The 121,896-nt window shown below is 43.6% G+C and overlaps 3 protein-coding genes across 4 annotated transcripts in view; 1 reads left to right on the top strand and 2 right to left on the bottom strand.

Annotated features, from left to right (window-relative positions):
• Positions 1-686: 686 nt before the first annotated feature.
• Positions 687-24,246, bottom strand: SAMD9L (sterile alpha motif domain containing 9 like). Its single transcript, XM_040352341.1, has 3 exons — positions 24,103-24,246; positions 8,321-8,464; positions 687-5,780 (listed from the first exon to the last, which is right to left on the bottom strand). The coding sequence occupies exon 3, from the start codon at positions 5,774-5,776 to the stop codon at positions 1,016-1,018; it is 4,761 nt and encodes a 1,586-aa protein (XP_040208275.1). The 5' UTR covers positions 5,777-5,780; positions 8,321-8,464; positions 24,103-24,246; the 3' UTR covers positions 687-1,015.
• Positions 24,247-42,566: 18,320 nt separating this feature from the next.
• Positions 42,567-61,178, bottom strand: LOC120939910 (sterile alpha motif domain-containing protein 9-like). Its single transcript, XM_040352340.1, has 4 exons — positions 60,833-61,178; positions 54,657-54,872; positions 52,914-53,022; positions 42,567-47,625 (listed from the first exon to the last, which is right to left on the bottom strand). The coding sequence occupies exon 4, from the start codon at positions 47,611-47,613 to the stop codon at positions 42,856-42,858; it is 4,758 nt and encodes a 1,585-aa protein (XP_040208274.1). The 5' UTR covers positions 47,614-47,625; positions 52,914-53,022; positions 54,657-54,872; positions 60,833-61,178; the 3' UTR covers positions 42,567-42,855.
• A 54,306-nt stretch (positions 61,179-115,484) lies between these two features.
• The window catches only part of HEPACAM2 (HEPACAM family member 2), a 169,872-nt gene continuing 163,460 nt past the window's right edge, over positions 115,485-121,896 (top strand). Inside the window, exon 1 of one of the 2 annotated variants that reach the window (XM_040352338.1) lies at positions 115,485-115,813. In XM_040352338.1, the coding sequence (XP_040208272.1) occupies positions 115,753-115,813 (61 nt within the window). In that variant the 5' untranslated portion in view covers positions 115,485-115,752. The remainder of the gene's footprint in view (positions 115,814-121,896) is intronic. The other variant, XM_040352339.1, reaches the window with a different exon arrangement.

Raw genomic sequence — 121,896 nt, 5'->3', positions numbered from 1 at the left:
CGTGGCTCCTAAACAAAATTGATGTCCTTTTTTCCCCCACAAATAGAGCTTTCTTTTGGGGGTATTTGATCACCTCTGCGGTTTTTATTTTTTGCGCTATAAACAAAAATAGAGCGTTAATTTTGAAAAAGAAATCAATATTTTTTACTTGTTGCTATAATAAATAGCCCAATTAAAAAAAAAAATAATAATAATTCTCAGTCTAGGCCGATACGTATTCTTCTACATATTATTGGTGGAAAAAAAAAGAATCGCAATAAGTGACTGGTTTGCACAAAAGTTATAGCGCCTACAAGATAGGGGACAGAATTATTGTTTTTTTTTTTACTAGTAATGGCGGCGATCTGCGATTTTTATTGGGACTGCGACATTATGACAGACACATCGGACACTTTTGACACATTTTTGGCACCATTCACATTTATACAGCGAACGGTGCTATAAATATGCACTAATTACTGTATAAATGTGACTGGCAGGGAAAGGGTTAACACTAGGGGGCGAGGAAGGGGTTAAATGTGTACCCTGCATAGTGTTTCTAACTGTGGGGTCTGACTGGGGGAGGTGACCGATCTGTGTCCCTATGTACAAGGGACACAGCATCGGTCTCCTCTCTCCCTGACAGGACGTGGATCTGTGTGTTTACACACACAGATCCACGTCTTTGTCTGTGTAACCGCCGATCGCGGGTGCCTGGCAGACATCGCGGGTGCCTGGCAGACATCGCGGCTGCCAGGCACGCGCATCGGCATCTTAGTGATGAGGCAGGCACACGCGCAGCGGCGGTCGCACGCCCCCCCCCAGTGGCTGGAGGCCGGAGGCCGTATATAGACGGCCTCCCGGCAATTGGGATCCACACTGCGGCCGTACAAAGTCGTACGGCCGGCAGCAAGTGGTTAAAAATCATCACAAAAATGTAATGCTTTACAAGATTTAGATTCTATTCTCACTTGCTGAAATATTTGACTGTGGATATTGATGGAAGTAGATTATGCATTGCATTACATCTAATTGTTTATAAGCTTTCTATGTTATAAGCAATTAGGCCATCTATTGAGAATCCAAGGTAAAAGGACACCCGCTCAATGCTTTTCCCGCTTCTCAGCTGTCCGAGATAAACTGGTCTCACTGGAATCTTTATCTCACCTCTACAGTCCACATAGATCATGTTATTTTCAGCCCTTCCATTTACAAGAAGTAACAATTCTTTTGTTGCTTTTTCCTTCCAGATGTCTCCACTCTGCCACAGAGAATTTAGATCAGGTGTTGAAACAGGAAAATGCTGATCAATTTTGCCTTTGTGAACTAGTCTTTCTAAGCCAGTGCGTTTTCCAAGATAGAAATGAGCTATGGGCTGTTTGGAGTGGCACATGTGCCGATACTGACCTCTGAAAGTTTTTCTCATAGAGATGATGTATTCCTCTATGTGTTTAGAGTCAGAATCCAACTGGTGAATGTTGTGGGGCCAGAACAACAGTGAGGCCAAGAAGTAAGGTTCTGGAAATTTGTAATCCAGGCCAGAAAGCTGCAGAACCTCTCTGAGATACATTTTCAGTGTTTCAAAGGGTGCAACCAGTCTTGATTTTGGAGAGATACAATGAAGCACTATATTTGCCAAAATAAAATTTTGCTTGTCTCTCATAATGAATTTGTCTGTGCGGTTCTGGAGTAAATATTTGTAGGCTTTGACGATGGCTTCCATGTTTTTATCTTCCTTTACAGGACCTGTGAGATATTCCAGAATACCTGAGAACCTGTCTGCCTTTAACGACTGAAGGCCAACCCTGTAATCCTCAATACATCTTGAAGCACCTGCCCGTTGTGTGTCCTTTTCGTCTGTAATCTGCATTAGATCGGTGTTACAGAAATTCCGTCTGTATTTTGTATAGTATTCTGAAATTTTTTCTCTTGTTTTAAACTCTGTGCTTTCCTTTAGGATGTTTCGTTGTTTCAGATACACAAAATAGTCTTGAAAGAAATCAAAAGCATCTTTTAGATGAGTGTTCACCTTAATCAAAAAAGATGTAAAATCGCTAAGAACAGTATAAATTTCTTCGTAATCTTCACTGACGTTGTCGACGGAAATGTCCCATTTACCGGACAAGTATTGCATCAGGTGTTTTCTAGACAAAACGTCTTTTGATTTGAACCATGGCAACTGTAGAAGTATATCTACTGTATAAAGGCAGACTTCAATCTGGCCAAGGTAACCTGCTGTATTGTACACCCGGTAGCGTCTAGCCTTTGTTAGTTCAATTTCCTTTCTTTCTCTCTCTGTTTTTTCTGTTTGTTCCTGGCACTCTCTGAAGGCAATTGATGCATTTTCAGCTGTTTCCAGAAGGCTTTTTAGTGTTGGGCCAGATACAGATTTCTCTTTACCTAAAGTGTCGATCATTGATTTCAGTTGGGTCTTGAATATCTGACCAAGTGTATCTAAAATAAAGGAATTTGTTGGTGAAATTCGTTTTGCCTCCTTTGCCCAATAAAATGCATCTGAAAATTTTTTCTCTCGAATGTAGAAGTGTCTTGCTAATGCTTGAGAGATATAGGGGTTTAGGTTGAATTTCAATGCCCCCTCTTTCAAAACTGTTTCAACATATAAATTGCCTTCATGTTTTTGTATTTCTTCAATCAATGGCGAGAACAAAGTGTCTGTTTCATCACCATGCTCCTTTCGATGCCGTGTTACCAGCATGCTTTGCATGTTTAGACAGAGAATCTCTCTGCCAATTCCATTGCTATGGAAAACATTGGAGTCCAGCAAATTTAGCATGATACCACTTCGTTGAATTTGGTATGTGTTCATTAATTCCTCTAAACATTGCTTTGCAATCAGTGGATGACTTATCCGTAGACCTTCGTATCGTCCGTATTCTTCCACCTCTGTGCGGAGCATTATGGTAAAATAAGCTCCCATTGTGTCTTCTATGCTCTCGTAACCCCAATATGTTTTCTTTGCTGTTATGCCAAGGAATTCTTCGCACATTGATGCAGAAATTGTGGAATCCTTTACATATTTGTTTAAAAGGGCTAGAATGGAAATGAGTTGGGCTTGCTTGCTTGCATTGTTTAATCCTTTTAGTATATTTCGTACCACATTTTCAATATACCTCTTGTCAAAATTGCTTTTCATGATCATGAACGAATAAAAATCATGTGGCCTCTCATACTTCTCCTCGATCTCTGTTAACTTTTTTTCAAAGGCTCTTCGCTCCTGCTCAGAAAGCATATACCTTAGGGGAACACTGTCTGAACAATTAAATTTTGAGCTTTGCTCTGGGTTCTGGGATCTCATGCAATTCAAAATGATCACAACTGGCTTCTCAAATTTCATATAACGCTCTGCAATTACAGACCGAATACAGTTTTGTAAAATAAAAACATTTTCTTCATCTTCATAATCGTCCACAAGAAGCAACACAGGGTAAAAATCTGTGCGATTGGGTGAACCGGAGACCGCTAAATTAATAACTTCCCCTGCAATGTCTGTAAAGCTATCTGTTTTTCGCTTTAATGTTGCACATCGAAATGTGTCCCGTAGTTCCCAGAGGACATGCATTGCAGTAGTGGTACCTCCACAGCCAGGGTAGTGAAACAGTGTAATGATTTTTACACTTATTTGCTTGTCACATTTAGACCACCATTCAATCTGTTCCTTCAGCTTTTTATGGATATCTCTTTCAATGAATGGACCGGTGTATTTTTTCAGTGAAAAGTAGAAGTTCCACCATGTGGCTTTGCCTCCTTTGTAAAAATGCTCTTCTTGAGCCTTTATAAAATCTTTAAATTTGGGCTCATTACTCTCCATCTCCGTGTCATGACACTCATTGGCACAAAGAATATTTAAAGAAGCCATCACATCTTCATCTTTCCTGTGTAATATGGTTGAAGATCCATTATGTGATGGCAAGAATCTGCTTGATGATCGAGTATCAGACTTTAGTTTTAAAATGGTCCCATTTACATTTTCAATGTCCAAGCTGTAGATGCACCTTTTTTCCATTTCCTCCTCACTTACTAGTCTAGTTTGCAAACCTCTCCAGCTTTGAAAAGATTCTTCGCTTTCACAAATGCACAGGATGTCTGTCATACCATTAAGCCCCTGGTAAAAGGCACTGAAGACTTCATTCATGGGGTCAACTGGGTCTTCAACAGTTGAAAGTAAAAGAAACACAACGAGGAATTTTCCTCTTTCCAATACATCTTTCCTGATAAGAAAAGATACCAATTGTCTCACATCTGCTGCTTTTTCTTTTTGCCATAACTTGTAACTTAAGGGTTTGTAGTCTTGACTCTCCTCAAAATCCATTCTCCCATTACAGAAGATCCAAGCGGTCTTCTGATACAGTTTAAGTTCTTCCAGCTTTTCATTTGTGACATTGTCCATATTTTTGTATTGGCTTGGATCATGCAAACTAGGTTTCCTTTTTTCTTGGAAAGCTTTGCATAAACCGCTGGTAATCGACTCTGGATCAAAATCCAAAACTGCAAACCAAGGCACTTCATGCATGAAGTCTAAGTTCTTTGTTTGGCTTTCCTGAGATTTGTTCACAACCAGAATATACCATTTATAGTATGAGTTGTCCAGGGTGTCTCTGTTTCCTGTTAGTAAACTCGCAAGTGTGGAACCATGTTCTTTGCTTTTCCTTAGATTTTTTCTTTGGTTGTCTTCAGCTGTTTTTCGGGCATCATCCCTGTCTTTTGTTTGAGTGTAAAATGATTTCAGTTCAGCCACATTGTGTTGTACATTTGCCAGCATATCTTTAGAGCTCGATCCATCTCTTAGAAAACAACATTTTTCTTTACTCTTTTTCCAGTTATTGTCTTTGAAAACCTGTTCATACGTATGGAATATTTGTGAGTGACAATACGCATATGCAGGAACAACATCAACTTCTATAATAAACAAATCAGACTTTGTGTTGTCCTGACACAGTACACGGACAAAACGAGGTGGACGGATACATTGTTTTGCCAAGTCCAATTGATTTTCCTCAAAGTATTTGTTCATCATTTGATTTAAGTAATTGACATATGTTTCACCGTTCTCAATCTGAACACCAATAATTTCTCCATGGGGCTTGTCCCGCACTCCGAAATGGATAGTGCCATTGGTGCGGGCGTTCATGCATGCAGCAGAAAACCTAAAGACTTCATTGCAAAATTTCATTTTTTTATCTTCTTTCGTAGCGTTTTCTGTGTTGGTGAACTCCTTGTACTCATGTACTGGGTCGATGTAATTAGATTTCCCGGATTCAGGTGGAAGAAAATTATGCTGTGTATAACATTTATTTGCAAGAGTGCAGTCAAAAGAGCATGGTGTTGTTTTGGAGGGACTATAAGAACATTCAGCAGGGACTGTGTTTGGATTTCCTAATTCTTTGGATATATTCTCTGACTCGTCTTCTGTGCTATTTTTTCTTTCTTCTAGTGTGACATGTGTGCTCTTTTTGGATTTAGATTTTTTTGGTTTTGCCTCTGTACCTTTTTCTTTAACCCCTAGATTGCTCTGCTGGGCATCTTTGCAAGTTTCATTGAGTTTTTTTAAGTGATGAACTATAAATGTAGCCGGACCATGCTTGATACCCATCTCCACTAAGTCTTTTTTTGTTAATACTTTTAGGATCTCCCCTGTTACTTCTTGATTGTAAATAATGTCTCCAACAGATGAGTCCTGTTTAAGTTGTTCTGTGACCCAGAGTTTTACATGGTCCTTTGTCCACTCTTCCACATTTGAAGGCAGATTTATTGGTTTGTCCATTTTCAGATCTGTCATTTACCTGGAAATTAAAATATTTGTTGTCAGAAAATATTCTATAACAGAGGATATATTCTTTAAATGTATTTAAACGTTTGTGTATATTCTCTACTATGTAGCCAAGATCCACACAGGACACCCCAATTAAATGAGGTAAAACTGTGGAGGGGGAGAATTCCCTTCCCCTTTGACCTATATTTTAGGCCATATTCCAGGGATTTCCAACCCAAGTTTCTAATTCCCTCAGTTTTGTGCCTCTTTATCCTCTTCCTTGGACATTTATCACTTGTTTATATTGCTCAAATAAAAATTTAGATATTACACAATGGTTATATCCATTGGATTGATAATCTCATGTGTATTAGAGATGGTTTAAAACAACATTTTATCTGTATTATTCTCGATCTCGCTGTCAATGACACATGATAGAACAAAGAGGATTTAGGCTATGTCTATATAATACTGTAAGGCCCCGTACACACCATAGAATCCATCCGCTGAAAAATCCCAGCAAATGGGTTTCAGCGGATAGATCCTATGGTGTGTACACTCCAGCGGATCTGTTTCCGCGGATATTTCTCCCCTGGGATGGATTCCAGCAGATCGAATATTTGCTGACATGCCAAACAAATCCATCTGCTGGAATCCATCCCAACGGATGGATCCGCTGGTCTGTATAGACTCACCGGATCCATCCGTCCGAAGGGATCCCCCGCATGCGTCGTAATGATTCGACGCATGCGTGGAATTCCTTATATGACAGCGTCGCGCACGTCGCCGCGTCATAATCGCGGCGACGGCGCGACACGTCATCGCCAGAGGATTTCGGCACGGATTTCAATGCGATGGTGAGTACACTCCATCGCATTAAAATCTGCTGAAATCCTCGAGAGGATTTATCCGCGGAAACGGTCCGCTGGACCGTATCCGCGGATAAATCCTCCCGTGTGTATGGGGCCTAAGACATGGTAGAATATTCCTTCCGTGGTTAGTAATTTGTATCTGTCTCTTAATTTTGGAAATCTTGTTGAATTCTATCAATAAAAAGTAAAAAGAATTTTGTGGTGGAGATAAAAATAATTTTTTTTTGGATTGAAATCTAATCTGTTTTAGTTTTCTTTTTTGTTGTGACCCAATAAACTGTTCTATTTACATCCACTTAAATAAAATGTAAAATATCTAATTAAATTGTATCTGTGTATAACTCAAAAATAAAAAACCTGCAGCACAACCATCCCTAATAAATGAACAAATTACCATGGCCTGCTGTACATACAAAAATGTTCAAATATTTATTCATGTCAAAGTAATAACCTGCATTAAAATCGACATACAAACAAAAACGTGCATACTTTAAAACACCATGACCACCTGTTAGAAAAGTGTAGTTCAAACTCACATGACTCGTGTGGAGGGGTAAGTATGGCACTGTAGAATAAATAAATACATCAATGATCCTGTGTGTGGAATGGTTAGACAGAATACACATGCAATTTAGGCAAAACCGCGGCCCAAGTGGGTATTGTTGTGTAGCTAAGTGTGCTCAGAGTTGTAGCAGTGGTCCAGAGGAGGTACAGATGTCAGGAATAAAGGTGAATGGCAGAATTCACATAATCTCCTGCTCCTCCTCCACATAATCTCCTGTTCTATGCTAAGAAGTCTATAACCTTACACTGGAAGTCTCCATCCTTACCTACCATTGCCTTTTGGCTCACAACCTCAATCGTGCTATACCGCTGTATAAGATGACATATGAGGCCAGAGGGTGTCCAAAAAAATTCTTGAAGGTCTGGGGCTCTTGGGTTGATTCCGAGAGCACCATACCTCCTGCTCCTTGAACTTTGACTGATGACTGATACCTCTGCCCGTTGAATAGATCTAAGTGAGTAAATTAACAATTCTGTTGTTTTTCTCCCACCTTTCTCTGTGTGTTTTTAATGAAAATGCTCAATGTGTACCAGCTACCAAAGTTTTGTAAAATGATGTACCGGGCGATGTTCGCCTAGGATGTGTGTTTGTTGTACTGTCTGTTTTGTATGTACAAAAATGTCAAAATAAAAATGTAACTTAAAAAAAAAGAATTCACAAAATCAGCTGTAAAACACTCCTGAACCACCTCTCTGGCACTGTATATTTGGTTCACAGCCAATGTCACAACAAGAAGCTACCAGTTTTGATCCTGTGGGGCCCTTTTGTAATACAAGGGCCCAGTTTTTCGGAGGTAGCCTGAAATAAACAAACAGCAGAGTCTGTTTACACCTGGCTGCCCATGCCGCCTGTGTCTGCTCTAAATAAAATGAGCAGGCATGAATCTCATATCCATGCTGCTTGGCTCTGATCAGCAGGGGATCTGCTCACAGATCTCCTGCTGATCGGAGTGGGCTTCCACTCCATGTGAAAGGGGCCTCAGGCTACAAACTCATAGATGATGTGAGTACATATCAGGGTGCTGGACTACAAGGATGTTTAGACTCACAACAGATCAGACAAAATTAATCGGTTACCTGCTTCAAAAGAAACCTCCAATTAAAAATTGTGATGCCTAAGGAAATCAAATCATACCTATAAAGTACTTCAGTTTGTCATCCAGACATTGCTGTTCTGAACTGGTCCTCCTCTTGTGGGTAATGTGATGATCCTGGAACACAACTGCTTGTGATGCTGGACCTCCACTGTAGATTCTGCCATTTCCCACTTACAGAAAAGCTGATGGTGAAAAAACAAAAAAGGTAGCAGTTAAACGTTTCTCTTTTCAACATAGAGATATAGAGAAAAGAGGAAGACAGTACTTTAGGATGTAAATTCCTACTGACCTCCTACTGGCACATTGTGAATCAGTGTGTGCTTATGGATACAGTTGATTACTGAGAACCCACAAGGAGGTATGGGAGCTTATTATTGCTGAAGCATCTGGTAGAATCTTTTAGCTTACTGACTGATTTTAATTGCTGCTTAGATATTCTCAGACATGTGTAGCACCCTCCTATAGTTCTAGCTCACTGTAATCGGGGCAGCTGCATGTGATTAGTTTGGTTTGTTCAGTGTTTCAGCTGCTGCTGGTTTGATTGCTTCTTCTGCTTTCCAGAGAGCCGTACTGTAGATCTCTCTGGAAGCAATGCATGAATATTTATACAGCCCTGGCCAATCCCAGGAAGGGTGGCCCTGAAGGATGGTGGGAGACTGTATAAATACTCTGAAGCCCTGTACACACGTACGGGATTCCCGGTAAAAAGTCCACCGGGAATCCCGGAGAGAAAACCGAGAATCTGCTCGGTAGCTTTCCCCCCTGTACACACCAGAGGTTTTCCCATTGGGAAAACTGTGGTGAGAGCTTTGGCTGGGAATCCTGGCCGTGTGTATGCTCCACAGCAGTGTTTCCCATTGGAAAACTGCCGGGTTTAAAAAAAACGCCGCAAATCCCGGTGGAAAAATAGAGAACCAGCTCTCTTTTTTCCTGCCGCGATTCGCGGCAGTTTTCCTGCCGGGAAAACTGCGATGAGACATACACATGGCCGGTTTCCCGGCAAAAAGGTCTAATGGCAGTTTTCCTGGCAGGAAAACCGGTCGTGTGTACAGGGCTTGAGACAAAGAGCTTCCAGGTCCTGGAGAGGAGAAGTCCAGCATGGAGGGCTTTCTGCTCTCTGGGCAGCCCTGTCATGTGCTTGCTGTTTGTAAAAACCTCAACTGGGATAGCTGACAGGCCCGAATGCTGAAGTTACACAGAGCTGAATAAGGGGCTGTCGTCTGAGCATCTATTCTCGTATCACTGGAAAAAAAAAGTGTTGCATGGATGTTGGAATGAGGCAACCAACCTTCCAAGGACGTTTTGTGAGTACAGACAGTGAGAGAGATCTTAGAGACTTTTGGGCTGCTGCCTCCCCCCTGGTGCTAGTGCTGGAGAGTCAGCTGCATGTTTGTGTATAGACATTGACTGGTGTCCTGAGGGGCTCAATCTATCCATAGGTTCTTATTGCTCTAAAGAAGATGTTTTTGTGCTTCTACTGCAAAGTCAAGCCCATGGTTTGCTTTTGAAAGGACTATTTCTTTAGTTCTACAGAAGGAAGTTTACTGTACTCATCTTGTATTATTAATATACAGCCATCGTTACTACTTTGTATGTGTATAACACGCCACGTAGGAACTGCAGATGAACAGGGATCCCCCACTCCTTCACAGCCAGGCACACCGAGTCTTCTCAGGCACACAAAAGTCTGAAAACAGTCCCTGGCTTTGATTTTTGTTGTTTTGTTAGGGGGTTAACAACTTGCATGGGAACAGGGATGCCCACTTGACTTCAACAGGAACTTCAGGGACAACTTCCTATATACAGACTCCGCTTCAGCTTTCCTCCTGCACACACTTTTGCTGATGGAACTGACTCCTTGTCAGTTCTGTAACAGCCCTTTATAGGCAGGAACTCTCCGTCCCTTAAAAATAGCACATGTGGAGTGAAATAGTGTGTATCCTCCCCTCAACAGTCCATCTCCATCTTCCACCTGACTGCCCCTGCTGGCATGACTATTTAAAGGTTCCCTACCAAGTCCACTCCTGTGGATTGGGCAGAGACCTCCAAATATGCTGAGCAGCCCCTCCTAGTCCCCACCCACTATCTTCCAGGATGTTCCACAAAACTCTGGAAACAGGGGGAGGCACCAGAGAGCTGCTGAGATGAGTCATCCAGCACTAAACTCTAATAACCCTGACCCAATTGCAGACTCACAAATTCACAGCATGAGTCAGAGTTTGCCTGCTGTACTTCTAGCATACACTAGAGGACATTACACTCACCGCCCCCTACAAATCAGCCACGTCCCCACTGGCTCGGAAAAAAAAAAAAACAATGGCTCCTGCAATCATGACTCTAGTATAACAGATGTCCTTATAAAATTAACCTCTTATTACCATTACCATACCTTAACCCCCCAACCTCTAACCATTAAATTGAGACCACACCAGTTGTTGGGGAAATAATAGGCCGTAGCAGCCTGATTTATTAAAACATAATAAATTAACATAACATAAGCAAACATCTGCTATAACCTGAACTACCTAAAGTTGGTCCCCGCAGGCAAAGCCTCTATCCTTCCATAAACACTATATATATATAAACATATATATATGACCCTCTGTTGCACTACGGTCTTTCGTATTCCTCTGACAGGCCTCAAGCCGACGAACTGGCTCAAAGACAACTCACGACCGCAGTGCTCCATAATCTGTTCCTCCAGCTAACCTCCGTTATCTGGAATCACCATCATCAGCCCCTGTCACCGACAGGTCATTAATTCAGCTTTTAAAGTCTACTCCTTCACCCGCAGGGACCAACCAACGCTGCCACGACAATCCATTGCTGACCCTGTTAACGAAATAAAGCAGAACACACAACACAACACATACACACAACACACATACAACATTAAGGGGACGGTGGGCGGGAACTTTCCTCCGTGCTGTGCTTGCCGGGGGGGGGCGGGAACATTCCCTTAAATAAACTCTGCTCTCCTCCCCCGCCTCTGCCTGACCAATAGTTGTTACGTACCCTGTTACGTCAGTCATGCCAGCCCTCCGCACAGTGCATTGCATTCCCCTGCTCTGGGCTTTTCTGGAGCAAGGGCATTCCATAACAAAAAAAAATAGGATGGGGAGAGGTGAAACAACTTGGAGAAGAGATTATGTACAAATAAATTATGTAGCAAAAATAGAATATGTACATAATTTTTTTTTTTTACAGTGAACTTATATACATCCTGACTACAGGTCCCTGTAGCTAGCAGAAATAAGGCACACATATGTGCATGATGCATACATTTCCTTTAACCGGTGCACCTCCCCCTAAAGGGAAGCCCTCCCAGCAAGCTGTATAACTGTAGGAGAAGTCCCAAAGTCCATTATTTAAGCAGGGGGACAGCCATCCACAAGGATTCCTGCAGAAACAGAAAATAAAATACAACCCTCACAGTAATTAACTATCTACACATTCTGCTAGCAGGGAGTTATGATACCGCTGGCAGAAACAGAAAAAGTTTTTTTTTTTTTTTCAAACATCTCTGAAGGAGGAGCCCCATTAAAGCAACATTATTCTAGGTCTCACCCAGAGATCTTCTGGAACATGGCATCCCTTCTGGAGATAGATTTGGCTGTTAAGCCAGCCTAGTCTGTAATAAATGAACAGATATTTCAGTTCTCTACTTGGTGCGCATCTTCGCTGCCTTCAGGCTGAACAGTTCACATCAGCCCCTTCCTAAGTATAGATGCGGGTTCCACAATCTCTTGAGGCTCCCATCAGCTCCTCTGACAGCAGCCGAGTGACTTCTGGTTGGCTGTCCGGCCTTCGCGATCACTACCCAGTCTTTATATATGGCTCTTGCCATTATTGGGTCCCCCATAATGGTTTGGGGACATGCATAAGTCCCATACCACATCTTCTTTCCATTTGGTCCATGAATCTTCAATTATGCCCATGACATCCTGGGGGACATAGGGGTAGCCCAGACCCCACTCAAATACTGTCCTCCGCTGAATTTCCTCTGGGACCTTGAGAAACTCAGCAGATTGAAGGTCTACGCTGTAGGTGAGTGGTTCCTGCTCGCTCGGTGTCAGGCTTGTTAGCGGCTCGTCCCCACACTTGATCCAGGCACTGACCACAGCTGTGGGTCTCCTACAACCAGGACACAGCCTCTCGGTCCCCTCAATCAATCCGAGGGTGAATCCCCCTCTATACTTGAGACGCACACTGGTATCCACCAGCGTTTCCTCCTGCAGCTCAGGCAATCAAGTCGGCACAGGGTACACTCGCACACCTCCCACCATCTTGCTCCTCTCTACCTCTACAGGCAGGTTATGCTGTGTTTCCTCTGGGGCGTGCTCAGGGGCAGACTGACAACTCATGGGGCCCCCGGGCAATAGAAGATTATGGGGCCCTTGGGCTTACAGATGGCCACCACGCCAGGAGGCAGTGCAGAGGCGGGGCAGCTAAAATCTCTGGATTTTCACATCAAAAGCATGTCGGTTTCGGACATATCAGGGACAGATGTAAAAAAAACATAGATTTTTACATACTGTCCCTGGTTTTACTGAGCCTGGCAACCCTGATGGGGCCCCCTAGTGGCATGGGGCCCTCGGGCAGTGCCTGAGTGACTCAATGGTCAGTCCGCCCCTGGGCGTGCTTCCACCCCCAAGCTTCCAGACTTCCTGTCTTCAGCAGCTTCTGGACAGTCTTTAACTTCAGCAGTGGTTGGACAACTGATAGACCCCCTCCTGCAGGAACCCACCATCTCACTCCGGGTTGTCACGGGTAACAGCAGACATCTCCGCGCACATTTCACTGTTCTCAGCAGGCCATTGCAGTACACAGTCACTTTGCCCAGTTCTATGCTGACCGTAATCCATGGGCGGGATCGCTTACAGTGGTTACCACTGGTAACAGAATACAATACAGTTCTCACTGAATAAACAGGTCTTGACAATAACACAAGTAGCCATCTCAGCTGCGGTTGGAGCAACTAGGCATGCAGTATAATACTGGTTTGGCAGCAACTCCTGCTGGTTGCTATGGGCAACAGCACTTGAATCACACACCAACAGTCACACACAGCCAGTCACACTGAATCTTAACAGGCACAGAAAAGTCAGAAAACAGTCCGTGGCTTTGTTTTTTGTTTTTTTATTAGGGGTTAAAGGGGTGTTCCGAAAAAAAAAAAATTAAAAGCCAGCAGCTACACATACTGCAGCTGCTGGCTTTTAATAAATGGACACTTACCTGTCCTGGTGTCCCTCGATGTCGGCACTGCAGCTGATGTTTCCCATCAGCTATCCGGTGCTGCCATCGCCATTGCGGGTAAGGGAACCCAGCAGTGTAGCCTTTCGGCTTCACGCCGGGAACCCTGCTGTGCATGCGCGAGGCCCCGCTCCTCTCTCCTATTAGCCTGGCGGCCAGAGAAAGAGGTGGAGGGAGCCCTGCGGTGATGTCATGGCCACGTCACTTCCGCGGCTGGACTCCCAGAAGTGGGAAAGGATACCTGTCTTTGAGGGGGGGAGGAATCTGATGAGCTGAAGTTCCACTTGAGGATGGAGCTCCGCTTTAACATCTTGGATGGGTATAGGGAGTTTATAGGATGCCCACTTAATTTTAACAGGAACTTCAGGGACAACTTCCTATATACAGACTCTTCTTCAGCTTTCTACCTGAACACACTTATGCTATTTAACTGCTGATGGAACTGACAGACTCCTTGTCAGTTCAGTAACAGCCCTTTATAGGCAGGAACTCACAGTCCCTTAAAAATAGCACACATGGAGCGAAACAGTTTCTGACCTTTCCTTCTGCTTCCTCTGTGGCCACTGATCCCAGCACAATTTCTTGCTAGCCCACCTGGCTTCTGCTGCCTCTACTCCAGCCCACCCGGCTGACTCTTCCCCAGCCCACCCAGCTAAATATCTGGAGATCTCTTAGGGAAAAGAAGAAGACTTCATCCCACGGCTGTCTTCAAGGTAGTCTGGCTACATGTGCCAGTCTCCCCCCTTTGTTAGTCCCACCAGTGTTGAATTACTCATTCTGGCCTCTCTTTGCTCTCGTGCCTCCAGGAAAGCCTCCTCCCTTTGTGTTTTTGGCAGGATCCTTCCAGCACCCGAGCCCCTGCCCAAAGCAGGACACCCCCCGAGACTGGGGGCACCCCTCAGGGCCACCAACGGCCCCCTCGACACTGCATCTCCATCTTCCACCCAACTGACCTTGCTGGCATGACTCATAAATATTTAAAGGCTCCCTAATAGGCCCACACCCAGGGATTGGACAGAGACCTCCAAATATGCTAAGCAGCCCCTCCTAGTCTCCACCCACTATCTTCCAGAACATTCTCCAACACTCTGGAAACAGAGGGAGGCAACAGAGAGCTGTTGAAATGAGTCATTCAGCCCTAAACTCCAATAACCCTGACCCAATTGCAGACTCACAAATTTACAGCATGAGTCAGAGTATGGTTTGCCTGCTCTACTACAAGCACACACCAGATGGTGCTACATATGGCTTTGCAAAACCTTTTTTGTAAAGATTTTGTTGTTGGGTCCTAGTACAGTGGCAATTTCCCTATCTCAGTTCTTCGATTAAGGTCTCTCGCTCATGAGCGAATTGGCCCTTCACCATCAAATCTTGGCATTTTCAGGCTGAAATATGAAGGGGCTGGACAATGTACTGATACTCTCATTTACAGTAGTATGTTTCCAGGGACCTATGCCAGGAGTTTAGGATGGCCCAATACAGCATACTACTAATGCTTATTTTAACCTGTTTTGTCAGCCTGCTGGCAACAGGGCTGGATGCTGCACTTCTGACTCCTGAAGTCCAGTCAGGGGATATATCCTTTTTCGCACCTCTGACTCTTGGGTGCCTGAAGAGGCTAGGATTTGACACTGACGTGCCAAACCATCTGTGTGCATGTAGCCCAAAAAGTTTATTAAGCCCCAGTCTAGAGAATCTATTTAGCCACCAAATACACTTGAAATGCCTTATAATAGACTGAGTTTATTTTCTCTGCTACCTAGGTTCCCTGTCTTGTGTCCCCTGCCCGTTCTCCCACATCTACTGCTTTGTATGCAGCCAGCATAACACAAATCAACGGGTGCAGCGCATGAATACAAATAAGGATTCTTAGCTTAAAATCCTCATGTGCAGAGTGTCCAGGTTGAATGTGTGTGTGTGCAAAAATAAAGTCAGTCTGAGAAAGGAATGGCGAATTGGCCTCATGTACTGCAACGTTTTTTCGTACATAACAAACTGTCCTTACTGGTAGTTTTTGCTGGTATATATTTGCTATATACTCTATCTCCAGGTTGCTGGGTGGTGCACCTGTCTGTGCGCCCACTGTATGGACGTGTCTACCGTGGGGGAGTTGTGATGGCAGTTTGTCCATCTTCAAACACTGGTCCTTGTTGGAAAGCAATCCTGTGGCTACCCCCTTGTAATATTGTATGATTAATTATGTATTCTTTGGTTGATTTTTATTATATTTTTTGTCATAGATAGTATATCGCATTATTCCTCCTGAAGAAGCTGATCTGTCCACGAAACATGTAGAGGATTTACTATCCACTGCCGATTAATTAAGATCCTATACTCTTATGCCTCGTACACATGACCGATTTTCCCGGCAGGAAAAAAAACAACGCTTTTCCCGACGGGATTCCTCTCAAGCCTGCCTTGCAAACACACAGTCACACAAAAGACAGCTGAACTTTTGACTGCCAAGAATGCGGTGACGTCAAAGACTACGACGAGCCGACAAAATGACGTTCTATGCTCCCGCGCATGTGTCAAATTGTTTACGAGCATGCACGTTTTTTTCCCCTCAGGAAAGCATACAGACGACCGGTTTTCTCGGCAGGATTTTTTCCTGACGGGAGAAGAGAAAACAAGTTCACTTTTTTTCCCCACAGTTTTCCTGTCGGGAAAACTGAGATGGAGCATACACACGGCCGGTTTTCCCGGCCAAAAGCTGTCATGGCAGTTTTACCGACGGGAAAAACGGTTGTGTGTATGAGGCATAAGTTTCCCATCCTTCTGAGGGTATAACATCACCATCCCCTGAAGAAGTCACGTGGTGTGACGAGCACGCATCGGGAATAGGAGCACCAGAGCCGACACGTACTGACGGCGGTGAGACGAGCTCGCTGCTCGTAGGTTTTGACTGCTGTCCTTCATTTTAAATGTGAGTTTTTTACTGTTTGATACCAAGTCCACAATAAATCTTTTTACGGTACTGCACTATGGGTCTCTTTTCTTCCACCTTATACCCTATGAGCAGGGCCGCTGATAGGGGGGGGGGCACCAGCCCTCCTGTAGGGGGCCCTGGCACACAGAGGGGCCCAGACAGCAGGAGGGTTGGTGGAGAACAATGCTCTCCGTGTCTTTCACCCAGGTTTCTCCCCCTGTCACTCCCGTCGGCTTTTAGCTGCTGGGTGAGAGACATGGAGGGATAATGAACCTAGCCAGCCCCCGCTGAGCTTCTTCCCCTGCCCCGAGAGGGGGTTGTGTTAGGAGGAGGGATTTGTGGGAATGTGTCCTAGGAGAGGTATTGAAGAAAGATTATTTGTGCTGGAAGGGGAGATGCGGGTGATTGTGTACCAGGAGGCGATGAGGGAATTCGGGGCTAATAGGTGGGATTGGGGGAATTGTGCAGGCAGGGGAGATTTGTACTAGGAGGGGGAATTGACGTGGCATTTGTGTCCATTAATAATGTATTTTTTTGTGAAAATATTGTTTAGAATACCGTCAGGTGTGTGTGTGTGTGTGTGTGGGGGGCGTCAGGTAGGCTGTACGGGGCCCCATGATTCCTAACAGCGGCCCTGCCTATGAGTACCTATTGATACCACAGGTCAAGATAGGAGGTGGAAGATACAGAGGAGCGACCGTTTTCCCACTATCCAGTGACCTTTCAGCTTACAAACAAGATCAGGATACGAACTCGGTGTTCGTGGAGATAGGTCCACTATCCATGGCCTCAATGTGAGTGCGTGCATATGTGATATATCAATCTCTCTTTCAAGGTTTACCACAGGATTATGCTATTATCCCTTTATATTTCTGTTTTCATACCTTTATGAACACTTGATGAGGACCCCCTCCCTCTTCCAGCCTAAATCAGTGTAGCTGCATCTTTAAGAAGACACCTATGGTACTTTGAGCTATCCGTGCTATAGCTCTGAGGTGAGCATTTAGTACCACAAGAGGTGTCCCCACTGAAGTCTGCCCATTCTAAACACTGGATTCTGGGTTATTCCCCTGGCATCACCATCCTAATAGACTTTATGCACACACTCTCTATGTGTTTTACGTTTTTGTTTTTTTTGTGTCTGAAGTATACAGTATAGATATTTTCAGTCTTTTGAGTTATTCACTATTACCTGGTTTTCCACTAGTCTATATTACTGTTTAGTTGTTTTATATAAGTTTGTTACACCTTGTTACACATTATATATTTTGGTTTGTCACATTCACCTCTCCCCTCCCCCTTTAGTATTCACTTTATTCATTTATTCCTCCACACAAGGGTCTATTCACCCAGCTTATGGGTCCTATGCTGTTCCCTTGTTATAGTTAGTAGTCCCACGGCGCTTCACTACCACCTATATATATTTGTTTTTTTCTGTTTACGGCAGACTATCTGGTGATTGCAGCAGTGCCCCCTAGTGTTCAGCACCGATAGCGCAAGAGTCTCACCTCTTCCATTTGATCACCAGTAACCATTGGTTTTATTTGTCCATCATCATATGGGTTAAATACGAGGTTGTTGTTTTTATCTATGTATTTGGATACTTTTTTTTATAGAACATTTGTAACAATAAAATATATATTTATTAATGTTTTTTATGTAACTTTTTGGGTACCGAGATTTCTTCACTTTTTATCTGGGAACACAGTGGAGATCGCTTCCAGTTTTTTCCCAGTCATCATTGCAAGGATAATTGTACCCCTTCACATTTAATTCACCTTACCTTCTCGAGGCCCTTTCTTTAAACCTTCCTAAAAGCCAAATTGTTCATTCAGGTCTGAGCAATTCAGATGTGTGGCCAATGCCAAAAAGTGGCCAAGTCAAGCAGGCAACAAATGTACAGCACTTTGTAACCACTGCAAACAAAAGTTTACCTTACAGTTTATTTTAACAAATGAGAATGGATTGGAACCAGGGAATCTGTGTGACAATTGCTAAATCACTGAGGCCCCATACACACGAGAGGATTTATCCGCGGATACGGTCCACCGGACCGTTTCCGCGGATAAATCCTCTCGAGGATTTTAATCCGATGGAGTGTACTCACCATCGGATCGAAAACCGCGCCCGAAATCCCATCGCGATGACGTGTCGCGCCGTCGCCGCGATGATGACGCGGCGACGTGCGCGACGCTGTCAAATAAGGAATTCCACGCATGCGTCGTATCATTACGACACATGCGGGGGATTGATTCGGACGGATTGATCCGGTGAGTCTGTACAGACCAGCGGATCAATCCGTTGGGATGGATTCAAGCGGATAGATTTGAAAGCATGTCTTCAAATTTTTATCTGCTGGAAATCCATCCCAGGGGATAAAAATCCGCGGAAACAGATCCGCTGGATCGTACACACCAGGGGATCTATCCGCTGGAGCCGGTCCGCGGATCAATTCCAGCGGATGGATCCTCTCGTGTGTATGGGGCCTGACTCATGTCACAAATCATGACAGCAATAAATAAAAGCTCAACACCAGCCAAAGCATTTTTCTTTATGTGACTGAATAAAGGTTAGAACATCCTTTCTCAACCTTTTTGCCATGGTGGAATTCTTGAAATAATTTCCCGGTCTCAGGGAACCCCCGCTAATAAATACTGTAATGAAAGGGCCTGTGGGACCCAAAAGCTCTTAGAAAGTATCAGATACTCCTGTTTCAGCTTCTCAGATGCCTCTTATGTGTAGATCACCCTGTGTCTCTAATAGGGGCACAGGGTAAATGAGAACCCCACTATGATCTGTGCTAGTCAGATTTAATACGGTATACATCTATATATGTAAAACTCAACGTGTGTGTGTGTGTGTATGTATGTATGTATATATGTATGTTCCAGCATCACGTCCAAACGGCTAAAGATATTAACATGAAACTTGGCACACATGTTACTTATATGTCAGCAACAAACATAGGATAGGTGGTTTAACCCTTACCCACCCCCATTTGCCATGGTCGGGGTTTTTCTTTAAAGTCCCATTCAACTCTATGGGAAATACATGTTACTTCTTAACTTCCAAACGGCTGTACATATTTCGATAACACTTGGTCACATGTTACTTATATGTCCACTTAAACTATAGGATAGTTAATTTATCCCTTAACTACCCCCATTTGTGAGGGTCGGGGGTTTTTGTTTAAAGTCCCATGCAAATCAATGGGAAATGTATGTTCCCACATAACTTCTGTACGCCTGGAGATATTTCAATAATACCTGGTACACATATTACTTATATGCCAAATAAAAATATATGACAGTTAAATTAACCCTTACCTACACCCTTATATAAAAGATGGGTATATTTATATTACTATGATTTTCCTCCCCAAAAGGTTAAGATAGGAAGACCGGGCAACGCCGGGTATTCAGCTAGTTGTATATATATTGTGTGTTGGCTGTTGTGTACTATAAAGCTTGCTGTGATGAGGTGGGGTGTGATTGCATTCTATTGTGGTAATTAAGTCTGCTACTGTGATAATGTGTATTGTAAGTTAACAGACTGCCTAAAGGTCAGGTGTCTGAGTCATCAGCTGTAGTTAATTAGCTCATGTAAATTAGGTCAGGACCCAGAGTCAGGGTGTCTGCTAAAGAGATGTATTGAGGATGATGTGTATTGGGGGGGCTCATTAGGTAACCATTGTGTGATGTTGTGGGTGGAGTTGGGTCACTGTTCATTTGGTTACTGCAGTATCCTAAATTGTATATAAGAGCCTGTATTTCTCAATAAAGGGTCATTCCTGTTGAACCTCAAACAGAACAGCGTGTCTCGTTAATGGGGGGGAATTCTTATGGGTCGTGTTTGCCGGATTGTGGAGTGTCGGTAGCAGCCTTGTGTTCGAGAATGGATTATCCCAAACGGCCTTAACCCCTGTCCATTTGGGGTGCCGTTACAAATACTATATCTAAAGCTCATGGTATATTAGTGTGATGGTCTTAGATAGCTAAAACGATAATTGATGGGAACTTATCTGAGAGGAAGAAATTACTTATTGCTCAAGGAACCCCTAGCAAGCTCTGGAGGAACCCTATTGTTCAATACAATTTTGGTTAAAAATGGCGGTTGGCTTCTGGATCTCGATCGCCCGCCGTTATCATTGGCTATCATTTTTTTTTTTTTTTTTTTTTTTTTTTTTTTTTTTTTTTTTTTTTTTTTCTTTTTGTCTTTTCTTCTCTCTCCCTCTCTCTCTCTCTCCATATCTCCCTCCTACCCTCTCTCTCTCTCGCTCTCATATCTCCCTTTTTTATTTTTTTTTATATACGTCCTCCCCCCCTCCACTTACTGTAGGTATAGGTAGTGGGGTCCTATTCCTGGGTATCTCCCTTGAAGAGTGGAAATGGAGGGATAGGCACTGGGGCGGAAGGATGGAGAAATCCAGGAGTAGTACATAATATCGGTAGAAGAAGATAGAGCCTTTAATATATTTTCAATTTTCATTGGAAAGGGTACATTTGGAGACCATATATGTTAGTCTGTATATTGATTTTATGTAGTATTAATTGTACTGTTTTGTATAAAAAAAATGAATAAAAGATTTTGGAAAAAAAAAAATCATTGGCTGGGCAGGGATGACATCACTCCCACGTGTGCACAGGAGCTCAGTTAGATTTAGCACTGCTAAATTTCTATAGTGAGCTGTAAGTTTATATTTTCATTGTGACGTCTATATTTCCTTTTTCTAAAATGTCTTCTAACCTTCCGTACTTTTAAAGACCTGCTAGGTTATCTTCTTATAGAAAAAAAAACAAAACATGCCGCACCCTGGTGATATTTTTTCTGATATTTTCCGTGTTGCTCATCAAGTAGATTTCCACCTCCCCTTCAGATTCACCAACTCCTTTACAAATGGAATGCAGAGTGCTCGCATCTATGGGTGTGTAATAGAGGTGAAACCTGTATTATCTGCCATGATGACTGTCTGAGCCTGGACAGAGATCAGTACCTCTAGGCTCGGTTCACACTGCTGCGCTATGAATTTGTTCAGTTTTTTGTCTCGTGTGAGGTGCAAATTTTCCCGCGATTTTACAGGAGTTGGACATGCGATTGATGTTCTAGCCAATGGTATCATAATGTAAAAAAAAAGGTGTTAACTTCCTGGTTTTTGTGGAAAGTAGTGTGGTAGAATTCGCACATATGTGAACCATCAATGCGATTCCAGAACGATTTACATTGATGTCTATGGAGACTAAATTCGCAACGCAACGCTGTAAACTCGCACAAGACCCTTTTTTTTATCACACTACATTTGTAGAGAAATCGCAACGCATGTATGTGAACAACCATCATTAAAAACAATGACTTTATGGATGACATGCGAATTTAGAATGTTTTTGACGCATCACATTCGTTATGAACTCGCATCAGTGTGAACCGGGTCTTAAGGTTGAATTATTAAGGGAGTATAGGCTGTTTATCTGGCAAAGTGAACATTTACTAGCTTAGTGAAACAGTGAAGAAAGTCTCTTCACTTACTTTTAAAGTGCTTGCATGTATATAATATACAGTATATATATATATACACACCGTATCTCACAAAAGTGAGATAACACCAAATTTAACACACCTGCTCCCTATTCACACCTGAGACCTTGTAACACTAACGAGTCACATGACACCAGGGAGGGAAAATGGTTAATTGGGCCCAATTTGGGCATTTTCACTTGGGGTGTACTCACTTTTGTTGCCAGCAGTTTAGACATTAATGGCTGTGTGTTGAGTTATTTTGAGGGGGACAGCACATTTACACTGTTATACAAGCTGCACACTCACTACTTTACATTGTAGCAAAGTGTAATTTCTTCAGTGTTGTCACATGAAAAGATAATAAAATATTTACAAAAATGTGAGGGGTGTACTCACTTTTGTGAGATACTGTGTATATATTACTATTTAAAAGCCAATGGACTTTACCCATAACAACTTGGATACAGATAACAATTTTCCTGATCACTGGTAGTGGTCCACCACTTTGGTCTCACGCGTATTTCCATTGTCCTATCACTGTGATGGACTGCTGCAACAACCAATAGTGAGATTTGTGGATTATCTTGCCCAGCAACCAGGAAGCCGGTTAGCATTTGTGTTACCCTGGGGGTCCCTGGGGCCCTACAAGAGAGCAGAGGTAGTGTTAACCACTTCCGGAACACCGCATATACATATACGTCGGCAGAATGGCACGGACAGGCACATTGGCGTACCTGTACGTCCCTGCCTAGACGTGGGTCGGGGGTCCGATCGGGACACCCCCCCGGTACATGCGGCGGTTCCCGTGGCTTCAGGAGCGATCCGGGACGAGGGCGCGGCTATTCGTTTCTAGCCGCCCCCTCGCGATCGCTCCCCGGAGCTGAAGAACGGGGAGAGCCGTATGTAAACACGGCTTCCCCGTGCTTCACTGTGGCGGCTGCATCGATCGAGTGATCCCTTTTATAGGGAGACTCGATCGATGACGTCAGACCTACAGCCACACCCCCCTACGGTTGTAAACACAAACTAGGTGAACACTAACTCCTACAGCGCCCCCTGTGGTTAACTCCCAAACTGCAACTGTCATTTTCACAATAAACAATGCAATTTAAATGCATTTTTTGCTGTGAAAATGACAATGATCCCAAAAATGTGTCAAAATTGTCCGAAGTGTCCGCCATAATGTCGGAGTCACGAAAAAAATCACTGATCGCCGCCATTAGTAGTAAAAGAAATATAAATAATAAAACTATCCCCTATTTTGTAAACGCTATAAATTTTGCGCAAACCAATCGATAAACGCTTATTGCGATTTTTTTTAACAAAAATAGGTAGAAGAATACGTATCGGCCTAAACTGAGGGAAAAAAAATGTTATATATGTTTTTGGGGGATATTTATTATAGCAAAAAGTAAAAAATATTGAATTTTTTTCAAAATTGTCGCTCTATTTTTGTTTATAGCGCAAAAAATAAAAACCGCAGAGGTGATCAAATACCACCAAAAGAAAGCTCTATTTGTGGGGAAAAAAGGACGCCAATTTTGTTTGGGAGCCACGTCGCACGACCGCGCAATTGTCTGTTAAAGCGTTGCAGTGCCGAATTGTAAAAACCCCTTTGGGTCATTTAGCAGCATATTGGTCCGGTCCTTAAGTGGTTAAGAAACTAACTAGGAGCTAATTGATGTTCATCACTTTATACTTATTTCCTACCAAAATGTTCTTTAAACCATTTAACAAAATACCAACCCAACTATCTGGTCCCTGGCGGTAGCATTTTCCCTTTCATCCTCCGCTTTACTATTGGCTCATTACTCTGATGATTAAAACTAGTTGGCACAGCACAGTGACTAAGACGGTTCCCAGTCTCTAGTGATGATTAGAAAAACAGCATCGCTATGGCATAAAAAAACTAATAAAGGGACACCAGGCTTGGGAAGGAAAGAGTTAAGACAAACTAGATGTTTTCTATTTTAGGACAGGAAGTAATTTTCATTAAAAGTGCTCAAATAATCCAATCCTTCTACACTGAAATCCTGTAAATACTACACCATTAAAGAACAAGCTTTGTTTCAAATTAGACAGAAAGAGAAGGAAAATATCAGGAATAAAGGAAGTATAACTTACGTTGTGTTTCCTTGTTATCTGGAAGCTGGTTTTCCATCACATGTCTCCACAGAGCTTCGTCTCCTTGCAAGAGAATTTCTAGAACAAGCTACAAGTCTCATTCTTTAGAGAAGGAGGAAATATGGAGGGTGTGGAAATCCTCAGGGCTGTGCCTGGAGGAGTAGCCAAATGTGCCCTGTATAGATAATCCACATGAGCTGTTTTTCTTTATCTCTCGATATATAGATATATATCGTTTTTTTTTTTTTTCGGTCAACAGAAACAAGCCAAGAAGTTGAATGGTAACTGCGGGTGTTGACTTTTCATTTTACAAATGTTGCACAGTAAATGGAGAGGAGAACGTAGTTGCTTGTTTCTGGTGTGAACTTCCTGTGAGTTATACCCTCAGTTTCCTCTATTATATTGCAGCTAGTCTGAAGCCTCGTACACACGGCCGAGGAACTCGACGTGCCAAACACATCGAGTTCCTCGGCCAGTTCAGCACTGAAGCCGCCGAGGAGCTCGGCGGGACGAGAGCTCCCATAGAACAACGAGGAAATAGAGAACATGTTCTCTATTTCCTCGCCGAGCTCCTCGTCGGCTTCCTCGGCCGAAAGTGTACACACGGCCAGTTTCCTCGGCAGAATTCAGCCAGAAACTCGGTCGGAAGCTGAATTCTGCCGAGGAAACTGGTCGTGTGTACGAGGCCTTAATGAAAGCACTCTGATTTCACTCACCTCTACGGCACTGCAGAATTTATACATCATGGGCCAGATTCACAGAAGAGATACGACGGCGTATCTCCTGATACGCCGTCGTATCTCTGTGATCCGTCCGTCCTAACTATGCGGCTGATTCATAGAATCAGTTACGCATAGATAGCCCTAAGATCCGACAGGTGTAATTGACTTACACCGTCGGATCTTAGGATGCAATTCTAGGCCGGCCGCTAGGTGGCGAGGCCATTGCGGTCGGCGTAGAATATGCAAATGACTAGTTACGGCGATTCCCGAACGTCCGCGATGCCCGTCGATCTAAATTTACGTCGTTTCCATAGCGATACGCGTCGTAAAGTTAGGGCTGCCTCCTAGGTGTTCTAAGCAATGTTAAGTATGGGCGTCGTTCCCGCGTCGAAATTTAAAAAATCACGTTGTTTGCGTAAGTCGTCCGTGAATGGCGCTGGACGCCATTTACGTTAACGTCTAAACAAATGACGTCCGTGCGACGTCATTTAGCGCAATGCACGTCGGGTAATTTTCCCGACGGAGCATGCGCAGTACGTTCGGCGCGGGAACGCGCCTAATTTAAATGGTGCCCGCCCCATTTGAATTAGGCGGGCTTGCACCGAGCGGATTTACGTTACACCGCCGCAAGTTTACAGGTAAGAGCTTTGTGAATCAGGCACTTACGCTGTAAACCTGCGGCTGTGTAACGTAAATGGGATACGTTACGCCGCTGCGCAACGTAATTCTTTCTGAATCTGGCCCCATATGTGCAACTCAAAAACGAATTGCCTGTCATGCTGGCTCTCAGACTAATGATAACACTAACAATGAATGTATTATTGATTCCTTTTGGTCTTTTAAATATACCAATAAGGCTACATGCACTTGGGTGGTTTGGCCCGTGTGCATCAAATCCTGATGGTTTCAGAAGCCCAGGAGGCAAAGGTGCAGTGTCTAGTCCTGCTGCCTGTAAAAATCTATGACTGGTTGCAATACATGGTGGTTGGACATGGCTAGATGTTGTAGCAAACGGTACTCATGTTTTGGGCCGTACCTAGGTATGACTGTACGATTTTGGCATACATCCCTGAACACATATGACCCTAAATACGAGTACCGCTTGGTAAAGTGTGCAGCCGCCACCTATTTCAGCCTTTGGTATATTTTTACTTAGATTTTCCCCAGTTCAGGGGAGGAAGGAACATAATGGCCACGAATCCTCCCCCTAGACTTCACGGTAGGCCCAAGGACCCACACCCTCCATCCTAGTGAGGAACAGAAACACAGACAAAAGTGCAGCGACAAACGTGAAGAAAAAATAAAGCATGCTAGTGCTTAGGCTTGACCCTGACCTACCCAAAAGGACTAGCCTAAAAAGGCGCAGCACAGAAAAAAAATTGGTGCCAGGCCCATGTGCTAATTCTCATTGTGGGGTTCCCAGTCCCGAAGTGATACTAAGAGCACCCCTGGGGTGACCAACTCCCCTGGGGCACTAACACCCATGCCTTCCCAGTCCATGGCCAGACCAGGTAGCCCCTTGAGTCTTCCCTGGGGCATTATTTCAGTGCCCCACATTCAGTGGGTGCCCTGGTTTCTGTTCCAGCAGGTACTAAACTTAAGAGCCCCCATCATACCAGCAGGGACACTATATAGCCAGTCATTCCTGCCAAAAGACCAGAATAGGTATACCCATAGTCAACTCCTCTGGCTCTGCACCCATCCCAGACTGCATGCTCCCAGTCCTCTCAGGCATGCCTCTCCAGTCCTCCCAATTGTGCTTGTCACTCACCAGCCCTCCTGCATCAGTACTGTATTATGTGGGGTCTTGTAACATATAATTCCCCTTACTTGGAGTTCCCCCCCACTGTCAAGCAATTATACATTAAATTGGGATCTCATAATTACTAATCATAATAGACTATTAAGATAACAGAATGTAGGCTTACAATCCCTTGTTAGGGACACTGGCATTTCTTTCTCTTATAGGAGAATTAATGTCTTCAACCACATCCATTTGTGCCTGGAGGCTTTGGATTTTGGGGTCCATCCATATATAGGGGTTGCTGTTCCACACCAGATTTTATACAGTATACTGCACATTGTTTAGACATCCACAACAGGTAGTAACATGTTTTGTTTGGCCTACTGATATATATATATAGATTCACAAGGCAATGGAGGAGAACTGCACACGGTATATAACAAGTGCCAGCAAACAGGTCTTCCCACCGCCCATATATATAAGAGAAAAAGTTCAAGATTTGCTGCACTTAAAATCGTTTTATTTTTTCAAATCTTCTCGTAAAGGTTACATACCAGAGTACTCTGGTATGTAACCTTTACGAGAAGATTTGAAAAATAAAAAGATTTTAAGTGCAGCAAATCTTGAACTTTTTCTCTTATATATATATAGATATATACACACTGTATATACTGCATATACCTGTGTGTTTGTTGAATTTAAGTTGGTTGATGTTTTTTTTTCTGTGTTTCCAGACATATAAAAGTGCTGTGATTCCTGAAGACGCAGGCTATGTCCTGTGAAACGCGTTGAATAAATAATTAGTATAACTCCCCTTGAACGCTTGAGTTCTGGGTCATGTTATTTTGTAGTTACTGTATGTTTAATATGCAATTTACCCTCACTTTTGGGTTTTTAAAGAAATCTTTTTATGTTTATGCCAATAAAGGTATCAATCGTTAACACTTTTTTGGTGTGGTGCCATGAAATTCCTACTTAGCTGTATTTTGGTTAGGAATGTCTTTTTTTGTGTCAGTAGTTGGGGGGTAGGTGGGGGTTTCAGTCTGGAGTGTCAGCAACTTGGGAGTGGGTGTCAGTCTGTGGTGTCAGTAGTTGGGGGTGGTCTATGGGTCACTCCTGACCCCTGAACTCTGCCTCACTCACTGCTGACCCCTGAAATCTACATCACTTACTATAGACCCCTGAACTCTGCATTACTTACTACTGAACCCTAAAATCTGCATTGCCCCTGACCCTTGAATTCTGTGTCACATACTCTGACCCCCGAACTTTGGGTTGCTTACTCCTAATCCCTGAAGTCTGCACCACTTACTACTGATCCCTAAGCTCTGCGTCACTTATTCCTGACCCATAAACTCTGCATCACTTTCTACAGACCCTTGACATCACTTACTCCTGACATCTAAGGCTGGGTTCACACCTATGCAAATTGGATGCAGGTTTCCCCACAACCAATTCTCATAGCAGGAGAATGTGACCAGCTCTCTATGGAGCCGGTTCACATGTCTCCGGAACGTCTTTGCCTCCGTTTAAGGGCCGAATTCCGTGGCCTGTTTAGGCGTGAACCGAGCCCGAACCTCTCTACTGACCCCTGAACTCTGAGTTACTTACTTCTGAACCTTTGTACTCTGGATTGCTTTACGCCCCAGCCAATATTTAGTGCAACAAAAACTGCACCCAATTTTTGCCTCTGCATCACTTACTACTGACCACTGAACTCTGCCTCACTTACTCCTGATCCCTGCATCACTTACTCCTGATCCCTGAACTTTGCGTTACTTAATCCTGATCCCTGAATTCTTCCTCATTTACTCCTGACCCCTGAACTCTGAATCACTTACTCATAACCCCTGAACTCTGCGCTACTTACTCCTGAACCCTGAACTCTGCGTCACTTACTCCTGATCCCTGCATCACTTACTCCTGATCTCTGAACTCTGCGTTACTTAATCCTGACCCCTGAACTCTGCATTCCTTACTCCGGATCCCTGAACTCTGCATCACTTACTCTGATCCCTGAACTCCGCCTCACTTACTCCTGATCCCTGAACTCTGTGTCACTTACTCCTGATCCCTGAACTCTGTGTCACTTACTACTGATCCCTGAAATCTGCGTTACTTAATCCTGACCCCTGAACTCTGCATCTCTTGCTCCTAATCCCTGAACTCTGCATCACTTACTCTGATCCCTGAACTCTGCCTCACTTACTCCTGACCTCTGAACTCTACGTCACTTACTCCTGATCCCTGAACTCTGCCTCAGTTACTCCTGACCCCTGAACTCTGCCTCAGTTCCTCCTGACCCCTGAAATCTGCCTCAGTTCCTCCTGACCCCTGAACTCTGCCTCAGTTCCTCCTGACCCCTGAACTGTGGTGACTGGTGAAGTATCTGCATTCAGAGCCACCAGCCCAACATATCTTATTGGTAATGTCCCAAGGTTCAATTCCCCCAGCCCTGTCCTCCACGGGGCCCTCTTATGCCTCGTACACATGGCCGGACTTTCCGAGAAAAATAGTCAGACAGGCTTTTTTTCCTCGGAAAGTTCAGCCGTGTGTAGCCTCCATCTGAGTTTTTTGTCGGAAGTCCGACGGACCTAAAATAGAGAATCTGTTCTCTTTCTATCCGTCGGACTTCCGACGGGCTCACGGCGGACTTTTGCATGGTCAAAAGTCCGACCGTGTGTACAAGGCATTAGTTTAACTAATGTGCATTTCTGATGCTATCCAGGCAACATTGGCATTGTGCTACAGCCACTCAATATACTTTCAGTCTGAGCTTTATACAATCTTCTAAATTCAGATTCAGCTGACTTTTCCCAGTGTTTCTGTAGTGTTCTTTAGCCTTAAAGTGCCATACAGCCTTCAGCAGTTTATAAGCCAGTCGGATCATCGTACAGAGCGTGGATTGCCCTCTGTGACAGCTTTGATTTGAATTGCCCAGCACCCGCAGTCACACAAAGTCCGCCTTCTGGATCGGCTCCTATGATAGACATCACACGTCCCGGCATTGGACCAGTGCACTGTCTATCAAAGGAGCCGGTCCAGGAGGTGGGAATTTGTGTGACTGCAGCTGCCAGGCAATTCAAATCAAAGCTGTCACAGTGGGAGATCCGCGCTCTTTGTGCTGATCCGACTGTCTCTCCTCTTCCTCTCCTCTCTCTTCCCCAGGTTCCGGGGAGAACGGCTCCCATTTAACCAGCGGCGCTCACCCCCCTCTCTGAGGCAGCCCCACACTTGCCCTTAAGCTTTTTCCACTTGCCAAATGCGAGCAGGCGAGTGGAAATTGTAAGGGCTGGAGAAGGGGATGGTTAAAACTCCTGCCAGCTTATTTTTTACTGTCTGTGTCCCTTTGGGGAATTTTCCTTTACTTCCTGTCCCAGAGATGCAATAGGAAGTTAAAGAAAATCTCCCAATGGGAGAATAATTTTTCTTTTAGACAGTGGTCACTGGAAAAAGGTGTTCCTATTAGACAATATCTCCTCACCTTTTATTCTGGGGACAACTCTAAAATGTTGGATTTCCCATCATCTTTTTTCCTTTTTTCTTTTTTTTCTAAATGACAATGATTACCAGTACAAATAGAGAGGGTGCACCTCCTCAGTGGGAACTGTAATAAAAACTAGACAGAGGATTTAAAGTGGAGTTCCGGCCACAATTTCACTTTTTAAATATAAATACACCTGTAATACACAAGCTTAATGTATTCTAGTAAAGTTAGTCTGTAAACTAAGGTCCGTTTTGTTAGGTTGTTACAGCATTTAGACACTTTATAAAATAGAAATTGACTGGGGCCATCTTAAGTGTGGGCATCATGAAGCCAGACTGTATGACTTCCTGGATTTCAGCCTTGCAGATCTCGCACATGCTCAGTGCTGCACAAGCAGTGTAATAGGTTTCAGATCAGGTTTCAGCACCTGTACTGTCCAAGTCACATGATTCTTCGAGACTGGGGAGTGCACAGACTCCTGGAAAGTGACACCCACTACATTCCCAGGAGTCTGTGCGGTGTGGGTTAGGAAGCTTAAGCACCTAGGTGCAGGAAGAGGGAAGATTAACTATTCTGCCTAGCAACAACACTTTGAGGCATCTAAAAAAAAAAAAAAAATTCTTAACGGACTAATGACATTTTTTTAAAAATACTGATGTAATGTTATATTTATGAGTGGAACTCCACTTTAATCCTTTCTCACTCTAAACATGCCAAAAATAACACACACACATATATAGCCGGATTCAGGTATGTGAGCCTAACGTTAGGCAGGTGTAGCGTATTGCATATACGCTACGCCGCCGTAAGTTAGATAGGCAAAAGCACTTGCGTCCTAAGTTACGGCGGCGTATCGTAAATGTGCCGACCTAAGCGCGCCTAATTCAAATTGTGAAGAGGTGGGCGTGTTTTATTCTAATGAACCGTGACCCGACGTGATTGACGTTTTTTACGAACGGCGCATGCGTCGTCTGTGGACATATCCCAGTGCGCATGCTCCAAATTACCCTGCAAAGACTTATTGGTTTTGACGTGAATGTAAATAACGCCCAGCCCCATTCACGGACGACTTACGCAAACGACGTAAAAATTCCAAAATTCGACGCGGGACTGACGTCCATACTTAACATTGGCTAGGCCAGCTTTTTGTTGGACTAACTTTACGCCTGAAAACGCCTTACGTAAACGGCGTTTCTTTACTGCGACGGGCAAGCATACGTTCGTGAATAGGTGTATCTCGCTGATTTACGCATTCTAGGCGTAAATCAGCGTACACGCCCCTAGCGGCCGGCGTAAATAGTCAGCTAAGATACGACGGCCCCCACAGTCGTATCTTAGCTACATTTAAGTGTACAGTATCTCAATTTGAGAATACACTTAAATGTACGACGGCGCAGATTCAGCGTTACAACGCCGTATCTACTGATACGCCGGCGTAAAGCTCTCTGAATCTGGCTAATAGTGTATACATACTTTACATACAGTATATCAATGCTAAATATCACTAGTGATGTTGTGACTAGAGTGGTATTTATCAACCTGGATAAAATGAATCACAGTGGGTGTGCTGTTCATGTTTCCATGGAGGAGTAAACATTCTAGAACTGTATTGTTGTAACTACGCAGAGCTCAAAGTTAAGTTTCGTTTCTCCAGTTCTTTGGCAGAGTGACAAATAGCTTGCACATGACTCGACTAGGAAATACCTTCGGTCAAAAACGAAACTTTGGATGTTGTCGAGAAAGAGAAAAACAGCAAGGCTCCACCAGGGCAGCTATATACAGGATTTATATTGCACAGCTCCTAGCAACTTTAGAGCTGAACACACATTCACACACACATTTTGTCATGTTACAACCAAAAATGCAAATGTATTTTATTGGGATTTTATGTGATAGATCAACACAAAGTGGTACATAATTGTGAAGTGGAAGGAAAATGATAAACCCAGATATTACCTTGTAAAGGTACAGTAGCAGCAGTAGGAGGCTCCCAACTGTCTCTGATTTCGAGGGGCTGTCCCTGATTTGGAGCAATGTCCCTCTGTCCCTCTTTCCTCCTCATGTGTCCCTCATTTTGCTCTGACCTATATAGTTGTAATTAAAATGTACTTTTTATCTTTTAAAAATTGTTTCCCAGTGCTAAACCTTTCATCCGATTTCTAAATTACTGCATTTGTAAATTTCAAAAGTCCAAATAAAGGAATAGTAGTGGTTAAAAAAAGCACTGGTGAGTTTAACGAATCATTTATTTTTTTGGTATAACTCTCCTTTAACCACTTGCTTACTGGGCACATACACCCCCTTCCTGCCCAAGCGAAATTTCAGCTTCCGGCACTGCGTCGCTTTAACTAACAATTGCGCGTTCGTGCGACGTGGCTCCCAAACAAAATTGGCGTCCCTTTTTTTCCCAAAAATAGAGCTTTCTTTTGGTGGTATTTGATCACCTCTGCGGTTTTTATTTTTTGTGCTATAAACAAAAATAGAGCGCCAATTTTGAAAAAAACACAATATTTTTTACTTTTTGCTATAATAAATATACCATTTTTTTTTTAACAATTTTTTTTCTCAGTTTAGGCCGATACGTATTCTTCTACATATTTTTTGGTAAAACAAAAATCACAATAAGTGTATAGTGACTGGTTTGTGCAAAACAAAATAGGGGACATAATTATGTTTTTTTTTTTTTTTACTAGTAATGGCAGTGATCTGCGATTTTTATTGGGACTGCGCCATTATGGCGGACACTTTTGACACATTTTTGGGACCATTCACATTTATACAGTGATCCGTGCTATAAATATGCACTGATTACTGTATAAATGTGACTGGCAGGGAAGGGGTTAACACTAGGGGGCGAGAAAGGGGTTAAATGTGTATCCTGGGAGTGATTCTAACTGTGGGGGGCGGGGACTGACTGGGGGAGGTGACCGATCTGTGTCCCTATGTACAAGAGACACAGAATCGGTCTCCTCTCCCTGACAGGACGTGGATCTCTGTGTTTACACACAGAGATCCACGGTCCTGCTCAGTTACTGGGCAAACGCGGCCACGTGCATCGGGTTCCCAGTAACGTGGCGGGTGCGCGCACGCCACCGGCAGCACGTGCGCCCCCTAGTTGCTCTGCAAGACGAGGACGTCATATGACGTCCTCTCAGAACAACAGAGCTATCGTGCCGCCTTCAATTGACGGCGGCCGGTAGTAAGGTGGTTAAGGGGCGTGGCAGGGGGTGAGTGAGTGAATAACTTGTATAGTGCTACAAATGCGAACTGAATCGCCTCAAGGCGCTTGGTATCCATTTTCTTCTTTAGCCTTCAGAACAGGTGCGTCTTGAGTTTTTTTCTGAAGGCCTGATGATTTACTTCCGTACGGATGTTAGTTAGTAACACGTTCCACAGTCGAGGTCCTTGGACTGCGAATCTTTGTTCTCCTTTGGACTTGTAGCGGGCCTTGGGGATTTGGAGTCGATTTTGGTTAGTTGATCGAAGGACGCGATTGGGGTTGTGGTATGTTATTTTCTCACATAAATATTGGGGGGCGAGTCCTTGTACACATTTGTGCGTCAGGCAGAGGGTCTTAAATGTGACTCGGCCCTTTACGGCCAGCCAATGGAGGGTCCTCAGGGACGGAGTGAATGATTCCCAGGTTTTTTTTCCTGTTACCAGTCTTGCTGCCACGTTCAAGGCGACTTGTAGACGAGCAATCTGTTATTTTGGGAGTCCGAGGTAGAGGGAGTTTGCATAGTCGAGTCTGGAGTTGATAATTGTTCCAACCACTACTGCTGTATCCTCTTTCAGGATGAAGGGAATGAGTCCGGTGCCTATATACTTTTGATAATAGGTGTAACGGTCACCACCGTTTACGACCTTCCATCAACCCACGACAGCTTATCTACACTCCAACCAACAGGCAGTCCATAAGAATTCCCTCAATAACGAGACTGACAAGCTCTGTTACTGCGTCAAAATATGAACTGAACTTTTAATGGTCTCTTCTCAGCTTTTTATGCAGTTACAATCATGTGACAGTATTAAAAAGGCTAATTACTAAGGCTAATTACTAAACATTCTAGACGTGTCGGCGCTGGCCTATAATTATCATGATCTAATCACGGCACATTCCTTCATTAACAGCATAACAAACAAAACACCATCACACACTGAGTTCCCTAGGCAGACGTTCTGTCTCCGCATACAGCTTGACACATATTCACACCTCTAAGCATCAATAGGCTTTAGACAGTGTTATCACACAATTAAAGGCCTTTCAAGAGCCAGCCTTATTTAACATGTTAACAGTCTTCACAGAGAGATGAGTCATAGAATATTCTTTGCAGGCATTAAGGAATATACTGTAGATCACTGTCCACGCCAAAACAATCCAACATGTGTCCCCCATCTCCTGGCTCAATCTGTGCCCAAAAGTCACTCCTGTTACAATAGGTGTTCCTCGTACCCATCTCAAAAAGTTGGGAGGTATGTAGAGGTGATATCATCACTGTGCTGTGCATAGTCTGTGCAATGAGCTGAGTTGTAAGAGGGACCGATCAGGCCCCACCCACTATATGCTGCCGCATGTCAAAGCTTCACAAAAATGCAAAGAAAAACAAAGAAACAGAACACATCCCAAATCGTGCTTTGTGAATATTCATTCACTCCATTAGGAGCAGTGGCCGCTGGTGCTCAATATTATAAAAAAAAGTATGACCCCCCCCCCCCCCCCAAATCCATACCAGTTCCTTATCTGAGCTTAGCTGGAAAGGTTGAAGGGGCAGTTAGCATGTGCCCCCCGCCATCCTCCTATATCATACCAGGCCACATGTCCTTAAAATAGAGATGGTACCTTGCCCAGGGAGGCCCTGGCAGAGCACCTTTCCACCATGTTGGTGAGGACAAGGGCCTCTTCCCCACATCCCTGGCCAAGTGGATGTGGGAGTCTGCAGGTGGGGTTCTTATCAGAATCTGCAAGCCCCCAAAAAATAAGGGGGCCCCAGATATCTGCCCACCCCATGTAAATAAGAAAGGTGTATTATGGTTATTTATTCATAAGAAAAAAAAGAGTATTATGAATGTAAATAAACACACCACACAACTAACACAGCCTTTGAAATGAGAAACACTCACCTCTTTTCTTTCCATAGTTTTTGGCAGGAGCTTGTAGTGGGTAGGTCTGGCGAGTTCCTCCCACGGCTCTGCTCTCTGCACAATGATGTTGTATCTGCTATTTTCATATAGTAAAACCTATTAGCCAGATTCAGGTAGCCGACTCTGCGCCGTCGTAAATTTAAGCATATTCTCAAACTGAGAGGCTTAAATGTTGCTAAGATACGAGCGGTGTAAGTCTTCCTACGCCGCCGAAGCTTAGCTGTCTATTTAAGCTGGCCGCTAGGGGCGTGTACGCTGATTTATGCCTAGAATATGTAAATCAGCGAGATGCGCCTATTCACGAACGTATGCACGGCCGTCACAGTAAAGATACGCCGTTTTTACGTAAGGCGTTTTCAGGCGTAAAGATAAACCACCAAAAAGATGGCGCAGCCAATGTTAAGTATGGATGTCGGAACCGCGTGAAATATTTCAATTTTTACGTCGTTTGCGTAAGTCGTCCGTGAATGGGGCTGGGCGTAATTTACGTTCACGTCGAAACCAATGAGTCTTTGCGGCATAATTTGGAGCATGCGCACTGGGATACGTCCACGGACAGCGCATGCGCCGTTCGTTCAAAACATCATTTACGTGGGGTCATGCTTTATTTACATAAAACACGCCCACCTCTTCACAATTTGAATTAGGCGCGCTTACGCTGGCACATTTACGCTACACCGCTGTAACTTAGGACTCAAGTGCTTTGTGAATACAGCACTTGCCTCTCTAACTTGTGGCGGTGTAACGTAAATTACATAAGCTACGCCCACATAACTTTAAGCCGCCGTACGTGAATCTAGCTATGTGTTTTCAGAGGTGTTTGGTGGACAATAAAGAGGGTTTATATACTCTGTGGCTTTTGAAGAATATATTTAAATTATAACAGGAACAAGATCGAATCTATGATGTATTATGACATTGTGACTCAAGCCCTGTATGTATTGTATTATTTATTATTTTGCACTGCTGTTTTTGCCTAGAAGCTCTGGCCATTCTTGAAGAAGTTGCTTCATGGCTGGCTTATTGTGCTGCTCTTGTTGTCATTGGCCCAGATTCAGTAAGAATCTGCGCCTTTCTTACGCAGGCACAGGGCAGCGTTTTTGCCCTGCGCCCGCGCAAATTTTCTGCGCTGCCCGCGATTCACGGAGCAGAAGCTCTGTAAATTGCGGGGGCGCTGTGTTAACTTGCCCGGCGTACGGGCGCCTAATGTAAATGATCCCGCCGGGGGCGGGAATCATTTAAATTAGGCGCGCTCCCGCGCCGAGCGTAGAGCGCATGCTCCGTCGGGAAACTTTCCCGACGTGCATTGCGGCAAATGACGTCGCAAGGACGTCATTTGCTTCAAAGTGAACGTGAATGGCGTCCAGCGCCATTCACGATCCACTTACGGAAACGACGTAAAATTTGAACGTCGCGACGCGGGAACGTGGCCATCCTATAGCATTGGCTGCGCCTGCTATTAGGATGTGTAACGTTGCGCGAAACCCGACGTACGCAAATTACGTAATTTGCGTACGCAGGGCCAGCGCAAGTTTGTGAATCGGTGTTAGTATGCAATTTGCATACTATACACAGATCACAATGGGAGCGCCCCCTAGCGGTTTTCGCTAGAATGCAGCCTAAAATCTGCGTGGCATAAGAGCCTTATGCCGCGCAGATTTTAGGCTGCAGTCGGCGTAGCGATTTCCTGAATCAGGAGCATTCGCTACGCCGGAGCAAGTAAGCAATTGCGCCGTGTAACCTATGGTTACACGGGCGCAATTGCTTCTTGAATCTGGCCCATTGATGCAATGTTTTTTGTGTCTTTTTTTCTTTTTATCTTTTATCATTTTTTTAAATAAATAAATTATGGTAAAAAAATAAATGTCAGCATATCCCACTACAGTGTGTACTTACCTCAATCCAATAGCACTTAGTGTGATTTCTGTTTGCTCTCTCATGGGTACTCTGACCGGGCTATGGCTATGCGGCTCCATACACATCAAACTGCAATTGACTGTGTGTTCTGACACCTTTCTTTCGGAACCAGCATTAACCTTTTTAGCAATTTGAGCTACAGTGGCTCTTCTATTGGATCGGACTACATGGGCCATCCTTCGTTCCAAATGTTCATCAATGATCCTTGGCTGCCCATGACCCTGTCTCCAGTTGGCTGGTTTTCCTTCTTTGCACCTTTTTGGTTGGTCCCACAAGAGCTGCAGTTTTAGAGTTGCTCTGACCCAATCATGTAGCTATTATAATTTGACTCTTGTCAAAGTTGCTCAAATCCTTACACGTGTCCATTTTTTCTACTTACAACACAGCAACTTCAGGGAAAACATGTTCACTTGTTGCCTAATGTATCCCATCCACTTTTAGGTGCCATTGTCACAAGATAATCAACGTTATTCACTTTGACTGTTAGGCCGCGTACACACGGTCGGACCAAACCAATGAGACTGGCCCGTCGGACCGTTTTCATCGGTTCACCTCTGAAGTGGCCGTACGGCCTGATATGCGTACACACTATCAGTCCAAAATCCGATCGGGTCAGACCGCGGCGACGTAAAACACACGACGTGATGAAAAAAAATGAAGTTCAATGCTTCCAATCATGCGTCGACTTAATTCTGAGCATGCGCGAGTTTTGAACCGATGCTTTTCTGTACTAACCATCGGTTTGGTCCGATCGGGCAGCGGTCCATCGGTTCAGTTTTGAAGCATGTTTAGAAATTTTGGACCAAAGGAAACCAGACCGATAGCCTATACACATGGTCGGTTTGGTCCGATGAAAATGAACTTCGGTTCATTCTCATCGGACCAAACCGACCGTGTGTACGGGGCCTTAGTGGTTATAAAGTGTGGTTGCTTGATGTGTGCCGGTGTGTGTGTCTGTGTAAATGTGTGTATATATATATATACTTGCGTTGAACTCCACCGTACATACAAATAAAAAAGGGAGAGGAGTCACGTCTGACGTCACCTGCGGCCACTGCACTGGTTTGAAACTAGTACATGTTCTTGATGCTGGCACTAGCATAGAGAGTGCCATTTATTGTGAGTATTTTCTTTCCTGTTTTTCTATTCTACCATTTAAACTTTTATACAGAGAGCACTAGATTGCCTCTTTTTTATTTGTATGTACGGTGGAGTTTAACGGCAGCATAAATCTATATTGTATGTGTGGGTCCACCACTGCTGTGACGGATGATTTCAGCTGGATCAGGATATCCATTGTCACTCCGTTTGTTAGTTCACTGCTGTGTGACCTATTGTAGGTCAAATAGATGAGGTGAGAGGCCAATCTCTATGTGGTGGAGGGATCTGTGTCACCCATTTATACGTCCTACTGCACCGATGTTTTGTGCTCTACACATGCACTGATAGACTCTTATTTTCTGATCTCTACATGGACTTTTATGTCATGATGCATTGTTAATTTTTTTCTATTGCGCTGCACTAATTTTATAGATTGAATCCTTTCATTCCTAACACATTACCCAGTCCATATCAGTAAAGATATCCAGCATAAGATTTTTGTCTGTTGAGATCTGATATATTTTCAAAGCGTTCCTTTCATTTTTTTGAGCAGTGTATATATATATATATATATATATATATGATTTTTATTGGAAAAAAAAATAGCTTACAACGTGATATAAACGTATTTATTTTGAATTCCAAATTACAGCAAATTTTGAAAATATCAATTCATAATGAAACAGTCCATTTATTCCCATTTTACATTTACAAGATTAGAAGAACTAAATGTATTCACTCTTGAGAAGAGGAGAATAAGGGGGATATGATCACCATGTACAAATATATAAGGGGTCCATATAGTGAACTTGGTGTTGAGTTATTCACTTTACGGTCATCACTGAGAACAAGGGGGCACTCTACGTCTAGAGGAAAAGAGATTTAATCTCCAAATATGGAAAAGTTTCTTCACAGTAAAGCCCTGTACACACAATAGGTCCATCCGATGAGAATGGTCTGAAGGACCGTTGTCCTAGGTTAACCGATGAAGCTGACTGATGGTCAGTCGTGCCTACACACCATAGGTTAAAAAAACGATTGTGTCATATAGCGGTGACGTAAAACACAACGACGTGCTGAAAAAAAACGAAGTTCAATGCTTCCAAGCATGCGTCGACTTGATTCTGAGCATACATGGATTTTTAACCGATGGTTGTGCCTACTAACGATCGGTTTTTAACTATCGGTTAGGAATCCATCGGTTAAATTTAAAACAAGTTGGCTTTTTTTAACCGATGGATAAATAACCGATGGCGCCCACACACGATCGTTTTGGACCGATGAAAACGGTCCATCAGACCGTTCTCATCGGTTTAACCAATCGTGTGTACGCGACCTAAGAGCTGTGAAAATGTGGAACAGACTCCCTCCAGAGGTGGTTCTGGCCAGCTCAGTAGATTGCTTTAAGAAAGGCCTGGATTCTTTCCTAAATGTACAGAATATAACTGAGTACTAAGATTTGTAGGTAAAGTTGATCCAGGGTAAATCCGATTGCCTCTCGGGGGATCGGGAAGGAATTTTTTCCCCTGCTGTAGCAATTGGATCATGCTCTGCTGGGGTTTTTTGCCTTCCTCTGGATCAACTTGAACTGTGGGTATGGAGTTGAGTGTATAGGATTGTACTGTGTTTTTTATTTTGTTTGTTTATTTTTTTGTGGTTGAACTGGATGGACTTGTGTCTTTTTTCAACCTGACTATCTATGTAACTATGTAACATTAATTATTAACTATTTGTCCTGGTGACCTTTATCAACAGTCAGTTTTACAGTAAATCTTCCAATGGGCACAGCTGTTCCAGTGACAATGATCTAATAGGAGAATTCGCCTAATTTAGTAAAGATATTCTGTCACCTCCTGTTGCATGACTAGAAATCTCCCCAACATGACAGACAGCAAAAATACAGTAAATTAACCGGAGTTAAACTAAAAACTAAAGTAGAAAGTTTACACTATACATACCATTTAATAATTAAAATTTCACTGTAATAATAAAAATGATAAAGTTATACTTTTAGCTATTTGATTGCAATTTACAGCTGGATATTGGCTATGATTTTAGAAAATGAAAGCAGTTTGAAGGTCAAGTTTAACATTCAAATTCAGAGTTTTGGTTACACAATTCTGGTACATTCCTAAAGTGTCGCTGGGTGAAAAAATATCATAAAACCAGACCTGTAAAACAGTAGGCTTTATATTCACCTTCTTGCAGAGCAATGACCTCCTAACATGCAACACACCATGGTCCTCATATTACATAGCTGCATGACACAGTAGTGACCATGGGTGTGCGCACCCTTTTGCATTAGGATGTGCACCTGAAAGCTCAAACACATATGTGTGTGCATGTGTATTTATACTAACAGGGCCAGATTCTCGTAGAATGGCGTATCTATGCGGCGGCGTAGCGTATCCGATTTACGTTACGCCGCCGCAAGTTTTTCAGGCAAGTGCTTTATTCACAAAGCACTTGCCTGTAAAGTTGCGGCGGCGTAGCGTAAATCACGCGGCTTAATTCAAATTCGGCGGGTAGGGGGCGTGTATCATTTAAATGAAGCGTGTCCCCACGCCGAACGAACTGCTCATGCGCCGTCTGTAAAATATCCCAGTGTGCATTGCTCCAAATGACGTCGCAAGGACGTCATTGGTTTCGACGTGAACGTAAATGGCGTCCAGCCCCATTCACGGATGACTTACGCAAACAATGTAACTTTTTTAAATTTCGACGCGGGAACGACGGCCATACTTAACATTGGCTGCGCCTCATATAGCAGGGGCAACTTTACGCCGGGATAAGCCTAACGTAAACGTCGTAACTTTACTGCGTCGGCCGCGTGTACGTTCGGGAATTCGCGTATCTAGCTAATTTAGAGACTTACGCCTGTCGGATCTAATGGATATCTATGCGTAACTGAGTCTAAGAATCAGTCGCATAGATACGACGGCTCAGATTAGGACTTACGACGGCGTACATGGCGCTGCGCCGTCGTAAGTCCTTCGAGAATCTGGGCCACAGTGTCTGTAGAGCAGTGGACAATGTCAGTAGGACTGAGACTGGTGTCAGTAGGGCAGTGGACGGTGTCTGTAGTTAATTTTTTTATATTATTTTTTTATTATTATTTTATTACAATTTTATTTATTTATTTTGTTTTTTACAATATCTTTAGGAGCCTCATTAGGGGGCTTTGGTGAAATATCAGGGGTATAAACAGGGGGGATCTGCACCACATAGGGAGTATAGGGTGTGCCCTGGCACAACTGGCACACCCTGTGCGCACGCCTATGATAGTTACATAGTGGTTAGCAGAAGGAACCACGGCACATGTTGTGGAATGCAGGCATCCAACACAACTGGAAATATTGGATGTAAAGATTCTTCAGGTGGCCACAGGACAGAGCATAGACTGGAAGTACAAACATCAGGGCAAGTAAATATAAACTCTGTTATTTGCAGGTCCTACTTTGTGAACACTTTTTAACCCACTAACAGGGTAACTTGAGGGTATGGTATTTTGAATATTTTTGTGACATTGCACCCCAGTGTTCAAACCATCTCAATGTCAAATCTATTTAAACATCATTGTGCATACCGTTAAAAATGATCATATGTTACCATATTTGCCGTAAGTATCAAATGTGTAGTACAGTCGGTCAGGAGTTTACAATTCACAAGGTAATTAGTATTGAGATAAATTATGGATTATGAGTTAATAATTTTAAATGTGTATGTTATTCATATGTATGTACATATGTAAAAGATTGTGTGGGAAAACTGGCCAGTAAAAGCAAAAAATTCCAGCTGGATTTGTTATGTAATGTTTACAGCATTTCACAACTCATCCAAATGGATTCTCCAGTTTCTCACCTGACTATGACTTGAATTGATGAAGACAATCCTCAGCATTAGAGCACAAATCCAGTAAAATGTTATTAAAGGGGAGTTCCACCCATTTTTTAGTTTATTAAAAGTCAGCAGCTACAAAAAGCATAGCTGCTGACTTTTAATAAACCGACACTCACCTGCCCCACGGACCAGCCATGGGCCGCCCGGAGGCTCGCTCCTCTCCCCCTCCTCACCTCGGCGCTGTCATGGTAACTGTGGGCCCCCCCGGCCGTGACAGCTTACGGCTTCACGGCCGGGCGCGCACTGCGCATACACGAGTCGTGCTGCGCTCTCCTATTGGCCAGCCGATCTTCTGGGACCTGAGTTGTGTCCCAGAAAATTGCTGTCAGGGAGGGGCCACCTAGGGCAAGAGGAGGAGTCGCCTAGGCGTTCCGAAGATAGGAAGCAGGAAGTGGGACAGGAAGTCCCATGAAAAAAGGGTACACACTCCCCCCCCAAAAAATGACATGCCAAATGTAGCATGTCGGGGAGAGGAGTGCTTAAAGTGGAGGTTCCACTTTTGGGTGGAACTCCGCTTTAACTACTACAAAGATATACAATTTGGTGGGTAAATTAGAACCTTCACAGACACGTAGGAATTTTCTGATATAGTGTGACATGAATAATAGGGAGTACATCAAGGAGAACCCCAATAAAAATGCAGACGTTTACTCTTACTCCATAAACCATCATAAGCCACCAAAATGTGAAGATTATTGCCAATATTTGCCCAAATTGAAAACTCCATATTTCATTCATGACTATTTTGACATCCTTTCAATGCCATAGGCTATTGGGCCGCCAATTGAAAACCCCAAATAGAAAGACACTAGTTCAATACTTTTACCACTTCTTAGTTCTCCAAGGTGAGCAGCTCTTACAGAGATTGTAACTCTTTCATCATCACTACCATACTCCACAATGATAGAGTCATCCTCAATTCTACCTTGGACACGGCAAAGCAAGTCATTTGTTTCAGATTCTTTCCATATTTCTCCTCCGTGCCAGAGGGAATTTAAATGTGATGGTGGCACAGCCGGAAAACCTTGGTCGATCCTTCCTTTGTGAACAAATCTTTTCAAGCCCTTGTTATTGGCTAAGTAGAAATGGGCAATTGGGTACTTGGTGTGGTGCATATGTCGATACTGACCCCTAGATGATCTTCTCATTGAGTTGATACACTTGGCAATGAGTTTAGAATCCTTATCCAGGAGATACTTGTCTTGAGGCCAGAAAAGTAACGAGGCTAAAAAGTAAGGATCTGAAGACTTGTGGTCAAAGCCGATGGTCTGCAAAATCTCTCTGAGATACTCTTTCAGTTTTTCAATTGGTGCAATTTTGTCAGATTTTGGAGAAATGCAATGAAGCACAATATTTGCCAAAATTAAGTTTTGTTTGTCTTTATGACTGCAAGTGTCTGGGCTTTTCTCCAAAAGGTACCTGTATGCATTTACAATAGATTCCATTTTTTCCACATCTTTTTTAGAACTATTAAGATACTGCAAAATTCCAGAAAACCTATCAGCCTTGTAAGACTCCAGACATAGTCTGTAATTCTGTACAAGCAATGGCAGACTCTTTTTTTGGACAGCGGTGTCATCTGCTAACGGTTCAATTTTACAGAGTAATCGTCTGTATTTTTTGTAGTAAACATTAATGTTTTCTCGTATTTTGAATTCAGAGGTTTCCTTTGTAAAGCTCTTTTGTTTAAAAAATGTAAAATAGTCATCAAAAAAGTCAAAAGTTTCCTTTAAGCATGATTTTAACTTGGTTAGAAAGTGTCTGAAGTCTTGTAACACGCCACAGATTTCCTCATGGCTTTTACTGGCATTGTCGACTGATATGTCCCATTTTCCAGATAGGTACTGCCTCAAGTGTTTTCGTGAGATGACATCTTTTGTGTTGAACCATGGTAGCTTCAAGAGTATATCCACTGTACAAAGACAAACTTCTATCTGTCCCAAGTATCCTGCAGTGTTGTAGACATGATAACTTTTTAGCTTTTTGGGCGCAAAATCATCTCTATCAGTCTCTATCTTTTCTGTTTGTTCTTGGCAGGCTTTGAAGGATTTTGATGCATTTTCTGCTATTTCCAGAAGTGCTCTCAAATCTGCTGCACTTAAGCACATATTGCTTTTCTTAGACATCATCATTTTTAACTGAGTCTTGTATACCTGACCCAGAGTATCTAAAATGTAAGAATTTGTTGGAGACAGTTGTTTTGCTTTCTTTGCCCATTGGAAGGCGGTATCAATGTCTTTCTCTCTGATGTAAAAATATCTTGCCAGTGCTTGTAATATGTATGGATTCTGGTTGAATCGCTCGGTTCCTTCTTCAAGAACAGTTTCCACACTTTTGTGACCCTCGTCTTTCTGTATTTCTTCAATTAAAGGGGAAAATAGTGTGTCTGTTTCATCTCCGTGTTCTTTTCGTTGTCTTGTCACCAGCAAGCTTTGCATATTCTTTGCAAATATATCTCTTCCAATCGTAGTTTCATAGAATAAATTGGTTTTTAACATGTTTAACATGATGCTACTCTGCAGCATGTTATATGTTTTCTTTAATTCCTCTATGCATTGCTTTGCTATAAGTGGGTGAATTATCCGTAGTCCTTGGTAGCCCCCATATTCTTCAACTTCAGTTCGAAGTAAGAGAGCAAAATATCCACCTAATTTTTCTTCTATGCTTTCAGGGCCCCAGAAGGTCTGTCTTGCTGTTATTCCAAGGAACTCCTCACACATAGAAACAGAAATTGTGGAGTCATTCACATATTTGTTTAGTAGGGCCAGAATTGAGATCAGCTGAGATTCTTTGCTTGCATTGTTTAAATCTTTTAATACATTCCTTACCACATTTTCTATGTATTTAACATCAAAATCTCTTTTCATAATCATAAAGGAATAAAAGTCTTCAGGCTTTTCATGGCGTTGTTCAATTTCCTTTAATTTCGTTTCAAAGGCTCTCTTCTCTTGTTCAGAAAGTTTATGAATCAAAGCAACACTTTTGGTGCAGTAAGTCTTGGAGCTTTCTTCTGGGTTCTGTGACCTCATACAGTGTAAAATAATCACCATTGGTTTCTTATATCTTATGGCTTTTTCTGCAATTGTTGTCCTGAAGCAACTCTCCAAATTAAATACATTTTCTTCTTCTTCAAAATCATCAACTAGGAGCAGAACTGGATAATGGTCTGCAGTGTTAGCTGATGCATAAGTTGCTAACATGATTGCTTCTTTTGCAATATCTGTAAAGCTATCCGTCTTTCTCTTTAAAATTGCACATCGGAATGTGTCTCTCAGTTCCCAAAGTACATGCATTGCTGTGGTAGTTCCTCCACAGCCAGGATGATGATAGAGAGTTATTGTTTTTACACTGCTTTTCTCACTGTTTGAGGATTCTATCAAATGTTTTAACTTTTCATAGTTGTCTCTTTTAATGAAGGGTCCAGTGTATTGTTCTGATGAGAAGTAAAAATTCCAGCAAGTGGCTTTGCCTCCTCTATAGAAATTCTCTTCTTGAAGCTTTATGAACTCCTTAAATTTAGACTCGTTTTTCTCTATTTCTGTATCACGGCATTCATTAGTACAAAGGATGTCTAGAAAAGTCATAAGATCTTCATCTTTCCTCTGTAGAATAATTGATGATCCACCATGAGATGGCAGGAATCGGTTAGAAGACCGAGTATTGGATTTCAATTTCAGGAGAGTCCCATTTACATTCTCAATGTCCAAGGTGTAAATACACCTGTCTTCCATTTCCTCCTCATTTATTATTTTAGATTGTAGATCTCGCCATCCATGAAAGATTTGTTCATTTTCGCAAATACACAGGATGTCAGTCATACCACCGAGTTCCTGATAAAACGCACTAAAAACTTCATTCATGGGATCCACTTGGTCTTCAACAGTGGAAAGCAACAAAAACACAACAAGAAATTTCCCAGGTTGCATCAGATCTCTTCTGCAGAGAAAAGAAACCATGCGTCTAACTTCTGCCGCTTTCTTTTTATGCCATAATTTATTATTTAAGGGTTTATATTCTTGACTGTTAAGATCTAGCCTCCCATTACAGAAGATCCAACTGGTTTGCTGGGAGAGTTTGTGCTCGTCAAGCTTTTCAACCGTGACACTATCCATATTTTGAAATTGATGTGGAAAATGCAAATTTGCTCCTCTTTTTTCTCTGTAAACTTTGCATAAACCATTTGTGCAAGAGTCAGGATCAAAATCCAGAACGGCAAACCATGGAATTTCATGCAGAAACTCCAGATGTTTTGTATGACTTTCATGACATTTATTTGCTACCAAAATGTACCACTTGAAATAAGAATTGTCCAGTGTGTCTCGATTTCCTGTTATTAAACGTACAAGTTTGTGGCCCTGTTCCGCCTTAAAGTTTTGTATTATTTTTTGGTTGTCTTCTGCTTCTTTTCTGGCCTTGTCCCTCTCTATCATCTTGGAGTAAAACATTTTCAAGTCTGCATCCCTTTGTTTTACATTTGCTAAAATGTCTTTAGAGCTCTCTCCGTCTCTTACAAAGCAACAGATTTCCTTATTTTTCATCCATTTCTGATCAGTGCAACTGAATTGGTAAGTATGAAATATTTCTGAATTACAATAGGTGTGTTCAGGAACTATATCTACTTCTATAACAACTAGATCAGACTGTGTGTTTTCTTCATGTAGTACATCAACCAAGCGAGGTGGACGAATGCACTGCTTGGCTTTAGAAATTTGTTTTTCATCAAAATATTTGTTTATCATTTGGTAAAAATACTTGCCATACAGTTCTCTGTCAACAATATGAACACCAATAATTTCCCCATGAGGTTTGTCCCGTACTCCGAAATGGATGGTTCCATTGGTCCGGACATTCATGCATGCAGCTGCAAACCTGAAAACTTCATTGCAAAACTTCATCTTTTTATCCTCATCTGTCGCTGTTTCTGTGTTGGTATATTCCTTGTACTCATGCACTGGGTCAGTATAATTAGAGGTGCCAGCTTCTGGCATTAGAAAATGGTGTTGAGTGTACCGTTTGCTGCCATGATTGCTATCAAAAGGGAAGGGTGTACAAGTCACTTTTCGACAACTGAGATCAGCTTCTGAACACTTCAGTGTCACTTCAGTAGCACTCAATATTTCTCTTGGTTGATCTTCACCTTCATTCACAGTTGCTTCATGATCTGCTCTTTTTTGCTTCTCATTTTTTTTCTTTGGCAGTTTCGTTGTTGGATCCTTCTTTACAGCTATAAAATTTTTATCAAGATCTGCTGGTCCTTGTTTTCTATCCTTGGTCATCTGGGTCAATTGGTGCATTATTAACTTAGCTGAACCATAAGTAATTTTAATATTTGAAAAGTCTTCTTTTGAAAACAGGTTTAGTACTCTTCCAGTCACATTCTCTCTGTACAAAATATCTCCTTCATCTTGGCCAATCTTTAGACATTCTGTAATCCAATACCTCACATCTTCTTTAGTCCAGTCAATGATATCTGAAGGCAAATTAAATGGCTTGTCCATTTTTTCTTGAATCTTTGAAAGTAGAAAAATAAGAAATTGTCATTTTGAAAAAATATTTGTACATGTCAAAACTGAGGCTTGTCTAATGTAATGGTGACACCTGAATCATACAAATTTCAGGCAGCCATATACGGTACGTACTCTATTTAACCTCTACAATAAAATATGAATTATTCTTTATGGCCTAACTCAATACACTGCGCAAGAAGATCACTGTTGAGTGTGGTAATTTTCAACAACTAATTAGAATCTTATTAAAGTCCAATTTTGGGGTTAATTTTTAATAATTTTCATGCCAATTTAAAAAAGACCCCCCCCCACTCCTTCCCCACAGTACCTTTCTTCCTTCTGATGATTTTCTAAGTCTTCTGCGTCACTGGGTATTAAGGATGAGCCAAACACCCCCCGGTTCAGTTCGCACCAGAACTTGCAAACAGGCAAAAAATTTGTTCGAATGCGCAAACACCGTTAACCACTTAAGACCCGGACCATTATGCAGGTTAAGGACCTTGCCCCTTTTTGCGATTCTGCACTGCGTCGCTTTAACTGACAATTGCGCGGTCGTGCCACGTGGCTCCCAAACAAAATTGGCGTTCTTTTTTCCCCACAAATAGAACTTTCTTTTGGTGGTATTTGATCACCTCTGCGGTTTTTATTTTTTGCGCTATAAACAAAAATAGAGTGACAATTTTGAAAAAAAAACAATATTTATTAATTTTTGCTATAATAATTATCCCCCAAAAATATATAAAAAAACGTTTTTTTCCTCAGTTAAGGCCGATGTGTATTCTTCTACTTATTTTTGGTAAAATATAATCGCAATAAGCATTTATTGATTGGTTTGCGCAAAAGTTATAGCGTTTACAAAATAGGGGGTAGTTTTATGGCATTTTTATTAATATTTTTTTTTACTAGTAATGGCGGCGATCAGCAATTTTTTTCGTGACTGCGACATTATGGCGGACACATCGGACACTTTTGACACATTTTTGGAACTATTGTCATTTTCACAGCGAAAAGTGCTATATAAATGCACTGATTACTGTGAAAATGACAATGGCAGTGAAGGGGTTAACCACTAGGGAGTGCTAAGAGGTTAAAGGGTTTGTAAAGGAAAACATATTTTTTTCATAATAAGCATCCTTTACCTGCAGACATTCCTCTTTTCACTTCCTCATTGTTGGTTTTTGCTCAGAAGTTGCTCTATTTCTTCTCTGTTCTGTTCACTTCCCACTTGTTTGATTTTACTGACCACCGTGATGGGAGGCTTTACTGCTGTGGTCAGTAACATGCTCACCCCCTCCTTGGAACTACATCTGTGCGGCAGGACACTCTCTATGTGTTAGAGACTTCAAGGAGGTGTGAATTACTGGGTGTGCCGCAATTCATACTGGGAAATGTAGTTCTTACATGAACAAACGATGCAAACCAGGAAGTGAATGAGAGAACAGAAACTAGAATGCCGGAGGTGATATAGATGAAGGAATTTAATAGGTATTTACTTGTTTTTTAACAGAATCATTACACTATTCTGTCTGTCTACCTTGCAGACATTATATTTAGGCAAAACAAAATTTTCCTTTAGTGACCCTTTAAGTGTGTCCTAAGGGAGTAATTCTTACTGTAGGGGGGCGTGGCTGTAGGCGTGACGTCACTGATCGTCGTTCCCTATATCAGGGAACAGACGATCAGTGTCACTGCCACACAGAAGAACGGGGAAGGTGTGTTTACACACACCTCTCCCCGTTCTTCAGCTCCTGTGACCCGATCGCAAGAAACCGGCAGCGATCGGGCCCGCGGGTCCCGTGGACATGATCATGGAGCTTCGGACCGGGTCGCAAGTGCACGCCCCACGACTGGGCTCTTAAAGGCGACGTACAGGTACGTGGCTGTGCCCAGCCGTGCCATTCTGCCAACATATATCGGCGTTAGGCGGTCCATAAGTGGTCAAAGTCTATGGCACACGGACATGAAAAATCAAAAGTGCTCGTTTTAAAGGCTTATATGCAAGGTATTGTCCTAAAAAGTGTTTGGGGACCTGGGTCCTGCCCCAGGGTCTGGTATGGATTGGCACAGGGTTTCCCTTAATATCCATACTAGACCTGAAGGGCCTGGTATGGAATTTGGGGGGGACCCCCACGCAATTTTATTTTTAATTTTGGTTCGGGGTTCCCCTTAATATTTATACCAGACCCAAAGGGTCTGGTAATGGACTGGGGGGAACCCATGCCATTTTTTCAATGAGTTTTATCTGTATTGCCGAGACCCGACAATTCATTATAGCCGCGAGTAGTTTTAAATGACTTTTTTCCTTTAGAAATTTAATTTTTCTCTGGGACTGTTCTAAACACGGGAAAAATACACCACTTTACAGGCATACTATAGACACCACCCAGGTACAACATTTAAAGGAATAGTTCACTTTTATTGTTTTACTTTAAGCATTATTAAAATCATTGCTTCTGAAAAAAACGCACATTTTTAAAACTTTTTTTTCCATTGATACATGTCCCTTGGGGCAGGACCCAGGTCCCCAAACACTTTTTATGACAATACCTTGCATATTAGCCTTTAAAATTAGCAATTTTGATTTTTCATGTTAATCGGTGTCCCGCGGCCTTCGAATTTGCCCTGAACACATCATAATGTTCGCTATTCGGCGAACAGGCGAACACCCGATGTTCGAGTTGAAGTTACGTTCGACTCGAACATTGGGCTCATCCCTACTGTGTATTATTCAATTGGCAAGACAAAAAAATTATGTTTTCAGGGATGAAACCAAATTTGTTTTGTTAGATACTATGACACCCAAGGGTAAGAATGTGGAGCTGTATATTAATGGTTTTATACAATGCATGTTTTTACTTTGATATTGTTTGTCATTATGGTGTTTTTGGCATATTTATTTCCAATATGCCCATGAAAGTTTTTTTAGGATATGTACCTTTAGATTTGCTACAAAACCATTAATGCTGTGAGGTGATATAAACACTAAGCAGAATGTGCAGCTTTAGCCCTTAAAAAAACAATTTTTATGGCGAAACTTGCTTGGCTTTTATCTGCTCTTTTTTCACTTGTTTTATTATTCACCAAGTTTTATTATTTTACCAAGTTTACCATACCTGCCCTGGCACTAGCAACTCACCTAGAGCAGCAGGTATAGGCAAGTTCAAGAACTAACGTCAAAGATAAAAGAGCAAATTGAAAACAAGGTCCAACGGTATTTGTACCTATACAGTCCTGATCAAAAGTTTAAGACCACTTGAAAAATGGCAAAAAATCATATTTTACATTGTTGGATCTTAACAAGGTTCCAAGTAGAGCTTCAACATGCAACAAGAAGAAATGAGAGTGAGACAAAACTTTTTTTGAGCATTCAATTTAATGAAAACAATGAATAAACTGAAACAGGCTGTTTTTCAGCTGATCAAAAGTTTAGGACCACATACCCTTAAAAGGCCAATTTAACCTTGATGGTCCTGATGGTCTCCAACGTTACTGGCATGACAAGCAGATCCCACCTGAGATGTTTTCTACGCGCCACAGTGGAGGGGGCGCCATAATGGTCTGGGGTGCTTTTTCCTTCAGTGGAACAATGGAGCTTCAGGAAGTGCAGGGGCGTCAAACGGCCGCTGGCTATGTCCAGATGTTGCAGAGAGCATTCCTCATGTCATGACTGAGGGCCCTCGTCTGTGTGGTAACGACTGGGTTTTTCCACAGGACAACGCTACAGTACACAATGTCCGCAGGACAAGGGACTTCTTCCAGGAGAATAACATCACTCTTTTGGCCCATCCTGCGTGTTCCCCTGATCTAAATCCCCTGATCAACAATAACAGCGGAGCTACTCATTACTGAGTTCATGTTTGGAAGATGGATTTCTGTTTTGGGGGGGTTTAGTTTTTTTTTTGGAGGTGTGGTCCTAAACTTTTGATCAGCTGAAAAACAGCCTGTTTCAGTTTATTCGTTATTTTCATTAAATTGAATGCTCAAAAAATGTTTTGTCTCACTCTCATTTCTTCTTGTTGCATGTTGAAGCTCTACTTGGAACCTTGTTAAGATCCAACAATGTAAAATATGTTTTTTTGCCATTTTTTAAGTGGTTTTAACCACTTCCATACCGCGTCATTGTAAAATGATGGCAGAAGGAACCCCTCGCCGATCCAGGTGGACGTCATATGACGTCCTATGTTCCCGGCGATCTAGGGCACACACACACGCCACCGGCCCGCGGCGACGCTCGTCACCCGGCGCGGGTGCCCGGCGGCCGGATTGCCGCTGGGTGCCCGCGATTGTCGGTAATCACGGCAGGAGTGTGGATCTGTGTGCGTAAACACACAGATCCACCTCCTGTCAGCGGTGAGGAGACCAATGTGTGTTCCCAGTACAGAGGAACACACATCGGTCTCCTCCCCTTGAGAGTCCCCTCCCCCCTACAGTTATAACACATCTTAGGGAACATATTAACCCCTTCCTCGCCCCCTAGTGGTTAACCCCTTCCCTGCCAGTCACATTTACACAGTAATCAATGCATATTTATAGCATTAATTGCTGTATAAATGTGAATGGTCCCAAAAACGTGTCAAAAGTGTCCGATGTGTTCGCCGCAATGTCACGGTGACAGTAAAAAAATCACAAATCGCCAATACTAGTAAAAAAATTAATAAAATAAAAATGCCATAAATCTATCTCCTATTTTGTAGACGCTATAACTTTTGTGCAAACCAATCAATATACGAATATTGATATTTTTTTACCAAAAATATGTAGAAGAATACGTATCGGCCTAAACTGAGGAAATTTTTTTTTTTTTTTTAAATTGTGATATTTATTAAATAAAAAGTAAAAAATATTGTGTTTTTTTTTTAAATTGTCGCTATTCTTTTGTTTATAGCGCAAAAAATAAAAACCACAGAGATGATCAAATACCACCAAAAGAAAGCTCTATTTGTGGGGGGGAAAAACATAAAGATTTCGTTTGGGTATAGTGTTGCATGACCGCGTAATTGTCATTCAAAGTGCAACAGCGCTGAAAACTAAAAATTGGTCTGGGCAGGAAGGGGGTGAAAATGCCCTGTATGGAAGGGGTTAAACTTTTGATCAGGACTGTATAATATAATACATATACTGTATCTACATATTTTATTATTTTTTTTGTATCTATATTTACTGACTACCCTAAAATGCATTAATAAATTTAATTATTTTTACCGTCTTATATCAATTCACTATAGCTTGTATGTATAAGCAGGTGAGATAGAAACGCATAGCTTGGAATACAGGTCTGCAATATAACTCACCTTTTAACCAAGATGGTTGAATACACTTTAGGAAGGAATGCCTTTCAGTGTGGATTGTGACGTCCACTAAAACTCTGCAGTGTAGAGTCCTGCATTCTGTTCAGTGTGTCTATTACAAAAATAAATGTGAGGTATAAATTATCCTGCTGGGAAGATTTTGTCTTACTACAACATAGTAAATAAATGTACAACGCAATACAAACCTGAACAGACAAACTCTTATCCACTCTATCCAAATTAAAACAAATTTTGCTTGTCTTCACAGTGGACTTTTATTGTAAGTATGACTGTGAGCTACTAGTGAAAAAATAATAAAATAACTGCTCCCTTATATTAACCTCTTGGGACCCGCGCTATAGTCAAATGACGGCTACAGCGCGGATCCCAAAATCCAAGTGGACGTCAATTGACGTCCGCCCCTTTGCTCATTCCCCGCGTGCGCTCCAGAGCGCGCATCGGGGAACTGCTGTGCTGGCCGTGTCCCTTGGACACAGCCAATCACAGATCGCCGCGAACGGCCAATCAGAGTGGCCGTTTGCGATGCGATCTGTGCGGCCAATGAGAGATGATCTCATATGTAAACATATGAGATCATCTCTCATTGCCGTTTTTCACAGAGACAGCGTCCTGTCTCTGGAGAGGAGACCGATCTGTGTCCCTTGTCCATAGGGACATAGATCGGTCACCCCCCAGTCACCCCCCTTCCCCCACAGTTAGAACACTAATTAGGGTACACATTTAACCCCTTCCTCACCCCCTAGTGATAACCCCTTCAATGCCAGTCACATTTATACTGTAATTAGTGCATATTTATAGCACTGATCGCAGTATAAATGTGAATGGCGCCAAAAATGTGTCCAAAGTGTCCGATGTGTCCGCCATAACGTCGCAGTCCCAATAAAAATCGCAGATCGCCGCCATTTCTAGTAAAAAAAATAAATAATAAAAAATAATAATTCTGTCCCTTATTTTGTAGGCGCTATAACTTTTGCGCAAACTAGTCGCTTATTGCGATTTTATTTTTTTTACCAAAAATATGTAGAAGAATACGTATCGGCCTAAACTGAGAAAAAAAATAGTTTTTGTTTTTTCAAATTGGGATATTTATTATAGCAACAAGTAAAAAATATTGTATTTTTTTCAAAATTGTCGCTCTTTTTTGTTTATAGCGCAAAAAATAAAAACCGCACAGGCGATCAAATACCACCAAAAGAAAGCTCTATTTGTGGGGAAAAAAGGACGTCAATTTTGTTTGGGAGCCACGTCGCACGACCGCGCAATTGTCAGTTAAAGCGACGCAGTGCCGAAAGCTGAAATTTCACCTGGGCAGGAGGGGGGTATATGTGCCCAGTAAGCAAGTGGTTAACACATTTCAAATCAGCCTGCAAACAACATATACTGTTGAAGAGCGCCCCCCCCCCCCCAGCTCTTTCCCCATTGTCCTTGCTAAATGGGAGAATCACTGTTCAGGCATCAGGTTTCTTGCTCTACCCCATTTATTTCAGCACAGGTAGATTATTTTAGAGCAGTGTTTCCAATATATTGCATATGAGATTTTTTTTATATAGCTTACAGTACTGTATATATCTGCTTTATAGGTTTCTCATATACACACGTATGCCTTGTAAATGCAGAACAAACGGCCAGTTGTGCAACTTCCACAAAATCATGTTAAATAACAAACAAGTAATCTTGTTTATGAATGCATTATAAAATAAGAGTATAGTAAAAAATAAAACTTACGTTTTTGGTGATTAAAAGCCTTTTTCCTGTTATTTTATCTTCACCATTGTTCTTGACAGCATTATAACAGCTGTGTGGAATCCTTGTCGTGTACAAGGAAATAGAAAAGGTGGGTGTGGATCAGCTGTGCTGTGTTGTGACATATTTTTGTAAGGAAAATGTCAAAGGTTGTATGTCAATCAGCCAAACGTTTTCCCAGCGCACTTACCGGCTAGTCTGCAAAAAAAAATAATAAATGGTGATTTCTCACAATTTACATTAAAAATAAAGGGCCAGATCCACAAAAGGGATACGCCGGTGTATCTACTGATACGCCGTCGTATCCATGTTTCTATCTATGCGGCTGATTCATAGAATCAGTTACGCATAGATATTCCTAAGATCCGGCAGGTGTAATAGTTTTACACTGTCGAATCTTAGGATGCAGTACCTCGGCCGCCGCTGGGGGCATTTCTCGTCGAAATTCCGCGTCGGGTATGCAAATTAGCACTTACGGAGATCCACGAAGCGGTTCCCTTCGTGAAGTCTCCGTACAGTAAGTTGTTAGTTTGCATACGCAAAATTAGGGCTACTTTTACAAAGTGTAAAGTTAGTACACCATGTAAAAGTAGACCCTTCTTTCCCGCGACGCTGTCAATTTTTAACTTTTTTTACCCGGCGCGATTCAAAAAACTCGGCGTAACGTAACTTCGCGCAAAGCACGTCGGAAAAATCGCGTCGGGAGCATGCGCAGTACGTCCGGCGCGGGAGCGCGCCTAATTTAAATGGGACTCGCCCCATTAGATTGGGCCCGCCTTGCGCTGGACGAATTTAAGTTACACCGCTGAAAATTTCTAGGTAAGTGCTTTGTGGATCGGGCACTTAGGTAGAGATTTTGCGGCGGTGTAACTTAAATAGGAAAAGTTAAGTTACGGCCGCTCGTTGTGGATCTGGCCCAAAGGTTTTGTGTAAGCCACATTATCTCATCAAGTTCTAACTTTTATGCCGCGTACACACGTTTTTTGTGATGAAAAAAAAACAACATTTTTAAAAACGTCATTTAAAATGTGTGTGGGGAAAACGTTGTTTTATGTCTTCTGAAAAACGACAAAAAAAAAATTCGAACATGCTTCAATTTTTTATGTCGTTTTTCAAAACGTCGTTTTTTGTGTCATTTAAAATGATAGTGTGTGGGTAAAACGACGTTTAAAACAACGTTTTTAAACCTGCGCATGCTCAGAAGCAAGTTATGACGCGAGCTTGAATGGAACAGAGTGCCGTCGTACGTGCTGAACGTAACCGCGCTTTGCTAGAGCATTTTGAAAAAATGATGGTGTGTAGGCAACGTCGTTTTTTAAAATGAAGTTTGAAAAACGTTGTTTTGTTTCATGATAAAAAACGACCGTGTGTACACGGCATTATATTTGAAAGTCTGCAATTTGGAGTACTGTATATATAGCAATGGATAAATTAAGGACTCCCTAAAGGTGCCAGGGCATTTTAGAAGCCCAGGAAGAGTATGGAAGTGGCAGCTGAAGGTCTTCTTCCTCCTCTCCTCCGTGCGCCTCCTCCTCCTGCCGAACAATCTATTTGGATCTCCTTTAGGCCAATTGGGTGACGGGTCTCATGACCCACTTCCCGATTGGCCGGTGTTACAATAGCGAATATTCATTCAAAGGCTTGTGTAGCGCTCACTCCTGAAGGGGCAGCTGGAAATAACGCAGGTCTCCCTTACCTGTTCAGATGCTGCCAGGCCCAGGTGCCAGTTCCAAAGCACACTGACAAACACGGGCACAGTCCAGGGGATGTTTTTTTGTAGATTTATTGCAGTAATTGAACAGGAGAGAGTGATGCAGGGTGCAGGATACTCCAAAAACACCAGCAGGTACAAGAGAACACTATCTCAACCAAATTCCTTTAGCAAACGAATATGTACTAGAACTAAGCCCTATCCAATAGTACAGCTCAGCTATTAGATCAGATGCGTTTACCAATATGTATATGCGTTTACCAATACCAGCTGCTTAAAAAACATGAGATGTATAAAAGCAGAAAAATAAAAACTCTAAAAGCAGAGTCCACAATAGTCCCGCAGCAGCGCTGCGATCAAATTAGCATTTGATAATAGTTCATATAAAACACAGATAGTGTAGCAGACAGGAGTGGCAGTGATAGAACAATGGTCTTAGCATAGGTGCTCCTTTCACCAGGGGATGTTCACCACGTGGGGGGAAATGGTACCCTTATGGGTATGCACTCACCAAATGTATAATCACTATAGGCATTCAATACACCTCCACTTCCAACGTCTGCGCTCTCCACCAGAGATTTACTTGGTATATGGTTCCGCGATTACATGTGAGGAAAATAAATATCCATATAGAGCAGTACCGTTTGAGCATTTTAATATCGCAAAAGTACTCCCTTTACATATGTGCGTACCACAAAAGAAGTAAAAACAGGCATGTAAATAGTGTGTTTGCTCAGGACTAACTTGACCCTGAAGACTGCTGTGTCCAAGTTCCTCCAGCGTCTTCCTGGTTCAGGTCTGTGGAGCGCACACGTCACTTTTGGTTCGGTCGATGCGGAGTCCCGCACTGACGCATTTTGTCACTTCCTGACTTCGCCTGAGGGTGTGACTCCCCATCGTACCAACCGGCTTTAAGTATAGATCAGTTCCGCCCCTTCAGTGACGCCTGGCGCACTCGCGTGCGTCTGACGTCATACCGTCCGCCCAGTCCACAGTAATGCTGTGCCAGGCTGAGGGCGGAAGTGAGCAGTTCCCCTTCTCCTGTGATATGGACAGTTGCCTATACTACGCATGTCTGCTGTAGCTTACACAGCGAACGGACACAATCACAGGGAATTGCTCTGGGGATAAAGATGGCATATTACTATGTAACATCAAATATTTAAAATGGTAAATGTATGCACATAGACACTATGGGGCTGATTTACCAAGCCTTTGCTCCATAATTCATGGAGCAAAGGCTGGAGCAACTCAGTTTTGGAATTTACTAAAGGAATGCGCTGGCAATGCAGCACAATTCCTTATTTACTATAATGCCGAGTGAGCCCAGGAGGGGGCGCATGGTGCGCCTCTATGGACCTGGCGCACGGCATTTAGAAATGTAAATAAAATGAGTTTGGGAGTGAGTTTATTAGGGGGGGGGGATGTGGGGTGATGTGGGGAAGTGCAGTGTTATCCGTCACTTTTCAGATCCACCAACCTAGCATATCAACCAAGGATAAATATTGTAGAAAGATACATTGTAACATTTGGTTTGTACAAAAACACAGTTGACCTGAGGGATCCAGAACATGAGTAAGCGCAACATATTTTTTTTTACTTTTTTGCCATTGGAACAAGTTTACGCGCATACCTGTGAATTTAGCAGGCTCCAGTAACACCTAGGGTTTTCGAAACGCTGGTGGAATCGCCGTGATTCTGACGGAGATTCCAGAATCACTGCAAAATGTGGGAGACGCACTTGTGATCCCCTTACTTTTAATAGGAACCCCATTTGCGGAGTGATTTTGCCACGATTGTCACGGCAAAATCATGCAAACAAGACACCTGTCGCCCAAAAGAAGTTGGGCAACAGGCATCCCGTGACTTTGTGTAAATTTGCCAAGATTTGACAGGCGACGATAGCGGTAAAATCGGTGAAAGTAACGGGATCGTAAGTGTGTCCCACGTTTTGCGGTGATTCGGGAATTGCGAGCAGAACCGCTGAGATTCCGCCCATGCCTAGGTGTGAACAGAGCCTTATGCTTGAAAGCTCCTCTCCAAATGCACTTTTGGTGTGTTTTTTTTTTAATGCTTCTAAATGCTGCTCTTAACACCTTCCCGTCCGGCCTATAGTAAAATGACGGTCACGATGACTGATCTGTGCACCAGCCCGCTGCTAGTGTCATGTGATCTCTGTGACCAATCACAGCAGATCACATGACAATTGTAAACAATGGATGGCTTCCTTTCCTGCCATCCATTGTATACAATTGTGTTGCTGCTGTGATTGGTCACAGTACCATGTGATTAGCTTTGACCAATCACATCTTTTTACAACAAAAGACACTGAATAAACCAGTTTCATTCAGTAAAAATGGTTTCTTATACCAATGAAATTCACTGGTATAAACAATCATAATGTGTAAAAACAAATCCTGATTACTTCCCTGGGCAGGAAGAGGATAAAAGTGCCCTGTATTTAAGTGGTTAAAATACTTATCTAAACGCCTGAGTACTGCAGCTTTGGCTCATTTCCCCCTGCTCCTATTCCCTGGTCCAGGTGGTGGAGCTAGGAGTAGCTGTAATTTAGCTCCTCCTACTGAACCAGGCAATAGGAGAGGGAGGAGAAGAGTTGGAGTTGCAGTATCCTGCATATTGTTAAAGTGGAGGTTCGCCCTAAAAACGATTTTTTTTACATTACAGCCAGCATAGTAAGGACATTTCATCTCGGCATGTTTTTTTTTTTTCTCTGTACTTACCTTTATATCCTGATTTTGTCCAGGGCTTCCGCGTTCTGATGACTGCGGGACTGGGTGTTCCTATACCAGCCTCAGGGTTCCGATGACTGCCGGACTGGGCGTTCCTATCCTTCCGTTGGATGATTGACGGCTTGTGAAACAGGTGACCTGTCGCACAACGCGCAACACCAGATTTCCGGAAATAGCCGAGCTGCGAGTCGGCACTATACGGCGCCTGCGCCCGCCGTGTAGAGCCCACGGCGCAGGCGCCGTATAGTGCCGACTCGCAGCTCGGGTATTTCCCGACATCTGGTGACGCGCGTTGCGCGGCAGGTCATCTGTTTCACAAGCCGTCAATCATCCAACGGAAGCATAGGAACGCCCAGTCCTGCAGTCATCGGAACCCGGAAGCCCAGAATATAAAGTTATGTACAGAGGGGGAAAAAAAACGCAGAATGTAAATGCCCTTAGTATGCTGGCTCTAATGTGTGTAAAATTAAAAAAAACATTTTTGGGTGAACTCCCGCTTTAAGATTCCCAGGGAGAAGGAAAGGGGAGGAGCAAAATAATTAGCTCCGCCTACCTATGGGGACGGGGCAGCCTACAGGTTAAATGACAGTTATGTTTTAACCATTTCCTTACTGGGCACTTAAACCCCCTTCCTGCCCAGAGGACTTTTTGCGATTCGGCACTGCGTCGCTTTAACTGACAATTGCGCGGTCGTGCGACGTGGCTCCGAAAAAAAATTGACGTCCTTTTTTCCCCACAAATAGAGCTTTCTTTTGGTGGTATTTGATCACCTCTGCGGTTTTTATTTTTTGCGCTATAAACAAAAATAGAGCGACCATTTTGAAAAAAATATATATTTTTTACTTGTTGCTATAATAAATAGCTCAATTTTTTTTTTTTTATCCTCAGTCTAGGCCGATACGTATTCTACATATTTTTAGTAAAAAAAAAAAATCGCAATAAGCGACTGGTTTGCGCAAAAGTTATAGCGCCTACAAAATAAGGGACAGAATTTTTTTTTTTTTTATTACTAGTAATGGCGGCGATCTGCGACATTATGGCGGACACATCGGACACTTTTTTGGCACCATTCACATTTATACTGCGATCAGTGCTATAAATATGCACTAATTACTGTATAAATGTGACTGGCATTGAAGGGGTTAACACTAGGGGGTGAGGAAGGGGTTAAATGTATTCCCTATATAGTGTTCTAACTGTGGGGGAAGGGGGGTGACTGGGGGAGGTGACCGATCTGTGTCCCTATGTACAAGAGACACAGATCGGTCTCCTCTCTCCCTGACAGCACCGCTGTCTGTGAGAGTCGGCAATGAGAAATGATCTCATATGTAAACATATGAGATCATCTCTCATTGGCCGCACAGATCGCCTAGCAAACGGCCACTCCGATTGGCCGTTCGCGGCGATCTGTGATTGGCTGTGTCCAAGGGACACAGCCAATCGGGAGCGCGCGCGGGGAACGCAGAAAGGGGCGGCTGTAAAAACACGGCGCCCCAGAGAAGTAGAACCACCCTGCGGCTGTATATAGTCGTACGACCGTCGGGAAGTGGTTAAATAAAAAATGTTTACATTTTATTGGCTAAAAAGCTAGTCACATGCTAATAAGGCACGAGATAGCCCTTATATAAAGAATTAAAGCTGTGTAGGTGAAGCAGACAGCGGTGGATCAGCAGAAGAAGATGGAACATGTCACTCACAGTGAAGACTCTGCTGCGTCAGTTGATGGAGAGAACCGGCGCTCCTGACGGGGATGAATGGATGAAGCAGTGCTTGTCACTGCAGCCTCCTGATCTTCAGGTTGTTTCTTCCCCTGCTATCCTTACTCCTCTGTTTAATTTTCCAGCCATCTCTCCTACTGATTCTCTCCAGATGCCACACATCTGGGACTGTATAATTCCTTCCTGTTCATTTTCAGCAATTCCTCCTTCTTCTGACCTTTCTATCTCTGACGTCTCTGCTATAGAAAAGCGAATGGAGAGTCGCTCTGATCCTCCCACATGCTCAGTTGATAATGCTCTCCATAGGAATCTCTTTCAGCAAGCTAATAGCTCATTCACTCTGCCTACTGTCAATCAATATGACAAAATGAATCGTCCATCTCTACGATCCTCCTCTCATCCTTCAGCAACTTTTTCTATCCCAGTTGTTTCATCCAGAGGGAGAATTCAAAAGCCACGACGCAATCATTCTCCTTCTCCTCCACGCAGACGTCCTAGTAAGCACCCCCCTCCCTCCTCCTCTGCAAAAAAGACAAGGGGCTAGATTCAGCAAAGAATTACGCCGGCGTATCCAAAGCTGCGCCGGCGTATCTACTTTCTGTATTCAGAAAGCTAGATACGCCGACATTAGCCTAAGATCCGACTGGCGTAATTCTATTACGCCGTCGTATCTTAGGGTGCATTCTCACGCTGGCCGCTAGGTGGCGCTTCCGTTGTTTTCGGCGTAGAATATGCAAATTACCTAGTTACGTCGATTCACAAACATACGTGCGTTTTTTACGTCGTTTGCGTAAGGCTTTTTCGGTGTAACGTTGTGCCTGCTTCTATGAGGCGCACTCAATGTTAAGTATGGACGTCATTGAATTTTTAACGTTGTTTGCGTAAGTCGTTCGCAAATAGGGCTGGACGTCATTTACGTTCAAGTCTAAACCAATGACGCCCTTGCGACGTCATTTGGAGCAATGCACACTGGGATATGTACACGGACGGCGGATATGTACAAAACGTCAATCACGTCAGGTCAACACACATTAACATAAAACACGCCCCCCCCTTAGACATTTGAATTTCGCGCGCCCCATTTACGCTACACCGCTGCAACTTAGGGGGCAAGTACTTTGTGAATACTGCACTTGCTCCTGTAAGTTGCGGCGGCGTAGCGTAAATACGATACGCTGCGCTGCCGTAAGATCAGGCGCAGATACCTGAATCTAGCCCATGATTATCTCTCATCTCTAATTCCCACAGACACAGTTCAAAGGCTTCTCAAGTTTCTAATGACTTTACAACCTCTGTCATTCCTGCCAATTTAACTCTTTCACCTTCAGAATGTTGTGTAGCATGGGCAATCCGCGCTACCCCCATAAAACCAAAGTGCACATGTGCAACTGTGAAACAATAAATGAAAAAAATTGATATCAATAAATGAAGGTGCTGCACATAGCTAAAAAAAACTGAATACTAGGCTTGCAATATATGTGGAAAAAATAAAAGATACGTGCGCAACCAATAAATATTGCAAACAAGTGTCCTTATTCCAGTGACGGAATATACATGTGAAAAAAGAGAGAAAGTCCTTATGAGGGCTCATGCAAGGACTCAATTCTCTGTCAGCTGACAAGGTAAATGCAGATAGCTTCAGCAAAATCCCACGGACAAGTATGATAAATGGCCGCTTTCCAGATCCGTCGGATCCCCGCAGGGACCAAATGGGCTCTGCACAGACATATCCTCAGCTGGTTCAGAACGGTCACTCCCGGTACACTCCTCTGTTGCTGGTAATCCGGAGATGATACCTCTATCTCATACAGGATTTTTCAGGGGATGAAATCAGCCTCAGGAAATGGTATGGGAGCGTGTGGGTAAAGAGGAAAAAAGGCGCTTCATAGTGCAGTATTTCGTTTAAAAAGGTTGACTTTTATTCGACTCAATGGAACAAAAAACCTGACATCTAAAAAGCTTCATATGTTACAAAGTTTCAACTAAGAAGCATGGGCAAACAAACAAACCAGCTTCGGCTCAAGCCGATCAGCTGGGGGCGTGGTGACGTCAGCAACTATCACTCCACCCGACGCTGTGTTTCTCCCAAATGGGCATCGAACGTCTTCGGCATGGGGGAATCGGAGGTGTACCGCATCTTCAGATTCAGCCCTGATGCCATCCTGGAATTAGCCACAGCCCTGCATGATGAAATCACCAGCCAGACGGGATGCTCACATGCAGTGCAGCCGCTGGTCAAGGTACTGGCAACACTCCATTTCCTCGCCAGTGGATCTTTCCAATGTACAAATGGAGTCGTGTCTGGGATGTCACAATCCACCATGAGCAGATGCATGCACCAGGTTGTGCCCGCAATCCTCACACACATGTCCCACCACATCATCAAACCGACCCATGAGCACATGCGGCAGAAGGCAATGCAGGATTTCGGCAGCATTGCCAGAATCCCACGCACCGTTGGGGCCATTGATTGGACACATGTGGCACTACGGCCCCCCCGTGCCACAAAGCACATATACCGCAATCGTAAGCAGTTGCATTCCATCAACGTATAGGTGATAGCCGATGCCTCATATGGCACATCCGTGCCAAACACCCCGGGGCCAGCCACGACAGCTACATATACCGTCAAAGCACCATCCCAACGGAATTCAAACAGAACGTGTACAGGGACAGCTGGCTGCTTGGTGAGTGACATGGGAGTCAGGCATGACTGTCCGACCCCATGATGCAGACATCACGAGGGGCACATGCACGGCTAACATCCTCCTGTCTTTTCCCTTCCAGGTGACTCGGCATATGCACTTGGGCCCCATCTCCTGACTCCATACCGGAATCCACAAACCAGAGGCGAGAGAAGATACAATGCTACACACATACGCACCCGTGCAGTGGTGGAGCGCACATTTGGCCTCCTGAAGTCCCGTTTCCGATGCCTGGATAAGTCCGGGGGGGCCCTGTTGTATTCCCCATGTTGCGTGCTGCACAACTACGCCATGAGAAAGGGCCTGGAGATTGACATATGTGATGACCTGACCCCCGAGCCACACAGTCCCCCCCCTGCCCGAGGCTACCCCGTCTGCTGAAGGAACAGCAGTCAGGAGTTGCCTCGTGGAACGCATCCTTGCACGTTAAACACACACATTCATCATGGCACACGGACAATGCACGCATGCACAGCACTGTGGTCCCTAGCTCACACACACCACATCCACCTCACATTGGTTTAGCCAAAGTCCACCGCGCAGGACTTAGGCGCAGCAACGCCACGCCAAGGCACCAATGATGTTGCTGTACATTCATACCACATCCACACGGTTGTGGGGATAACCTCTCCCCGACAATCCAAGGTGACCCCTGCCAGTTGACGCGCAGTGCTGGCAGAAATGGCCCTGTGCCTGTCTGGACACATTGGCCACACACACATACACACACTCACAAGTCACACCGTAGCACTGACATCAGCGGGCAAACCCTGCCCCTGCAAACCGGTGTCCAGTCACCATAAACACTTCTGCACTCCTGACCGTGTGCAGTCCGATGTTGCTGTGACATCAGTGAGGGTGACTCACATGTCCCACGGTCTGGGTCCGTGAAAAGGAAAAATACATTTTGGACCATGCCATTGTCCGCCATGGCAAGTCCTTACAGGTGCATGGCACATGCCTCTGTGCATGTCACCCAAAAAAAAAACTCAGACTCTGAGCTGCACTCATGGTGCCATTGTCCTCGGGACAGTCACTTGCCCTCTCACGGTCCATGCCTCGTGCCCAGGGATCTGCTCCGCAGGTGTCGTGGCGATGACTTGGGTGGGGCATCTTGTGGCGGTTCATCCCCTGGGCTGACGCTCCTGGATATGGATTGAGATGTTGCCTGCATCCCCTCCAAGGCAATGGCAATGCGGGTCAGCACGCCATTTGTTTCTGCCTGCAACTGCCTCTGACTGGCATTGTGTTGGCGCTGCAGGCGCCTGTTCTGGCGTCCCTTGAACTGTATGGCGGCAGTGTTGGCCTGCACGATTCCGCCCAGGCTCCTAACCTCGGCCACGATACCTGCTGCTGTTGCTTGCAGTTCCTCGATAGCCGTGGTGTTGCGTTCCTGGGTCACCTGCATGTCCATGTCCGATCCCTGGTCCTCAGATCTTGCCGGACCCCCTGCTACCATGTGCTGGTACATGGCATCCAGGGTCTGTGACTGGTCGCACAGGCATGTGGCCATGGCTGCACAATTGGCATTGACCTCCTGCATGCAGTCACAGATGGCCTTGGTGTGTTTGGCCTTCTGGTTGAGTCACTGCTGCATTGTGGCTGTGGTGCCCTGCACAGCCAGTGTGCACTCAGCCTGTGCCTTCTCCGAGGACCCGACGAAGGAGGCTATGCTGTCAGCCACACAGTGGAGGTCGATGGCAATGTCTGCCATGTGCAGTGTCTTGCGGGCCTGTTCCCTCTTGAGCCCTTCTTGGACTGATCCGACTGCACCCCTGGTATTGCTCAGGGCCTTCCTGGGAGTTGCAGTCGGTTGCATCCCTCTGGCCGGGGTGGCCCTTGAAGGCGTCCCTCTGGCCGGGGTGGCCCTCTAGGGGGTTCCCCTGAAGGGCGTCGATGTCATTATGAGGTCTGCGACTTCCACCGTCTCGGAGGGTCCGGTGCAGATGGTCTCCTCATCATCGAGGTACAGGCAGTCCTCCTGTTGGATGTCCACAGGCTCCTCCACAACGACCTCCAATGCACCTGTGTGTGCACTCCCCTCCGTTGCTGAAGCCACAGCGTGTTGACATGCTTCGTGGCTTCCCAGGGGGTCAGACCGAGGAACATGTTGTCGCTTGCCTGGCGTGGGTCGTCCAGAGGCAGATGATGGCCCAGCTCCCTCCAGCACATCTGTGGATGACACACAGCATTCACATGGTGGTGGGCCCACACACTTGTCACATGTTCCCTTGCACCCCCTCACATGCTCCACACCGGATGGGGGATGAAACACACTTACCTATCCTCAAGTCCTGTTCGCTGGAGTCAAATCCCTCCAGGCCCTCCACCTGCTCCTGTGCCAGGCAGCTGGCTATGACCTCCTCTGCAGCAGTCAGCTTTAAATTACTAGCTGATCCTCCTCCCGTGGCCCTGAGGTGCCTCTTCATCTTTGCCAACTTTTTCCTGACACGCTGACGCATGTCATTAATTTTTTTCTGGACCTCCTTCCATGTTCTGGTTTCGTGTCCGAGGGAGTTCAGCTCCAGGGTCACCTTCTGCAAGATTTCAAGTTTCCTGACCTTGCTTGTTCTTCCGCCATGTGCTCCATGGAGGTACGTATAATACTTCACAATGCCCGTGGTCAGTATCGCCCTCTCATCCACGGAGAAGTTCTTCTTTCGCTTCTATTTGTCAATGTCACTGTCTGACATTTTGTCTGCACCAGGGAACACAAGCTGGCCTACTTTTGCGTTGGACGTGCGTATGGCTGGGCGTACGTTATGTACGATGTGATCCGGCATAGCTTAGGCGGTTGTGCCGGCGTGGTTGTGAGCAGGTGCAGGGGGGCGCTGTGCATGTGTCCATGTCACGGCGCATGCGCCGTTCGTTATACGCCGGGCGTTAAACACTGCGCCACACCGACGTACCGGTCTGGTGCTCGGCACATCATTTGCATGGGGTCATGCCCACTTCCTCCTACGCTGGCGTGCGCCTTCGAAACCCACGCCAAACTGGCGCAGCGTTGGGAGCACTGGCTTGATGAATTCAATGCTTGCCTCCCTGCGCTACATTGGCGTGGCGTATGGTGTGTGCTCTACGGCGGCGTAATTTGCGCTTTGCTCTCTGTGAATCTGGGCCTCTGTGCTTCCACTAAGACAGTCTGTTTATGAATCTTTATTATTTCGATTGGCATTTTGTTTATGTTTCTTCGGTGCCTTTCGAATTTATAAACTTCTACCTAACAATGTTCACGGTTGTTCTGGGATTTCTTTTTCTGATTTAGTTTTAGGTTGTAATTTTATACAACTCAAGATTAAAAAGAGTAAAACGGATCAGTTGGGTCATGGACGATGGGTCACTTTACGTCGTCTCGACTCTTCTTCTATTTGTCCAGTCTTATTAATTTATCAATATTTACAAATCCGCCCAATCGGGTCTGGTAGTCTGTTGATTTATTGTTCTGGCTTACCTCTCACTCGTTATGAATTTTGCTCAGTGTAGCGCTCACCTCCGAAGGAGCCGCTGATAATAGATGGGATGGCAGATTTACCTCATGGCTCTTTCCGAATGTCTAGGGATGAATGATGCATGCAGCAGCAGTAAAGGAATGTCCACGAATAAATTTATTTTTATGTGCTCTTTATTACCCAGCCGGGTAAAAACAGTTAACAGGTGATGAAAGGGATAGAGATGAGGAGGAGAACAGCAGATTCAGGCATAGTATCTGGAACAGTCCTGTTCCTATGCGTAACACTTTCCTTACCACTCCTGCTTGAGTGGGCCTAGCGTGGCTGTATAGGCCTCTCTCACTGACCTAGCAGCCGGGACACCGCTCGAATCTCTTTAGAACAAAGTCTCTGCCACAGACCCTCTAGAATGAATGTCAGGGAGGAACCTCTGCCACAGGCCCTCTTGAATGAATGTCAGGGAGGAACCTCTGTCACAGGTCCTCTTGAATGCAGATACGCAACCCTCCTAGGTAAAGTTACGCCTGGATCCTCTCTTTTAACGTCGCCCAGGTACCGACTGAAAGAGGAGTTAATCCTTCAGTGTCTGGTCACAATCCTATTCGCTTGGGATCTTCAGAAATGAGAACCCAGTCGACCACTGGGTCCCCGTCCTGCTCGAATGCTCCGGACCAACTTAGGCCCGAAAACAGGAACACTGCATAGCATGCACAATCCAGCCAGGTAGGCCATAACGCCCGAGCGCCGTGATGTGGTCACCCTGAAGGTGGGTGCCACACCGGAAGGAAGATCCGGCTAAAATGGCATCTGTTCCATAAGTACCCTCTCCCAGCATGCCCAGCCAGGCCCAAGCCTCCCGATTGGCCACTGGGAGAGAACACCCAAACCTCAACTCCACTGCTGCCACCCACCGCACCAGGGTGGGAAAAACACCCCAGCACAACAGAATGAGCCCACAGCACAGCCAAGCCGAAACAGAGACCCAAATTTGAACCAATTAATAATGGTCAGAGTTACTTAACTCTCTGACCCCCTCTAAATTTCAATAGCACCGGTTCTGAAAAGTAACCACACTCCCCCCACTTAAATAGACACCGTCCTCAGTGTCCGAATAGAATGGTGTTCAATCCTGAACACATTACCTGAATCATACAATAAAAGAAAGAGATAGAAAGATATACAAATTTTAAAATATAAAAACAGTACAATATTCACAGTGGTACATTATGACATCAAACATTCCTGACTATCTATCCTGCCCCATTCTCCGACAGTTTTGATAGATGATCACAACCTGCAAAACAAAATGGAAGAACACACACGAAAATTAACACATACAGTCACTGAGGGTGAAATGAGACTGCACCTTCCCCACAAAGGTGAAGCCCCCTTTCCTCCCAAAGAGACACATCCTATAAAACTAACTGCTGAGAATTTCTCAAGTTGCAATGCTTAAAGCGGTGGTTCACCCTGCTGAACAACATTTCAGCATAAAATTCGGCATCGTAGCGCGAGCTACAGTATGCCGGTCTTACATTTTTTAACCCCGTACTCACTGTTTAATCGTACATAGACGATTCCGTCTGCCGCGGGGAATGGGCGTTCCTAGCAAGAGGGAGGGTGATTGACGGCCGACTCTGGCACGTCACGCTCCCCGAAGACAGCCGGAGTAGGTCTCGGCTCTTCACGGCGCCTGCGCACAGGCTATGCGCAGGCGCCGTGAAGAGCCAAGCCTATTTCGGCAATTTCCGGAGAAGCGTGACGCGCCAGAGCCGGCCGTCAATCACTTTCCGTCTGGATTGGAACGCCCATTCCCCGTGGGCAGACGGAATCGTCTAGGTCGGATTAAACAGTGAGTACGGGGATAAAAAATATAAGACCGGCATACTGTAGCTCGCGCTACGATGCCGAATTTTATGATAGAATAAAAAAAAAATATATATTTTTTATTCTAGGGTGAACCCCCGCTTTAAGAGAAATATATGTACAAGTTAGTCTCTGCAGTGGTAGAAGTTGCAGAACACTGCCCATAGTGGTCAGTGCACTGGTACTACCAGCATAAGGCAGTCCACGCTCAAATGGAGCAATCAGTAGAAAAAAAAGGTAATAAAACTTTTTTTTTCCTTCTTCTTCTTTCTTTTCTTGCTGTGAGGAAGCCGCTGGGACACTAAACTTTCGAACTACACCCCCCCCCCCCCCAAAGTTCTGCACATTTGGGCCCAAATGTGGATCCGTTGGAGATGAAAACAAAAACTGAAAAGGGTGATCACTCCCGTCCATGGCTTCTTTAAAGCAGCAAGCAAGAGTGACAACGCAGGCATGAGGCCTACTTATAGAACCGTGGATCCAGCACAATGACAATGTCCCCTCGAGAATTGGTAGTGGTGACAGAGAAGACTTGATCCACTTTCCCGGGACATTTAAGGACCACTCAATCATTAAAGATGTACCGGCCAGGGCTCCAATTCTTCAGGCAATCTTCAAACTTGTACTTCAAGACAAAAAACTTGTACTTCAACTCCACTGCTGCACCCACCGCACCGGGGTGGGAAAAACACCCAAGCACAACAGAATGAGCCCACAGCACAGCCAAGCCGAAACAGAGACCCAGATTTGAACCAATTAACAATGGTCAAAGTTACTTAACTCTCTGACCCCCTCTAAATTTCAATAGCAACGGTTCTGAAAAGTAACCAGGCGCTACATCAGTTTTAAAAAAATGTTTGAATCATTTGGGTCACCTACCTATTAGTTCTCATTCTTTCCGAATTGGGGCTGCTACTACTGCTTCCACCTTGGGTTTGTCTAATGATATTGTTAAGATAATTGGTAGATGGAGATCGAGTTGCTACCGTTCTTACATACGTCCTAATTTTTCTGTTTAATTCCAGGTAACCTGTATAACGTCTGGATCATCGGACACTCATTCATATATTGGGCCTTTCGCAGAGCAATGGTTAGAATATATGGTATCAATTTCGGTTTTAAAGTTGAGAATTTTCATCTATGGTGGTCTGCTTTGCGTGGTATGAGACTTAATGATATGCGTCAGACTTTATCGTCATTGTATGCTTCTTGGCCTCCTCCTCAAATTGTCATACTTCATATTTCTGGTAATGATATAGGTTCACGTCATACTTTAGACATAATTTCGCGACTAAAATATGATTTTCTTCAATTACATTCTGTTTTACCTAATTCAATTATTGTGTTTTCCGAAATTGTGCCACGTTTGAAGTGGTTTCTTACTCCTGAACTCCAGTATTGTGAAAAAATACGCAAAAAAATCAATAGAGCAATGTCTAAATTTATGCCTTCCATCCAAGGCAGGGTCAAGTCCTGGGGAAAAAAGTGTGGGAACTCCCACCCAAGATCCACTCACCCACCAAAAAAAAAAAAAAAATGATACGCTCATATGCATAATTACTAAACCGCATGTTTTTTTCCAAATCCCACGATAACTCGCGGCAGACTTCCGCAATGTCTCCTGGGAACAATGACAAAAGCTCCCAGGAGACATTGCAGCATCAAGGAAGTGACGGAATACCCGCACACTACCCGATGAATCCATATACAGGAAGCGGACAGTAACACAAAGGATTACTAAGGTTCGCCTGCCCCTGACAGTGACTGGGCATCGCCGCTTAGTGAAGGATTGGCTCGGGCGGCTCGGCTGCTCTCGGCTGCTCTAGTCCTACAAAGGGAACTGAGTTCCTGCTGTGAAAAAAGTGCAGGAACTCCGTTCCCACGCGTTCCCGCAGGACTTGAGCCCTGTTACCGACATATTTATCTGGAGGGTGGTTTAGTTAGTTTTTATAGGTCTGACGCTGTTCATTTGTCGGATATCGCTTTAGATGTATTTAATGTTGGCATTCAGAACTGTTTTCAATTGGCCGCGGGGCGGGTGGGGTGCCAGGCTCATTTTTGATAAGCCTGGCGTATGGGACAGTTATAGAGGTATTGAACTGGTTATAGTGTTAACTCGAGCTGTCATGGCTGAGTTAAAGTGATTGGTTACTGTTTATTGTAAGTTGGTAAATAAATATAATACCAATAAAAGGGGCCCGGTCATTCAAATTCATTGTTAAAGTTTTAAATAAAAAATGTAAAATATTAATATATTGGTTTATTATTGATTATTATTGTAAATGTAATTGTTCTGCATACGGTCCCATGGAAAGGGGAGGGGCAAAATAATTTGCTCCACCTACCTATGGGGACGGGGCAGACTACAGGTTAAATGACAGTTATGTATTAAATAAAAATGTTTACATTTTATTGGCTAAAAAGCTAGTCACATGCTAATAGGGCACGAGCTAGCCCTTATATAAAGAATTAAAGCTGCGTAGGTGAAGCAGACAGCAGTGGATCAGCAGAAGAAGAAGGAACATCCCGCCCTCCCTCCCATCGTCTAGGCCCTTATTATGTGGTTTGGTCCTTTTCTCATGAAAAGGACAGTTATAGAGGTATTGAACTGGTTATAGTATTAACTCGAGCTGTCATGGCTGAGTTAAAGTGAGTTAAAGTGATTGGTTACTGTTTATTGTAAATATGTAAAAAATATACCAGAATTTATCCGAAGATAATACTGATCCAAGCACTCTATGGATATAGTGTAATATGTATGATGGTGGTTTTGGCAGAATAGCAGCTATTATAAAAGTAATACTAGAAATGAGGAAAGGTGTCTCTAAATGGAAACACTAACAGCGCTCTGGTAAAAGATTGTAATAAATCTAAAATTACCCCTCTGCTTATGTTGATAAATAATCACCCTTGGTGAGAGCAAGTGTTAATCTGAATCAATCATAAGCCATGAGTGAAAAAGAAGAAAACAAAACCTCACTGCAATGATAATGGTTAAAATTGAAAAAGAATCAATGATGCAAAGTCCATTCACAAAAAAAAAAAAAAACTCATTAGCATAAAAAAGTCTCTAAAATCATTGTGATTCCTGTGCGTAGATATTCCTGAAGTGTCCAAACAAAGATCTTCACCTACAGGTCTCCCTTAGGAGTTCTACTCACCAGATGCCTATGGTGTAATCAGCCTTGAAAACTCCTGTAATCCTGCTGGGATCCTTCAAATGGAATGCCTAGGATGTATCCTGGATAACTCTAAGGCCCCATACACACGATAGAATCCATCCGCAGATAAATCCCAGCAAATGGGTTTCTGCGGATAGATCCTATGGTGTGTACACGCCAGCGGATCTGTTTCCGCTGAGAAATCTCCTCTGGGATGGATTCCAGCAGATCGGATATTTGCTGACATGCACAACAAATCCATCTGCTGGAATCCATTCCAACAGATGGATCCGCTCGTCTGTACAGACTCACCGGATCCATCCGTCCAAAGGGATTCCCCGCACGCGTCGTAATGATTTGACGCATGCGTGGAATTCCTTATATGACAGCGTCGCGCCCGTCGCCGCGTCATAATCGCGGCGACGGCGCGACACGTCATCGCCAGAGGATTTCCGCGCAGATTTCAATGCGATGGTGTGTACACTCCATCGCATAGAAATCTGCGGAAATCTTTGAGAGGGTTTATCCGTGGAAACGGTCCGCTGGACCGTATCCGCGCATATATTCTCTCGTGTGTATGGGGCCTAAGGCCTAGTACACACGAGAGGATTTATCCGCGGATACGGTCCACCGAACCGTTTCCGCGGATAAATCCTCTCGAGGATTTGCGAGGATTTGGATCCGATGGAGTGTACTCACCATCGGATCGAAATCCGCGCCGAAATCCCCTCGCGATGACGTGTCGCGCCGTCGCCGCGATGTTGACGCGGCGATGTGCGCGACGCTGTCATATAAGGAATTCCACGCATGCATCAAATCATTACGACGCATGCGGGGGATCCCTTCGGACGGATTGATCCGGTGAGTCTGTACAGACCAGCGGATCAATCCATTGGGATGGATTCAAGCGGATAGATTTGAAGCATGTCTTCAAATTTCTATCCGCTTGAAATCCATCCCAGGGGATAAAAATCCGCGGAAACAGATCCGCTGGATTGTACACACCAGGGGATCTATCCGCTGGAGCCGGTCCGCGGATCAATTCCAGCGGATGGATCCTCTCGTGTGTACGGGGCCTTAGAATCTTTCCTCCTGTTATCAGCGTCTCTCAGTGGAGTGGATGGATGATCATGGGCAGGGTTTAATCATGGAAAAATAAGCATAGGAAAGGAACATAGTGTGATATTGCCTTTTTATTGAACAAAGCCCCACACAAAATGTAATGCTTACAATGTAATAGATAAAAACAGGCACATCAGATGTAAGGACTTTTAGCTCACGTAGCTATGTTGCTTGTCAGCTCAGCTCCAGCTGACAAGTTGCTCGCTCTATGCAACTGCTGTCTGTGTGAGTGTAAACTTGTCGTGTAGCCACGCCCTGACGCGTTTCTGGATTGGCCAGAAACGCGTCAGGGCGTGGCTACACGACGAGTTTACACTCACACAGACAGCAGTTGCATAGAGCGAGCAACTTGTCAGCTGGAGCTGAGCTGACAAGCAACATAGCTACGTGAGCTAAAAGTCCTTACATCTGATGTGCCTGTTTTTATCTATTACATTGTAAGCATTACATTTTGTGTGGGGCTTTGTTCAATAAAAAGGCAATATCACACTATGTTCCTTTCCTATGCTTATTTTTCCATGATTAAACCCTGCCCATGATCATCCATCCACTCCACTGAGAGACGCTGATAACAGGAGGAAAGATTCTTAGGCCCCATACTCACGACCAAACATGTTTGCTGAAACTGGCCCGCGGACCAGTTTCAGCATACATGTTTGGTCGTGTGTAGTTACGAGCGTACAGAATTTCACCGTACATTTGCCCGCCGGGCCGTTTTTCAGCAGACATTTATTTCCAAACTTGTTTTAAAACCGTCCGCTCAAATCCTGTCCGAACGTACATGTTTGGTGGTGAGTACACAAAACCAACGTACAAAAACCCCGCGCATGCTCAGACTAAATGAGGCCACGGGAGCGCTCGTTCAGGTAAAACTCACGTTTCTTTGGGATATGGCACATTCGTCAATAGAAAGATTAATTCTAGCAATAGAACACTGAAGCAAAACACACAATAACCAATGCTTGATGCCGTCGTTTTCTTCATTCTTCTCTTGCTATAACTAATCAGTTATTTAGCTCATGTTATTTCAACTGAGTTGTTCCATACTCAAAAGTGACATTTGTTAGCTGTGATGTAGTAAGATTTTTGCAAACTTTTATTGGCCCGACGTATCATATTTTTAGTGGTCCTCCACATTTCAATTTTTTTGCTTTTAATGTTTAATGGTTATCTTTCCCACTTTCTTTAGGTGTTTATAGTTATGTCACCATTTAGAATATTTTAATAGGAAATAGTTTTGATTTAGCTTTTGTTTGTATATTTAACATGATTTTGTTGAAGGTTGTTTAAATTGTCTACCATGTTGGCACACCAAATGACCCCCCCCCCCCCCCACATGAGTTAGTGAATATTTTAGATTAATCATTTTATTTATTTGTAATGTTTGATGCCTAAAATAATACCCACAGTATTACAAACAATAGGCACGTTTTTCAAATCAACAAAAAGGCTTTTATTTGAGCAAATTATAAAAAGGATCAAAAACAGAATGGCAGCACTTGAACAGCTAGCAACATACATGCAAACTTGCATTTCAAACATGGTGAAGGATAAACTAGCCAACCTCAGGAAGCACACAAAATAAAATCTGAAGCAGCAGCACATAACCAAAGCAACCCAAGCTGTGGTAGTCCAAACAAGATGCCATTTGTGGGGGATCAAATGGAAGGCAGGGCATCAACGTCTCCTCTTCCTTGCAACCTTCCTTCCAGGCTGCCTTCCAGCGGGTCTTCCCTGGGCCCTTGCAGGTGGGGATGATGTGGCAGCAGGAGAATGGTGTTCAGCAAGCCGGGCCGGGTCACATAGCCCAGTGTCTGGGGTCAGCAGCTCCCTCTGCATCCACCAAAGGGCCTGGTTGATCACGCCCTTTGCCAGTTGCCTCTGCTCCTCCGTGCCTTGATTCAGGTCATGTGCCACGGAGGCACTGTAGGCCTCAGTGGGGTTGAGGGGGGCCCTCATGATGGCACTCGCCTCCTGAATCATTTTCAGGCTGGCTTCCTCCACTGCCCCCAATTTCTTCTTACGGCCTGGTGGCCTAATATAAAGTGGAGGAGCCTGGCTGGTGGTGGTTGTCCTGGGGAGCTGCTGAACGCCACTGGGCCCGGCCTCCTCCTGGCTGCCACTGACCCCTTCGGCCTGGCTGTCAGTGAGGAGAGGATCTGCCACCTCCTGGCTGGTCTCTTCTTCCTGTGTAAAAAAAAGGGACATGTTGTAATATATTTAGGAATATACTCACTCACATTTTCATGCTTGAATCTTATTTTTTGCCTTGAATTTAAACTTGAAAACAGACTCACCCTCTGACCCCTGCAGTTGTCATCCCTGACACCTATTTGTTTGCCCACGATTTTAGATTTTTACTTCCCAGCTTGTATTTTATTAACCAATATCAAGTCAAGAATCAAACAATAATTAATATTATTACATAAATAGTTATGAAACTACTATACCTCATCATCGTAGAGGCGCAGATCTGCCTCTCTGTCAGCCAGGCCCTCTTCATCCGACTCTGCAGGGCTGTGGTGATCTGGGGAAGTCCCGCTGGGAGGTAGCGTGGAGGAAAGGTTGGGATTCAGACTCGACATTGATGGCCTGCCTTCCAGTTGATCCCGCAAAAATGACATCTGGTTGTAATACCACAGCTTGGGTTCCTTTGGTGGTCTTGCTGCTGCTCCAGATCTTAGCTGCTTTTGGTGAGCTTTGTACGCTCTCCTATATGTGCCCCTGAGGTTGGCAAGTTTATCCTTCACCATGTTGGCACTGCATTCTGGCACCCATGTCCTCATGTATGCTGCTAGCTGTTCAAGTGCTGCCGCTCGTACGTCCTTATTGTGGTAATGGTCCTGCTTTGAATCCCACAGGATGGGCATTTCCCGAAATTTATCCAGCAAATGCTGGATAATGTCTTGGCTCTGCAGGAGATCCATTGTGAATTTATTTTTTTTTTTTTTTTATTCTAGATAGAAAAAATGAAAAGAAACCAAAAACACAATTAAAAAAAGCCTCAGCATTTACATTGATAGAATATGTTGTTAAAAAAGTAGTACCTATATAGAAATACAAACACAGTGTCTCTTGTTTTGAAAATGCTGGCCAGCTCTGCCCCATTGGTTGGTTTTAGCTAACATTTTTTTTTAACATGCCGCCCCTTTGGTTACATTGCAGGAAATAATATAAATCTACAACCATACACAATTCTTACAAATGACAGCATTCATCAAGGCACTATTGCATGTGTAGATATCCTGCCCCTCAGCATTGATTACATGAAAGAAACTTCCTAATGACCTCTGTCCAACCAACACAGAACAATACTTGGCCTGATCTGAATACACCCTACATAATTACTAATGAGTCACAGCATTTTTGATCTCTCTATTTTGTGATGTCTACAAAAGCATTTGGGTATGAAAATCACATTCTGGTATCCAAGAGACATAATAGCTTAATAAAACTGTGCAACCAACAGACCAAACCCCCATCCCATTGCTCTACATTTTAGAGCCCGCTGCTGATCCCATGTTTAAATTTCTTACCTGCCTCTCTCACAATCCTCGTTTCTTCCGCTCGCTGAATTAACACGTAACCTACGTAATCACGTCAAGCGCCTTTTATCCACTCCGCGTATGTATGAAACGCCGCCCTCGTCACCTTTGCCATGCCCCTAATCAATTGAAAAAGTAAATATGGCGTTAACTGTGTAGGTTCTGGAATCGCGCGAATATTCTCCGCGTAACCTACGTCAATACGTTGTTGGCATTCGCGACACTCCGCATATGCAATAATCCCCGCCCTCATCTCCGCCCCTGACGGGACATTTCCTCGTTTCCACGCCCCTAATCTCTGTGGGAAGGAAAGATGGCGATGTCACACGAGCGGGCACGGAGCTCTCATGGCGCAAGTGAAGGGACAGAGGCTGGACCGTCCCGATCCAGGCCTAAAAGATATAAAGCCACTAATATGGCGTTCGAAGAAATGGTGGAGTTGGTTTACATCATGAGGAGGAAGGATTATGATGGTGAATGTGGGCCCTACAAAACACCGAACCGTAGGAAGTCACACATAATGGACAAGGTGGCAAGGAGAATGAGGAGAATGTTTGGTGTCACCAGGTCAAAGGAGCAACTACGGAAGCGTTGGTCCGATTTAAAATTGAGGGAGCCACATCACATGAAGAAGATCCTCAAAATTCTGCGTAAAAGTAAGTCCATATTATTTAAGGGGGGGGGGAATGTCTGCAATAATGTGTTGACATGTATTTTTTCACATCTGCCTCCTTGGCCTGCTTTTACTTTTGAACACGTGTAGATACTGTATTGTGTTTATGTCAAATAACAACCTTAAACAAATTTTGTGAAATAGTAAACACGCGTAATATGACATTGTTTAGCAAAAATGTGACGTTACTCCAGGAACAACACACCTGGACATGGCTGACTGGCCCCAAACTTGGTTTTCCAACATTGTTGAATAGCAAAATCACAGAAATTAAATTGAGTGAATGTGACAGGCAAACAAGATTCATTCTCCAAAATGCAAATAAAGCTGATGTTTTAACATCTTGAAATGCAAAGCACCTGTGTCTCAAAAATCAAAGTATATTTATTTGGAGGGTCGACGAGAATTAATGTTTTGGGGGGACATCCATTTGTGTCACTTCTTTGCAAAAAAGGGGCAGGATCAGAGCTTGGCCTAGAACTACGCCAAAAATGGAGGATTGCTGAAAGAATAAACAACCAAAAATCATCATAAATGTATCGTCTATGCAATGTGTGCGATTTATGATATCCAATATCAGTGTGCTGATGAGTATACCTTTTGTTTTTTATTATTTCTTATAGGGGAAAGAAGACGCCAGCAATTGGAGGAGGCAGAGAGGGCCAGACACCCGGAAAATCAAACACCTCCACATGTTGAGCAGGAGGAGGCTGGGGAAGGAAGAGAGGAGGATGTGGAAGGAGAAGAGGATGTGGAAGGAGAAGAGGATGTGGAAGGAGAAGAGGATGTGGAAGGAGAAGAGGATGTGGAAGGAGAAGAGGATGTGGAAGGAGAAGAGGATGTGGAAGGAGAAGAGGATGTAGAAGGAGAAGAGGATGTGGAAGGAGAAGAGGAAGGAAGAAAGGAGGAAGGAAGAGAGGAGGAAGAAGTTATTTTGGACTTAGAATTTATATCAGATGAAGGGCAAGTGGCGGAAGAACAATTTGGCAAATTGCAAGAAGGTGGATTGATGGATGAAGGAGGAGTCGAAGATGATGGGGAGGTGGTGGAAGAAGGAGGAGTGATAGAAGATGATGGGGAGGTGGTGGAAGAAGGAGGAGTGATAGAAGATGAAGAAATTGGGGATGTGGAAATTATCAGGCCATCAGGTCAGTGTCACCCCTATATTAATAGGGCCAAACATATGCAGATAGGCTGGAAATTATTTACATATTTTGAATGCCAATTTGTTTCTTTTTAGGGGATCAAGATGGAGTAGCACATTTTTCACGTGCAAGTGCTTCTATCATTATACAGCAACTAATGGAGTGCAGCACGGAAATGGACATTATGCAGGAAAGGATGCTAGTCATGGAGCAGAATGTGCGAAATGTCATTTCAGAGTGTAGCACGGAAATGGAGAACATGCGACAAAGGATGCTAGTCATCAACCAAAATTACAAAAATATCATGGACATGATGGGCCGTGTCAAAGACTGAACCACAGAATCCCATCCCCCGCCCATCCCCCGCCCACAAAACCCTTTTTAATTTTTGTACTTTATAATACGCCAAAATTTCTAAATGCACACACAGTGTGCCAATATGTGCTAGCTGCCATCACAGACTATCTATTGTCTGTGCTTTGTGGGTACAAACCCCTCCTCGATCCTCAAGTAGTTGAGAGGAAGGGTTTGCTCCCACAAAACACAGACATTGATCACCCATGATGTCAGATAGCACATGTGGCCATTTGTCTGTTTAACCAATGACATTTGGCGAGTTTTCACTGAATGTGTGCATTTAGAAATTTTGGCGTGTTCCAGTGTGAAAGCACAACATCCATATGACTGACTGCTGTTCATTTTTTAAATTTTTGTTTGGTGTTGATCTTTTTTGGTTTGTAAATGTTTCCATTTTCAGATCACAAAACGAACAATAAATCTCACCTAAAGAAAGAAGTTAACTAATTTTTGTAAAAAAAAAAAAATGTTTTGTGTTGTGTTAAAATCTTGTTAAAAAAATTAGACACAAACAAATGACAAGCCCAAAAATTCTTGCGTATAGTTTCAGTGAAATTATTCTTACATTGTGTTTCGATCATTATTATTGATAATCACTGTCAATAAAGACAAAAAAATAAATAATTAAAAGCCAATATTTTGTCTCAAGAATTTGCAGGAAATGTTTTCTGCCTAAAAATACACATTTCTTGTTAAAAAATGACTAAAATAAAAAAAAAAAATGAGACATCAAAAGCAGAAAAAAGAGTGGCTTCTTATTTCTAGACTGAATACCCAGTTAGTAGATGAGTGAATAATGTGCAAATGTGGTTAGTTAATACATCTGAGTAAGTAAATCTGGCACTAGAAGTGCACTATTTTTGGAGATAACCTGGAAGACAGAAAAATAGAGAAAAAGCAGTAATGACAAACAACTGTATAAAGTCCAATGGTCTAATTATTTATTAGTTGTGAGAATATTCCTTTCTTTGGGGGCCGAATTAGAAAGAAATATGATCTGGCATAGCAATGGCCCCCCGACCCATGAAGTACTCAACATATTTGTCGCGTACCTCACGAGCAGATTGGGGGGCCAAGCCAGCGCGACCAGTGTCCAGGCCAGGAATGTTCTCTGAGGGTAGTCCTGCCTCAGAGCCCATGGAGGCTAGGTACGTCTGGGAGTGCCTGCGTAGAAAATTGTGCAAAATGCAGCAGGCAAATATAACGGTGTTCAATTTATATTCCGCCAAATGTATCGATGTCAGGAACAGGCGGAACCGGTTGCTGAGGATCCCAAAGGCATTCTCGACTACCCTCCGAGCCCTGGACAACCGAAAATTGAACACACTCCTCTCTGAGGTGAGGGTCCTCTGGGGAAAAGGCCGCATTAGGTGAGGTCCAAGGCCAAAAGCCTCGTCCGCTAGGAACACAAACGGAAGTCCTTCCACATTATCTTCATCTGGTGGCAATGCCAGACCACCAGTTTGGAGACGATCATAGAAATCAGTCCGTGCGAACACTCCCCCATCTGACATCCGGCCGTTCTTCCCCACGTCCACATATAGAAACTCATACTGTGCCGACACCACCGCCATCAACACGATACTATGATAACCCTTGTAATTATAATAGTAGGACCCCGAGTGGGGTGGGGGCACAATGCGGACGTGTTTCCCATCTATTGCTCCACCGCAGTTAGGAAAATCCCACCGCTCGGCAAATTGGGAAGCCACAGACTGCCATTCCTGTGGTGTGGAGGGTAGCTGTGGGGACAAACAAAAAAAGAGATTTAGTACTTTGGCACATAAACATTGCAAACATAATCATACAAGCATCCTTGTGCAACTTTACATTTTTTAAATAGCATTTGCAAATTATGAAGGGAGAATTTCGGGGCACAAATATATAGGGCCAATTAATTAATAAGAGACTCCACAGCCCTCTGATGGGGACAAAAACACTTTGAAGGGGGGGTGGGGGGTGTTTAAACTGTTTTTAGAAAACCAAAAAAATAAAAAAATAGTGGCATGGTGGGGGTTGGCCCGAAGATAGCATGCTGGACAGGTTAATATTGGGTAAGATCAAAATATGCAGGTAGGCCAAAATAAAAAGAACATGTAAAAGCTGATATCAACATGCATAGTGAGAAAAGGGAACGTTAGTTAAACACACAGCATATCTGGGAAATAAAATAAAAAGTTAGTTTGCCACATTATTAAAGACACATTGTGAGGTTAAAATGAGGAAACTTACCTTCATATACTCCTCGTGCATAACTTTAATGATGGCAGCACACGTGTCCGGTATGATGACCCCAAGCGCCTGCGGAGAGATGCCTGTTGAGAACTTGAGGTCCTGCAGGCTCCTCCCAGTCGCCAGGTACCGCAACGTGGCAATAAGCCTCTGCTCGGCCGTGATGGCTTGGCGCATCACAGTGTCCTGCCTCGTGATATAGGGGGACAGAAGATCCAGCAGACTGTTGAATACGGGGTCCGTCATGCGGAGAAAATTCCTATAGTCATTAGGATTATTCTCCTGGATTTCCCTAAGCAGAGGCATATGTGAGAACTGGTCACGCTGGCGCAACCAATTCTTGGTCCAGAAACGCCTCCGCCCCCTGTTTCTGGCCAAAGTACTGGAATAATGAACATATCCAGCAGCCATCCCATAAACAGCACCAACTCGCGAAAATTGACGCTGCTGCTCCATCATGGCTTCAAACCGGCCGGCTGGTCAGTCAAGAACACACTCCAACAGAAAGCACAATCAAATCCAGTGGTACCTGCAAAGAACGCACGACACACAGATACGAACGCACAGTACGAATCTGCTAAGCAGAACGAACTGCACGCCTGTACCCGAATGCCAACTACGTACCCACAAGCACACGCACTGAACGAGAAAATACTACCTGCTAAAGCCTGGAGACCGAGAAGCGCGAATCAGCTCTAACCAAACCTTCACTAACACGAGCAAAGCCGTAACTAGCAAAAGCGGAACAGAGGGCGTCGCCATTGACTTTGGCCTTTCCCTTTATAGTGACGTCAAACGTGGATTACGTGCACGCGTTCAGGTCCGCAGGGAAATATCGTCCGCTGGTGTGTACAAGCCAGCGGGCCAAATGAAAAAACAGCCTTGTACGCCGGAAACAGCCCGTCGGACATTTCGAACGGACATGTTTGCTCGTGAGTACTCGGCCTTAGAGTTATCCAGGATACATCCTAGGCATTCCATTTGAAGGATCCCAGCAGGATTACAGGAGTTCTCAAGGCTGATTACACCATAGGCATCTGGTGAGTAGAACTCCTAAGGGAGACCTGTAGGTGAAGATCTTTGTTTGGACACTTCAGGAATATCTACGCACAGGAATCACAATGATTTTAGAGACTTTTTTATGCTAATGAGTTTTTTTTTGTGAATGGACTTTGCATCATTGATTCTTTTTCAATTTTAACCATTATCATTGCAGTGAGGTTTTGTTTTCTTCTTTTTCACTGTTTATTGTAAGTTGGTAAATAAATATAATACCAATGATAAAGGCCCCCGGCCATTCAAATCCATTGTTAAAGTTTTAAATAAAAATTTTAAAATAATAATATATTGGTTTATTATTGATTATTATTGTAAATGTAATTGTTCTGCATACGGTCCCATGGAGAACAGTAGAAGCAGTCACTACTGCACTCTGCGTCACTGCTGACCTCTGCCTCATTGAGCTTTAACCTCTAATCTCTGCATCAGGAGTGTGAAGCTGGAGAGGAGAGAGAGCACAGCCCGCTCTTTCCTCCTCTCCATATTTGGCATATATCATACAACACTAAGCTGACAGAAGTAGTCATGCCACTGTCACTACTCCTGTCGGCTAATAGTCGCAGAAACTCTCCTGCAGGGTCTCCTCCACCTCCCATGATACAGACTCCAGGGGCAGCCTCCCCTCCTGCCCCCCCCCCTGTACTGGCCCTGCCTGGGCTGTTCCTTCAAAGTCCTGTGGCATAAACAGTGGCTCCCATAAGCACGTGTGGGTGTGACGTCATTGCCGTTCCACTCACACAGGTCCTCAAACCAGGAAGGAAGACAGGGTGAAGATGCAAGCTGTGTCAGTGGTGACAGCTTGCCGATGGAGGGCTTTGTTCTAAGGTACATTTCACATAATGTGCTAGTATGCAATGCTATTTTCAGAGCCGGTGCTTTGGTAAATTTAGGGGAAGTTCAGAGAGATAGTTGGCTCTGAACCTGTTATTTGGTTACATTTGGGGTCTCTGCTCCAGCTTGGCTGCACTGTGTGCTATCCTTTTGTCTGGGGACTCCTTTTACCCCCGGACGGCAGGTGACAGCAGTGGGGTCAAGTGCAGTGGATATCAATCCTCAGCAGCCTATCAGAAGGTTGGGCCACCTCGCTGTGCATGCTGGGGAGGGGTATTTAAGGGGCAGACACCATTAGTTAGGGGTCGCTCTGTTCCCGCCCTTGAGCTCGGCAGTTGTCCCACCACCCCCATGTGTGGCCCTCCTGGCCGGGGTGTGTGCGTGTGTGTTTCTGGCTCCGGGACCACGTTGTTCCGGAATGCATTCACCTAGATTGTGGATCCAGTGAGTCTACTGGGTTCCTATTTCGCCAAGTGGTCCTGGGCTGTCCGTCCATTTGGAGGAAGCTAACTGATGAGGAACCTGTCTGGGGGATACCTAGCACAAGGCTGGTGTTTCATGAGAGGCCTGTCTATTCATCGGAGGACACTTCGGTTCTGAGAGGCTGGACGTGGGTCACCTATCAGTGTCTGATCAAACAAAAAGCTATGTGAAGGAGAACCGGGTGCTGAATGCAGTCAAGAGGGATTTTGGACCGAAATTGTCTCCAATCTTCAGGAGGGTCTGTGGCAGAGATTTAATCCTATTCATCCGAGTGACACTCTGGCTGCCAGGCTGGTGAGAGAGGCCTGTCCAGATGCACTATACCCACTCCGGCTGGAGTGGCGAAGTAAAGTTGTCGTTGGAAGCAGGACTGTTTCCATATCCAGTTACACCTGAATTTGCTGTCTCCTATTTGCTATCCCTTCACCTTTCTACTGTTCTATCGTTTTTACCCAGCTGGGTAATAAAAGCACAGAAAAGACACCTGTCGTGTGGACATTGACTTTACTACAGCTCTCATCCAGTACCCTAGACGGCGGAGATACAGAGGTAACATGCCACCCAAAACAAACCAGCAGCTCCTTCGGGGGGTAGTGCTACACCTGGGGGCTCGTCCGGGATTGGTTGTTACCCCTGGCAACTGAACTGAGCAATTTTTGTGTTTATTTCGCCATTGAGAGCTGGGAATTGTCGTGGTGTTGGACTGTGCCGCTGAAGAGGGGGTTAAATTCAGGTGCTGAGAAGTTCTGGGCGCACGTGCAGCGGAGTGACGTGTCCCAGCAACGTGCTGGAAAAAGAACTCAAAGTGGGAGGAGTTACCCACTGCTGCGTGCAGCGTAGGGCGAGTTTAGCACCAAGGAAGAGAGTGATTGCCGCCCATGAGAAAGGATCGTGCAACAATGTCTGCGTTCCCAGCGCCACCTGAGAGACTAAGGCCTCCCATGTCCTTCCCGGGAACTAACCCGATGCCTGTCCTTACTGGAGCTTCCTTGACAGACACCGGAATTCGCATGAAGTCCCGGAGGAGGTTCGTGCTGTTCACCAGCGGCAGCATGGAGGCTCTCGGCGTTTCTTGCCCCAGATGCACAGAGCTGACTATCAGGATTCAGCTGTTTGTCCGATGCAAGAAGTATGGGGAGTATCTGTTCCAAGTGGAGCAACCTACCGAGTCACCCCACGAATATCGGGTTGACTGGGTCACCAGGGCTGTGACAGCAGAAAAAGTCATACTCAGAGGTAACGTGCCACCCAAAACAAACCAGCAGCTCCTTCGGGGGTAGTGCTACACATACTAGCACGTAATAACATTGCCTTGCAGGCTAAAACCCCAGGCAACCCCAACCCCAGGCAGATAAAAAATGCAGTGAGTTAATAGCTTGTTTTTTTCAGGGGAGAGGAGAAACAGTTTTACTGACCTGACCCTCCACTCCCATGGTGCCACGCTCCCCTGAGATTTGGCAGGTGGACTGGCCTTCTGTGTCATCATGGCCATTGCAGAGCTGTGGATTCTGCTCCAGTCTTGATGTCAGGACCCTAACTGGTGGAGCGTGGATGTATAGAAGCTGCAGAGTAGTTCTCCTTTAATTGTTTTCCTAGGCATAAACAAACAATTAACCCTTGCAGTAAAGGCATAGCTCCAATTTTTTTGCCCGGATATAGGGCCAGATTCAGGTAGAAGTGCGGCGGCGTAACGTATCGTAGATACGCTACACCGCCGCAAGTTTTCATCGCAAGTGCCTGATTCACAGAGCACTTGCAATGAAAGCCCGCGTAATTCAAAGGGGCGTGTGCCATTTAAATTAGGCGCGCTCCCGCGCCGGACCTACTGCGCATGCTCCCTTTTGAATTACCCGCCGTGCTTTGCGCGAAGTGACGTAATTTTTTCGAACGGCGACGCGCGTAGCGTAATTTCGTATTCCCGGACGGCTTACGCAAACGACGTGAATTTTTACATTTCGACGCGGGAACGACGGCCATACTTTATACAGCACATACGTGTGCTGTGTAAAGTTAAGGCACCCAAAACGACGACTAACTTTGCGATGGGAAACTAGACTAGCGGCAAAGTAGCGAACGCGAAAAACCGTTGTGGATCGCCGTAACTCCTAATTTGCATACCCGACGCTGGTTTACGACGCAAACTCCCCCCAGCGGCGGCCGCGGTACTGCATCCTAAGATCCGACAGTGTAAAACAATTACACCTGTCGGATCTTAGGGATATCTATGCGTAACTGATTCTATGAATCAGTCGCATAGATACTCTGAGAGATACGACGGAGTATCTGAGATAATCCGTCGTATCTCCTTTGTGAATCTGGCCCTAAGACTTTAAGTAATGACAAAGACATAGCAGAAATGTAAAAATTGCTCTCTATAGAGCATGTGCAAGTGTTAGAGCTGAAGTCATTAGAGCAGCGTTATATTAGGGTTAATTTGAATATAATTATATGGGAATGCGGATGCCATTGATACGTGCATGCCAAAATTACAGGGCTAGATTCAGCAATGATTTACGCCGGCGTATCTATAGATACGCCGCGTAAATTCAAAGCTGCGCCGGCGTATCTTCTTTCTGTATTCAGAAAGCAAGATACGCCGAAATTAGCCTAAGATCCGACTGGCGTAAGTCTCTTACGCCGTTGTATCTTAGGGTGCATATTTACTCTGGCCGCTAGGTAGCACTTCCGTAATTTACGGCGTAGAATATGCAAATGACCTAGATACGCCGATTCACAAACGTACGTGCGCCCGGCGGAATTTTTTACGTTGTTTGCGTAAGGCTTTTCCGGCGTAACGTTGTTCCTGCTTCTATGAGGCGTACGCAATGTTAAGTATGGAGGTCGTTCCCACGTCAAAAGCATTGACGATTTGCGGCGGAATTTCGAGCATGCGCCGTTCGTTAAAGACGTCATTTACGTGGGGTCATGTTTTATTTACCTCTTGCAAATTTGAATTCGGCGCGCTTACGCCGGCTGATTTACGCTACGCCGCCGCAACTTACAGGGCAAGTGCTTTGTGAATACTGCACTTGCCTGTCTAAGTTGCGGGGGGTGTAGCGTAAATAACGCTACGCCCGCACAAACTTACGGTGGGCTACTTGAATCTAGCCCACAGTTTACATATGATGTGCAGTATACAAAACAGACACCAGATGTCTCCACACAGCTACAATCTGCAGTCAAAAGAGTCCAGTTCTTATGCACTACATTCCTTTCTAGGAAATCGCATAGTGTTCTCACATTGCTCACTCATGATAGATGAAGACCTGATGAGGTGACATCAGGGGCGGACTGACAATTAATGGGGCCCTCGGGCAATAGGAGATTATGGGGCCCCCAGGCAATAGGAGATTATGGGGCCCCCTGGCAATAGGACATTATGGGGCCCTCGGGCAATAGGAGATTATGGGGCCCCCAGGCAATAGGAGATTATGGGGCCCCAGGGCAATAGGAGATTATGGGGCCCCCTGGCAATAGGGTACAGTACTGTATACACACACACATACAGTATACACGCACACAGTATACAGACACACAGAATACACACACTGAGAAGGTAATGGAGAGGCGGGCAGCTATAATCTTGGGATTTTTAGACCAAAAGGATGTCGGTAAGGGACATTTTAGGGACAGATTTAAAAAAAAAAAAGATTTTTACATACTGTCCCTGAAGCTGGCAACCCTGATGAGACCCCCTAGTGTCATGGGGCCCTCGGGCACTGCCCGAGTGCCCGATTGGTCAGTCCGCCCCTGGGTGACATTAAGTGTTCGGCTTCCACATCTGTTCGGGAAGGCATTTCGATCGGCATGGTGGCTTTGCCATGAAAAACAACCTTGCTCTAGAGCAGAAACAACAAATGTTAACCCTTTCACCACTTCAGCCCCGGAAGGATTTACACCCTTAATGGCCAGGCCATTTTTTGTGATGTGGCACTGAGTCGCTTTAACTGACAATTGCGCGGTCGTGCGACGTTGTACCCAAACAAAATTGATGTTCTTTTTTTTCCCCACAAATAGAGATTTCTTTTGGTGGTATTTGATCACCTCTGCGTTTTTTCCCCCTGCTATAAACAAAAAAAGACCGACAATTTTGGAAAAAAAATAATTTTTTTTTTAACTTATCTGCTATAATAAATATCCAAAATATATATACTGTATATATATAAGAAAAACAAATGTATTCATCAGTTTAGGCCGATTTATATTCTTCTACATATTTTTGGTAAATAAATCGCAATAGGCATATATTGATTGGTTTGCGCAAAAGTTATCGCATCTACAAACTACGTTACAGATTTAGGGACTTTTATTTTTTCTTATTGTTTTTACTGCTAATGGCGGCGATCTGCGATTCTTAGCGGGACTGCGACATTGCGGCGGACAAATCTGACCCTGAAATGTCACTTTTTGGGACCAGTGACATTATTACATTCATCAGTGCTATAAAAATGCACTGATCAATGTAAAAATGACACTGGCATGGAAAAGGTTAACACTAGAGGGCGATCAAGGGGTTAAGTGTGTTCCCTCAGCACGTTTTAACTGTAGGGGGAGGGGCTTACTTGAACATGACAGAGATTACTATTCCCAATCACCGGGGACAGTAGATCCCTGTCATGTCACTAGACAGAACAGGGAAATGCCTTGTTTACATAAGCAGTTGCCCGTTCTGCCTCTCCTCGCCGCGATTGCTGGTCGCCAGCGAACATCGAGTCTGCGGAACCCATAGGCACACTCCCGCGGTGCACCTGTTATCCTGTTTTTACAGACTGATGTACAGGTATTGCGCAAAAGAACCAACCTGCCCCAGTATATCTGTGAAAGGTCGGCAAGTGGTTAATAAACAAAACCGGTATCCTAACAAGCGTCTCTTAAATACTGTACTATGCAGCTGCAGCCATGATCTTGGTGTCATTTTTACAGCCAGTGATTGGCTGTTTAGTTCAAATGATCCAGGTGCTGATGTCGGCAGCCGAAGCTGATCTATCCAGTGTGCTGCCACCTTTTTTGGTAAGGGAATCAGGTAGTGAAGCTTTCTTGGTTCCCTTCTGCGCATGCGTGAGTCGCACTGCGCAATTCCACTGGTCCATTCTGTCTCTTGGGACCTGTGTGTCTCCCAGAAGACAGCGGAGGGGGACTTGCTCCGTAAGTTGCGGCGGCGTAGCGTAAATCGGCCGGCGTAAGCCCACCTAATTCAAATTTGGATCAGGGGGGCGTGTTTTATGTAAAACTACTGTGACCCGACGTGATTAACGTTTTTGCGGAACGGCGCATGCGCCGTCCGTGGAATTTCCCAGTGTGCATTGCCCCAAAGTACGCCGCAAGGACATCATTGGTTTTGACGTGAACGTAAATGACGTCCAGCCCCATTCACGGACGACTTTCGCAAACGACGTAACTTTTTCAAATTTCGACACGGGAACGACAGCCATACTTAACATTGAAGGCGCCTCATATAGCAGGGGCAACTATACGCCGGGAAAAGCCTAAAGTAAACGTTGTAACTTTACTGCGTCGGCCGCGCATACGTTCGGGAATTCGCGTATCTAGCTAATTTGCATACTCGATGCAGAATTTGACGGAAGCGCCACCTAGCGGTCAAAAAAAATGCAGTTTAGATCCGACGGATCCGGACTCATGCCCCGTACAGCCCACCTGACAGGCCTCCCCCCCCCCCCCACCCCAAATGACAAAAAAATAAATCCAATAATCTTTTTTTTTTTTTACAATTTTAAAAATAGGTATTTTTTATGTTTTTTAAATTATCATTTACATTTTTTGCATTTTTTGTTTGCAACCCTGTTCTGTGGGGGGGGGGGGGGTGGTGGTTTGGAATATCAGGGGTCTAAATATTCAATTCCTTTCTCTGAAGCCTCAGCTGACAGAGGCTCAGTGCATTCATTAACTGATGCATAGTAAACAGTTTACTATGCTTAGTTGTGAATGGACACAATTGATACATAGCGATTGCTCACTGTGCCCAGTTCAGAAAAAGAAGGGGCCGGGCACATGCAGGGAATCAGATGTGGTGGGCAGCACAGGGAGGGGGATTGGTGCAGAGGGATGGGGGGACAATTACAGAATGATGCACTGTGTCTGTGTCTCTCCCTCCAGCAGCTGAAAGCCGGCAGGAAGAAGACAAAAAGGAACTGGCTTTCAGCTGCTGGAGGGAGAGACACAGACACCATGCATCATTCTGCAATTGTCCCCCCATCCCACGGCACCGTTCCCCTGCCTGTCCGGACCCCCTATCTGGTTTACGTTACGCCGCCGCAAGTTTTACAGGCAAGTGCTTTATTCACAAAGAACTTTCCTGTAAAGTTGCGGCGGCGTAGCGTAAATCCCCCTGCGCAAGCCCGCCTAATTCAAATGAGCCAGGTAGGGGGCATAGAGCATTTAAATTAGGCGCGTTCCCGCGCCAAACGTACTGCGCAAGCGCCGTCCGGAAAATATCCCAGGGTGCATTGCTCCAAATGACGTCGCAAGGACGTCATTGGTTTCGACGTGAACGCAAATGGCGTCCAGCCCCATTTACGGACGACTTACGCAAACAACGTAAATTTTTAAATTTCGACGCGGGAACGACGGCCATACTTAACATTGGTTGCCCCTCATATAGCAGGGGTAACTTTACGCGTCGCAAATCTAACGTAAACGTCGTAACTTCACTGCGTCGACCGCGCGTACGTTCGGGAATTCACATATTTTGCTAATTTGCATACTCAACGGGGAAAACGAAGGAGGCGACACCTAGCGGCAAAAAAAAAATTGCATTTAAGATCCGACGGCGTAAGAGCCTTACGCCTGTCGGATCTAATGGTTATATATGCGTAACTGATTCTAACAATCAGTCGCATAGATACGACGGCCCAGATTAGGACTTACGACGGCGTACATTGCGTTGCGCCGTCGTAAGCCCTTTGAGAATCTGGGCCAGTGACTAGAAAAAATAGTAAGAGGTGACTTTGGCAGGTGGGGGTTGCTTTGAGCACTCATGGCTGGGTGCCTACAGGTTCCAGCGATGGAAATCCGGCGCCGACAGTCACTTTTTAATGCAGTGAGATTTTTGACAACAGCCTCATTGGCAAAGCGAAGAGATTGATGTTTTGCAAATGAGCAAACAACAAGGAGATAATCTCATGCTTTTCTCAAGCGATTAAACATTTCACATGCGGTTGAGTCCTTACAGTGATGCCAATATAGGTGGGAGATGAAACCTAAAAGATAAAAAAAAAGAAGAGGAATGCTCTGAACATTAAATGTATCCATCCTGATATTTTCTCCGGTATGTCGTGCTGATTTCTTATGATTGTACATATGTGACGGTGAGGAATCACGCTGACATCCTGTGGCTCAGCCGTATGCTGGCAACCCACAAGCACATTTAGCTGTGAGACATGTTTGTAATATCAAAACAGCAGCTTCTATAGGAAGGAAATAAGCTGGTTTGTCAGAAGGAAGATAAATACTTCAAAGAACATCCTGTATAAAACCTAAATGACCCATCCTACACATCACAACCTGCATGGCTGATCAATCACGTTTTTTTCTCTATCCCATACCTTACAGGGCACACTGGTTCTTATATCATATTCAAATAATCTGCTTTTTCTTGTAACATTCAGTTTTCAACGTTCGCCACCTGCTGGTCATTATTGAACACTGCAGCTAAGGTCTCTGCAGCATACTACACACTTACCCTAATCAAGACTGCTTAAAGAGACTGCTGGACCTGATCAACAGTTTAGTCTATCTGCTCATGTTCTGGATTTTGGTCTATTAAATGTTTGTTTGTTCATGTTTTGGATGTTTCCTAAAAGTAGTTTGAACTGTGTATGTACTCAAGTTGCATGTTGTTATCCTGATTGTTGGTCTGACATCTCTGCTATTGTCAGTCATTGATGTGTCTACCTGTCTGAAATCTGGACAGGTTGGATGTAAGTGTGTCAGTGGGCCATATTCTCAGAAGAGTTACGACGGTGTATCTCAGGAAACACCGTTGTATCTCTGTTTTTTGACCTGCGTATCTATGCGAGTGATTCCTAGAATCATTTTCGCATAGATACGCTGTAGATCCGACAGGTGTAAGTCACTTACACTGTCGGATCTTAAATGTAATTCTCCGCCGGCCGCTAGGTGGCGTTTACGTTCAGGTCTCATTTGTTTATGCAAATGAGCCTGATACGCCGATTCCTGAATGAATTTGCGTCGCGTCGTGTAGCCGTCGCTTACGTCGTTTGCGTAAGCGTAAGGTTACCCCTGCTATATGAGGGGTAACCTTACGCCAGTCCGCCGTATGCCATGTTAAGTATGGTGTCGAAAAGAAAGAAGAAATTTCCATCGCTCCAGGTGAATCCTATGAATGATCAAGGACGGTTGGATTACCAAGGTGCTGGCAGTGCACGTAGCAATGAGAATGGGAAAAAGGAAGATGGACAGCCGCATTTCAAAGTAACTTAAAAAGAAAGTTGTCTTTATTTTCAACTGAACATGTACAGTCACCGCAACCACAAGACAGGACAGCCGACGCGTTTCGTACTCTAAATTAGTGCTTAGTCATGGCGTTGGGTCCGCGTCGTCTTTTCCCGTCGGGTACGTCGTTTTCCTAAGTCGTTCTTGAATATGACTTTACGTCAATGACGCACACGTCGGCGTCATTGACATTTTCCGCCGAGAATTGGAGCATTTCGATCGGCACGGCAGCGCGCTTAATTTAAATACAAGCCGCCCCCTTTGAATTACGCGGGGATACGCCGGGCTTTTTACACTACGCCGCCGCAAACTACGGAGCAAGTGCTTGAGGAATACGGCACTTGCTCCAGTAAGTTGCAGCGGCGTAGTGTAAATGGCTTACGATACGCCCGCGGCAAACCTACGAGAATCTGGCCCAGTAACAGGTTTGACCAAACTGTGTGGACTGCAACAGAGGAAACCAAACATATATAAAGTGAAATATAGAAGATAAGTAAAAATATATACAAAAACACCTTCAATGCAAAACAGTGTACAACAAACCCACAACAAGACGGTGAACCACAAACAACAATAGACTAAACAAACAATAGAAGGGGAATACCATAATCGTAAACGTAGCCAGGCCAGGAGATCAGTAGATGAGGGAAAGGAGCAAGCCAGGACAGGGAGCAGGTGGACGGGATCAGGCTGCAGGGCAGGGATACAGGATAACAGGAGGGACAGGATCAGGGTCAGATCAGGGCTTAAGGCAATACCAAGGCAGTGAGTATAATCAACAGCCGGGTATATGTACCCACGCCTGATCGCAGGGGGTGATGTTGGCTCCACACTGCCAGGAGACACCCGCTGGTGGACATCAGTACTGCGGCCCAAAGATTTAACAGTGCTACCAGCAGGTGAAACCTTTGACAACTCCAGACTGTCAGGAGACACCCTCTGGTGGACACCAGTACTGCGATCCACAGAATCGGCAGCGCCACCACCAGGTGAAACCTTTCCTGACAAAGTGTCTGATCTGCCCACCAGTTTGATGCATCTGGTCACTGCCTGCTGTTTTCTCTGACCATCTTTGCAGGACTTATACCACTCTAGTATCAGTTGTGCCTCTTTCAGCTGTTCCCCCTTGTCACACAAGTCTGTGATCCCCATACAACACAATAGGAATCTCTGTAACTAAAAGCTACACCTTTAAGGTTTGATAAGAAAAGTCATCTTTAAAGAAGACCTTTACCCAGACACATTGGAAGTGTTTTTTTTTTCAGGGGGAAAGACCTTTTTTGACAGGTACCTGCTCTTACTTTCTCACTTCTCACCTAGGAGAGAATAAAGTTTATATGGACAACGCTGATGGCAATGGATGCTCTCTGAGGGAGCTCCGTCCTAGCTGAACTGAATCCGAAGCCATCCGGTACCGAGGATCAGGAATTTAAACTTCTAACCCTTCCATCCTGACTCGGGGAATCTCCCTGCACAGCCCCATACCATTATTGTGCCTTTTGATGGTCTGCCGGCGGTGTAAATCAGTCCGTGACAGAGTTCAATTGCAGACGTCCCGCCGCCATCTTGGGGCCTATGAAGCCTTGATCACAGCCGTGCTCAAGTGAGGTAAAAACAGCAGAAAAAGACACAATCATAGTGTCATCCTCCTCAGATGTGTAGCGATCTACGTGGTGGCCCAGAGACATAAGCTTGAGCGGCGATTTGAAGCGGTTATTAGGTCCGGGAGCAGATCTTTAACTTGGAGACCTGCCGCCATTTTGGGGCCCAGTAAACATTATACCCCTCGATCTAAAGTACTGTGACAGCGGGCTAAACGAACACAGCTTCCGATCGTTATGTGGATTGAAAGCTAAAACTGTGACAGTGATCCTTACACCTTGTGGGGTGTCAAATTATCACCTCAGAATTGGATGAAATACCTTGGAAAGATTTTATAACTAAACTGCAGAGGTGACACCGCCATCTTGTAGACTGTAAGTATATTACCACAGAATTCATAAGCAATTCAATTGCGGAGGTGACACCGCCATCTTGTGGCCTGCAAGTTTATTAACACAGACTTGATATATATTTAAACTGCGGAGGCAACGCCGCCATCTTGTGGCCTACAAGTATATTACCACAGACTTAAAAAAAAAAAAAAAGTGTAACTGCTTTTCTGAGGCGAAAACTGCTGAAATTAAACACTTTTCTCTTATAATCCACCTCAGTGACTAAAACTCAGTGTGTGGTGACTTGTGACCATTATCCTGCAAAACTACTGCGAGGATCTGATAGAGTGTAGATGGATTTTATCCCCAGTTCACCGTAACATCTTGCAACCTAAATAATCCATTATATCACACTATTTGGAATTTTTATTATATTAATTCCTTCTCTACACTGAGGTAATTTTTTGTACACTGGATACCTGACTGCAATAATAGACTAATCACAGTAGTCAGAGATTGGTTACCAACTCGATACGGTCCCCAGGGCCTGTGTTATACAATATCGGATTATCCTATGATTATTCCTGCAATGGAAACTTACTGAGGGGTTCCTACTCACCGTCCGATGTTAGTCGAAGATAGCTGCAGACCTATCCACTAATATGACACCTGCATGATACGTAATTTGAGACATTTTTATGATGCTGATCTTTTCACAATACTTACTGTAAAGGCTCAAATCTGGACCTGGTCAGTTCACATAAGCAATACCCACTGTAAGATGGTGGTTATAAGACTGTTATGCCTATAGGAGCTGATATAGGAGTGAACTGTTGATTTTATGATATAGAACAACTCTACCCCTGCTGATAAGAATTCACTATAACACTTATTTTATATGAAGGGGAAACAGGGCAAAAAAAATAAGAACTCAATTATCAAGGAGAGTCTTTTTGATATGGACACCCCTCCTCATACAAGTCCTCAGGTACCTGTGGTGGATCCTAAGTTTACTGAACATTTCTCGTCTCATGTGACACCCTCCTCATCACCTCCTACCTTAAGTTCTACTACATCTTCAGCTTTATTTTCATCTGTAGTAAGGGAGGGTATAACACCTATAATGGCTGATCATGGGATTCCTATGGTTTCTCCATCACATGACCCTATACAAGTAACTACTAACGTTGAAAATGCTCCAGAAGTTTCTTTCAATGTTGCTGATCTCTATAACAGGATCTCTGAAATGCTGGAAAGGGGTTTAGCTCACACGGCTGAGAAAATTACTAAAGATATTAGGGCAGACTTCCAATGTCTTGGCAACAGGATAGACTCAGTTGAGCATAAATTGGACACTAACGTCTCTAAAACTGAACAACATGATGATCATATCCATTTCCTACAAGAACAACTGGAGGCTGCTCAAACTAAGATTGACGATTTGGAAAACAGGTCAAGAAGAGAAAACTTCAGGGTTAGGGGTCTTCCTGAGTCCATTATGGACGTTCATTCAGCAATACGAGACATTATGAGAATCCTCCTTCCATCTGCACCTGATATAAAATTGGAAATTGATAGGGCTCATAGATCATTAGGTCCAATGAGAAGAGATGGTTTGCCCAGAGATGTGGTGGTCAAGCCTCATTATTTCTCCACCAAAGAAGACATTATGAAACGGTCCAGACAACAGGAGAATCTTCAATACCAAGGTACTAATATACAAATATTTTCTGACATTTCACCATATACCATTCAGAAAAGAAGAGCAATGAAACCGTTATTGTCTGCCCTCATCAACAAAAACATCAAGTATAAATGGGCTTTCCCCTTCGCCTTAAAATTCAATTATAATGGTAGAAACCATATAATACATAATTTCCAAGAGGGTGAACGACTTCTGTATGATCTGAAAATTATATCTCTTGATCCTGTCATGGACACTAATCCGCCTCAACTTCCATCTGCCAAGAGGAACACACCTACTAGTCCGACTCAAAATCCTTGGAACAAGGTCAAGTACAGGAAAATTGGAGGGGACCAAGCACCCTGATATTGAATAGACTTATCCAGGACGTATCTCTTAATCTTTAATTCAGATGAATTTTTATCCCGGATGCTTTTTAAAAACAAAGAAGATTCCGGGTTTACATGTCTAGTTTAATGCCGTTTTTCTTTAGATTATTCTCCTACTGTTTTTGGGCCATCCTATGATTCACTTGCCTTTTATCTTAAACTTGTTTTAAGGTGTAATGTTTAATCTGTCGGCAACTGACGACGGTGAGGTATTGAACCTCAACTTACCTCTTGTGTCGACACTTTGTCGACCCAATGGGTAAGAATATAGTCCTTTTCTGGGACTATACAAAAATTTCTTGTTTGAATGAGGGAAGGAGAATCATTCTCTTCCCCCATTTTGGGTCACGAATTGACCTTGCACGATCTAATAGTTTATTGTGCCATATGTTTTTTTATTTTTCTCTTTTTATCTCTCCTTTTCACTTTTTTTTTCTTTCTTCTTCATACTCTCTTCGTTTCTTCAGCCTGCCTGCCATTGTTCGTATTTGCGAGACTATTGATGATATCTGTACGGTCCCGCATGTTCATAGATGTAGAAAAGACTTATGGCTGGATCGAATGATGTATCTAAACCCCTTAGTGTTGTTACTCACAACACTCAGGGGTTGAATTCTCCTGTTAAGAGGCGCAAAGCCTTTCAAGTATACAAATCTCTCCGTGTAGATGTGGTTTTCCTTCAAGAAACCCACTTTCCTAGACGATACAACCCTTCCTTTATGCATGCCCACTTTCCATTGTTTTACCTAGCTAAAGCAGAAAACAAAACTAAGGGTGTGGCCATTTTGTTTTCTAGGTATTGTAACTTTAACCTGACTAAAGAATTTGGAGATCCGGAAGGTAGGTTTCTATTGATACAAGGTACCCTTGATGGCAGACTATACACATTTATCTCTTATTATGCTCCTAACAGAGGTCAGAAAAAGTTTTTCTCTCAGATGCTTGACACCCTCCGACCATTTATGGAGGGGATCATTCTTATGGGTGGAGACTCTAATCTAGCTTTTGACACGGGATTGGATAAATCCAAACCTTCTGCCAATGGAATCGTCAGACCGACTAAACTTAGTTTACAAGTAGCACGTATTCTACATCAGTCTAGATTAACTGACATCTGGAGGGAGTTGAACCCCAAAATTAAGGACTATACCCACTATTCTAGCCCTCACCATTCTTATTCACGTATAGATCATATATTAATCTCTAACCATCACGTCCCAGCTGCCATTAAGTCTCACATAGTTGATGTTTCTTGGTCAGATCACTCGATGGTTCTATTGTCACTGAGGAGAGAAGACACTTCTCCTAAAGTGTCTCATTGGACACTAAATAAGTCTATTTTGAAGGACCCTGCCCTAATGAAGGATATTGAGCAATCTCTTCTAGAATACTTTAAGCATAATGATACAGGAGATGTGTCCCCTGAAACTCTGTGGGCTGCCCACAAGGCTTCTATCAGAGGCAAAATCATACAAGTAGCCGCTGGCCTTAAGAAACAAAGAAACATAGACATAAGGAAGCTGGAAAACAACTATATAGAGCTCCGTAAAAAACATAAATCTGATCCTCTTAACTTTCCTACTCAGGCACTTGATGCAGCTAGATCAGCCCTAAACTTGATACTTACCACTAAAGCTGGGGAAGATATGAAATGGACTGGAGCTAATTTCTATAAATTTAAAGATAAAATAGGCCCGATGCTAGCTCATAAACTCTCTCCCAGATTTCAATCACGATCTCTCCCTAAAATAAGGATGACTGATGGTTCTCTTACCCTGAATCCTAGGAAGATAATGGAGGCCTTTCATGATTTTTTTTCTAAGCTTTATGCATCCACTGATGATTCTTCTTCAGAGGGAATGGATGATTTTCTAGACAATTTGAACCTACCTCAATTGACTGAAATACATAGAGAAATGATGGAATCTCCCATATCAGCTGAAGAAGTGTTGTTAGTAATTAAAAACCTGAAATTAGATAAAGCCCCGGGACCTGATGGGTTTTCAAGTGCTTATTATAAAACATATTCGAGCATTTTAACACCCTATATGGTTAAATTTTTCAATCACATGACCGATGGAGTTCCCATAGGCAGGCAACTTAATTTAGCTTATATTTCGGTTATCCCAAAGCCAGAAAAAGACCATAGCCTGGTGGAAAACTATAGACCTATATCCCTCATAAACAACGATCTTAAGATACTCACTAAGGTAATGGCCAATAGAATGTCCTCTTTCATTGGCCAGTATGTTAGTAAAGATCAAGTAGGCTTCATAGCTGGAAGGCAAGGTCCTGATCAGGTTAGGAGGGCTGTGGATCTGATCTCTATTTTGAACTCGGGTTGGACTGGTGATTCTAATCAAAGGGGAATGCTTCTTTCTATTGATCTACAGAAAGCATTTGACTCAGTATCATGGCCATTCATGTTAGAAGTGATGAAACGTTGGGGGTTTGGCACGAAATTTCTTGGAGTCTTATCTGCACTTTACTCTCACCCTAAAGCTAATATACGCTTTCAGGGTATTTTTTCGGAACCTATTGAGATTCATAGGGGTACTAGGCAGGGTTGTCCTCTGTCTCCCCTGGTGTTTGCAATAGTTATGGAATCCTTGGCTATAGCCATTCGTGAAAACACAAACATCAGGGGAGTTAGATGTGCCAAAATGGAGCATAAATGTGCCTTGTTTGCAGATGACCTTTTACTGTTTTTGACCACACCAGTTACATCCCTTCCGGAATTATATTCTCTTTTAGACAAATTTTCTTTGGTTTCAGGTCTAACTGTAAATATGGCCAAGTCTAGGGCCCTCAATGTTTCTCTCTCTGAATCCACGGTTTCTCTACTGAAGGAAAATTATGGATTCAAATGGGACACCTCTTATATCAAATACCTAGGTATATATTTGACCCCCAACATCCAAAACTTGTATTTGGCCAATTATCCACCTATGTATAGAAAACTTGAGAAAGATTTGAGAGATTGGGGGACTCAGAATATAGGTTGGATTGGTAGAATTAATTCGGTTAAGATGACTCTTCTCCCTAGGCTTTTGTATCTTTTTAGATCATTACCCATACCGATAATTAAAAGTCATCTAAAATCCTTTCAAGGAAAGATCATCAAGTTTATTTGGAACAATAAGGGTCCACGCCTTTCATCTCGCACTCTCTATAACTTACCTGAACAGGGGGGTCTGGGGGTACCCAACTTATTATGGTACTATCAATCAGCAAGATTGGCACAGTTATCGGAAACTTTTCTTAAACATGAACGCCCTGACTGGTTAGATATAGAAGAGCAGGCGACCCCGAATCTAACGATAGAGGAGTTAATGTGGAGTCCTACCAAGAATAGACCTTCTATTTTATCTCCGACTCTTTCTCAAACTTTTGTTTTATGGGACTCACTAAAAAAAAATCCTTCTCTAATTTCTAAAGGCAGACCTTTATCGAGTATTTTTCTAGACCCACTCTTTATTTCTAAAATTGAAGTAGATTCGTTCAAATGGTGGCATGACAAAGGGTTGTATCGTATAGGCCGTTTTTTTTCGCGCTCGGGTCCACTTCCTGAACAACACTTCATTGACAAGCTAGGTCTTCCTGTCTCAGAAAAATTAAGATTTTCTCAAATACATGACTATGCACAAAGTCTATGGGATAGTGGCTCGATATCTGGAATATTAACACCTTATGAAAGTAACTGTGATCAGGGTTTAATCAGGAAGGGGAATATTTCAATCATATATCAATCGCTTGCTAATAACTACACCAAATTACCTCATATGCTGGCCTGGGAAAGGGAACTTAATATCAACTGGGATTTATCTGACTGGTGCAGTAATTATTCTAGATCCATTAAAGGATATGTGAATATATCCCTTGTAGAGGCTAATGTTAAAATTTACACTAGGTGGTATCTGGTTCCCGTTAAACTGGCTTCCATGTATCCGTCAACTTCGCCCCTTTGCTTCAGAGGTTGTCAGGGATTGGGGTCTATGATACATATATGGTGGGAATGTCCCAAAATACGTGGATACTGGAATAAGGTGTTCAACATAATAAGACGTGTCACAGGATGTAATTTGCATCAATCCCCCACTATCGCTTTACTTCACGGGATGTTACCCCAAACCTCCAAGGTTACTAGAAAACTCATCCTATACATTCTGACAGGTGCCAGGATCACAATTGCAGCTGCGTGGAAAAAATCTACTGTCTCCATCCGGTATATGAAACAAAAGGTTACATGGATTATGGAACAAGAAAAGAGGGTCTGTTCCATGTTGGATATGTCTACTCTTTTCCATGAAATATGGGAACCATGGATGAAATTTATGGGAATATCTTATATCCCATAAAGGCTGTGGTGATATTTATATCCATAAGACGATGTTGTTCGTTGGCAGGCAGGCTGCCATCTCTTTTTCCTTTTACTTTCCCCTGACTTTCTTTTTATTTTTATTTTTCTTCTCTTTTTCTCTTTTCATTGATTGTTATTTGATTTGATAATTTTGTTTTTTACACGAGGATAACATCCTTGTTATTTCTCACTCTCAGAGTGATATGTTTAGGAAAAAAAAAAAAAAAAAAGATATATATAAACATTTGTATTAGCATATGTTTGAGTTATCTAAAGATTCCACCAAATTTTAGGGGATGTTAGGTATGTTAAGGGTATTGAAAATATATTTCTACAGTTACTGGTGGGTATTGGTGATAGTTATTGGAGGGAGGAAAGGGGGATTTAAGGGTTTGCTTAACCTCTTGGACACAGACTGTTCCCAGTGGGGGTGTCAGAGAGGTCTTGGTTATACAGAAGTCCTGCCCTTTGTTCGTTCCATGAAATTAAATCCAGTACACACATGGGGTTTTTTTTTTTTTTATTGTGTGACGACAATAAGTTTAAGGAATTATATAATATATGGAAATATCCTTTTATTTATTTAATTATAAATTATTGGTTATACCTAGCTTTTCTATTATCTATTACAATCTGTTATACTCTCACCGTATGGTGTTAGCATGTGATATGGCTGTATATGATAGTCAGTTTCTATGACAAGAACATCTTCTATGTAAAACAATGCATTGGATTTATTATTTGCTGTGTATAACTAAATTGTATACTACTGTTTTAGTACAAATGTATGTACTTTTATTGAAAATAAACATAAATTTGAATGAAAAAAAAAAAAAGTTTATATGGACTGTCCCTTTCCCCAGAGCCTCCTGGGACACATCACACGTCCCAAGAACCTGAAGGACCAGTCCCACAGTGCTGCCATCCTTGTGCATATGCAATGAGGAACTGGCTGTGAGACAACAGGAAGTTGCAGCTGGCTTCCAAATCCTAGATGGTGGTGCTGGAGTGCATAAGCCCTGCGAAAAATTGTCTGCATTGAAGACAGCACTGGACTCCGTGGACTGGCAAGTGTTTGTTTTGTTTCTTTTAAATCAGCTACAGTATACAGCTGTATGTGGCTGCTGACTTTTCATTTTCTTCAAACCAGAGTGAATTTCCTCTTTAACCACCTGAGGCCCACGCTATAGCCGAATGACGGATACAGCGCGGACCTGAAAATCCAACTGGACGTCAATTGACGTCCGCACCCTTTCCTCGTTCCCCGCGCGCTCTCCCGAGCGCACAGCGGGGAACTTCTGTGCTGGCCGTGTCCCTTGGACACAGCCAATCACAGATCGCCGTAAACGGCCAATCGGAGTGGCCGTTTGGTAGGCGATCTGTGCGGCCAATGAGAGATGGTCTCATATGTAAACATATGAGATCATTTCTCATTGCCGGCTCTCACAATGACAGCGTGCTGTCAGGGAGAGAGGAGACCGATCTGTGTCTCTTGTACATAGGGACACAGATCGGTCACCTCCCCCAGCCAGTCCCCTTCCCCCACAGTTAGAACACTATTCAGGGTACACATTTAACCCCTTCCTCACCCCCTAGTGTTAACCCCTTCAATGCCAGTCACATTTATACAGTAATTAGTGCATATTTATAGCACTGATCGCAGTATAAATGTGAATGGTGCCAAAAATGTGTCAAAAGTGTCCGATGTGTCCGCCATAATGTCGCAGTCCCAATAAAAATCGCAGATCGCCGCCATTACTAGTAAAAAAAAATAATAAAAAATAATAATTCTGTCCCCTATTTTGTAGGCGCTATAACTTTTGCGCAAACCAGTCGCTTATTGCGATTTTTTTTTTTTTTACCAAAAATATGTAGAAGAATACGTATCAGCCTAGACTGAAAAAAAAAAAATAAATAAATAAAAAAAAATGGGATATTTTAGTATAGCAACAAGTAAAAAATATTGTATTTTTTTTCAAAATTGTCGTTCTTATTTGTTTATAGCGCAAAAAATAAAAACCGCAGAGGTGATCAAATACCACCAAAAGAAAGCTCTATTTGTGGTGAAAAAAGGACGTCAATTTTGTTTGGGAGCCACGTCGCACGACCGCGCAATTGTCAGTTAAAGCGACGCAGTGCCGGAAGCTGAAATTTCACCTGGGCAGGAGGGGGGTATATGTGCCCAGTAAGCAAGTGGTTAACAAATATTCCAAAACATATATACAGGCATATTTTTTTTTTTTTTTTTATTTCAACTCTTTTTTTTTTATTAAGCTCAAACAATTGTAAATAAAAAAATTAAACAAAGCTCACAGGGTTTAATTTGCATTACATTCAGAAGACAATTTGGTAAAAAAATAAGCATACAGCATATAATGTAAAATAAAAAATTGTAAACATCCACAGTCTCGGGCATGGATGAACTCAGGCGTTTTCAGATTGTGGTCCGAGCTATCCGGCTAGGAAGCTGTCACTATACAGAGCCAATGGAAAGCGACGGAGGCATTCCCCACCCTGCAACTGAATGTATACATGCCCTTTGTTCAGATTAAGCTGCGGGCATTGCGGGGAATGCCTCGGCCTCCTACCATTGGCTCATTGCATTGACAGCTTTTTGGCAAGATAGATCAGGTACGTTCAGAGCAAGATCCAAAAACATCTGAGCTCATCCCTGGCCATGGGTAAATCAGTATGTATTTTCTTATATAATACACTAGGGGGGTTATTTACGAAAGGCAAATCGTGCAGTCGCGGTAGATCTGAGGGGGACATGTAAGGAAAAAAAAAACAGCATTTTAGCTTGCACATGATTGGATGATAAAATCAGCAGAGCTTCCCCTCATTTCAGATTTTCCCCTAACTTTCAGTGCACTTGTAGTGCAAAGTGGATTTTCCTTTCGTAAATAACCCCTATAGGTATTATACACTACTACTAGGTATACTGTACATTCAGTGGACCATAATTGTTATTGTATTTGGACCAGGTCAACTCATCTCATATTTTCACGTAAAATAAATTCACAAGTCCCATATTTAATGCAAGTTAAAGGGATCATTGTTTTTCTTTCATACACTTGCTAATACGGTATGATGTGACTAATTAACAATTTCCACTGAAATACACTAGGGGATATGGATTCATCTATTTGATGGCAAAAGCCTCACAGGCCATTAACAATACATTCCTTGGAAGTTTTGAATCATTTTTCCACTGTCCACAACTAGTATACTAAATAGACTGATTTCAGGTGTGTTAGCAAGAGAACATTGAAGTAAGTTAGGAAAGTAGGGCCAGATTCACAAAAGAGATACGACGGCGTATCTCCTGATACGCCGTCGTATCTCTGTGATCCGCCCATCCTAACTATGCGGCTGATTCATAGAATCAGTTCCGCATAGATAGCCCTAAGATCCAACAGGTGTAATTGACTTACACCGTCGTATCTTAGGATGCAATTCTAGGCCGGCCGCTAGGTGGCGATTCCATTGCGGTCGGCGTAGAATATGCAAATGACTACTTACGGCGATCCACGAAGATACGCGCGTTCGTCGCAATCTCTTATTTCGTCGCTAGTCGTTTTTTCCCGTCGCAAAGTTAGATCTGCTTTAACATGGCTTATCTTTAGAACAGCCATGTTAAAGTATGGCCGCCGTTCCCGCGTCGAATTTAAATAATTTTTTTGCGTAAGACGTCCGGGAATACGAAACGCCGTAATGCACGTCGCCGTTCAAAGAAAACGTCGGGGCGCCGTAATTTCGCGCAAGGCAGGTCGGGAACGTGCCTAATTTAAATGGTGCCCGCCCCATTTGAATTAGGCGGGCTTGCGCCGAGCGGATTTACGTTACACCGCTGCAAGTTCACAGGTAAGAGCTTTGTGAATCAGGCACTTACGCTGTAAACCTGCGGCGGTGTAACGTAAATGGGATACGTTATGCTGCCGCAGCGTAACGTATTTCTCTCTGAATCTGGCCCGTAATCTGTCTCCTAAAGCAGTGGTTCTCAACCTCTGTCCTCAAGTACCCCCAACAAGTCATGTTTTGGGAATTTCTCTTACATAAAATAGCTGCCTAAAATTCCAAGAAATTGACTTGAATTTAAATCACATGTGCAAGATAAAGGAAAACATGTAAACATGGCCTGTTTGGGGGTATTTGAGGACTGAGGTTGAGAACTGTTGTCCTAAAGGAACTGGAGCTCCTGCGCTATGGTCATCAGACCTGAAGGGTGTAGATCCATTGTCCACCAGCTGGTGACTCACAGCAGCTAACAGCTTCCAGAAATTAGTCTCCATCTGATACTGGATGCCAGGAGGGTATTTAGTCCCACCTCAGGAGGCTCACATTTTTTTGTTCTGTGTGCCAAAAGACCTTTGTTGCCTTATACATGTAACAAAAAGAGCTGTTGATTTTTCTCTTCTCTCTAACTATATACGTAAACATATGGGAGAACCTATCTATTTTCCTTTATGAAATACCCTCCATGGAGACTATCGCCCTAAGGACCACTTGAGGATTTGGCTTACCCATCAAAGGCCTTCAGATCTGATGTTTCCAACTTTGGCGTCTGCCAATACAAGCTTGTTTGACTCATAAGACGTAGGTCTTTTTGAGTTCAAACTATTTGGTAAGCCTTCATCTTCTTGGTGGTGGATCACTCACCTTCACTACCTTGATGTCATAATGATTTTAGGAACACTTGGCTTATGTCCCTTTAAGGATCATTTGGACCACCTAATTGGTTTCTATTTTTTTTACTTATGGACTTTACATTTATTCTTTTGTTTCTTAATTTTTTTTCAATGCAAAATCACTGTGTATTAATTTAATTAGGGTTTACACTGTTTGTTTTGACTATTGGGAGATCTATTAATTAGTCTCTGTTGACTTGAAGTCTTAGCGCTGCACTTTTACTTTTACATTATCATTGTAATTGTCTGTTTGCTGTGTTAGCTGTGGTTTCATATTTAAAGGTGTAGCGCGGTATTATATTTGTATATTTTTTTTTTCACTTTGCTTCCTTGAACCTAATGCAGGAACAAGGTCATCTAGTGCTAAGGGAAAAGATGCCAAACTGTGTCCCCCTCCCCATCCTTTAGGGTTAGCAGTGATGTCACTATCACTACTCTTGTCTGCCTAGTAACAGAAGCAACTGGCACAGGACATCCCCATCCCTGCAATAAACTATTGCACCCAGCCCAGGGCAGCTGTCCCTCCTGCCCACCCCTTCTTGAACCTGTTATTGTTCCTATTGCCTGTACCCTGATCCTGATGCCTCTAGCTGTTCCTCTTGTATCTGATCCCTGCCTGAGCTCTCTTCCTGACCTGTTTTACCTGCTGCTCCTTGCACCTCCTGCCTGATCCAGCCTTACCCAATATTTCCCCTAGCTTTGTATATAGTTCATCAAAGTTACCTAGTTTTTTTAGGTCTTTTTTTTTTTCACTAGGTTTCACTGGTTACGTGTGTTTCACTATTGCTTGTATATTATTTGTGGTGTTGGATGGTTTTGTCACTTAATGTTTTATTAATAGTTTTTATTATAATTTCAAATAGTTTGGGTCCAATCTCCTTTGTGCAGATTCACAGATCTCGTCACACCTGCTTTTATTAGCTATCAGCACTTGATATCTTAATATAACGCTGAGGTCAGCAACGACCAGATTATCTGCAACTGGGAGGTGTGAGGTGTTAGATTGTAGCACCTGCTGTCTTTTGTTGTCAAGAAGCATCCAGAGGAAGTAATGTATTATGTATTAATAGCAGTGGAGGATAGAGAATACAGGTGACAGATTGTGCAGGTTCTCTCAAGTGAGCAGTTACTTAATTATATTCATGTAGCCCGTTCCTTAGTTGATCAAAACCGCTTTTCATTAACATGGGATTCAAGGCCTAAATTCGCACCTGAATCGGAACCAAAGACGCACAAGACCCTTTCCAAATGCAGACTGCGGCCACCCAGGAGATGTGTGAACCAGCTCCATTGAGAGTCGTCACACTCTCCTGTCATGCAAATTGGATGCGGGGAAACCCCAATCCAATTCACATATATGTGAACCCAGCCTTAGGGTCCATTTACACCACAATGTGTGCGTTGAGCCCGGGTAAACGTATGTGTGCTGATGTGCGTTGCCATTCTGCGTTGCATTGTGTTTTAATATGCACATTTCTTCTCACTTTCTGGAATAAGCAAATGGTCTACAGCAGGGATGCCCAAAACTTTCTAAAGAAAGGTCCCAGTTTTACTATCCTTCAGACATTAAGTGGTCCGACTGTGACCACGGAGAGTAGAAAATGCCCCAGCATCAGTGGGAGTTGTATATATAGGTTTTTAATATAGGTTTTAGTCTTGGTGGTCAGTGGTTATAAATGAATTACATAGCAGCTTCAGTCAGTAGAAGGAGGAATAGTGTCGTATTGTTGGTGTCAGTGAGAGGAATGCTGTCCCATTGTTGGTGTCAGTGGGAAGTATAATGCCCCATTGTTGGTGTCAGTGGGAAGACTGGTGCCCCATCATTGGTGCCAGTAGAAAGAATGGTGTCCAATCATTGGTGTCAGTGGGAGGTATAGTGCCCATCGTTGGTGTCAGTAGGAGGAATAGTGTCCTATCAATGGTGTCAGTGGGAGGAATAGAGTACCATCTTTGGTGTCAGTGGAAGGAATGGTGTCCCATCATTTGTGTCAGTGGTAGGAATAGTGCCTTGTATCATATATATATAGTGCTCTAAGGACCAGATAAAGGCAAGCAAAGGGCAGCATCTGGCTCTCAGGCAACAGCTTGGAGACTAAGGGGCAGATTCTCGTAGATCGCCGCATCTCTGCGGCGGCGTAACGTATCCCATTTAGGTTACGCCGCCGCAAGTTTTACGGGCAAGTGCTTGATTCACAAAGCACTTGCCTGTAAAGTTGCGGCGGCGGCGTAGCGTAAATCCCTCGACGCAAGCCCGCCTAATTCAAATTATCCGGGTAGGGGGCGTGGATCATTTAAATTAGGCGCGTTCCCGCGCCGATCGTACTGCGCATGCGCCATCCCTAAAATTTCCCAACGTGCATTGCGCTAAATGACGTCGCAAGGACGTCATTAGTTTCGACGTTAACGTAAATGGCGTCCAGCGCCATTCACGGACGACTTACGCAAACAACGTAAATTTTCAAATTTCGACGCGGGAACGACGGCCATACTTAACATTGACTGCGCCTCATATACCCAGGGGCAACTTTACGCGTCGCAAATCTAACGTAAACGTCGTAACTTCAGTGCGTCGACCGCGCGTACATTCGGGAATTCGCGTATTTTGCTAATTTGCATACTCGATCGGGAAAACGACGGAGGCGACACCTAGCTGCGGAAAAAAAAATTGCATTTAAGATCCGACAGCGTAAGAGCCTTACGCCTGTCGGATCTAATGGTTATCTATGCGTAACTGATTCTAAGAATCAGTCGCATAGATACGACGGCCCAGATTAGGACTTACGACGGCGCACATGGCGTTGCGCCGTCGTAAGCCCTTTCAGAATCTGGGCCTAATGGTCTACAACATGGAAGAGTAGCCAAACCTGTGCTGGCCTGCTGAATTTCCCACACTGCACTGACACGCATTACCATCTGTTGAGTGACGCTGCTCTAAAAAAAATAGGGCTTAATCTACTCTTTTTCACTGCAAACCAGTGCATATTAGTGCAACACACCTATGGGAACTACTCCCATTCACATACCTTATTTTTTACGGGTCCTTGAGTTGGCATGCTTTGAAAAAAAATGTGCCAATGTATCTTGTGTGAATGAAGTTCAGCTATGGACACTCCTGCTCTCCCGTCAACAAAACAATCCAATCATTTCCCTGCAACCACAAGAATCAATTCAGTGTGCAAACGTAGAAATAAGCCGAAATGTGTTCCTACCAACTCTATCCAGCCATTATCCACTCCCATCTCAGTCACCATTCATCCAGGTTCTGTACCAGTTCTTGTCACCATTCAATATGACCCTGCTTCTGCTCCAGACCAACATGCTACTATACCAGTCTCTGTCCAGTGTTTGTCACCATCCGCTGTCATGAAGCATGTGTCATTGCCAACCATTGATCAACTTTCTTGCCTTCCAGATATAGATTGGCCAGGTAAACATGACTGGTCAACTTGTTTCTGCTCTGTCTGTCTCTCTGCAAGTTTTCCCTGTTCATCCTTCCTCCTGCCACCTCCTGGTAGGCCAGTCCTGATGGTGTCGACATGCACAAGGTAGACTTCTTGTGAGGTGGTGAAAACTAGTTATCACTTAAGCAGTCCATAGATGATTCAGCCCCAATTCACCCATCCACACATTCAAGGTTAAATGGGGGAATCCGTACCGCTGAGCTATTGTGTTCTGGCGACAGGGAGAGTTCTGTCAGAATACAATGATCAACGCTGCCGGCTATAGCCTGCGGTGCTGTGTGCGTAACATTTATATGACAGGCTGGTTGTAGAGAATGCATAGAATGCATTAACCACTTTAGTACTGCAATATAGCTGAAAGACAGCCACAGCTCAGCTCTCTAGTTCTAGGAGGGTGTCCATGGACGTCCTCCCAGAACCTCGCCCCTTGCGCGCCCCCCAAGTTTGTTCACATGTGGTCCGCTGTGATTGAACACAGATTCACCCTCAGGCAGAAAACCAGTCCTTGAACTTTGTTTTGTGTTTTTATTGAGGGGATTCAACTTGGAAGGGGATGGGATATTCATGCCATGGCCACCTGATTGCAGGAAAGGTATATGGGACCAACTATATACACCTCTGGTATATACAACTCCTTTACTTCCAGCTCCAGCACAACTTTTGATCTCACTCCCCAGCACGTTACTTGCTTCTGCAGAACTCACTCTCCAGGACCAGCTAGCACTGATATGCAGGCCTGACACTGACTCAGCCAGGCCCAAAGCGAATGCCCTTTGCAGGCAGGGACTGCGGGCCCCTATGGTGTATAAAAAAAAGTAGGTAGTCCCAGTGCTCGTTGTTCACGTGGCTACTGAGCCCAGTACCACATCTTCAGGCCCTGCTAGCCCTCCTGACTGCAGCTGCCTCTCTCTCCACTGCCCATGCCATCACAGTCCACTCCACTGGCTCTGAACCCATCCCAGACTGCTTGCTCCCAGTACTTTCAGGGGTGCCTCTCAGACCTCCTGACTGTATGACATTCACCAGCCCTCCTGGCTCGACTTATAGTTCCTCCTGGAGACTTACATGACAGTGCTCTCCTGCTGTCCTCTCCTTGCTTCCGTGCCTCCCCTGACTGGGGAGCTCCCTCCAAGGCCACGACAGTAGCACTCCATCTTTAGCTTCAACCGAACAATTCCTCCCCAGCTGGGCTGACCCTGAGTATTTAAGGAGGCCTGCCCCCTGCCAATCCAAGTTGGAAATTGGTCAGGGCTCCTCAGAATACCCAAGGCAGCTCCACCTTTCCTCAACTCCTTCCCTTCCAGAAGATGCTAGAATATTCTGGAAAGAAGTGAAAGGTCTTGGTGATGCTGCCTGTGAATCACCAGTTCTGCCTGAGTCACTAAACCCTGACCCAGAACAGAAACACACAAGCATGACAGTTGACCTACACTAGAAAAAATGCTATCTCTCTCTAGCACACTAACTAAATGGTGCTACACTATCGCTGTACTTTACACAATAATATTGTAAGAGAACTACTAGTTTCTGCCCGATGTGCGCGCCCACGGGTGCCCACACGTGCATGTGCACGCACACGCGCACAAGTGCGTCCTAGTGCTAATTGGCGCCAGACGGCCTATTTAAGAAAGTGCCTTAACCCCAGACTCCTGCTGACCGGTCTTTAAATGTGTCCTGATCCTCTGAACCTTGCTTGTTACCTGCTTGATACCTGTTACTGATCCCAGCTTCATCTGACTCTGATATACTTGATTACTGGTACCTGACTCCGGCCTTTACCGTACCTCGTTCCTGCTTATGCCTTGTACTCTGCAGTCCGCCTGTTACCGAACCCGGCTATCTCCACGACTCTGCTTCCATCATCTGCCCGGCTCTAACACTGCCTCTGGGAACCTGTGCTGGCTCTCTATCATCACAGCTCTCCTGGGTCCAGTGCTCTCCTGTCTCCTGACCACAGGAAGTACTGACAAGCCAGCAAGCCTGAACCTGCAAGTTGGTTGGAGTTCCTCTTTAATCTCCGCTGATCTTCTGAGTTCCATCCCAGTTCTTTACCTGCTGTCCTGCTACTGCCACCGAGCCTACAACTCCCACTGCAAGTTCTACAAGCAACATTCCCAGGCACTCGTGTTCCTCCTGTCCCTAGCCACATTTGTTCTACCTTCAGTGGGGCTTGGGTAGGAGATACAAGGGAGGCCGACCTCGTCATATCAGACTCCTACCAGGTACGTGACAAATATTAGTTTGTAGGCGGGTGATGGCCTGACTATTCATGGCCACGGGGGCAGCTGGAGCACTCCTAACTCAAAAGCCTAACCTTCTCAGGCAGCCCTTGCTCTGTATCTCTCCCACTCTTCCTCTTAATGTGTGGGTGGGGGGCCTCTGCTCACTGGTTACGCAGATGTACCCTCCACACTCTTAGGGGTATCAGGATGCTGGCCCACTTCTCCCAGGGCTCGACAGCCAGGTGGCATCACTGTACTGTCCCACTTCATCTGCTGCTTTTTATCTGAAAAACTCACATGGAGAGTGAATGCAGATAAACTTCAGGGACTGTTCCTGATTTGTAAAAAAAAGTCCCTCTGTTCCTCTTTCATTCTCATGTGTGCCTCATTGTGATCTGATCTATATAGTTGTAGATAAAATGTACTATTTATCTCTCAAAAAGTGTTTCCCAGTGCTAAACCTTTCATCCAATTTCTAAATTGCTGCATTTGTAAATTTCAAAAGCCAATAAAAAGGAATAATAGTGGTAAAAAAAGCACTTGTGGGTTTAACTAATAGTCTTTTTTGTATAATTCTCCTTGTCACTTAAGGGGGTGTGTCCTATGCCTACATACTTTTGCTAATAGGTGTCCCTTGTTCCCATCTAAAAAAATTGGGAGCTATGCATGTCTCCCTTCTACTTTCCCCACTCTCGGAGTATGCATGTTTAAGAGGAAGCCCATGGAGATGACAGTTGGTCAATGACGGGTTTATGCTCGGATGTCTAAAATTCTCTGACGTCTATGTCTACCTTTTTGTTTTTGACCCATTACAAGGTCTATGCAACCCCGCAAACCCCCCCCCCCCCCCCACACACACACAGATGTCATTTGCTGAGGTCATGTGACAGATACTTTGACATCTTTGGGTGGTAGAACCCCCCCCCATCGTTGCCTAATCTCTTGTATCTTTCCGAGTGGGTGATGTGTACATACGTAGGATCTAGTCATATGCTAATCCCTCATCTGTCCACTGTATTCATGTGTTAATGTATGACTATACCTTTTGTAATTTTCTGTGTTCTACCAGTGTACACAACATGTGGGTGACCTGCGTTGTTGCAGATGTCATTGCAAATATCCAGGGATGGCCTTGATCTGTCTTCGTATACTGTAGCTGCTGGATAATCTAGTGGTGCTGTCTCTCTGATGTTTCTGGGTCCTATCATACTCTTCTTGTATTCTCACTACCACTGCTTAACCACTGCCACTGTTGTTGTTTTCTCCTTTCTATAATATAGATGGGAAGGTGGGAGCCCCTTTTAGTAGGCAAAGCAAGTGTAGAGACTCAGGAGCACAGTGTAGATACAAGAGCTAAGAGGAGATGAGGATGTGTCACTGGTGTGGCCGCTACCAAAAAAGAAGCATGGGGTATATAAAAAAAAAAAATCTACTGTTGCAGCATCGGTGTGACGTTGCAGCTATCCATGCCAGCTATAAGCCCAAGAACTGAGCGTAAAATTTGGAAATTAGAAAAATCGGAATCCATTCTTAAATTCTAAAATCTGAAATAATAACTAATTAATAATAACTTACCATAACTATTACTAACTATTAAATTCTAGGTATTGGAATTTCCTTTCAAATTTGTCTGTTAGTGAATCTAATGAATATGAATTTATCTGAAGTTACGAATTATTATATAATAATAATTCTCAATTTCAGGCGACAGCACCCCCCCCCCCCCCCCGTTCTCTGCTCCAGGGGGCCCATGCCTGAAGCTGTGTAAGGGGCCCCATAATTCCTGATAGCGGCCCTGAGTGTGCATGAGGTCTGAAGGACGCAGCGGCTGGCTTTCCGGCCCCCTCCTTAGCAACCAGCTATATACAGTGTTTTTAAAGGGGAAATAAATAAAAAAAATGCAAAACTCATTAACCACTTCACCCCCTGAAGGTTTTACCCCCTTGATGGCCAGAGCAGTTTTTGCGATTCGGCACTGCGTCGCTTTAACTGACAATTGCGCGGTCGTGCAAATCTGTACCCAAACAAAATTGACGTCCTTTTTCCCCCCACAAATAGAGCTTTCTTTTGGTGGTATTTGATTACCTCTGCGGTTTTTATTTTTTCCGCTATAAACAAAAGAATTTTGAAAAAAACTATATTTTTTACTCTTTGCTAGAGTAAATATCCCACATTTATTTTTTTTAAAACACATTTCTCTATCAGTTTATGCTGATACGTATTCTGCTACACATATATATAAAAAAAAATCGCTATAAGCGTATATTGATTGGTTGGCGCAAAAATGATTGCGTCTACAAAATAGGGAATAGATTCATGCCATTTTTATTATTTTTTTCCCACTTGTAATGGTGGTGATCAGTGATTTTTAGCAGGACTGTGACATTGCGGAGGACAGATCTGACACTTTTGACACTTTTTTGGGACCGTTGACATTTATGCAACGATCAGAGCTAAAAATAGCCATTGATTACTGTACAAATGTCACTGGCAGGGAAGGGGTTAACACTAGGGGCACTATGAGAGTGTCTAACTGTGGGGGGGATGTGCTTACTGGGACATGACAGAAATCACTGTTCCCGACCACTGGGAGCAGTAGATCACTGTCATGTCACCTGTCAGAATGAGGAAATGCAGCGTGCGCCGACGGAGGTGCGCACTCGCCTGCAACTAAGCCTGCACAAGCCGCTGTACACCTACGGCGATTCGCGCAGAAGAGCCATTGTGTCACCGTCAAACGATGGTGGCCGGTTCTAAAGCGGTTGAAAAAAACATAAAAAACGCAACACTTGCATTTCTGGTGTCACTCTATTAACCACCTCAATACAGGTCATTTAAACCCCCTTCCTGCCCAGGCCATTTTTCAGCTTTCAGCGCTGTCACACTTTGAATGACAATTGCGCAGTCATGCAACACTGTACCCAAATGAAAACACAATATTTTAATTTTTTTTGCTATAATATTCAATTTCTTTTTTTTTAACACATTTTTTCCTCAGTTTAGACCGATACGTATTCTCCTCCATATTTTTGGTAAACAAATTGCAATAAGCGTATATTGATTGGTTTGCTCAAAAGTTATAGCGTCTACAAAATAGGGGATAGATTTATGGCATTTTTATTTTTTTATTTTTTAACTATTAATGGTGGTGATCTGCGATTTTTATCGTGACTGCGATATTGCGACGGACATATCGGACACTTTTGATACTATTTTGGGACCATTTATACAACGATCAGTGCTATAAAAATGCACTGATTACTGTATAAATGTGACTGGCAGGGAAGGGGTTAACCACTAGGGGGCGATCAAGGGGTTAAATGTGTATCCTAGGGAGTGATTCTAACTGTAGGGGGAGGGAACTCACAAGGGGAGGAGACCGATCAGTACTGGGAACACACATTAATCTCCTCTCACCTGACAGAACATGGATCTGTGTGTTTACACCAGGGCTCAAGTCCTGCAGGAACGCGTGGGAACGGAGTTCCTGCACTTTTTTCACAGCAGGAACGCAGTTCCCTTTGCAGGACTAGAGCAGCCGAGCCGCCCGAGCCAATCCTTCACTAAGCGGCGATGCCCAGCTCGAGTCACTATCAGGGGCAGACAAACCTTAGTAATCCTTTATGTTACTGGCCGCTTCCTGTATATGGATTCATCGGGTAGTGTGCGGGTATTCCGTCACTTCCTCGATACCGCAATGTCTCCTGGGAGCTTTTGTCATTGTTCCCAGGAGACATTGCGGAGGTCTGCCATGAGTTATCGCGGGAATTGAAAATAACTTGCTTCTTTCTAAATCCTGCGATAACTCGCGGCAGACCTCTACAGTGGATCGAAAAGAAAAAAAACATGCGGTTTAGTAATTATGCATATGAGCGTATCATTTTTTTTTTTTGGGTGGGAGAGTGGATCTTGGGTGGGAGTTCCCACACTTTTTTCCCCAGGACTTGACCCCTGGTTTACACACACAGATCCACGGTCCTGCTCTCTTACCAGGCAATCGTGGGTGCCTGGTGGACATTGCGGCCGCCGGGCACCCGCATTTGTACCCGAGTGACGCGGCGGGTGCGCCCGTCCTGGAGGGCTGAGGACGTCATACGACGCCCGGCCAGAACGAGAGCCGCACCGCTCAGCCGTCATTTGACGGCCAGCGAGCGGCAAGCAGTTTAAGTATATTACATGCTGCGGGAAAAAAGTCCCCGTCCCTTTCCAAAAATGCACCCGCTGGAAAGAAAACGCATAGATTTGAACGTGCAAGGAAACCATGTTAAATGGACAGCAGTCTGTTGACAGCAGTCTGTTTCTGGAAAACGCACAAAAAAGCGCATAGGTGTGAACGTACTGTAGGGTCAACGTGCGACAAAACACACAAAAATGCGCCTTTTGGAAATAATGCAAACGCGCTGAAATCACGGGTCGCGTGTCATTAAATATTGTTTGCACCCCAAGCGCGGGTAGCAGACGCACGTTTTGCTGTGAGCGCATTGAAAAAATGCCCTGTGACCGAAAAAGTTCTGGAGCTACTATGGGGCGTTTGTTGTGCGTAGGGCTGCCCTAGGCGTGACGCACGTTAATGTGTAGAGAAAACGCGCATTCTGGCTGTGAATGGGGCATTACGATGGGCATGGGGCGAAGAAAAAGCCAACAGCAGGTGATCAGCGAATCATTAAGCGCGCCACAAAGTGCTCGCTGTCAGTTCATTTACACTGACGACAAAGCAGCAGCAGCGTTGTGATAAGCGGTGAGGAATCACAACTATTCATGTAGAAAGCCTGCCAGGCTGAGTCTAAACAACCCCCGGTGGCTGTGGGCTGGTTTCATCCAGGGAGTCTGCCTGGAACAAATAATAGTCCCCATTAGCCGGCCTGGCCAGTGCACAGTAAACAGTGATCTAGCAGGTGTTCCTTCCCCTATAGGCTCTGTATGCACATTCAAATCACCTCAGGGAAGAGGCAGGCTGGAGTCTGTCAGCTCTCTGCTGATTTGCCTGGCAAATCCTTCAGCAGCAGCAGCTGTCGTCTCCAGGAGTCACTCAGGAGCTGAAGTCACAGACAGGATGCTTCTATGGAGCGCCTCTCTTGCACACGCCACTTTCTGAAGTGCTGCATGTACATCCTCGTATCAGGTAAGTCCCTTTTAATTTTCATTTTTAACCCTCGCTTCTAACCGTGCCACCATGATGTGCGGTCACCCAGGGCAACTGGATGCCAGTGGGCTGCAGATGGGTTGCTACGGATTACTGCGCTTGGCACAGTCTTAGATCTGTGTGGTGCTCCTCTAAGGAAGCACTAAGTGATAAATGTCCCCAACTTTCAGGGACCAGTTGTACCTGTAATGTTTAGTCCCGGCAAATGTTCGAGATTACTTTGCACACAGCGGTGTGATAAATTCCTTCCTTTTCCACATGTGTGACCTGTGTGACATTTGCCGCTATGACCACTTTTAATATTTCTTTCGAAAGTAAAAAGTAATTATTTTTATATATTAAATAGGTGTAAGGTTCGGAGATTTTCTTTTTTTCTTTTTTTTTGCGGGGTATGTGTGTGTGACATTTGCCGCTATGACCACTTTTAATAAATTGTTCTTTTTTTTAGAAAGTAAAAAGTATTTTTATTTTTTTATATTAAATAGATGTAAGGTTCGGAGATTTTCTTCTTTTTTTCTTCTTTTTTTTTTTTAAGGGGTATGTATGGGTGTCACATTCACCGTCAATATGTGTGACCTGTGTGACATTTGCGGCTATGACCATTTTTAATATTTTTTTTTTTTTTTAGAAAGTAAAAAGTTTTTTTTTTATATATATATATATTAAATAGTTGTAAGGTTCAGAGATTTCCCCTTTTTTTTTTTTTTCAGGGGTATGAATGTGTGTTACATTCACCGTCAATATGTGTGACCTGTGTTACATTTGCCGCTATGGCCAATTTAAACACTCACTGTTTTTGGAAAGGATTTTTTTTTTTATATATGCATATACTTTATATATTGTATAATACATAATTTATATAATATATATATATATATATATATATATATATATATATATATATATATATGTATGTATAAGTAAATAAGGTTACCTGAATAACTGTTGTCCCTATTTTAAGGTTGCCTGGATAACTATTGTTCTTATTATAAGTATACCTGGATAACTATTGTCCTTATTATAAGTATACCTGGATAACTATTGTCCTTATTATAAGTATACCTGGATAACTATTGTCCCTATTTTAAGGTTACCTGGATAACTATTGTCCCTATTTTAAGGTGACCTGGATAACTATTGTCCTTATTATAAGGTTACCTTGATAACTATTGTCCTTATTATAAGGTTACCTTGATAACTATTGTCCTTATTATAAGGATACCTGGATAACTATTGTCCTTATTATAAGGATACCTGGATACTCAAAATAGAAGAAATGGCCACACACCACTATAATGATCCAAGATCCTTTATTAGGACATCCCAAAAGACACTCCAGGAACAGAATGCCTGGTAAATACTGGGTATTCTGTTCCTGGAGTGTCTTTTGGGATGTTCTAATAAAGGATCTTGGATTATTATAGTGGTGTGCGGCTATTTCTTCTATTTCTGTTATACACAGTGGCAAGCCCGGGCGGGCACCCACTGGATCCATCAGGCTTCTCCTTCTCACCTGGAGCAGCGAGTTCTTCTTGTTCAGTCCATACCTGGATAACTATTGTCCTTATTTTGACATATTCTTACGCTGGTGATAACCTGAGCTTCTGATTTTCGTTGTTGCCGATACTTCTATTTTTTTTGTATTTAATATTTTCAATAAAAATATTGGAAATCTAAATTCATGTAAGGTTCAGAGATTTGTTTTTCACTATCTTCTTTTCTTTTCTTTCGTTTTTAAGAAATATGTATGGGTGTTACCTGCGTTATTTTACTTTTAAACATTCATTGTTTTTTTTAGATAGAAAAATATATATTTTTTTATTAATAAATACATGTGAGGTTCGAAGATTTGCTTTCCACTGTCTTATACTATTTGCTTTCTTTTAGACGTTCAATATTATTAAGTAGATGTGAGGTTCGAAGATTTGCTTATTAAATTTTCTTTTAGGGGGGCTCAAGGAATATTGTATTTATGGGTTTGCTTTTACAGTTTTTAAAGAGGATTTTTTTTCTTTTTTAAAGCTGAAAAGCTATTTTATATAGCACTTGATAATGTAAGAAAACAACGTGGTTTAATTGGTAATTATGGAATTGAATTGACCAAGATCTAACAACAAAGACTATTGAAATATTTTTAAATGCTGAAAATGTGTGGATTGTTGAAAGCCATGGAGATACCAATCTTGTTTAGTGAATATTTGTATTGAGAAGTTGTAAAAGTCCCCATTTCCAGGGACAATGTTGGATTTTGAAATGTTGAAGCTGGATTTTTTTTGTCCCTGGAAATGTTTGAGATTACTTTGTGGACAGCAATGCAAAAATCCTTATTTTTCCAAAATAAATTTGCTTTTCACTATTGTATTCTACTTCCTTTGGGTGAGGAATGAGGTTTGGGTCTGGATTTAATAAAGAATATTATAAATGTGAAGCAGCTAGTTTAAATTTATTGTCTTATAGTGTAAACTGTGAAGAATCAAAGTGGTCTTCTGAAAAAATTAGAAATAGAATTGGCCAAGATCTTGCTAGCAACTGAGTCGATGGAAATCCTTTAAAATGCTGAAAATTTGTGGATTGTTGGAAACCATGGAGATACCTGAACACCAGTTTATATTTGGATTGACTTGACACTTATTGATAATGACACATACTTAATAGTATAAGAAAATAAAATGGTCTTCTTTTAAAATGTGAAAAATAATTGGCCAAAATCTGGCTAGTAACAGAGAACTTGTGGATTGTTGGAAACCTTAGGGATATAAGAACCATGGAGATATAAGACCTGAAAACCTATTTAGGGTACATTTGTATTAAGGTAGCATTTATCGGCATACTTTATTAAGGCTCCTGATATAAGGTCCCTAGTAGGGATGCGTTCAGGCATGTTCAGACACGTCTGATCCCTAGTACCAAGGCTGGAATGGGTAAGAAAATAGTATTGTGGTCTTGCTTTACTCTATCCTCAGTTCAGCCCCCCCACCAAGGACAGGACATTGTATGCATGTAGTTTGTTGGTTCTGCTTGCATTTGGGAGGTTTCCTCCAAATAACATAAAGAAGTAAATGTTCCCTATTTCCAGGGACAGCATTGGAGTTTGAAAAGTTGTACCTTGTTTCTGGAAAAAAAATTGATTACTTTGCACACAGTGGCATAATGAAAACCTTACTTTTCCACCACAGGTTTTGTGTTCACGATCTTATGAAAATGTGAAACAGCTATTTTATATAACACTTTGTAGCAGTCTTTCTCAACCTTTTCAATACAAAGGAACCCTTGAAATAACTTTCCGGTCTTGGGGAACCCCTGCTTAAAAAACGACTATATTTATGATATATTAGTGTGGTGGTCAGTGGGAAGAATGCTCCTTACATTTGTGGTCATTGGGATGAATTCCCCCCTTATAGCTAAAAAGATCAACAGTGTCAGTGGAAACCTATTTTGCCGCTTACACACGATCGGACATTCCGACAAAAAAAAACTTGGATTTTTTTTCGACGGATGTTGGCTCAAACTTGTCTTGCATACACACAGGCATAAATGTTGTCGGATATTCCGATCGCCAAGAAAGTGGTCACGTACAACATGTACGATGGGACTATTAAAGGGAAGTTCAATACCAAGTGCGCCACCCTTTGGGCTCCTTCTGCTAATCTCATGTTAGTAGAAGTTTGTGAGAGACGATTCACCCTTTTCAGCCTCGTGCTTTTCAGTTCGTTGCAGCGTGACAAATGTGCTATCTCCATTACAACTGCTAGTTTTACCAGACCGAGCCCTTCCGTCTCGTACTTGAGTCAGAGCATGCGTGGAATTTTGTGCGTCAAAATTGTCTACACACGCTTGGGAATTTACAAGAACGGATTTTGTTGTCGGAAAATTTGAGATCCAGCTCTCAAATTTTTGTTGTTGGAAATTCCGACAGCAAATGTCCGATGGAGTCCGATGGGACAACAAGCTCCCATCAAACATTTGTTGTCGGAAATTTTCCGAGCGTGTGTACGCGGCATTACACTTGAGGTCATTGGGAGAAATTCCCTCCCTTATAGATAGCTAAAAAGATCAACGATGCCAGTGGAAACCTATTTGAGTGGCAGAAATTGTCATTGCTCAAAGAACCCCTAGGAACCCCAGGGTTCCACTGAACCCTGGTTGAGAAACCTTGCTTTATAGTGTATAGAAACAAAATGGTCTTCTGATAAAATATGGAATTGAATTGGCCAAGATCTAAAAACATGGAAATATTTGAGAGCTTGTGGATTGTTGGAAACCATCGAGACAGGAGGCTCGTGGAGATACAAGGGCCATGAAAATATCCGGACCATGGAGATACAAAGACCATAGAGATACGAGTCCTCAATGCCAGTTTTGGGTATATATGTACTGTATGGTGGTTGTATTTTTCAGCATACTTTAATAAGGCTCTTGATAAGAGGTAACTAGGCTAGAATGACAATAGCACAGTGATTTTGTTTTACTTGGTCCTCAGTCCAGTCCCCAACAAGGACAGGACATCCTCTGCATGTAGTTAGTTCTGCTTGCGTTTGCAAGGTTTTCTCCAGAGGCCAAAACTATAAATGTAGGGTCAGTAGCTTCCATCTGTACTCGGCCCCATTGTTTGTCAGGGCTCTTAGCGGTAAGCTCCTTCAACTTCATGGATGTGAACAGTTTAATGTTCTATATAAACTGCTGTGGGAGAAGTGCCAATGCTATATGAAGATAATTAGGAAATGTGGAAGCGTGAGTTCCAGCATGATCTCCCGGATTATAATTAGGTTTTGGATATAAATTAAAGAACATGTTTGCTTCTAGAACTGAGGATATCATGGCTCACTTCCAGTGTGGAACTGCACATCCCAGCGCTCTCCACGTCATTTAAAACACAGTTCTATCTAGGTGGCATGCATTGGTATAGATGTTCACCGACATACTGATTTTTACAGGTAAACAGCAATGTTTTATTTATTCGCAGCCGTAGAACCCCAACATCCAGCAGCACACAAGTAAATGGATAGTTATTTATCGGCATTAAAATTTGGGGTGCTTATTGCAGTTGATTGAAAAAATTAAAGCTGGCACTGAGAAGGAAAGTTTATCATTTAAATTAATTGTTGATTATTGCAAATTGGTAATTAGATAGTAAATAATACTTTGCCAAACATTGGCAATTGTATACCCATTGGAGGAGTCCCAGCATTTGGCAAATATTGCCAATGTTATACTCATTGGAATAGTCCGGCATTTGTCCGGCATTTGCCAAATATTACCAATTTTAAACCCCTTGGAGGAGTCCCAGCATTTGGCAAATATTACCAATTGTATACTCATTGGAGGAGTCTCAGCATTTAGCCAATATTGCCAATGTTATACTCATTGGAGGAGTCTCGGCATTTGCCAAATATTACTAATTTTAAACCCATTGAAAGATTCCCAGCATTTGCCAGGCATTGCCAATATTATGTCCATCGGAGGAGTCCCAGCATTTTCCAAATATTGCCAATTTTATGAACATTGTTGGAGTCCCAATATTTTCCAACTACTGCCAGTTTTATACACTGGAGGAGTCTCAGCATTTGCCAACATTACCAGTATTATACCTATTACAAGAGTCCCAGCATTTGCCAAATATTGCCAATGATATACCCATTGGAGGATTCCCAGCATTTGCCAAACATTGCCAATATTGTACCCACTGGTGGAGTCTGAGCATGTATAACACACATACCCCTGGCGACCAGCTATTTTGGCCACAATTGCTGTAGTATATATTTGGATCTCCTATTCTCCAATGAGAAGTCCCGGACTCAGTAGCATTTGCCATATTTATATCAGGGTCAGCATTAGCATTAGTTGGCACAGATGGCTTTGAGACATCTGCCTTTTTACAGTTGTATCAATGATTCACTACTGAGTGCTATGGAGTCCTGTCGTGCTCACAGTGCAACCATACACATTGTACTGTCACCACACTGCAAATGACAACTGAAGCCTAAATTTCTAAGCCTAAATAAACTAATACCAGTTATAATTCCAAAGAACAACGCAGGTAATTTTGAGACACAAACCCTAAA

The sequence above is a fragment of the Rana temporaria genome, chromosome 5, assembly GCF_905171775.1.
Source record: "Rana temporaria chromosome 5, aRanTem1.1, whole genome shotgun sequence".
In the NCBI taxonomy this organism is placed as follows: Eukaryota; Metazoa; Chordata; class Amphibia; order Anura; family Ranidae; genus Rana; species Rana temporaria.
The sequence above is the reverse complement of the archived record's forward strand: the minus strand, read 5'-3'. Positions and strand labels throughout refer to the sequence as shown.

What these genes read in the sequence shown, in the direction of transcription:
- LOC120939910 (XM_040352340.1), bottom strand. Translation starts at nt 47,613, where the DNA reads ATGGACAAGCCATTTAATTTGCCTTCAGATATCATTGACTGGACTAAA.
- SAMD9L (XM_040352341.1), bottom strand. Translation starts at nt 5,776, where the DNA reads ATGACAGATCTGAAAATGGACAAACCAATAAATCTGCCTTCAAATGTG.